The sequence below is a fragment of the Quercus robur genome, chromosome 2 (assembly GCF_932294415.1).
Source record: "Quercus robur chromosome 2, dhQueRobu3.1, whole genome shotgun sequence".
Lineage (NCBI taxonomy): Eukaryota > Viridiplantae > Streptophyta > Magnoliopsida > Fagales > Fagaceae > Quercus > Quercus robur.
In genome coordinates this window covers 13853208-13975103 of record NC_065535.1, presented here as the reverse complement: position 1 = coordinate 13975103, position 121896 = coordinate 13853208, and the positions used below count along the sequence as shown (strand labels likewise).

Here is a 121896-nt window from a genome sequence, read left to right as displayed (position 1 = left end):
TTATTGCTTAAAGAGCTCAATAAATGTAAATCTCAAAATGAAAAGAGATAATGAGCTGCAAAAGCCGCCGCACATACTAGTATTCGACTAGGAAAAAAGGGAAAGCGACTTAAATGAAATTGTATGATGCCCAAAAAGCCAAAGGCTTGTTCATCAAATTGAAATATCACAAATTTCAGGCATCGATCTCAAAATGAGATGTTTTGATTCAAAATGATCAAATGTTATGAATTGTAAAGAAGCCAAATGAAAAGCTTCATCATATGTAATCATTTTCTTGTGGGAGGTCATATATGTTCATTTCTATAATTGAGATAGACCACTTGACTTAGCACTAGTTGTGTATGACTTGATTGAATTGATCATTGAAGCTTCACTCTAGACTAAGGACTATTCCACATTTGATACACACACACAACACACATGCCTAATGTTCTATGAATGTCTCATTCATTTGTTAGATTGTACTTGTCTAAATGTGATGTGTGTGTGCTCAATCATATATGGTTCAATCCAAAAAGATTTTTGATCATTTTATATGTTTTTGGAAGTGATTTTTATCACTTTTTGTGTTTATGTTTAGTGCTTACTTTGTTTTTCAATGTTTAAACATGTCTGAATTGAAAAACAGGTGTCAGAGTTTTTCGCGGCTCAGCTGGCGACTCGCCAGTCGCGAAACCCCAGTCGCGAGCTCATCCAGAAGCTTTTGGCGACTCACTCGCGGCTTGCTCGCGGCTCACTCGCGACTCGCGAAGATTTTCGCGGCTGAAACTCGCGGCTCGCGGCTGAAACTCGCGGCTCGCGGCTTGCTCGCGACTGAACCTCGCGACTCGCCCAGTCGCGAAACGCCCAGAAACAGCTTTTTAAAGGGCTTTTTGTGGGATACTTGTTTTAAACCTCTCACATCCTCTCTAAAACCCCTCTTTCAATATTTTTACATCAAAATCCAACCAATTTGAATGGTTTTTCATTCCATTAACATTTCTAAGGTAATTATAAATTCTTTTCATTATTTTTGATCATTGGATTATGTTTTGGAGAGTTTTGTGCTCTTGGTTGGGATTTTTATAATTGGGGTTGGGAAAACTTAATTTTTGTCAAATTTCTTTATGGGATTGGTTTCTTTTGTTGATATGCATTGGATGTTGGCCCCTTGTGGCAAAAAGAACATGTATTAAGGGTGGTTTTCATGATGTTCATGCATTGTTTCACATTTTTGTTTATAGTGTGCATGCTAGGTGTTTGATAAAATGCCTCTTAGACATTTTCTCGCTTGTTTGGACTCCGATGAGTACCAAACTTTGGGGTTTCTCATGTTTCCTCATTAGGAACATGTTTGGTTCATTTGTTGTGTATTTTGCACACTTTGCCCCACATGTGCATTTTTCATGCATTGGTCATGCATTGCACTTAGTCACCTCTTGCACACACTTTTGTTATCCTTGTCATGCATTGGTCTTTACCTTTTTTTTTCTTCATCCTAGCATGTCATGCTTACCTTATGCTTTGTAGCATGTTACTTTGTCTTAGGTTTGAACTTCATTTTCTCATTCATCTTGCACCCCTCATGCATCATTAGCATTGTTCATACCTTCATCTCTTGCCCTCGTTTCTTCTTGACCCTTTGTCTATTCCTGACAAAAAGGGGGAGAGTATACTCTAGAGTATGTTTCGGAGTATTTTGTCATTTCTATATGACTCTTGTGCACATCCTTAGGGGGAGAAATTCTATTTCTCATGCACATTTGTAGGGGGAGAGATATTCCATAGGGGAGATGCATATACCAAGGGGGAGAAGACATTGTGTTAACTAGAAAACCTTGTTCTTTTTGTTTTCATGTTGGCTTTATGGTGCTTTGAGTTATGCTTTGTTGTTCTCATTGCATCATGTTTGTGCTTTGGACATGCATATATCCCTATGCTATTATGCTTCTTTGAATGCATGTTCAGATGATCATTTGCTTTGCTATGTGATCATTATAGCCATTTCTATACTTGTTATATTATACTTGTTCTTTATTACTTGCTTTACCTTGAGGGTCTAATGTGTTTTGTGCAAGTGTTTCAGGTTACAAGTATATATATTCCAAGTGCATCACAGCTTCTCATCATTTTGAAGGGGAGAAACTTTAAGCACTTTTAATTTATATTGTTTAAGTTTATATTCAGTATTTTGTGGTTTGTACCCATATGCTTTTGTAAGCTTTGAGGGTTTATGTTTTATGCATAGTTTGTAGGCTTTATGGTATGTACCATGCTTAAGTGCAGCCTTTATGCTATGTTGAAATCAGTACCTTAATCTAAATGTTCTACATTTTGGTTTATGTACTGTCACTCTTGTGCCCTTGTAGGATTGTTCCTAGATGCATATGCCATGTGAGCTATGCATTGGTTGAGTGTTGAGCATACAAGTGTCTTGCCTTGTGCTTGTTAACTTGTATGTCTTTGTGTTCATTCCAAGTGTGAATGAACACTGTGATCACTACTTTGTGGTGTTCACTTGGTTGATCAAGCCATGGTTTGTTCATTAACTCCATCTTATGCTTGATCTCTTTTTGCCTGTTTCATATGCATTAATAATTTTCTGCTTACAATGATCATGGTGTATTGTTGTGTTTCAGGAGTTTATGTTCATATGATTCAAGTGCTTCACAGCTTCTAGAATTAGGTGTGAGTGAGTTTTGATCAACTGTTCCCAACTCACATGTTAAGTCTAGAGTCTGTTTTAGGGTTTTGTCACGGAATAGCCAAAGGGGGAGATTGTAAGGTTGAATTTATTCAACCATCTAATTGGCTTTATTCCGTGCCAAATTTGCTTGTAATTCAGCATTTAGTAACCCTGTATTTAGGTGGGATTGTTGTAAGGGTAGTGAGTGAGATAGTGTGAAGATTGCTCAAGAGTGTGCAAGAAAACAGAGAGTCGCGGCTGGGACTCGCGACTGGACTCGCGGCTTCAACCCGCCAGAATCTGCACACGTGCCAAGCATGCTGGAAGATGAACAGTCATGCTAGCTGGAGCACTACAGGACAAAACAGGACAACTGGCCATACGGTTAACTCGCGACTGGAACTCGCGACTTAGTCAAGCCGCGAGCCACCCCTGTTTTGGAAAAACCTGACGTTTCGCATTCCACTTCTCTTCAGTATAAATACCCTTTTAACCCACGATTGAAAGAGAGCTTCCAGAGAGAATTTTGAGAGAGAAACCCTAAAGAAAAACCAGATTGTTTCACCCACAATCTCTACCTTAGAGTCTCATCAAATTCCCTCACTCTCTTCCTCTCCATTGTCAAATCCTTGAGAGGGCTTTATACCAAACCTGGTTCTCACCATTATCATCTCTGTGAGACAGACGTTTGGAGTTCTGGGAAGCAGTTAGGAAGGAGCCAATATTCATTGGTTGATGCTACGGTGTAGTAGCGGAATCCGGAAAGCTAGAAAAGAAAAAGGTTCGGCGCAACCTCGTTGGAGCAAGAAGCTTGGAGGGCTTAGGTGCATTGGGTAGATTAGGCTTGGAGGGTCTATTGCTGTCCTTGTATCCCAACTGTATTTTCTAGTGGATTGATTACCGCTTGGAGGGCGGCGGAGAGGTTTTTCGCCGAGGTCTTCGGTTTCCTCTTCGATAACATATCTGGTGTTATCGCTGTGTTTGCATCTTCCTTCCTCTCTATCTCTGCCTTTACATTATCTGCTGTGGTTTATTTTGTTGTGGCTTAGATAGTTGTTTAATCAATACCATGTTATAGCATATGTTATGTTTCCGCACACTATTGTTTAACATATTGCGTGTGTTGATTAAATTGGTTTTTGGGGGTCTAAACGTTCAAAAGTGTTTTTGTACACGTTTTTGAACTTTCATCTGGGCTAAGCTCTTTAGTTTTGAGTTAAAAATACAAAGAAAATAGACATTAGAAATCAAAAATATGAGCCCTAAAAATGCAATAAAAATGATAAGTATTTAAAAGTCTTATTCGGTCCACATTGGTTCTATTCGGTCCATTATGTCATCTTCAATCCAATTTGGTCTCATTCGGTCCATTTGGTCCTATTTAATCCATTCTATCCACTAACGTTTGTTCGGTCCACTTTAGTCAATTCAGTCTTATATTGTCCACTTTGGTCCTATGTGGTCCATTTCGATCCACATTAGTCCTATTCTGTCCACTTCGGTCATATTCGGTCTATATTGGTCTTATTCGGTTCATTCGGTTTACTTTCGTCCTATTCGGTCAAATTTGGTCCTATTCGGTTCATTCTATACACTTTGGTTCTTTTTGATCCTATTTGGTCCATTCTATCCACTTTAGTCCTATTCGGACCATTTGGTCCACTATGGTCCTATTCGGTACATTTTGTCCACTTTGGTTCTATTTGGTCCATTCTATCCACTTCAGTACTATTCAGTCAACATTGGTCCTATTCGGTCTAGTCTGCCCACTTCAATCATATTCGGTCCACTTTGTCCACTTTGGTCCTAATCTATCCATTCATTTTTATTCGGTCCACTTTGCTCTTATTCGGTCCACTTTGTTCCATTTGGTCCAATTCGGTCCATTCGGACCACTATGATCCATTTTGGTTCACTTCGATCTATTTTTGTGCACTTATATAAATAATAATAAAATTAAAAAAAAAAAAAAAAAACAACCATATTTGGGTTGAAAGAACCTATTATAAATTCAAATTTATTAAAATATATATATATATATATATATATATATATATATGTATGTTAAACTCTTAATAATCTAAAATCTTAAGCATAGTATTTATTGTTATTGTGCGCACCAAAGACGGGATTGCTGGGTCAAACTGCTATTTGGGCTCACAACTTATTTGTATGGTGGGTCTGGGTATCCTACTTTAGGTTGTTTTATGCGTAGAGACCCAATGAGATCACTTTTCTCTATTTCTCTACGTTTTCTTCCTCTCAGACCCTCTCTTTCTCTCTCCTTTCTCCTCACAAAATTGCATCCCCCTTCTCTTCATTAGTTTCTCCTATTTATAACCCATTGTTAATGGGGTGATCATCATTATCCTTTTAACTAGTGCAAAGAGAGGTCCAATATTGATAAATTTAAGTGGATGTTTAGGTATGAGTGGCTTTGGAAATGGTTCCCACTGCAGCAAATATGTTCGGCAGCGGAGTTTCCTAGGGTTCTTCCGAGCACTCAAACGGATATATGACTGAGCATGTGTATATCGTCCGGGGATGATTTTTCGAGCAGTATGTGAGCGAGGCATCCGCAATCCGCTTTTCAAGTATCTAGACAACACCCAGCTTAGACTCGTAGTTATTGTGGGCTTGGGACGGGATTCTTAGTGGTGCGGAGGTTGGACCCCCGGCCCATATTATCAATCCATGGCCCAAGGCCCAAATGGACTTGGATGTTAGGTGCCATACAATAGCCGCCCCTTAATTCGTCCACGGCTCCCGGGGACGAATCAAGGAGCCAAAGAGGCAGCAGTGTGCTCGAGAAATCCAACGGGTGCGTTTTGGGTAGTTACAGTGATCCATTAATGCGTTTCTCAAAAGGCACGTTGCTTCAGACCTTCTGGTTCTACCGTCATTATTACCTGTCGATTCACAAACCGAGGCACTCGTGTTGGTCACTCTGGGTATTTCTAAGGCCACCCCTTTTTACTTTATCATTACCAATTAATACTAATTATTGCTCATTAACCGATGCTCACTTCCCTTGGTTCCTATAAATAGTTCATCATAATTCATCTTCTCACTTTTCATTCTTTGTTCCTCTAAAATCTCTCTCTACCGAGCATTCACCTGTGTACTTGTCCACAAACCTAGAATCCTCCTCTCCCTTAGAGCCAAAAGTAAGTCTTCTTCCCCTTTCCTTTGTTTTTATTTCCTTTCCCAGAGTTCTTTCTGATTCTTAGGCTCTAGGATGGGTTTTGCTTATCTTTTGAATGTCGGAGCGCCCTTAGTCGCTTTTAGGCAAAACTTTAGCGTCCCTGATGATATGAAGATGGCGTATTGCCATGAAAGCGAGATCGCTTTCCACAGAGGGGCAGGCATGGCCTTTTTCCCATTGATGTCTATTCTAGAGGGCGTGGTTAGGTTTCCTATAGACCCACTTTTACTTAATACCCTTAGATACTATAGATTAAGTCCCAACCAACTTCCCCTCAACTTTTACCGGGTAGTGAGTTGTGTGAGTAGGTTAAACCAAACGTTTGGTTTGCAATTAGACCATCACGACATAAACCACATGTACAGCCTATGTGGAAAGAAGAAATCCAATTACTATTTAAAGACTAAAGACACGAAGGTACGGCTAATTTCATGTTTGCCGGACTCTAATAGGAACTCTGCTAGGGAATATATCCGAGTGCGTGGCAATTGGTTTGCCGGTGATATCCCTTCCCCTTTATCTCGGCACGAAGTTGGTTGGTTCTAATCTTTAATTTATTATATCCCTTCCGTTCGTAACTATTTTATTTACCCTAACTTTAACTAGTCATCTTTTGCTACAAACGGTTCGGTGTTTACCTAGGACATCAGAACGGTTCACGTTCGGTCTTCTCCTACATAAACGTTCGGCATGCGAACTTTCTCCCTCCCAATTTTACCGTAGGCGAAGCCTGAGACCTTGGCCCGCGATACACCTGTTCAGATGAACTCACGCCTATAAGGGACGAATCAGTTGAAGCAGCCTCCAGATATCTCCGGGAACGTGCTCACGAGGTCGTTCAGCGTGAAGCTGTTCCTGCAGAACTCGAGGCTCCTGTTCAGGTAGCCGAACAAGAAGTCGCAGAATCTAGTGACTCTTCTAGAACGCATTCTGTTCCTAAAGACATGGTGACCCGTAAGACTTTGACCGTTAACCGTTTTATTCCTGCGGCAAGCCAGGCCATTTAGCAACAGCCACCCCAAGGGCGTGTCCCGGCTCCTCCCACTCATCCTCTACCTCCTCCTCCTTCCGAGCGGACTCGTAAGAGACAACGGGTCGCTAACCTAACCTCCACTAGCCCGGGAGACGCTTAGGTTCAAACTCCTCACCAACCGTCCAAGGGTGTCACTATTCGGGAGCCCCCGGCCTAAGGTGGGACAAACGTGGCCTCATCCTCTAGACCAGTGCAGTTATGGCAACTCACATTTGAGTTAGATGGCACGCCCCTCCCGACTAGTGCTAGTGTTCGGGCATGGAAGAAAGGAGAAGGGGACCGTGTTGCCCAAATCTTGGTGCACGGTCTCCTTTTACCCAAGGATGTGAGCGCTTTTGCCGATTGGACCGATGAGTCCATGGGGAGAAGACTCCAATGGCACACTGTTGCGGTAACTTCTCTTCTTTTGTACACTTGCTTTTTATGCATATTCTTATTATTACCGTATACATTGCTTCCTTAAGTTACCGTGCGTGAGTAATGTCATTTCTAATAGGCCGCTCAGTTCGCCCATATCCTGAACGAGAGGGTGAAGAACCTTACTGAGGAGATTGATCGGGAGAAAGCCGACAGGGAAGAGGCTGTAAAGACGGCTAAGAAGAAAATGAAAACTGCTGAGTCAGCCAAGAAGAAGGCCACTACCGCGGAGAAATCCCGAGCGTCAGCTAAGAAAAGGTTAGTGGAGATGGTGACGTAGCAAAATGAAATGGAAGTGAAGCTGGCCAAAGCAGCAAGTTTAAACGCTACCTTGTCAGAGGAAGTTGCTGATTTACGGATGGCCCTGGAAGCTTATGAGAGCAAGTGGTATGATGAGGGTTTTGTCAACGCAGAGAAGGGCGTGGAGTCGGTAGTGATGCAAGCTCGACAGCTGTCCTTCCAAGAGGGCTGGATAGCTGCCCTACAGGCCTTAGAGGTGCCTAAGGACTCCCCTCTTAGGGACCCTGGCCAGATCCCTTTTCCAGACCCTACCCTAGCCGCACAGAACCTTGCAGGACCAAATGATGAGGAGGAGACGGATAGTTTGAGGGAGCTGGTGGAGCAGATTGATGCCCATGTGGAAATGATCGGGATAGAAGCCACCAGTAACCCCCCTACTAACGACCCTTCTGGTGAAAATGTTCATCTCCCACCCCCTATTTCCGAGCACCATTCCACCGAGATGGCCTCTAAGATGCAGCCCGTCGATCTTACTTCCTGATTGTCGAACCTGTTTTGCTTTACCTTTTATTTCCTTTCATTTAGTAACTTTTATTTTAAGTTGGTTTGCCTATGTCGCCGGGCTGTGGCAACTAAACAGTTAATTTCTGGTTTCTTTACTAAACAGTTACTTAATTTCTGGTTTTAAACTTAATGTCACTGGGTTTTGGTGATGAAGTAATTGACTTTTCATGCTTGGTTTTGACTAAGGTTTATTTGCCGACCAGTTAACTTAATCGTTTTTATGACTATGCATCTATACATTAACCTCCTTGTAAATACTTCAGAGTTTTCGTGCATGTATGTTTCACTAATGAACAGGGCATGTTTCCGCCTTGGAATATAATATTTTGTTTTGTAATACTTCTGCCTTTAGAACGTATTGAATAAGGTTCCCTCCTGCTCAGTGATAGGGATCGAATCGAGAAACAGGCTTCCATCCTTAGAAATTTTTTAATAAGATTTCCACCCACTCGATGATAGGGATAGAACCAAAAAGCAAGCTTCTATCCTTAGAGATTTTTCGAATAAGGTTTCCACTTGCTCGGTGATAGGGATCGAACCGAGAAGCAGGCTTCCGTCCTTAGAAATTTTTGAATAAGGTTTCCACCTGCTCGATGATAGGGATCGAACTGAGAAGCGGGCTTTTGTCCTTAGAAATTTTTTAATAAGGTTTCCACCTACTCGGTGATAGGGATAGAACCGAGAAGCAGGCTTCTGTCCTCAGAGATTTTTCAAATAAGGTTTCCACCTACTCAGTGATAGGGATCGAACCAAGAAGCAGGCTTCTGTCCTTAGAAATTTTTGAATAAGGTTTCCACCTGCCTAGTGATAGGGATCGAATCGAGAAGCAGGCTTCTGTCCTTAGAAATTTTTGAATAAGGTTTCCACCTGCCTAGTGATAGGGATCGAATCGAGAAGCAGGCTTCTGTCCTTAGAAATTCACTAACTGCTTGAATCTCTTCAGTGTCCTCCATGTTCATCAACCGGACGTACTAAAAAAAATATAATTGGTAGGGCCTGCATGAACTAGTTACATCGTTATCATATTAGTTAGTACAAAGTACATTTTTCCGTGCATGGACGGTCATTGATAAAACTTCTTAAGATTATAAGCATTCCAAGGCTGGGGCAACGGTATCTTGTTCATGTCTTCCAGATAATACGCTCCTACACTTGCAATGGCTGTAATTCTGTACAGTCATTCCCAAGTCTGAGCTAGCTTCCCAGCGTTTGAATTTCGCATGCTTTCTACTGCTTTCCTCAGTATCAAGTCTCCGGCATTGAATTCCCTCACCTTTACACCTTGGTTATAACGCTGGGCAAGCTTTTGCTGATACTCAGCTAGTCGTATAGTCGCTGTGTCCCGGTATTCTTCAAGTGAATCTAGACGCTCCACCAGCTAACCATCATTCTGGGACATGTTGAATTCTGAAACTCGCGTACTACATAAATTGACCTCGGCTGGTATCACAGCCTCCGCCCTGTATGTGAGAGAGAATGGGTCTCCCTCGTAGACCTCCAAGGAGTTGTTCGATATGCCCACAAAACATTGGGTAGTTTCTCGGCCCAGTTGCCTTTTGCACCTTCCAGCCTTCTCTTCAAGCCATTTACGATTACCTTGTTCACGACCTCAGCCTAGCCATTACCCTAGGGATATGCTGGAGAGGAATACCTGTCCCTGATACCGAGGTTGCTGCAAAATTCGCGGAAAGCTCGGCTGTTAAACTGCAGTCCATTATCCAATATAAGGGAGTCCGGAACCCCAAACTTGGTGATTATATTCTTCCATACGAATTTCTTCACATCCATGTCCCGGATGTTAGCCAGAGCCTCCGCCTTTGCCCATTTGGTGAAGTAATCGACGGCTACCAAAACGAATCTTCGATTACCCGTTGCACAGGGAAATGGTCCGAGTATATCCAGCCCCCATTGTGCAAAGGGCCAAGGACTACTAATCGGGTTCAAATGGCCGGTAGGCTGGTGTATCAGAGGGGCATGCTTCTGACATTGCTCACACTTTCGAACATATTCCGCGGTGTCCTTCTGCATTTGGGGCCACCAGAATCCTTGAGTCATTGCTCGATGTGCTAATGATCGTCCCCCTACATGGCTACCGCATACCCCTTCATGCAGCTCGGTCAGGAGTTGGCCTACTTTCTCTGGGTGTAAGCATAAAAGATATGGTCCCCCGAATGACCTGCGATAGAGCTTCCAGTCTTTGGACAACCAATACCGGGTAACTACCCTGCGAATCTTGTTGGCTTCCTTCTCATCGTCCGGGATTTGGTCGTCGGCTAAGAAATCAATGATGGGATCCATCCAGCTCGGTCCAAGTGTTGCGACTGTTGTGACTTCGACCCTTGCAGCCCCTTCATCTCCTGCCACCTTAATGCTTGGCTCGGGGACAAGTTCCACTCTGATTAGTAGGGGAATCTCCTCGGTAATTAACGATGCCAATGTGGCGAGAGAGTCGGCATGGCTGTTCTGTGCTTGGGCCACTTGGATCACCTTCACCGTACAAAAGTTACTTATGGTCTGCTTTACCAATTCTAAGTACGCTTTCATTCGAGGATCTCGAGCCTCAAAACTTCCCTGCACCTGGTTTACTATAAGTCGTGAATCCGAATAAACTTCCACATCCCGGGCTTCTAACCTTGAAACTGCCCTCAATCCGGTAAGCAAAGCGTCATACTCTACCTCGTTGTTGGAGGCGTTAAACCCCAATCTGAACGAATGCTCCAAGAGAATACCCTCCAGGGTAATTATGACAATCCCGGCTCCGATCCCTTTGGCGCTGGAAGCAACATCCACATGCACCTTCCACGGGCGATGTTCCAACTGACGGACCATTTCCCCTTTAGGAGAGAATTCCGCCACAAAATCAACTAATACCTGCCCTTTTACCGAACTCCTCGGCTTATACCTTACGTCGAATGCCCCAAGCCGTGTCCCCTACTTAGCTATTCGCCCCGTGAAATCAGATCTTTTCAATAATGACTGTAGGGGGTATTTGGTCAACATATACACGGTATGGGCCTGAAAGTATTGAGGCAACTTCCTGGTGGCATGTACTAGGGCCAGCACCAATTTCTCTAAAGGCAAATATCTGGTCTCTACGTCGACTAGGGTCTTGCTAATATAATACACGGGTTGTTGTACTCCCCGGTCTCTTAAAAGCACGGCACTTACAGCATGGTCGGATACCGAGAGGTACATAAACAGCTCCTCTCCGGGCTCTGGTGCAGTCAACATCGACGCCCGCGTTAAGTACTCCTTGAGGTCCTGGAAAGCCTTTTCACATTCATCATCCCATCGAAATCCTTTCCACTTCTTTAAAAGCTGATAAAATGGACGGTAGTGATCTGAGAATTTTGAGATAAACCGATTAAGAGCGGCCAACATCCCAGTCAACACCTGTACTTCTTTCGGATTGCTCGGAGACCTGAGACACTTCACGGCCTCTATCTGGTCGAGATTAACCTCTATCCCACGGCTGGTGATCAAGTACCCCAAAAATTTGCCAGCCCTTACTCCAAAGGCACATTTTTCTGCGTTAAGGCACAATCTATGTTTCCGCAACACCTCAAACACCCCCTGGAGATCCTCTACTTGCTTGCTCTTCACCACTATGTCGTCAATATACACTTCAACCGAATGCCCAATTTTATCCCGAAACATTCTCGTCATCATCCACTGGTATGTCGCCCTGGCATTCTTTAGTTCAAAAGGCATCATAGTGTAATGATAATTAGCGTCGGGGGATATGTATGCTATTTTCTCCTGTCTTCGATGGCTAGGGCAATCTGATGGTATCATTGAAAGGCATCCAGGAAACTCATCCTCAGGTGCCCATAAGTGGCATCCACCAATTGATCAATTTTTGGCATGGGAAACGGGTCCTTTGGGCATGCTCGGTTCAAGTCCGTGAAATCCACACAGACCCTCCATTTGCCGTTCTTCTTCCTGATGACCACGGTATTTGCCAACCACTCCGGGAAAAAGGTCTCCTTTATTACTCCGGCCTCCTTCAGCTTCTCTACCTCCTGCCTTACTGCCTAAACATGGTCTTTGGCTGATCTTCTCGATTTCTGCTTCTTCGGGGGATACGAGGGGTCTACATTAAGCTTGTGGACAATAAACCCAGGATCAACCCCGGGAACTTCATAGGGGTTCCAAGCGAAGACATCTATGTTTTGAGTCAGAAACAACAATACTTGGACCCTTTCCTAATTACTCATGCTCGCTCCAATTTGAAAATATTTATTAATGTCTGGTAATATCTTTACCGTTACTAGCTCTTTGGCGCAGCCAGCCCCCATTCCTTCTCGGGGCCCCTATGATTACTATAAAGGGACATTCCGGGATGCATCTTCCCGCTCAACCTGCTCCTATTCGGATCGCCCAGTCCCTTCGTCTCTTAATAGTTGTCCGACTGTTTCTCCTTGATTGACTTGATTCCCCCGCTTCCAATTTACTGCAGCAATAAGACACTGTTTGGCCGCTTGCTGGTCTCCTCTTATCACGGTGACACCTTGCTCGGTTGGGAACTTGATCTTTACATGTAGTGTAAACGAGACAGCCCTCATTGAATAGATCCACGATCTCCCCAGAATGGCCGTATACGGGGAAAATGAACTTACTATTGTAAATGTCACTGCTACCTCCTTCCCTCCCACAATCATGGGAAGTGAAATTTGCCCTTTAGGAATCACTACTTTACTGTCGAACCTAACCAAGGGCAAAGTGTGCTTCATCAGGTCCTCTTTCCTCAGTCTGAGTCCCTTGAACATATCCGGGTACATTACGTTAACCCCGCTTCCTTGGTCTACCATCACCCTTTTTACTAAGAAGCCATTTATCCAAGGTGTGACCACCAATGCGTCATCATGTGGTTGGATCGTTCCCTCCAAATCGTCATCGTCGAATGAGATAGGCTCCCGTGCAAACTTCATCTTCTTACCCGACGACTGTAGGTCTGGGTTACCCTTTACTGGTACTACTGTCAACACTCCTTTCCTTCTTCCTGCAACGAGCTTTTCCGGGGCAACATGAATAACTTCAATCACCCCTACAAGGGGTGGGAAAGGATTACCCCTTTGTCGAGTATCTTGCCCTGTGATTCTATCCCCTGAGTCTAACACGAAATCCTTTAAATGCCTGGCCTTGACTAATTGCCCGAGGTGATCCTTCAACACACGACATTGTTCGGTAGTGTGACCTTTGTCCTGGTGATAAGTGCAGTACAGATTCTGATTCCTCTTGGATGGGTCTCCTCCCATCTTGTTCGGCCATCAAAAATACGGCTCGTGTTTGATCCGATCAAGAATCCTGTGTACCGGTTCCTTAAATGTCACATTCACTTCTCCCATCTGTGCGGTCAGCTCTTGAATCGTCAGACCCCCCCCCCCCCCCCGAGATCTAAACGGGAAACCAGTTTGCCAGGGACGATTCATCTTTGGTGCTTTACCTTTGCTCTGCAGCTAGTCATCCTCTAGTCGTTTATATTCCTCAATGTGTCTCATAAGCTGTCGCATGCCTTCGGGAGGCTTCTTGGTCAATGACTCTCGTAGCCCAAAATCCTTGAGCAACCCCATCCTAAAAGTGCTTGCTGCGACCCTTTCGTTATCCCCACCTATCTCATTGTATAGCTCCCAATACCGGCTGGTGTAGCTACTGAGGGTCTCTCCCGCCCACATTTTCATTGATAGAAGCGCATCTACCGGCTGAGGTACTTGGCTGCAGGTCACAAATCGAACACCGAACTCCTGAATTAGCTTGGAAAAACTATGTATGGATCCTTTTCGTAACCCGTTAAACCACCTCAAAGCAGTTGGTCCCAGACTTGAAGGGAATACCTTGCACATCAGCGCATCGTTATGAATATGCAAAGACATCATCTGAATATAATAACTGACGTGCTTTACCGGATCAGTTTTCCCGTCGTAGCAATTGAATGGCAGGCGGGTAAACCTGTTTGGCATTTCGGCTTGCTCAATTTCGTTCAAAAACGGGGACCGAGCTTCTTTTTGCAAAGCGCGACTCATAGCATCCATGACAGCATTTTGAGGCCGCCTTTCCTCTGAGGAGACTGAGTTCCTAACTTGATTTTCCCGAGAATGTGAGCGGTCTCGGCGTTGCCCCGACTCCCGAGAGGGAGACCGATTCCTATATCGTCTAGATCCTCGCGAATGTGAACGGTTTCGGTACTGACGGGATTCTCGGGAATGTGAACAACTTCGCCCTAGTCGAGATCCAGACTGATTAGATCCCTCACCATATCTATTTCCCCCGATGCCAACCTCCCGTTGTTGGTCATCTCTGTCTCTTCTCCGACGCCTACCTCTTACCTCCAGCTCCAAACCCCTAACTAGTCTACGCAGCCGTTCAAGCTCTTCATCTCGTTCCTCCCTCTGCCTACATCCCGTAGCACTAGAGACCGTCTGTTGGGTTTGGTATGATCCTTCTCCTGTGCCGGACATTTCTTCTCGTTGGTCGTGCTCCCTATCTTCTCTTTCCTTCTATCTGTGCTTTTGCCAGCTAGACCCCTGAGAAGACCCTACGGATCCACTTTCCGCGTGACCCCCCGAATGCCTTTCAAACATTTTTCCCAAGCTCGAGTCCCTCTAGAACCACATCGTCGTAGGAGAGCCCCACGGTGGGCGCCAATTGTGCACACCAAAGATGAGCTTGCTAGGCCAAACTGCTATTTGGGCTCACAACTTATTTGTATGGTGGGTCTGGGTATCCTACTTTGGGTTGTTCTAGGCTTAGAGACCCAATTAGATCACTTTTCTCTCTTTCTCTACGTTTTCTTCCTCTCAGACCCTCTCTTTCTCTCTCCTTTCTCCTCACAAAATTGCATCCCCCTTCCCTTCATTAGTTTCTCCTATTTATAGCCCATTGTTAATGGGGTGATCATCATTATCCTTTTAACTAATGCAAAGAGAGGTCCAATGTTGATAAATTTAAGTGGATGTTTAGGTATGAGTGACTTTGGAAATGGTTCCCACTGCAGCAAATATGTTCGGCAACGGAGTTTCCTAGAGTTCTGTCGAGCACTCAAACGGATATATGACCGAGCATGTGTATATTGTCCGGGGATGATTTTTCGAGCAATATGTGAGCGGGGCACCCGCAATCCGCTTTTCAAGTATCCAGACAACACCCAACTTAGACTCGTAGTTATTGTGGGCTTGGGACGGGATTCTTAGAGGTGCAGAGGTTGGACCCCCAGCCCATATTATCAATCCATGGCCCAAGGCCTAAATGGACTTGGATGTTAGGTGTCGTACAGTTACTATACTTTTGTCGAACCACATTAACGTAGCATTTTAGTCCACTTCGGTACGACTAAATTTAAGTGAAAGTCTTTTTAAACATAAATTCTATGAATATACAAATGTAATCTTTAGGACATTTATTCACTTGTTTTAATGTCGTTACTTTTAAATAAATTGCATAAGGTTGATTATACATTTAAGCAATATGTGTGTGTGTGTGTGTGTATGTATAATTTTTATTTAAATAAATTATTCATTCTCTTAAAAGAGATTATCATAACAATTAAAACTCATATCAAACTTATTTTGAATATGTATAATTTATTCTCTAAATTTTATTGTAGAGAGAGAGAGAGAGAGAGAGTACTTGTGATGGGGAACTAAAAAATACAACACCAAAACGTATGAATCCAAAATAGAGTTTTAAAAATCACAATGATTCATCAATGTAGTATTTTAGTCCACTTCAGTATGACAAGATTTAAGTGGAAGTCTTTTTAAACATAAAGGCTATGAATATGCAAATGTAATCTTTAAGGCATTTATTTATTTGTTTTAATGTCGTTACTTTTAAATAAATTGCATGAGGTTGATTATACATTTAAGCAATATATATATATATATGTATGTATGTATGTATGTATAATTTTTATTTAAATAAATTATTCAATATAAAGTAGAGTTGCAAGAAAAAATAAAAAATCAAGAGAGAGAATAACCAATTTTTCAAGAGAGAATGTGAGAGAGAATGATAAGAAATTTATAGAAAATAATATGAAAAGAAAAAAAAGTAAAAAGTAATAAATACCAAATTATTCAAGTTATGTTATGTAATAAAAAAACATTATATTTTTATATACTATCTTTATAAAGAAGTGGACCCAATTGGACTAAATGGACCTAAGTGGACCTACTTGGACCAAAGTGAATTGAAATGCTACGCTAATGTGATTCAAAATGAACATAGCAACAATAAATACTATACTTTACTTTTAAATATTATATAGATTTGTAAAACTTATATGCAATAAAATTTGTACTAATTATGGTATCATGAAAAAAAAAAAAAAAAAAAGGATTTTTTTTATTATGTTGTTGATGTGAAACTAACCAATCATGTTACTATGTAAATGTTTTAGTTAGTGTCTGCTTGAGAACAACTTATTTAGCTGAAATTGAAAACTTTTTGTTAAAAGTACTATAGATAAAGCTAAAAGATAGCATAAATAATACAGCAGGGCCCATGAATAATACCAAAAAGTGTAATGAGACTCATGAATAATAGCAAAAATAAATTAAATAGTAAAAAAAGCTGGCTTTTTAAGCAATCCCAAATGCACACTTAGTAAACAATATCATTTATTTATTTATTTATTTTTACTATTAAAAATTTAAATGAAAACATTCATAGGATGCATTATTTAAAAAAATCATATTGTTTGATTAATATTAATTTAAAAAATGCTTAAATGACTTCATGTACTAATAGATCTTACAATTGAAATGGATCAAATGGACTGAAATGCTACATTGATGTGCCTCAATATCGAGCTCCTTGAAAACTTTGATCATCTCTTCAAGCAATCCCTCTCTCCTAAGAAATCTCTCCTTCATGTCCTGATAGTTCAATCTGTGTGCAAGCCACACTGACATCATCAGCTTGTTCATGTCTATCACGTCCCTCATTATCACCATTGGACCTGGCTGCCAGTGCTCATTCTTGCTTTCAATGTACCTGCAATTTCAGCAGCCACAAGGCCCTCAACAGCATAGAATTACCTAAAAAGGATTTTTATTTTTTGGTGGCAAAACAGATGGATTAATGACTAAATGTATATCCTATCATAGATTCATAGCTGCAGATACACCTGAATGGCCCTGTCAAGTAATGCAGAGCTGCCCATTACATGGCCTTCTAAGATATCATTCAAATTAGATGATCCAACATGTCTACAACAATCAGAACACTGAATGGGCAGGTTTTGAGAAAAAAATTTATTAAAATTACCAAAATTTATTAAAAATTTAAAACAAATCAGATTATACCAGGGTGGTTGTTGGCCTAAGTATGTCTATAACTCTTATAACTGATTAAGAACTGCATATGTAAGCTTCTGAATGAAGAATAACCCAATGCGACTTCACAGTCCATAAAAAGTGAATAGTCATATGTGCTTAGTCCATGCTCATGGCAAGAGCAAAGTGAAGCACTGATGAAAGTGTAGTGGTTGGCGGTACCACTAATTCTGTGCGTGATTCTAAATGTGTAATAGAGTCTATATCATTAATATCTACAAGAATTGGGTTGCACTAGGGGAAAATGAACAATAATAAGGAAAGAAGAAGATGCATGACCATACATACCTTGTTATTCTTTCTTTCATGCTGGTGATCTTTTCCATTGGGGTGGAGACGTTAATACAGAAATCAATTGCATCTCCCATGTCTGGACTACGATGATAGTTACCAATGGACTTGGTAGCTAGAATACTGTTAGGGTATATGATCTTTTGGTTATCATATCTCAGAAAAACTGTAGTTAGTAAGTTCAACTTGTCGACTACCATCTGAAACCCAAAGAAACATAAGTTAGAACACAAATGAAAGATATATGCTTATATGAGTGCAAAATAAACATCTTATTAAACCTCCTTACCAGGACTCCATCCACTTCACAACAATCACCAACATCAAATGGGTGAATTACAAATAAGAAGATGATTGCTTCAAATACTGTTTTGCAGGTATTCCCAAACATAAACACCACCAAAACTAGCTGTGAACTTGTAAAGACAAGGAAGTGGGTAATTGGAACTTTGAGTATAATAAGCCATATTATCAATGTAAGGATAGCTACAAGAACGTTCAACAAAGTATGGAGTTCGTCCACAGCTGTTTTTGTATCACTGAGAGACAATGCAAGTGCCCTTCCCTCTCCAAATGCTTAACCTAAAACAAAAGGTGAAGTTTACTTTATGTCACTGTTTCATAGAAAATAAATGAGAACACAACTCAGTTTTTTTTTTTTTCACTAGGAAATGTCCATCAAATAAATGAGAACAAAAAGAGCATATAAGTATCTTTTACATTGAGCACCATAGCCAGAGGCCAAGAGACATAAAGAAAGTAATCATACCATCCAGTCCCTATGGAAGGACTTGCTGATAGCTGCTACTCCAAACAGATGCATCATCTTCAAAGCTTCTTCTTTACTCATAAAGTGCATCACATCCTCGAGGTAAATTCATCTTATATAGAGGTTTGCATTTTATAACAATCAGGATGAATGGGACATCAATATTTAAAAAAATAAAATAAAATAAGACATGAACTACTTCAAGGAATGCTAGGAACAACATATTTCACAATCTTTCTCCCAACTTGTTAAAGTGTCAAGTTATGTTTGATGTTTCATCACTTTTACATGGGTCTGTCATTGATATCACTTTATTATGTACCAATCACAAAAAGCCACATCAATGCTGCGGAAAATGTTGTGGAAAGATTTGCGTCCCAAGACTTACTGATAGAAAAAAGAAAGAAAGGGAAAGCACTAGTATTTTACACCCTATTTTTGTCATCTGATGGAAGAAAAGAAACGGTGAAAGAATGTAGGAACTTACTCCGACCCTGGCTTTGCCACATTCTGAAATATCCTGTTGGCTGTCTCTTTTGCCTGGCACTAACTTCTAATCTGCAACAAAGCTTCATCCTCGATTTTTGAATTCGGTAACTGCTCATCCAGAGTGGATAAATCCTCACGCTGGATAATATTAACCTTCCTCTTCATATTCCAAGCTGATATATTCTTCTGATTTAGCTTATGCAGGTGATCAACAGAGATCTCCTCATTTTCCCTTTTATACATTGTCCTTGAAAATCTAGAATTCTTCCCAACCATGGGACTTCTTTTTAGTCTACCACTTCCTATCACCTTCATACTCCTAGGAAGCAGAGTTGTCCCAGGGTCACCAGGCAAAGTAACCCCAGCTTTCTCAAGCTCTTGAACCTCAGCCATAGCTTCCTCTTCTGCATCATGCCTTTTAAACAATGGCGAACTTGAGAGCATTTTGATGATATACTGATTAAACAAAGCCTCCTGGATTCGTTCAAAGAATGTGTTTACATGAAAGGTTGAATCCAGGACCTTAACAAGCAGAGTTTTCATGAGCCATATTATGGTCAAGAAAACAAACTAGAACCCTATTTACATAAGGCAGAATTTTGTTCTCTCTCCTTTTTAACCTTGTCATGGAAAATACTATGCCACACAAGCAGAACCAAACCCAACCAGAGGCAATTCTGAAAGGATTTCCTTAGCCCATAAACAAAATACAATAACCGTATTCGCAAAAAAAAAAAAAAAAAAATTGCACCACTCGAATTCTCCAACCCGAGACTAAATGTCCACAGATTAATGTTAAAACCATTATTTCCCACTTCCATAATGGAAGATCCCACAGTGTCTTTTTATAATTGGGAACCAAAAGCTAAAAACTAAGGCTGCAATAATCAAAATAAGACTCCCAGATTGAAGCATTGTCAGTGTGCTGAATTTCTTTCTCTTGCGGGATGTCATCATTGTCCTGATAATCTTGATCTTTATCAGGCATTCTTCCAGAGTTTGCTGAACTTTGACATGGTTCCTCTTGCGGGTCTATCAGCCTAGACTTGTTCATGCTCATCGCTGACTTCCAAGAACGTTGCCTAAATGAAACATTTGAACCACACTTTACAACCTCCGCTCCACCTAAATTCAAGTACCCTTGGCGGTTTTCTTGGTCCGAAAGCTCTTTATTTCTTCGTCGTAGAGACTCACTTCTTCCCTGAAAGTTATTGCTGCATGGACTTCCGTTAATATCATCAGGCTTGATTACTACTTCTCTTTGACTTTGAGCCATCTGATAGTAATTTCTTTCTCGTTCTTCTTTGTGTAAATGGTGGTGCTGTTATTGTTTAGCAGAAGAGAAGAGCTTGGTTTCAAGGGCTTTCAGAAAGGTTCCATAAAAAGAATTCGACCAACTTGTATAAGCACTATTTTAGATGTGCTTCTTAGCAAATGGCAGTCCACTAATTACTTATCATCAATACCGAAGAATATCGAGTTTAAAAGTGGCTAGTTTTGAAATTAATTGCGTGGGGGGAAGTAACTTGCCTGAGGTGCTCTGCAAAGTTTCTCAGTCTATAATATACATGTTGAAAAAAAGTAAAATTATTCATTTTTCTATCATCAACTTTCCACTAATCTAAGTATCATTTTTGTTTTATTGTTGATGTACCTTGCGTCCTTGCCCAACCCCTCAAAGGAAGCGAGAGGTAGGTTCAATGCCTACCAGAATAAGACATCTAATTATAATAAGGAAAATTTATTAGATACTAAAATAATACAACTGACGGCAAGGCTATTATGTATTTCCTGATTTTGATTTCCTAAAATTTTTATTTAGACTATAATTTATATAAAAATGCTTTTCTTACATGCTGAGGTGATGAGTGATTTGTTGCTGTCACGGGCATAGAATAGAACTAGAATCGCTATGAAGGAGGGACATCTAGGCTCATCAAACATCATCTCAAACCGTACTTATTGGCAAGGAAGTTTATACCACAATGAAAATTTCAAGTGCTATTAAAAGAATTTGAATGTGGATTAGTTGGTTTCTTGTTTCAAATTGGGTCCTCATGCTTAAACACCTCCAGCCTTAATGTTAACGTCGAGAAAATTTGAACCTTTCAGTTCTAGATCACCGCAGTCCAAAGGCACCCAGGAAAAGAAAATAAAAAATTTACTCACAGAAGTGATTGGATTATTACTAAATTCAGTAACCATTCAGGCATTATCTAGTAATTAGTTAGATTAACAGAAGAAAGTACCAAATGGAGGAAATACAAAATGAAAGGAACTCAGCAAACAAGATTATTACATCATTACATGTGTTATAAACAGCTTCTCACTTGCCAGTTGCCACTTCAATTGATGCTCTGTACAATAGCGGATACCCTTCTAGAAGGAGATTTCCTCTTCTGCCGGTCCATTCTCTCATCTGCAACCTGTTCCAAGATCATAGTTCATAAAAACCCAAAGTGGAAGAAAAAAAAAAAAAGACAACTTTTCCGTACCCTCTTGGCCATGTGCCGCAAAATATCTAAAATTTTGGAGAATTCTGGTCTCAAAGATGGATCTTGCTGCCAACATCTCTCAAGCAATTCCCCAAGCTTTGGAGGAGTATGACTCGGAATTGTAGGCCTCAGACCCTGAAATTCATGTCACCAAATCTCTATATTAATAAAAGATCTTTCTGTCTTCCACTAGTCTGCAAGGCCCAGTAAACAACTTCAGTTTTTTTTTTTTTTTTTTTTTTTTTTTTAAATAAGAAATATCCTACACTTCACACACACACAGTCTATACCAGCAGGTTCTTTGTGCAGATGTGATTTGCTCGGCATACTCATTCATTGGAATGGACTAAATCCCTCTTTGTAGGCATGGAGATTAGGTAGTTGTGTCACCCGCTTAGTGGTCAAAGGTTCAGGGGCTAGAGCAATTATATTGTTGGTGAAAAAGTGGGTGATGATGAACTAAAATTTTCACTTGAACCAAAAGGGGAAAACACATGCACACACACGCACACACACAAACACAAATAAGACCTAGAAACGAAGACAGAAACAGAAGATCTTGTTGGGGTAGACGAAGATTAACAAGATTTTTTTTACAATATCAAACATTTAATGGAGGAATAACATCTGAACCACACCAACTGCTGCTTGTAATGGCGTAAAGTGCTCATACAGGAGCTGGCATTTCAGTCAGAAAACAAGATGATAGATATGAAGTCTGTGCAACCATATATTTTTGAAGATATAGCAAAGTAATTTTCTGAAGAGTTATATTTTCTTCACCGGCACTCATTATCACTACCAACAAAGTGGCACATTACCTTTCCTGTAAGCAACTCCCACTGTAGAAATCCAAAGCTGAAAACATCAACTTTGTGATCATATGGTTTGTGTTCGATAACCTTGCATGCATCAACAACAAACAAAAAAACATGTCAAACGATTGGGGAAGCTACCAAAGCCACAAGATCAACACCATCATTTAAGCCATGCAACAGTGAGTAAACAACAAACCCATAAGAGGGTTGACAAATTCATGTATCAACTTTCAACAGTATAAAAGCTATATAGAGATTTGATACAACAAAACTATATCCCAGTTTTTATCTATTATATATGTCCCTCATAACTCAAGGCCCACGCCCTCCTTGGTGCACCCTATGTGTATGCTAGTAATATAAAAAATTGGTTCCATCATTCATCTATTCAAGCATTGTTTTGAAGCAACTTCCCTAAAAGCCCTAGATTCATTTTTTCATTTAAAAGTATTTCTTCCCATTTTCCTCCCTGTTTGACAATCTTTTTTGGTTTTTGTGCAATTAAAAAGATGATATCATCTAGCATACCATATTCACATTTGCCTTCTTTTTTTTCTTCAGTATTTTGAAACTGAATAGTAGGGTATAAGAACTAGAAAATTATGACTGCCTAGAAACTTAATATCCTTTGTTCAACTGAAATCAAGTAAAATGTTTAAAAAGCATTGAATTCATATATAAAGAAACAGACCTCTCAAGCCATCCAAAAGTATGTTCCAGTTTCGGTAGTCACACCAGATTGAGAAAATCAGCAATCTTGACAACCTGGTAGACAATTTTTTTGAAATTTAGTAGATAAAAACTTAGATAAATCTTAAAGCCATGTTTACAGCCATGAAACAACCTAACAAAGCTCCCATCCAGAAGAAGCAATAAATCAAGGATAAGAATGCATGCAGCTGCCCTCTACTCTGGAAGCAGAAAGAAAAGGGAATATTAATCTAAAAGAAATACATAGGCTATTAAAAAATTTCATGACAATCAGTAGTGCCCTTTCATCAACTTTCATCCATTAATACCTAATAAGCTCTCGTACCTGTTAATTACAATATTCGAGAAAACCATAAGTAGAACTCTGACTTCTGAGTCCTTATTAAACTGAAATTAATGCCTTCACATCCTATCATGCTACCTGCAATCATGTGCTGAATCAATTAGGGGTCACTAGTCAAAATTTTAAGTTGGGGAGTAGTTCCACATCATGGGTAGTAGCCAAATTTGTTAATTGAAAAGCAGTTCACAGTTAAATTGGTCATTTGTACTTCAACAAATGTAGCTGTCCTTTAATTTAAACTAACTAGTCAAATAGGTTAAAACATCTTTTTGACATGATTGTTTTTAACTATGTCATCATAAACCCAATGAACCCATCATCAGGCTATGATGGTTATGAAGCAGAGGACCAGCATGCATCAATATCTCTAGACTAAGACAGTGATCAGCGAGTAAGCCATGACTTTAGGTAACTCCAGGGGAGGTAAGAAGTAGTCCTTAATATACAATAACAACAAAAAACATACAGATCTAAAGGGCAATAACCTAAAAATGAAAATATCTTATTCCATTTCCACCCATCAAAAGATTGGCAGCTTTCGAGTCCTGATGGATTATATTATTGTGGTGCTCATAAATGCTTCCACCAGATATGTACTACAATAATTTACCAATTATGTATTTTTAATCAAAATTCTATAACTAATGAATGTAAATCAGAGCACCACAATACATATGCCATAAAAAATTAAAATTACCCATAACAATACACAGGCTTGGAGATAGGGGCGGAGCTACACTTACCATGCCCCCCCCCCCCCCCCCAAATTTTTTTAAAAACTTCATAATGTATATGTATTTTGCAATTTTTTAAAAATATTAGACCTTAAAATTAATAGCTAACCCCTCCAAAAAATAAAAGTTGGCCCCTACAAAAAGTAATTGAACAACTAATTTTGGGTTCCAAAAAATATTGGTTAAAGCCCCCCAAATTTTTTTAAAAACTTCATAATGTATATGTATTTTGCAATTTTAAAAAATATATTAGACCTTAAAATTAATAGTTAACCCCTCCAAAAAATAAAAGTTGGCCCCTAAAAAAAGTAATTGAACAACTAATTTTGGGTTCCAAAAAATATTGGTTAATAACAGCAAACTATCCATCTTGTAAGAAAAAAAAGTACGTCTTTTTAGTTTTTTCTTCTCTTAATTGGTAAGTTTTAGTTGTTGAGTTCAAATAGTAAGTTTTAATAAAAGAAATTTCTACTTAGAGTTATTTTTTTATTTATTTGGATTAAGTCTTTCAATGTTGTTGTTAAGTTTCGAGTTGTTTGTTAATATTTGATTTAGTCATAAAATGTTAAACGAAAAAAAACTACACTGAGGATATGTAACATTTAGGGGTGACAATACTTAAAAAACAATTCTCTTGAACACGCACACGTGTGTGAAAATATCAATATGTAGTTGCATAATGAATGTATATATAAATATGTAATTCGGCCCCCTCAAACCAAAATTTCTAGCTCCACCCTTGCTTGGAGATCTTGTACGTGCCCCGAGGAATTGGATTACATTCTTGTGCTGGATATTCCTGAATGTAGGCAATGAATAACAACTTTTCTTTTTATAAAAATATCCATAAATATTGTCTCAGCATATTAAAAGTTAATGACATTTTACAAAGGCTTATAGTCTAATGCTTGTGTTCCTTATTAATTTGAAACTAGTCACAGACCCGCGCGTTGCACGTGATTATTTTTTATGGTGATCTCATTATTATTATTATTATTATTATTATTATTATTTTGTAATTTGAACTAATTTAATGAAAAATCATGCATTTCATAATCATATTTATCACAAAATAATTTTTTATTATTGTAGAATTGTTTTATTTAAAATTTGAAACCTTAATTCTACCATAGTTGGTTGACTAATTTATACATCTCTAAGTCAATTAAACACGTTTTGTATGCTACATGTAAACCTTCTTTTCCATAAGGGTTGAAATAATGTGCGTAATTTTTTTTTTTCTATGGAAGTTAAAAAGAATAAAATTCAACTTGTCTTGATGTTTTCTAAAAATTAAATTTGGAGATTCTCTTTCAATAATTGTGAAAATTTCAAAAGGGCCTAACTATGTTGTTTAGGATATTGAATATAGTGTTGTGTGTGATTTATAGAGTGGCACAGTTGTAGTAATTAAAAATTGGTCTTTCATTGTCTTTTAAGTTAATAAAAACCTTACATCTACTTTTTTTTTTCAAAAAACATTTACATATATTTTTTAACGTGAATCTTTACATATACCTTAATAAGTAAACCCTATACATTTCATTTTCTTATATGCATAAAAAAAAAAAGACATCTATTCCATAATAACAGTGACAAATTAGTTTTTTCATGTTCTCATTTATAACGTTTCTTACTATTTTCATATTTTATTGGTTGTTGATTTTCATAATAGAGGCATTAAATGAGAGTTAAATTCTTCGAACCTTTCATTTGATTTTAAAAGTCATGGTGTGTGAAGAATATAAGCATTTAAGGACTTTTTTTTTATATTTTATTATTTATAAATAATGTTAAATGAAATGTCAAAAAAAAAAAGATTTTGAAAATTTTTATCTTTATTTCTTATATATTTCTATTATTACTGAAGAACATTTTCCTTTTAGTTTTGATAATAAATATGATTTTCTAAATTAGAGTTTGATTAGTTTCAAGTTTAAATTTTGTATGATTTTATTTAATTGTTGATTATATGATTTAATTAAGTGAATTTAACGATTTATTTATTTGCATTGTAAAGTTTATAATAACATACGTAGGGTCATCTTTAATTAATTTTTTACTCCTTTAGCCGTCGGTCTCTTTGTTTTCCAATTAACGGTTACTAATTAATTTATTTAATTAATTGACGTTTGATTTTTTTTACTAATCTCTTTCTCTCCCTCTTTGTTAACATCCTATTGTTTTCCCAAATTTGATGATAATTCTAATGTACTAAATATGCATATTGTAATGTTTATTTTTATTTTTATTTTACTCCATTTTGCTGCCATGAAGTTAGTACATCCATAACTATTAGTTTATTATTTTATGATATGTTTGGTTTGATATTATTATTATTATTATTATTATTATTATTATTATTATTATTATTATTATTATTATTATAAATTTAGTGTTTCTAAAATAGCATGTGTTTTGTATTCTCTTTTTCTATTAATGCATTGTAACGTTTTATGGGAATAATTTATAAGAAAATTGTTTATTCTTTTTTTTTTTTTTAATTGAGTGTTTCTAAATTGATATTTGTTTTGTATTTCATTTTTCCATTGACGCATTATAACAATTCATGGGAAGACTTTATAAGAACAATTTTTATTTATTGAATAAAATATTATACGTTTAATTTTTAAAAAAATGAGACAAAATATAAATAATTATGATATGGAGGATGTTGCTAAATTTAAATGTTGAATAAAATAAGATGAGAATAAAATAATAAAAATGAAATGTATAGCAATAAACACCATATTATTTTAGTTATGCTATGTAATAAAATAATATTATATTTTTATATACTATCTTTATAATGCAATAATATAACATTTAACAACCAATGAGAATAAAAAAGATAACAACATAAAATATAAAACTAAATCGTATCAAGCTAGATTACCTGTCAATTCCAATTTTAGCAAACTAACTGACTTCTAGTAGTCTAAAATGGATTTCTACGATGCATTTGGTGGAGCTTTCAATACTGCATCAGTATGTTTTGATGGTCAACCTGTTACACTAAAATAAAATATATATATATATATATATATATATATATATAAATATATATACCAAAATTGAAGGAATATATATATATATATATATAGAGAGAGAGAGAGAGAGAGAGAGAGAGAGAGAGAGAGAGTGAGAGGGGTGGGCTTTTGTGTGTGGAAAAATAGAAATTATGCATGGAATAAGAGGGAGAATGACAATTTTATAGCATGAGGATAGGAATAAGAAGAGTCAAAAATAAAGGAATATAAAAAGATAGAATAATATTAATTTTGAGAGTAGTGGGGATATGAAAAGTTGAAATGGAATGAGAAATGTTGAAGAAAGTTAAGGTAGAGAGTAGTGGGGATATGAAAAGTTAAAATGGAATTGAAAATTTAATAATAAATAAGAATAATTAAAAATAAGATAAATTAAATATGATATTTTTATTGTAATATAATAGAGTTTTTAATTCACTTTAAATGTTAAAAAATTGTATAAAAAATTAGAAAAAAATTGATATTGACATGGCTGCTGACATGGCTTAATGGAAGCGTAGCAACATTAAAAGCTACGCTTCAGCTTTTAGTAATATATTGATTGATTATATTTCTTAAGAAATAAACTTTTTTTCTTTTTTTGGGTGTGTGTGTGTGTGGATTGGTATGCAGCCAATAGGTCTTGAAGCTTTGCCCTTCTGCTTCGAGACTTTGTATTACACACGCACAAAAACACCCCAAATTATATTTTATAATATGGAGTTACATATACAAAAAGAAACCCAGAAAAGAGAATGAATGAAAAATGATGAAATTTTGAGCAATACTACTGATTTACCAAAAATGAAGATACTTAGCCGAAGGGCTGTAACAACCATGCATAAGAGAGAGTCAGAGGTTATATAATGTTAGAAATACTGAATGATTGTATTGTATTTCTCAAGTAATAGAATATACATAAGTGCATTCATATAGGAGGCAGAGTGTGCAGTACAAGTAAGTGTGCTATACAAGTAAACAAGGTGGGCCTAAAGCCCATATACCCTAATACACGTTAACATCCCCCCTCAAACTCAAGGTGGATGTGAGACCAACTTGAGGTTGTCAACCAAAGTGTGAAGACGTCTCTTAGGATGTGACTTGGTGAAGATATCTGCAAGTTGATCTTTAGAAGAAACTGAGATCAGCTTGAGAGCACCATGGACAAGATGATAACGGATAAAATGACAATCGATCTCGATGTGTTTAGTCTGTTCATGGAAAACATCATTGTAAGCAATATGAATGGCACTTTGGTTGTCACAATAAAGAGGAATAGCAGAGGATGTGGATACACCTAAGTCTTTGAAAAGCCACCGTAGCCAAAGGAGCTCAGATATGGTATCAGCAAGGGCACGATATTCTGCTTCAGTACTAGAGCGGGCCACATGAGTTTGTTTCTTGCTTCGCTAAGAAATCAGAGAAAAACCAAGAAGAAAGCAATAACAAGTGGTAGACCTGCGATCAGTGGGATCTCCTGCCCAATCAGCATCAGAAAATGCACGGAGAACAAGAGAAGACTGAGCAGAGTAGAAAAGACCATGGAAGAGAGTGCCCTTTAGGTATCGAAGAATGCACAGAACAGCAGCATAGTGAGTCGATCGTGGAGCAGACAGATACTGACTCACCTGGTAAACAGCATAGGAAATGTCTGGACGAGTGACAGTGAGATAAACTAAGTTGCCAACCAAGCGTCTGTAAAGAGAGGGATTAGACAACGGTTTCCCCCCTGACGGAGTCAGATGCACATTAAGTTCAACTGGAGTGTCAACAGTCTTACTATCAGTGAGTCCAGCTCGAGACAAGAGTTCAGAGGCATACTTGGCTTGAGTAATATAAAGTCCATCTGTAGAATGAGTGATTTCAAGACCCAAGAAGTAGCTGAGATGGCCAAGATCTTTCATCTCAAACTGCTGACTGAGAAAATCCTTGAGTTCTTGAATGCCACTGAGATCATCACCAGTTATGATCATATCATCCACATATAGGAGAAGTAAAATAATGCCTTTGTCAGTGCGACGAAGAAATAAGGCAGAATCATAATGACTGGCCATGTAACCTAAGCGGGAGATGGTAGAGCTGAATTTGGCAAACCAAGCTCGTGGAGCTTGTTTAAGGCCATAAAGAGCACGCCGAAGGTAACAAACTTTATTTGATTCAACAGAGAGACCAGGAGGAGGTTGCATATAAACTTCTTCACTTAAATCCCCATTAAGGAATGCATTTTTGACATCCATCTGAAAAAGGTCCCATTTTCTAGCAGCAGCAACAGCTAAGAGAGCTCGAACAGATGAGATATGAGCAACCAGAGCAAAGGTCTCTTCATAATCAATCCCATACTCCTGTGTAAAACCTTTTGCAATAAGACTAGCTTTGTAGCGCTCAATGGACCCATCAGAGTGAGTCTTAATCTTGTAAATCCACTTACAACCAACCACAGATTTCCCAGGGGGGAGAGTCACCAAATCCCAAGTATAATTTTTAGATAATGCATCAAGTTCCTCTTTCATTGCAATCTGCCATAAAGGGTAAGTGGAAGCCTTACGATAGGTGTGAGGCTCATGCAGTGTAGCAAGGGCAGTGTAACAAGGGCAGTGTAACAATGATAATCAAGTAAACGTGAAAGAATGGATCTTACCCGAGTTGAGTGACGAGGTGGAATGTCTTATGCAAGATCTTCAGGCGGAGCAGGAGCAGGGGACCCAAGCTCAGGGTTGGGTAGCTCGTCTTCAACCTATGCATCTTCCACCTGTTCATTAAAGGGTGAACTAGGAAAGGGATCAAAGGTATCTGGTGGTTGGACAGAGAAGTCTATAGGAGGATCAGGAGCAACTATAGGAGGATCAGGAGCAGTTATAGAAGGAATACGTGCCTCATCTGGAAAAAGATCTAAAACAGAGGAGGAAGATAGGGAGGCACGGAAGTGAGAGAGCTCGACAAAGAAGCGATGTTCCCAAAAGACAACATTACGGGGAGACACGAAGACGATGAGAGACAGGATCATAACACCGATACCCCTTTTGAGTTTCGCCATAGCCAAGAAAACAACAAAGCCTTGACCGAGGTTCAAGTTTGTTATGCTCATGTGGCTGAAGAAGAACGAAACAAGCAGAACCGAAGGAGCGAAGGTGGTGATAGTTTGGAGGTGACCCAAAAAGGCGCTCATATGGAGTTTGATTTTGAATAACAGGACTTGGAATGTGATTAATAGCATGAACAGCATGAAGGGCAGCTTTACCCCAAAAAGGAGCAGGAACTTTGGCAGAGAGAAGAAGAGCACGAATAGTGTCAAGAATATGACAAAGTTTTCGTTCGGCTCTACCATTTTGCTGAGAAGTACCTGGACAAATTAGTTGATGAACAGTGCCATAGGAATGCAAAACAGCTTGGAAAGCATATTGAGTGTACTCAAGAACATTATCAGATCGAAAAATTTTGATACGTTTGGAAAATTGAGTTTCAATCATTTTTGCAAAATTAGAATATACTTGCAATAACTCATAACGATATTTCATATTAAAAATCTAGCTATAGCAAGAGTAATCATCAACAAAGACAACAAAATATCGAGACCCACCAATACTAGAGACAGAGAAAGGCCCCCAAACATCAAAACGAATAAGGTCAAAGATATCAGTGGATATTGATTCACTAGTATTGAAAGGCAAAGCTGGTTGTTTTCCTAACTGACATGAAATACAATCAAAATTTTCTGTAGACACTGAACCTAATAAACCTCTAGAAGCCAATTGTTGTACTCGAGAGGAAGATGCTTGACCAAGTCGAGCATGCCAAAGTACAAGGGAAGGCGTAGAAGAAACTGCAGCAGCTGCAACAATAGAAACAAGAGCAACAAGTGGAAGACGAAGGTTGTCCACAGGAAACATACGCCCAACTCTGGGACCGGTCCCAAGCTCCTATCCCGTCCTTGGATCCTGCACAATACACCCAGAATAATCAAAGATAATGCGATAACCTAACTCAGCTAATTGTCCCACAGAAAATAAATTGTAAGAAAGGTCAGGAACATTAAAGACACCAGGAACTGAGAGATTGGAGATCAAAACGGAACCTATATTATGACCAGACATAGTGGAACCATTTGCTGTGTGAATATTAAGAGGGTGTGGTGTAGGTTTAAGTTCAGAAAATAAGAACGAATGAGGAGTCATGTGATTGCAACAAGCAGAATCCATAAGCCAAGAAGAAGGAGACATACCAGATAAAGCTGAGAGAGAAGAGAAATAAGATGCATTACCATCCATACGAATGACATTGGCAATGATATTTTTAAGGTCATCTGTGGACATAGTGAAAGTGCGTCTTGAAGACTTAGACTGTGCAGAGATGGAAGCCATTGGTTGGACACTCTCAGTATTAGCAACAGTAGCAGTAGAAATTGACACAGCTGATTTGTTGCGATGATAGCAAGTCTCAATATTGTGGCCAAAACGTTTGCAAAAATTGCAAAAACGTTTGCTGGATTGTTGGCGATGATTATAGCAACAAGAAGAAGACCTGTCCTTATTTCTCATTTAGAAGCAAAATATGCAAAAATGGACTGCAAAAATGAAATTTACGTGAAAAACTGGGTAAGGAGCACCTAGACTGCAAAAAGTCAACTCTGGTCAAAAGTCAACGATCAACCTTGTCAAAGTCAACGGATGACGTCAGCAGGCTTACAAGTGATGACGTTAGCAGATGATGTGGTGCTGACGTAAGCATATGACGTCAGCTAGGGCTGACATAAGCAGGTGACGTTAATTAGGGTTGACGTGGCAGGGATGATGTCAGAGATGACATCAGCAAATTACCCGATGACGCATGGAGCGCGTGAGGCGCATGGACCAGCTTCGCTGAAGATTCTGTCGGCACGTGAGAGTGCGTGAGCTGTCCGATGATGCCATTTATTCACCAGTGATGGAGATCAGAGAAGGACGATTCTTATGGTGTCAGCGGCAACAAGATCTGAGATACCCTTGTGGCGCATGAGGCGCGTGGTCAACTTTGCCGAAACTTTGACCGACGCGTGGATAGTCAGATGTGGATGTTTCTGGTGGCAGTGTGTAGATCGATTGAATATCTACATGATGATAGCTCTTATGTCCTAATCGGAGGTCAGAGGTGACGAATCCGATGATGGCAGTGGTTTTGGCGGTGAGGAGGAGCTTCTGGCGGTGGAGATTCAACCCTGAGGACCTCTGACTGTGGCAAAGCAATTGGGAGATGGCACTGAAAGGGTTTACTGACCACAGAAGATGAGACAGCAAAAAATACCAACAAAACAAGATTGCAAGACACAAGAAAATTAAAGCAGTGGCTCTGATACTATGTTAGAAATACTGAATGATTGTATTGTATTTCTCAAGTAATAGAATATACATAAGTGCCTTTGTATAGGAGGCAGAGTATGCAGTACAAGTAAGTGTGCTATACAAATAAACAAGGTGGGCCTAAAGCCCACATACCCTAATACACGTTAACATATAATATAGCTAATTAATCGAAGAGAGAGAGAGAGAGAATTGTGTGTATGTAATTGTAAAAGTACCTGGAGCTTGAGGAACTCAGGCCTTTTGTGCTCGCCCTTGGACATGTTAATGGAGATAAGCTGGACACAACTGTGGACATGGGTGGTCCGTACACTTTTACTGGAGCTATCGTTGTAGGAATGGGAAGTTCGGTGGGTTTGGTGGGTTTTGGGTTTCGCTTGCTCTCTCTCTCTCTCTCTCTCTGAGTTTGATATGTGTACACTGGGAAATCTGGGTAACTAATTTAGTTTTCTCAACTATTTAGTCAGTGGTTAAGGTTTTAAAACTATATTTTTTACTAGTATCTTAAGTCTAAAAGACTCGATTTATGATCTATAAATTGAGTTTTTGGGACTCGATTTTTATGGATTGATCACGTCTCTAAGACTCGATTTCTAACCCAAAAAAAAAAAATTAAAAAATTTTAAATCTCATGTACAAGTTGAAATACCCAAAAACAAATTTAAGAAATTCCAAACACATCAATCCCAATCCTAAAGACTCAGATCAGAGGGAGAGAAAGAGTTAGGGTTCGCGCGGCCTGGGTCTGCCTGAGTCACGCACGGTGGTCTGAAGCTGATCTGAAGCCACCCACTCCGATCTCGATCTTCTCTCTCTTTTTGTTTTTGTTTTTTTTTTCCCTTTGGGTTCTTCTTTGATATTCTAGTGGTTCCTCTTTGATTTGTTCTTATTTATAAGGGTTATAAATTGAGTCTCTAAGACTCGATTTCCATATAGTCGCAATGTGGAAAAATATGCCACATCGGAAGTAATTAGAGCATAGAAATCAAGTCTTTGATACTCGATTTATAGGCCAAAATTGAGTCTAATAGACTCGAGATGTTAATAAATAATATAGTTTGAGAACCAAAACTACTAACTAAATGGTTGGGAAATTATGGTTAATTACCCATTTCGTCCTGCATATTCTTGTTTCGTTTAGTAGAGTTGGACCCATGATCAAACCGGGCTGCTTAATTGCTTAAGGCTATGGGCATAGCATAAGAATTCAATCCTGAGGTTTCCAACTCTCATGGTCTCAACTCTGCCAAGGGCTAGCCAATCTCATCAGTCCAATTCTACTATGGGCAATGGTCCCCTGCAGTCTTGTATGGGCCGAAATGACAAAGAAGTTTGATTCTTCTGAGGTCTTTTTTGATAATATTCTCTTGAATCCCTGCATTGGGAAAGATAGCTCCAAGTTGGCTTGAAACTAAACATCAAACTAATAACACTTTTCCTTAACTCTTTCAAATTAAAGAAGGGAAAACTTATTACAACATACATAAGACCTATTTACGAAAACAAACTTAATAGGAGAACTAGTCGCAAACCCATGCGATGCGTGGGAATAAATAAGTATTTTGTAATTGTGATATAATGTATAAATTGTTTTTTAAATTTTGTGGAAGATAATTTGTTCTTCCTATAAATTAAACAATTTCTAAAATTATTTTTCATCTATCCATTTTTACAAATATATTATTTTAACAGTTTTGGTGTGTGTGATTGATATTATTCTTTTTTGAGATGGTCCATATTTTATAATTTATATTATGGTACGTTATATATATATTTTTGTTTTACAACTAAACTCATTAAGTTTCAAATATATTATTCAATTTTCTTATTCTTTTAAAGGAGATTATTATGATAATAAAAAATTATCACAAATTATACCTGATATTACTTAAATAGTTAGCAGACACATTCAAATACATAACAGGATTGTATTTTGATATAAATTCAAATTCTAACATTCAAAATAACTAAGTATTATGTCCAAAAAAAAAAAAAAGCTAAGAGAGAGAGAGAGAGAGAGAGAGAGCTTGTGATGGAGAACTCAAAGCACACTACCAAATCATATTAACACAAAATAGTGTTATAAAAAAAAATATATATATATATATATATATATATATAATGATTCATCTTGAAAATTTTTTTAGGATGGTCATTAAGAAGAATTTACGACCACATTAATTTTTCTTGGTATTGTTTTTTAAGGAAAAATAAAATTATAGATTATTTTTATGTAATGTGCTAAATGAGTTACAAATTGGAATGATTATGATTTTTTTTTTGGAATAGATGTTTTGTTGAATAATTTGTTCATTTGTTGTTTAGTTTAGTCTTGTTTTTATTTGGGGTTTTTTTTTTTTTTTTTGGGGGGGGGGGGGGGTTATTTTGGATAATTTTTATTGTTGTTATTAACCTTTTTTTTTTTTTTTTAGGGGTTAAGGATTAAGGATTATGTTTGAGCGCCAAAATTATTTTTGGAGTAATTGTTGGGTACCAAAATAAGGAGTAATTATGAAAGAACAAATGAACACATAAAGTGAATAGAAATTAGTGATTGACTTGGAGGCACAATTGAATGTTATCCTTAGACAATAGTTATCCCCATGCGCAAGTTGCTAAAGGGTTTCCACAAACTTGTCCCCATGATACAACCAAGTTTATTGAGTTCTACAAATAGCAATTTTGAAGAATACCCATAGGATTTCTTGAGAACATTAACCTTTATTTATACCCATAGGGTTGTAACCCTTCAAAAGGTACGTATGGGGAGTTAAAATGTTTCATAAAACCGTTTACAAGGCTTAAAACCTCTTCAACCTTTCTGAATAGTCACCAGAAAATTCTGTAGAAAATTCAGTTTTTTCGAGTTTCGATCAGTCGAGAGGTCCTTTCGATCAATCTAATGCTCTTTTCGATTGATCAAACAGGAATCAAATAGTGATGGAACCATCTAGAAACTCCAAGATTATTTTCTTACTATTTCGATCAATCAAGCCAAAATTTCGACCGATCGAAAATGCTGAATTTCGAATTTTCACTTAAAAAATTGCAGAACTTGAATTTTCACTTTAACAACTTTATGAAACAAAATTCTTCAAACACAAACATCATTATTACAACCTATCCATGTACATACCTATATATACAACAGTAATGCTATGTCTACAACATTTTCACAACAAATCTTATATGTCAAGCTGTTATTAGATGGTTTAAAAGTGATGTCAGTATTAGGCTCAAATTAGAATCATTAACTGGTTACTACGTAGGATTTATTGTGAAATTGTTGTATATGTAGCAATACTCTTATTTTTATTGAACTCAAATTCTGGTGATTTTTAAGTCAATGTGCCAAATATTTTTATTAGGGTGGTCACAATAGATTAGTTTAGTATATAATTTTTATTTTTATTTTTTGGTGGCAAATATATATACATTTTTTTGCAAGTCAGGATAGTCACAGGACCAACCTAGCTTAGAGGTGGAGCCACCACTGTTCATCAACCTAAAGTAAAGTTGCAAGAAATAATAAATAACTGAGAGAGAGAGAGAGAGAGAGAGAGAGTAATCACTTTTTTTGGAAAGAGATAGAGTTAATTAAAAATTTCATTATTTAAAAATCAAAATATTATCTCTCTCTTGTTTTTAACTTTTTTTAATTATTAATTCTCCAATTTATTTTTATACTTTCTCTAACATTTCTCCTTGCATTTTACCTTTTCATCTCTACACTACTCTCTACCTTAGTGTTACTATTCCTCTATCCATTTATCTTCCTTCATTTTGGTTTTTCATATTCTCATCCTCTTACTATAAATTTGTCATTCTCTCTTCCTATTCTATGCATAGTTTTTCCACCAAAAAAAAAAATTTTATTTCTCTCTCTCTTTACATTTACCACTTTTGAACTTATGTGTTAGTTTGCTTTCTAGACATTAGAGCATCAGCCAACACCTTTTGCTCTCGCAACTTTTACACATTGGCTATTAGATATCTTTCTTGGCATTTACACAATTGGCTTGGCATTTACACACCTAAGTCTAAGTGGTTCCCATTAAGTTTAAGAGAATAAAATTATTTATTGTTGAAAAGAAATAAATAATAAAAATTAAATAAATCATGAAAATATTAATTAAATTAAAATGGATATACATTAAGCTTTTCTTATTGGAAGGTTAGAGAATGACACATGGTATATCACAATAGCAGAAAATTTTCATATCAGAACCGTGTAAAATATGTAGCAAAACATAGACTTAGTGAGAACCACTTCCAGCATATGCAGGCACTTTGGTCTATTTTGCAATGTTATTAATTCCATTCCGTTCCGGCCAGAATAGCCGAAATTTCTCGTGCCGGTGTTCAATTCGGAATGGTACTACCACCCATTCCACCTCAGGTCAAATTCTGGCCTATTTCGGGGTGTTTTTGCCATTCCGGTCAATTCCGGCCAATTTCGGGTGGAATGGGAATTTCGGCCGATACTGATTTTGCCTTTTAAAAAAAAAAAATTCTATCCTGCAACCACGTTGTTTTACATCTCAAATCAGATGTTCACAGATCCATTCACACATATAAAGCTTCTATTTTGACAAGATCTAAAGCTTTAAATTCATTAGAAAATAATCACAACCCAAAAAGAAATTAAGAAGAGAAAAGGAAATTAACAACAATGGTAGTGTCCAACCTTCATCTGCATGCTCTATCTTTTCTTTTCCCTTTTTCATTTTTGGCTTTATTTTCTTTCTGCACTACATTTTTTTGCTTGCTTGTCATCATGTTTCGTCAAACCTTCAAAGTGCTAAGAGCTTGAGACTTTTTTCTTTGTTAGGCTGAATGCTAAATCACCGAGATTTGTTATTTCTGAACAATGTGGTTTGGTAAAGTTTTTAATGGCTCCTACTTCCAAGATATAATTGTCTTTTAGTGAATCTGAAAATTATTATTTTATTTAATTTTTGAATTGTGTGATGGACTGATGGGTTATTACTTATTAGTATCTACTTGCCTATTAAAGTACATTGGATATAGAATGTAGGCGTGGAGTTTTCTTTACCACACAATGTGAGGGAATTAATATATTATAATAATAAGTATGAAAAAAAATTATATTGTATATATATTTCTAAATTTTTTTTTTAAAACCCGAAACACTTTGAAACAGTACGCTGGAATTGGCCAGTACCGAATTATTCTGTTCCACTAAACAAACTGAAACGCGAAACAGAATTAATAACAATGCTATTTTCTTCCACCTTGAGGAAAAGTAAACCTCAAGAAAGGTATCCTTATATTCGAATTTATTACATTAAAATTTACTATACTGTCACTAAACATTGTTTTCCACAAAAAAAAAAAAAAAAAAAAAACATAAAGGTTTATGCACCTCCATTTATACTTTTAATGCCTATACAATTCTAATCCATATTAAACATAATAAACTAATGAAACTTCCACTAACACTATCAAATTTGAGCAAAATATACAAAAAATTGAAATTAATGGCTCATTCATTTAAGTGAGAAAATAGGAAAATAAAAGAAGAAAGATGATGAGCAAAGCCCAAAATGTGATTATAGTCGCACCAAATTATCCAAGTCATGCTATATAATAACATTATATTCTTTTTTTTTTTTTTTTTTTTAGAGAGAGTTTTAACATATGGCGTCCGCTCTTGATAATAGCTCTTTATCATCAGACCAAGATATCAATCAGTTTTTGGTGTAGGTAGGGATTAAACCCCAGATCTCTTATACAACTATCAGAGACTTTACCAGTTGAGCTAACTGGAACCTACAATAACATTATATTCTTATATATTATATAACAATGAAAAAAATAATAACAACTTAAAAACACAAACACAAACCCAAATTTTATTAACCCAATGTAGAGTTCTAAAGAACACAAAATTTGATCAACATAAAGTAAAGGTACAAAAAATTAAAAAATTCATAAAAAAAAAAAAATGAGAGAGAGAGAGAGAGAGAGAGTGAGTAGTAACCTTTTTTTGTATGGGAAAATATATATGGATTGAGAGGGAATAGGAAATTTATAGTAAGATGATGGGGATAAGAAGAGTCAAAATAAAAGGAAAATAAAAGGAAGATGAAGGGATAAAGGAAGAGTTACATTAAGGTTAAGAGTAGTGGGGAAATGAAAAGATAAAAGGGAAGGATAAAGGTTTGAGGAAATGTATTAGTAAAGTACAAAATCAATAGAAAGAAGAATGGTAAAAAAAATAAGAGGAAAATGGTTGAAAATAAGTGGGTGATGTGGTCGCTAATGTGACTCAACTGGAGCGTAACAACAATAAATACTATGCTTCAGTTTTTAGATATATATATAGATATAGATGAACAACACTATTTAGTTGTTTACATCTCTTTTAATCCCAACTAAATGCTCATAAGTCAAAACAACGGCTAAGATCTACCGTTTTACCGTGGGCTATCTAAGGTCACTAGAAAAACCTTCTAATTCTATGATCTGATGGGAGCAAAATTAAGGGTGAGCTATTTCATTTTTCTCAATCATGAAAATAAATCCCACATGTGGATCCAATAGATATGATCCATATTTATGTGAAAGGAATGTGTAATACACCTATGTAAAGAATAATTTCTTGAATTCTTAGGCTCAAGATTTCGAAAACCAACTGTGCTAGGTTTTCTATACAATTAATAGAGGGCAAAAGTCTGTTACTCGTTGTAATTGAAACCAACTATGCTAAGGTTTTAATTTGTAGTGCTACTTCTTATTATACATATGTAATTTCACCACTAAAAGAGGTGTTTGGTTCGCTATAATGTGCCTTTGATGTGATGCACATTACGATGATGTGACATTAAAGTTTTTGGTTTATTTAATTTTTTCTAACATTACCATAATCTAAAATTACAAAATATATCATATTACCTTAATCTCATTATATTCCTAAATAATGTAATGTTATATTTTTGTATTGAGATTACATTGATATAAAATTACAATAATGTAATATTATGGAATAATGTAACATCACGGCGAACTAAATGCCTCCTAAATATGCTCGCTCTTTTTTTCAGTTAACTGAAATGTTGTAAAAGACCAGCCAGAGGACGATTTATTACCTCTTTGCCAAAATACAAAGCCACATGCAACTGAGATCTTTAATTTAGCTAGTTTCTGTGTGCTTGATGGGGGGGCTACCATGTTTGAAAATTAGTACACTGTGACAATGCAACAAACTTGAAATGTATTTCATTACTATTTTATCAGGGAGATAAGAGTTTATCTTGAGTCACCATAAATCCTTTCCCAAATCCAACAATTCTTATGGGGAACCCTTGCCAATTCCTTCATAGGCCGAAAAGGAATTGGTGCTGGGTGCCAATGCTCATTCTAGGAGTCGGCCTCACTATATTTGTCCTACAGAATTAGCTAGCAAAAGTTTTCCAAGTTGAAGGGAGCCTGTCTGATACCAGAGGGGGCAAGTTCCGGACATTCACATCAAGAGGCAGTAGGCGGTATTCAATATCGAGCTCCTTGAAAACTTTGATCATCTCTTCAAGCAGGAGCTCTCTCCTAATCCATCTCTCCTTTATGTCCTGATAGTTCATTTTGTGTGTAAGCCACACTGACATCATCAGTTTGTTCATGTCTATAACGTCCCTCATTATCACCATTGGGCCTGGCTGCCAGTGCTCATTCTTGATTTCAATATACCTGCAATTTCAACAGCGATGAGGCCCTCAACAACAAAAAATTATTTATAAAAGGATTTTTTTTTTTTTTTTTGAAAACATATCGATTAACAAAAATATGTAGGTCCTATCATCAATTCATAGCTGCTGATACACCTGAATGGCCATGTCAAGTAATGCAGAGTCACCCATTACATGGCCTTCTAAGATATCATTCCAATTAGATAATTTAACAAGTCTACAACAATCAGAGCACTGAAGGGATGGTTTTGAGAAAGAAATTTATTAAGAATTTGAAACAAAGCAGATTATCTCAGGGTGGATGTTGGCCCAAGTACGTCTATTAACTCTCACCAGTGATTGAGAACTGCGTGTGTAAGCTTTTGAATGGAGAAAAACCCTATGCAACTTTACAGAAGAAATTATATCACAATCCAAATCCTAGAATGAATATGAAGTTCTATAGTTTTACAGTCCATAAAAAGTGGAAAGGCATATGGGCTTAGTCCATGCTCATGGAAAGAGTAAGTAATGCACTAACGAAAGTGTTGTGGTTAATGGCACCACTAATACCGTGCGTGATTCTAAATGTGTAATAGAGTCTAAATCTCTAGGAATTGAGTTGTACTTGGGAAAAATTAACAATAATAAGGAAAGAAAGAAGATGCATGACCATACATACCTTGTTATTCTTTCTTTCATGCTGGTGACCTTTTCCATTGGGGTGGAGATGTTAATACAGAAATCAATTGCATCTCCCATGTCTGGACTACGATTATAGTTACTAATGGGCTTAGTAGCTAGAATACTGTTAGGGTATATGATCTTTTGGTTATCAAATCTCAAAAAAACTGTAGTTAGTATGTTCATCTCGTCGACTACCATCTGAAACCCAAAGAAACATAAGTTACAACATTATTGAAAGATGAGAAACTGGCTTTTGTTTTCATTTATTTTCTATGAAACATAAATTAGAACACAAATGAAAGATATATGCTTATATGAGAGTGCATAATAAACATCTTTTTAAGCCTCCTTTATTACCTGGACTCCGTCCACTTCACAACGATCACCAACATCAAATGGGTGCATTACAAATAAGAAGATGATTGCTTCAAATACTGTTCTGCAGGTATTCCCAAACATAAACACCACCAAAAGAAGCTGTGAACTTATAAAGACGAGGAAGTGGATAATTGGAACTCCAAGTATAATCAGCCATATTATCAATGTAATGATAGCTACAAGAATGTTCAACAAAGTATGGAGTTCGTCCACAGCAGTATTTGTATCAGTGAGAGACAATGCTAGTGCCCTTCTCTCTCTAAATGTTTTAACCTAAAACATAAGTGAAGTTTACTTTAAGTCATTGTTTCATAGAAAATAAATGAGAGCAAAGTTCAGTTTCTTTCCTTTCTCCACTAGGAGCTGTCCATCAAATAAATCAGAACAAAAAGAGCACAAGTATCTTTTACATTGAAATAGAGTCATACCACCCAGTCCTTAAAGAAGGACTTGCTGAATCCCTTATTCTCAGCTGCTACTCCAAACAGATGCATTGTCTTCAAAGCTTCCTCTTTACTCATAAAGTGCATCACATCCTCGAGGTAAATGTATCTTACATAGAGGTTTGCATTGTGCAACAATCAGGACAGAATGGGACATCACTATCAAAAGCAAATAATAAGACAAGAACTAATTCATGAATGCTAGGAACATTTTTCACAATTTTTCTCCCAACTTGTTAAAGTGGCAAGTTATGATTGGTGTTTCATCATTTTTACATTGGTCCATCATTGACATCAATTTTATCATATACCAATCACAATAAGTCACATCGATGTTGTGGAAAATGTTGTGAAAAGATTTGTGTCTCACGGACTTGTTGATAGAACAAAGAAAGTGAGGAAAAGAACTAGTATTTTATACCCTATTTTGTCATCTGATGGAAGAAAAGAAACGGTGAAAGAATGTAATAACTTACTCCGACCCTGGCTTTGCCACATTCTGAAATATCCTCTTGGCTGCCTCTTTTGCCTGGCATTCACTTCTAATTTGCAGCAAAGCTTCATCCTCAGTTTTTGACTCCAGTAACTGCTCATCCAGAGTGGATAAATCCCCATGTTGGATAATATTAACCAACCTCCTCATATTCCAAGCTGATATATTCTTCTGATTCAGCTTATGTAGTTGATCAATAGAGATCTCCTCATCTTCCCTTTTAAACCTTTTCCTCAAAAATCTAGAATTCTTCCCAACCTTGGGACTTTTTTCTAGTCTACCATTTCCTATCATTCTCCTACTCCTGGAAGGCAGAGTTTCCCCAGGGTCACCAGGCAAAGTAACCTTGGCTTTCTCTAACTCTTGAATCTCAGCCATAGCTTCCTCTTCTTGCGTGTCATACCATTTAAACAATGGTGGACTAGAGAGCGTTTTGATCACATACTGATTAAACAAAGCCTCCTGGATTCGTTGAAAGAATGTGTTTACATGAAATTTCGAAGCCAGGACCTTAACAAGCAGAGTTTTCAGGAGCCATATTACGGTACCCACAAGAAAACAAACAAGAACCTTATTTAAATAAGGCAAAATCTTGCTCTTTGTCTTCCTTGTAACCTTTTCATGGAAAATACTATGCCATACAAGCAAGACCAAACCCAACCAGAGGCAATTCTGAACAGATCTCCTTAGCCCATAAACAAAATATAATACCCGTTTTCGCAAAAGAAAATTGCGTTCTATATAGAACACAACCAATCGAATTCCCCAACCTGAGACTAAACGTCCACAGATTAATGCTAAAACCATTATTTCCCACTTCCATAATGGAAGATCACACACTATGTGCCTCTTTATAAATGGGAACCAAAGGCTACAAACTAAGGCTGCAATAATCAAAATAAGACTCACAAATTGAAGCATTGTCAGTGTGCTGAATTTTATTCTCTTATATTCTTGAGGGATGTCTTCAGTATCATCGTCGTCCTCATAATCTTGATCTTTCTCAGGCATCCTTCCAGAGTTTACTGAACTTTGACATGGTTCCTCTGGCGGGTCTATCAGCCTAGACTTGGTGATGCTCATCACTGGCTTCCACGAGCCTCGCTGAAATGAAACATTTGAACTACACTTTACAACCTCTGCTCCACCTGAATTCAAGTACCCTTGGTGGTTTTCTTGGTCATACAACTCTTTATTTCTTCGTCGTACAGATTCACTTCTTCCCTGAAAGTTATTGCTGCTTGGACTTCCGTTAATCTTTTTGCTATTTTCATTAATATCATCAAGCTTGATTACTACTTCCTCTTCTCTATGACTTCGAGCCATCTGATAGTAGTTTCTTTCTAGTTATTCTTTGCGGAAATGGTGGTGCTGTTATTGTTTAGCAGAAGAAAAGCTTGGTTTCAAGGGCTTTCTGAAAGGTTCCATAAAAGCACCAAAGGCAACAGTACACCAGATACAATTGTTCATGTAAAGCACTTTTTTTCTTTTTTTGTGATTTTACAGAGGCTTAAAGCAAAAGGCAAGCCCACTAATGGCTCATAAAGACCGAAGAATCTCAACTTTGGGTGACTAGCTTGAAATTGTATGGAAGGAAGTAACTTGCTTGAGATGCTCTGCAAAGTTGCTCAGTCTATATACGAGTCCTACTCCATTTCCCTTGTCTTACACTTGCATGAAATGTAATGTAATCGTAGTCAACTGTTAAGCACTATCACTACTAAATAGTATAGTGACTTTCCTCTAATTATTCTTCTCAACCAAATACAGAAGATTTATACTTATTTTTCATTCTCCAACTTTTTCCATTATCTTTTATCATACACGTGTTGAAAAAACTAACCCTATGTTTCCATATAATTTGTTTTTCTACCCATCCTGACAAATGGAATCTAAGCACTAAGTATCATTTGCGTTTTGTTGCTTGTGTACTTCGCCCTACCCTAAAGGGGGGATAGAGGCAGGTACAATTCCGAATTGCCTACAAGAATAAGAGATCTAATTGTAACATTGAAATTTTATTAGATGCTTCTAGAATACTGCTGACGGCAAGGCTAATATGTGTTTCCTGATTTTGATTTTTGTTTAGACAATAATTTATGGAAAACTGCCTCCATAAAAATAAAAAATAGAAAAATAAAATAGAAAAATGCTTTACTTATACTCTGAGGTGATGAGTGATTCGTTGCTGTCACGTGCATAGAATAGAACTAGAATCACTGTGAAGGGGATATCCTGGCACATCGAAAATCATCTCGAAAGGAAATTTATACTGCAATGAAAATTTCAAGTGCTAACAAAAGAATTTGAATGTGGATTAGTTGGATTCTTCTTTCAAATTGGGTCCTCATGTTTAAATACCTCCAGCCTTCATGTTTAAACGTCGACAAAATTTGAGCCTTTTCAATTCTAGATCACTGCAGTCCGAAGTCACTCAGGAAAAGAAAGAAAAAACCAAGAAATGTTTGGATTATTACTAAATTCAGTGACTGTTCAGGCAATATCTAGTCATTAGTTGGATTAACAACAGAGAGTTCCAAATGGAGAAAAAACAAAGTGAAAGGAACTCAGCAAAACAAGATTATTACATCATTAACATGTGTTATAAACAGCCTTCTCACTTGCCAGTTGCACTTCAATCGACACTCCATACAAAAGCAGATACTCTTCTAAGTGATTTCACCTTCTGCCGGTCCATTCTCTCTTCTGCAACCTGTTCCAAGATCATATTTCATAAAAATCCAAAGTGGAAGAGAAAAAAGGACAAGGAACTTTTCCATACCCTCTAGGCCATGTGCTGCAAATTTCTAAAATTTCTGAGAATTCTGGTCTTAAAGATAGATCTTGCTGCCAATATCTCTCAAGTGATTCCCCAAGCTTTGGAGGAGTCTGCTATGGAATTGTAGGCCTCAGACCCTGAAATTCATGTCACCAAATCTCTATATTAACTTAAGATCTTTCTGTCTTCCACTAGTCTGCAATGCCCAGTTAAGTACTTTCGTTTTTTTCTTCTTTTTTTTAAAATCTCTCAAAAATAAGAAATACCCTACTCTTCAAACAAACAGCTATACCAGCAGGTTCTTGGTCCAGATGTGATTTTCCCAGCATACTCATTCTTCAGAATGGACCAAAACCCTCTTTGTAGGCATGGAGGTTAGGTAGTTGTGTCACCTGCTCAGTGGTCATAGATTCCAGGGCTAGAACAAATTATATTGTTGGTGAAAAAGGGGATGATGATGAACTAAAATTCTCCCTTGAACCAAAAGGGGAAATCACATGCACACAAAAACAAAGACCTAGACAAAGACAGAAACAGAAGATGTTGTTGGGGTAGAAGAAGATTAACAAGATTTTATTAAGACAGCAATCATTGACATTTTCCCAGAATTTTATGGAGACCTCTTTGAGAGGAAGTCTTTTCTGTGCAATTTTACAATGTCAAAAATTTTAATAGAGGAATACCTTCTGAACCACACCAACTGCTGCTTGTATTGGGGTCAAGTGCTCATATGGGAGATGGCATTTTAGTCAGAAAACAAGATGATTGATATGAAGTCTGTGCAACCATTATTTTTTAGAAGATATAGCAAAGTAATTATCTGAAGAGAGTTATATTTTCTTCACCAGCACTCATTATAACTACCAACAAAGTGGCAAATTACCTTTCCTGTAAGCAACTCCCACACTAGAACTCCAAAGCTGAAAACATCCACTTTGTGATCATATGTTTTGTGTTTGATAACCTTCCACGCATCAACAACAAACAAACAAACATGTCAAACAGTTGGGCAAGCTACTAAAGCCACAAGATCAACAACATCATTTAAGCCATGTGACAGTGAGTAAACAAACAAACCCATATTAGGGTTGGCAAATTCATGCATCAACTTTCAACAGTATAAAAGCTATAAAGAGATTTGACACAACAAAACTATATCCCAATTTTTATCTATTATATACATCCCCCATAACTCAAGACCCATGCCCTCCTTGGGGCACCCTTATTTGTATGCTAGTAGAATAAAAAATTTGTCCCATCATTCATCTATTCAAGCACTGTTTTGAAGCAACTTCCCTAAAAGCCATAGATTCATTTTTCATTTAAAAGTATTTCTTCCCACTTTCCTCCCTGTTTGACAACCTTTTTTGGTTTTTGTGCACTTAAAAAGATGATATCATCTAGCATACCATTTTCCTATTTGTACTGAAGAAATGGAAGAAGGAAAAAAGGGTGGTGTACATGGTACATTTGCCTTTCTTTTTTTCTTTTTTTTCTTTTTTCAGAATTTTGAAACTGAATAGCAGGGTATAAGAACCAGAAAATTATGCCTAGCTAGAAACTTAAATATCCTTTGGTCAACTGAAATCAAGTAAAATGCTTAAAAAGCATTGAATTCATATATAAAGAAACAGACCTCTGGAGCCATCCAACGGTATGTTCTGTTTCGGCAGTCATAACACAAGATTGAGCTGCATTTCTAGCAATGCCAAAATCAGCAATCTTGACAACCTGGTAGACATTTTTTTTGAAATTTAGTAGATAGAAACTTAGAGATCAATCTTAAAGCCATGTTTACAGCCATGAAACAACCTAACAAAGCTCCCATCCAGAAGAACCAATAAATCAAGGACAGGAATGCATGCAGCTGCCCTCCAGTCTGGAAGCAAAAGGAGAACGGAATATTAATCTAAAAGAAATATATAGGCTGTTAAAAAATTTCATGACAATCAGTAGTGCCTTTTTATCAACTTTCATCCATTAATACCTAATAAGCTCTCATCCTTGTTAATTACATTATTTGAGAAAAAAATAAGTAGAACCCTGCCTTCTGAGTCCTTATTAAACTAAAATTAACGTCTTCACATCCTATCATACTACCTGCAATCACGTGCCACATCAATTAGGTTCACTAGTCAAAATTTTAAGTCGGAGAGTGGTTCTCCATCATGCGTACTAGCCAAAATTGTTAATCGAAAAGCAATTCACAGTTAAATTGGTCATTTTTACTTCAGAAAATGTAGCTGTCCTTTAATTTAAGCAAACTAGTCAAATAGGTTAATTTTGACATGATTGTTTTTAACTATGTCATCATCAACCCATCATCAGGCTATGATGGTTATGAAACAGAGGACCAGTATGCATCAGTATCTCCAGACTAAGACAGTGATCAGTGAAGAAGCCATGACTTTAGGAAACTCCAGGGGAGATAAGAAGTAGTCCTTAATATACAATAACAACAAAAAAAAACATACAGATCTAAAAGGCAACAACATAAAAATGAAAATCTCTTACTCCATTTCCATCTATCAAAAGATTGGCAATTTCCAGGTCCCGATGGATTATATTATTGTGATGCAACTAGTTCATTCCCTTGGAAACATCAATGGCTACTCTGATTAAGGTTGGGTGTGTGAAAACACCCTTTTGTTTATGCAGAAAGTCATAAACGCTTCCACCAGACATGTACTCTAAGAAAGAAACACTCAAGCACAGAAAGGGGGAAGAAAAAAACAAAGGAAAATTTCAATAATAAGTTACCAATTGTGTATTTTTAATCAAAATTCTATAACTAATGAATATAAATCAGAGCAGCACACTACATATGCCATAAAAAAAATAAAATTACCCATGACAATGTAACAACTTATCCTTTTATAAAAATCCCCATAAATATTGTCTCAGCATAATAAAAGTAAATGACATTTTACAAAAGGCATAACATAGTCTAATGCTTGTGTTCCTTATTAATTTGAAATTATAATACTTAAGAAATAAACTATATTTGTGTGTGTGTGTGGATTGGTATGCACCCAATAGGTCTTGAAGCTCTGCCCTTCTGCTTCGAGACTCTGTATTGCGCACACACACAAAACACCCCAAATTCTATTGTATAATATGGAGTTACATATACAGAAAGAAAAACCCAGAAAAGAGAATGAATGAAAAATGATGAAACTGTGGGTAATACTACTAATTCACCGAAAAATGGAGATGCTTTAGTTTCATCTCCAAATGCTGGTACTTAGCCAAAGGGCTGTATCGACCATGCATAAGAGAGAGTCATAGATTATATAATATAGCTAATTAATCTAAGAGAGAGAGAGAGAGAATTGTGTGTATGTAATTGTAATAGTACCTGGAGCTTGAGGAACTCAGGCCTTTTTGTGTTTGCCGTTAGACATGTAACATGTTAATGTAGAAGAGCTGGAACTCGAAATTTTTCTCATAGAGAGAGGCAAAGACCCTGGACACAGCTGTGGACATGGATGGACCGTACACTTTTACTAGAGTCGCCATTGAAATGGGAAGTTTGGTAGCTTTGGGGGTTTGTGACCAGAACGCTCAAGCAGAGAGTATTTGTATTGAAAAAATAATTTATAAAGAGCAAACCTTTAAAGTAGGCCTCGGCTTAGCAAAAATGATCCAACGGGGGCCCAAACTTTGCTTAATTGCTTAGGCCTACGGGCGTAGCCCAAGAATTCAATCCCGGGGTTCCCAATTCTCACGGTCTCAGCTCTACCATGGGCTAGCCATTCTCATAGGTCCAATTCTACTATGGGCGTTGGTCCCATGCAGCCTTGCATGTGCCAAAATGACAAGGAAGCTTGGATGCGTACACATACGGTGACATGTGCAATTTTTTAAAAATTATAATATGATATGGCAAGTAGGATATTATTACGACATGAGTATGATACCTCAAATGAAGTGTTGGTGCTTTCTAGTAAGGAAAATTGGTTCTAGGCTATCTGAGTCTTTTCGATGATGCACTATTTTTTTTTATGACAAAGTTTAGATCTAAACCAATTTGGAGTTTTTTGTTTTTTTTTTTTTTTGCTGAATAATTTGGAGTTATTTTATTCAATCCACTAAAGTTTCCATTTATAAGTCTATCTATATGTATTATTTAAACATAATACATGGATGATCTCTTCATTTCCTTCCTAATGGATTGGGTGAAGATAGCTCCAAACAACTAATATTTTTACTCAACTCTTTAAATTAAGGATAAAGTTTAGCTACGAACTTCATTGTTGCTTAAGGCTACAATTCTCACTAAAAAAAATAAACATGGCTACTGATGGGAGTGACGAGAATGCATTACCTTGACGAAGTCGACACTAATGACGAGGTCATCCCTAGTGACGAGGAAATTAGTCATCACTGACAAAGGCAAGAAAGTCATTCAATGAAGCTAGCCAGTAACCTGAGCAGTTACGAAACCAACAAAACAGACCATTGGGAGCCTATTAAAAACCCCATTATTGGGCAGGAGGCGTTACTAAGAAAGACATTAACACTCCAACAGCTAGCAACCAAAATCACATATATAAAGCCCTCACGTTGGCAGTAGAAGGTACATATACTGACACTCTAAGAAAGTACCCATTACTATTCTAGTTCATTCATTTCCATTTCGCGAATTGCTTTTTTGTTCTAACTTTGGCATCGGAGGCATTGTGGTAGGCACCACATCGGTGACCCTCTTAAAGGATACATTGGTGCTGACGGGGAGTTCCATCTGCCCATTTCGACTGACGAATTCACGCTTCATCAGTTTGGCGCCGTCTGTGGGGAACGACATTTTCAGATTCATATTTGAAAACATAGTTTCCATCAACCCTCTACATTCAGATGGAACCCAATCTAGATTCAGTAGCCCTGACCCAGCAAGTTCAAGCCCTTGCAGCCACCATTGAAAAACTCACCAAGTAAAACCAGGAAATGAAGTTACGACTCCAGCAAGTCCAACAGGCTCAACAGGAAGAGAACCGGTCCAAGGGTAACCTGAAAGGAGAAGGGGATAGCCACAGGAGGGGTACCCCTCAGAGGCCAACTACTCCGGACGAGCAGAATTCAGATCTCCTTCGAGAGATGAGGAAAGAAATGGACGAACTGAGGAATGCCATTAAGGAGAAGACGGATCGAAGCGTAAATAGAATAGTAAAGGCGACAGATTCGCCTTTCACCACGGCGGTAATTGAATGCCCTGTACCGTCAAAGTTTCGCTTACCTCAACTTGAGCCGTTCAACGGACTCAGGGACCCTCAAAATCATCTTAATACCTTCAAGACGACTCTAGGTCTTCAACAACCACCTGACGAGATACTGTGTCGTTCCTTTCCCACCACTCTCAAAGGAGCTGCAAGAGAATGGTTCATGAAGTTGCCAACCTCGTCCGTAGACAACTTCGAGCAAATAAGTAATGCCTTCTTGCGCCATTTCATAGGGGGGCAACGTCCAAAGAGGCCGGCAGATTACTTACTCACCATTAGATAGGGAGAAAAGGAAACTCTGAGGTCATATGTCAAACGCTTCACCCGGGAGACTCTGGAGGTGGACGAAGCGGATGACAAGGTGCAACTGACGACCTTCAAAGCGGGACTGAGGTCCAGAGATCTCGTGGCGTCCCTCGCAAAGAATCCGCCAAAGACGATGGCGGAAATGCTCCTGAAAGCACAGAAGTACATGAACGATGAAGATGCTTTAGCAGCCATAAAAGATGCAGAGAAGCCAGGAGACAAGGCAAAGAAAGAAGACGACCGTAGGGGGTAAAAGAGAGAGCGACCAGACCGTCGGAACAATGACGGGAATAGGAGGAAAGATGATAAAAGTCCTCGGACGGTAAGATTTACTCCTTTGGTTATGCCTGTTGACAAAATTTTCACGCAGATCAAGGATGAGCATTACCTCAAATGGCCCAGACCATTGCACTCATCCCCCAATGTCCATGACAAGAACAAGTACTGCCGATTCCACAAAGATCACGGCCACAACACAGAAGACTGCAGAGACCTAAAGGAGTAGATAGAGGAGTTGATACGTAAAGGGAAGTTACAGAAATATGTGAAGAATGGAGAATATAGTAAATTCAGGGACGATAATAAAGGCCAGCATGAGTCCTTTTCCCGGGATGACGACCGTCCATCCCAACCTCTGCACAAGGTGATCGGGGAGATAAAGACGATTACAGGAGGGTCATTTTCGGGAGGATCATTTAAATCACTCAAGAAGGCAAACCAAAGGCAGGTAAACAATGTCCACACCGTACCTCCGTCTAAGCACAGATGAACATACCAGGACATGTCCTTCAATGAAGGAGACGCTATGGGAGTGAAGCAACCCCACAACGATCCCTTGGTCATAATACTAAATATAGAAGGATTCAATACGAAGAGGATCCTCGTCGACAATGGCAACTCCGCAGACATCATCTACCTCCCAGCCTTCCAGTAGCTGAGACTAGATCCGAGGAGACTGCGCCTTTTTGACTCTCCACTCGTCAGCTTCAGCGGAGACAGGGTATACCTCAAGGGTATAATGACATTGACAGTGACGGCAGGGGCCTACCCGGTGTAGTTGACCCGTCAGATAGACTTCTTAGTGGTGGACTGCCCCTCATCCTACAATGTCATCATTGGGAGGCCCACGCTCAACAAGTGAAAAGCGGCAACGTCAACCTACTGTTTGAAGGTAAAATTCCCAACAGATAATGATGTCGGTGAAGTGAAAGGAGATCAAGTCCTGGCAAGAGAATGCTATCAAGCCGTCCTGGCTGCGAAGAAGAACCACATGTGGATGATTGAAGAAAATGAAGAAGACAGAATGGAGGCCCTAGAAACAGTGGAATTGGTAGAAGGAGAAGCGAACAAGACGACCAAGATAGGAATGACGTTAAGCCCCGAGATGAGAGCAAGACTCATAAGGTTCCTTAAAGAGAATCTAGATGTCTTCGCATGTTGCCACGAGGACATGCCGGGCATAGCTCCAGAAGTCATCCAGCATAAGTTGAATGTGAACCCGGAATGGAAACCCGTCCAGCAAAGACGAAGAACCTTCGCCCCAGAATGAGATCAAGCAGTTGCAGAGGAAGTTACCAAACTCCTGATGGCAGGATTCATCCGGGAGGTGTACTATCCTGAATGGCTCGCGAACGTCGTCCTAGTAAAGAAAGCAAACGAAAAATAGAGGATGTGTGTAGACTTCACCGACCTGAACAAGGCATGCCCAAAGGACAGCTTCCCTCTACCGAGAATAGACCAGCTCGTGGACTCTACAGCCGGGCACAAGTTACTAACGTTCATGGACGCCTTCTCGGGGTATAACCAAATAAGGATGGCCGAGGAAGACTAGGAGAAGACCGCTTTCATCACAAGTCAAGGACTCTACTGTTACAAGGTAATGCCTTTTGGATTGAAGAATGCTGGGCCAACGTGTCAGAGGTTGGTGAACAAAATGTTCAGTCAACAGATTGGTAGGAATATGGAAGTATACGTGGACGATATGCTCGTCAAGAGCAAGGAAGAGCTCACACATCTGGACGACCTGAAGGAGACGTTTGCAACCCTCAAAAAACACCAGATGAGGTTGAATCCAAGTAAGTGTGTTTTTGGGGTAGCTTCGGGGAAATTCCTGGGATTCATGGTGTCCCAAAGAGGAATAGAAGCAAACCCAGAGAAAGTGCGAGCCATCATCGACATGACGTCACCTAGGACCGTCAAGGAAGTTCAAAAACTCACAGGAAGGATAGTAGCTTTGAACAGGTTCGTCTCTAGGGCTACAGACAAATGCCTGCCCTTTTTCAAGACCTTGAAGCAGGCTTTCGCCTGGACCGACGAATGTGAAGCAGCATTCTAGGAACTAAAGCGTTACCTGAGCAGTCCACCCCTCTTAAGCCTGTCCAAAGAAGGGGAAGACCTATACTTATACTTGGCAGTGTCAGCCTCGGCAGTAAGTGCAGCCCTGATTAGAGAAGAGGGCGCGAAGCAGCTCCCAATTTACTACGTCAGCCAAGCCTTCCAAGGGGCTGAGTCCAGGTACCCAAGGATTGAAAAGATCGCATTTGCGTTAATAGTAGCCTCACGCAAGCTAAGGCAATACTTTCAGGCAAACCCCATCCTCGTAATGACAGACCAACCGATCAAGAAATCAATGAACAAACTGAGGCAACCGGAAGAATGGTCCAATGGGCGATTGAACTTAGTCAATTTGACATCGAGTACCATCCCAGAACGGCGATCAAGGCGCAAGCTCTGGCGAACTTCATCAGAGAGTTCACCCTTCTGGACGAAGACAAACTTACCGACGAAGTAGATAGATGGACGATACAAACTGATGGTTCGTCAGCCCAGGGGAAGAGGGGAGTAGGGGTTGTCATAACCACCCTGACGGAGAGGTGCTGAAATATGGGGTCCAACTAAAATTTTCGGCTACCAACAATGAAGCTGAGTACGAGGGGATACTAACGGGATTGAGGCTTGAAAAGGCACTTGGAGCTAAGAACCTGTTAATCCAAAATGATTCAAAACTAGTGATCGGGCAGATTAGAGGGGAGTACGAAGCGAAGGAAGAAAGGATGCAGAAGTACCTCAGGCTGACGAAACACCTAAATCGGGAATTCGATACAGTGGAGTTCGTGCGAATCCCAAGAAGTCAAAATATAGGGGCAGACAAAGTCTCGAAACTAGCGTCATCAGAAAAAGGGGAGATTAGCATGGATTTGGCAATGGAAATCCAGAAACACCCCAGCATTGAAGAGGTCTCAACATTTACCATCCAGAGCGCAAACAGCTGGATGACACCCATAATGTCCTTCCTCCAAGATGGGCACCTCCCTCAGAACACAGAAGAAGCTAAAAAGGTCAAGAAGAGGGCGGCTAGGTTCACGATCCTTAATGACGCCTTATACAAGAGAGGCTTCTCCATGCCTTACTTGAAGTGTGTCAACGAAGAAGAAGCTAGATACATACTGGAAGAAATCCATGGAGGAGTTTGCGGCGATCACACTGGCCCTAGATCCCTGGTGAACAAGGTAATACGGACAGGATATTTCTGGCCAACTATGCAGGTGGACGCTGTTGAGATCGTCAAGAGGTGCGACAAGTGCCAGTGATACGGGAACGTGCAACGACTTCCAACAGAGAAACTGACGACCATATCCTCCCCGTGGCCATTTGAACAATGGGGGATCGACATCGTCTGCCCACTACCCCAAGGTAAAGGTCAGGTAAAATTCCTACTTGTTGCTATTGATTACTTCACAAAATGGGTTGAAGTAGAGGCTCTAGCAACGATCACCGAGGCAAGAATACGGAGCTTTGTGTGGAAGAATATAATCTGCAGGTTCGGGATTCCCTTGACGATCATATCAGATAATGGGAGGCAGTTCGACAGCCAAGGGTTCAAAGACTTCTGTTCAAACCTAGGGATCAAGAATTAGTTCTCGTCCCCGGGGCATCCCCAGGCAAACGGACAGACGGAACTGACGAATCGAACGCTGCTCAAGATTATCAAAACCAAGCTGGACGACGCGAAGGGTGCCTGGCTAGAAGAATTACCTAATGTCCTGTGGGCTTACAAAACCACAGCGAGAACCCCAACAAGAGAGACCCCCTTCAGGCTTACCTATGGCACGGAAGCAGTAATCCCAGTCGAAGTGGGAGTAACAAGCGTTAGACGAGGGACATTCAACTTAGGGTGCAATGACGATGAACTACGACTCAACCTGGACTGTTTGGACGAAGTAAGAGACTACGCATCCAGCAAGATGATGAAGTACCAGCTGAAGATGGCCGAATACTACAATAAGAGGGTAAAACTCAGACGACTGGACATAGGAGACCTCCTCCTGCGCAAGACCACCACAGCAACTAAAGACCCTACCCAAGGAAAGTTGGGTCCCACATGGGAAGGGCCTTATCGAGTTACTTACTACTCAAGACAAGGCAGTTACCACCTTGAAACCATGGATGGACAAAGACTCCCTCAACCATGGAACATCGAGCATTTAAAAAAGTACCACAAGTAGATGTAACAAATAGACATGTTCATTCTTGAAGTTAATAAAAGAATTGTTCCTCTAATGTCTTTGTGTAAGCAGGTCTAGCCAATCGTACGGCATAAAAAAAAAAAAAAAAGTTAAGTAACAAGATTCCGCCTTGACGGATGTAAGTTACTGAGGATCCCTCCAACGGGTTCAAGGCATAAAAAAAAAAAGTTAAGTAACAAGATTCTGCCTTGACGGATATAAGTTACTAACGATCCCTCCAACGGGTTTAAGGCATAAAAAGTTAAGTAACAAGATTCCGCCTTGACGGATGTAAGTTACTGATGATCCCTCCAACGGGTATAAGGCATATAAAATCTAAATGATAAAATTCCGCCAAGACGAATGTAAATCACTGACGAAGCCCAAAGTGACAAGATTCCTTAAATGGATGTAAGTCACCAAAAAATGGCTAAGTGATGAGATTCCGCTTTGACGGATGTAAGTCACTAACGAAGCCAAAAAAGCAACAAATATCCCTTGAATAAGTACAAGTCAAGTAAGAAGGCCCCGCCTCGACGAAGACAAGCCACTGACGCAGGCACAATCCTTTAGCAAGTGCAAATGACAAGATCCCGCTTGACGGACTCAGGCTACTGACGAATCCACAAAAAATAAAGGAAGAGAGGAGAGGAAGAAAAAGAAAAGGGACAAGAACCTTGCAACGAATCAAAACAAAACTCAGGCTGTATCCAAACCCTTCCAAAGGATCGAGAGTGACAAACAAATAATGGACGAACGGAGAAATCACAGCTAAGAAATTTATGTTAAGTACAAAGTATGGACGAACTCAAAACATCACAGGCATGTTAGGTACCAACAAAAGCATAGTCATACAGACAGGAAAATGCAAAATCATAAAGCCAATTAAAGCCCAAAAACAGCGGGCAATTATCCTTGTTCTTCCTAAAGACCCATAAAACACTGGGCCAAGAAACATTTTTCTCAAAATAGATTAAAAAAAAAAAAGGAATGCTATCAAGAAGCCCAAAACATAAAGGGCAAAATTACACAAGTATCAGGTCCGGGCGTCAGTAGGGGCATCAGCAGCGATATCGTCAGCGGCAGGAGCGTCACCAGATGGGAGGGAATCACCAGGGGTGTTGCCTTCAAGGACCGAAGACTGGGCAGCCTCGTCCATAGCCATCTCTTGATCTACCACCTCCAGATCCAGGCTCGGCAGGTCAACCCCGGTAGGATGCTTGACCAGATATCTACGTAGGAGCTCGAAGCCTTTGAAGTACCAACTAAAGAGCACTATGGAGTACTCCTTAGTTTGCTGGAAGGCTTCAACGGACCTAGTAGCGATCATTTTAAGCTTTTCTTTGGCCACCTGAAGCTGGTCGTCCTTCTCCAGGTTTAGCTGACACTCAACCCTAAGATCGGCATTCAAGGCCTTGACATTTTCCTTCAAAGTAGCAGTTTCGTCCATTGACTCTATAAGGTTCTTCTTCAACGTGGAGTTCTCCTTCTCCAAGGCCTCCATCCTGGATGCCAAAGATGTCACCTTAGCCTCTTGAGTAAGACACTCAGAAATAAGGTGAAGGCTCTCCCCCAACACCTGACGAAGGAAATTAAGCCGGTCAATAAAAAATTATTATATATAAGGAGAACAAGGAGAATGTAGAAGTGTTTTTACCTGGACGATCCTGTGTACATGCTGACTCGCCACTACGTTGAGAGGCACTCCAGAAAAGACCTTGAGGTCCTTAGCCTTTACAACGTCATGTGCCCGCTCCACGGCCACACCCTCGTCATTCCAGACGGACGAACCCACTTTCCCCTTCTCCTTCTCCTTCTCCTTAGCCGAAACTCGCTGCCTTTTGGAGGAAGGGGTGGGGATTTCCTCGATCGAGGTAGCCAGAGAAGCCACTCGCATGCTTTCGACCCCAGAGACGATGGGAGTGGCGTCTGCAGATGGGAGAACTGACGGACCCTTACCCGTGATACGGACCCCCTTCTTGCCAATATTCGCCAAAGGTTCGTCCTTCTTGGACCTCATCTTAGCGTACATGTCCTTATTGAACCTGGTCGTCATCTCTAAAAAAATAAAATAAAATAAAAAATAAAAAAAGAAACTAAGAAATCCAAAGTACACACGTGAAGATCAATACTGACGAGGTAAATACTTACTCTTCTTCTCCTCAATACTAATGCTGCGCAAGACGTAGGGAGATGGGTCCTGGCCTAAGCAGTAGAACGCAAGCGTCCGTGGGTCCAAGAGGTCGTCCCAACTCTCAATCGATTTGGCGTGTTCTATCGCCTTCTCAACACGACCCTGGTACTTGCTCTTTAGCTTGGGGCGTCTTTTAACTGCCAAGAAAAATGACCAAAGGGGTTAAGGACGACCATATATGCAAGATGAAGATTAACAGTCGAGGAGAAACATTGACGCACCTAAGTTTGGGGTTCCCCACCGACGGAGTAACCTTGGGATATCACCCCAAGCCTCGCTAGAAGGAGTCTCAAAATCGTCCCCGGACACGAAAAAGAAACGGGACTTCCAGTACCTGAATGACGAGGCTAAACCCTTGACAATTCTAGTCCTCCTCGTCTAAGGGACTAGCTCATAATACCCGTACTCTTTTGACTCCTTTAGACGATAAAGGTAGACGAGCTCACTCACCTTGATCATGTCCTCGTTAGCGGCCAACCATATCTCCATACAGTTGATCACTATCCTCCATGAATTAGGCATAAGTTGCCCAGGAGCAATCCCAAAATAACCCAAAAGCTCCATCACCAACGGATGGACGGGTAGCCTAAGCCCACAAGTGAAAGTAGCCTCGTAGAAGCATACTTCGCCCTGGAAGAAGTGGCAGGCTTGATCCTCAGGACCAGGCCGACGAACACGGACCAGCGCAGGAAATTGAAACCTATCCTTGAACCTAGCCACGGTGTCAGCGTCTAGCCCACACTCCTCCCCAAGGGCATAAAAAGCCCTAACCTAACAAGGGACGGAGACGGCTGTATCACCCTCAACCAGGCCTTCACTGGACGACAACCCAGTTTCTAGTTCGCTAGATCTCACCTCCGACATTCTCTTCATTTCTCCCTCAAACCAAGCAAGTGACTGGCCCAATATTGGAGATAGTTCCCCTAAAACTACACTCAACCCACAACCTTCAAAAATATAGTCCCCAACCAAAGGAAAAAGGTCATCGGAAATACCCAAAGCCGCCCCTAAGCGAGCAAAAAAGAAAAAGACCAAGGGGCAAGCTACCCTAACCTCAGAAAAACTGACCATGAAAAGGGTACACAATCCTAAAAACCCAAAAATCAAACACAAAAACAACAAAAGCAAAGGGCAAAGGAAAAATCAGGAACTCATAAGAAGATTATTAAGGAAAGGGAACAGAAGGGGAATAAAAGAGTAACATACCTTGAAGAGCAAAACGGTTGAAGCCAGAAAAATTTGGAAAGAAGCGTCGCCGGAGCAAGGTCGGAGTCGCCGGAGCAAAGTCGGAGTGATCGCAGAAATAAGCGAGAAAGATAATACTCAGAGCAAAAATTAAAGTAAAGGAAAAGAAAAGTTTGAAGCCAAAAATCCAAGGAAACTGAAAAATAGCGGGAAACCGAAGGGTCATGCCATCAACGCCCTCAATCAGCACGCGCCATGTGGCCACATTGCGTACTGCGCCGCCATCATGCATTAAATTCGGAGCAGAACCCCAAGCGTTACAGACAACTCAGGAAAAACTTTTCACCTTCTATGGCCCTCATGACACGTCACTGACGACCACAGAACCTGGGGGGCAACTGATGGGAGTGACGAGAATGCATTACCTTGACGAAGGCAACACTAATGACGAAGTCATCCCTAGTGACGAGGAAATCAGTCATCATTGACAAAGGCAAGAAAGTCATTCAATGAAGCCAGCCAGTAACTTGAGTAGTTACGAAACCAGCAAAACAAGCCGTTGGGAGTCTATTAAAAGCCCCATTATTGGACAAGAGGCGTTACTAAGAAAGGCATTAACACCCAACAGCTAGCAACCAAAATCACATATATAAAGCCCTCACATTGGCAGCAGAAAGTACATATACTGACACTCTAAGAAAGTACCATTACTATTCTAGTTCATTCATTTTCATTTCGCGAATTGCTTTTTTGCTCTAACTTTGGCATCGGAGGCGTTGTGGCAGACACCACACTGGTGACTCTCTTAAAGGATACATTAGTGCTGACGGGGAGTTCCATCTGCCCATTTCGACTGACGAATTCATGCTTCATCAGCTACATATTTAATTTAACAATTGGATTGTATTTTTTTTTATGTTCTTAACACATATGTCAAATTTTATGTCAATTGGATATTATTTACTATTCGATCCATAAACTTATTTTTTATGCATAATTTTAGACAACAAAAATTTGAAATTTTAATATTTGATTGAAAACATAGTTATTGGTCTTTAATAGTCTAGAAATTTTGCAAGCAATGGGAATATAAGAAGAAAATGTAATCCGATGGTGAATTTCATCAAAATTCATATCCAATAAAAAAAAGTTGAGTGGAGTTATAATCTTAAACTACAACCAAGTTTGTTGCCAAAATTTATCATTTTTTTAGGACTTTGTACTTCTTCTTATATCTTCCATGCTTGCAAAATTTCTAGAAGATCAAAAATCAATAACTATTTCATCAATAAAATATTTAAATTTTAAATTTTTGTAATCTAAAATTATGCATAAAAATTAAGTTTATGGATCGAATAGTAATTAACATCCGATTAACGCAAAATTTGACTGCATGTTAAGAACTTAAAGAATCCAATGGTTATATTCTTAAAATATGTAGATGTAGGGACCAAAAAGTTTGTAACCCAAGCCCACTTAGAGTAATGGGTTACGCCTTTCAAACCTGGCCCAAATCAATAAAATTTGTAAGAGGAGGGAAAGAACAACAACAATGGGCTCTGTCCAAGGATAGTTACAAGGAAGAATTAGATTTGTATTCAGAAGCAAATAAGTATCAAGCTCTACACAAGTGCTTCCGAGGAGACTGGGTTTGTATAAAAAGTGGTACTGTTCACTTTTTTCTCCCAATGTTCTTCCTTTTGTTTCATTTCTTTCTTTTTTGATCCCCTTTCCAATGCTCTTTCCTTTCATTATATATCTCTACTTCCATCACATCTTCACCATCCATTTCTACCTAACCTCCCACCTTTTTCGACACTTGTTACCTTTTGTCGGGGACAAAAAGTTTCCTTCCCGACAAATAAGATTTAAGTTGGGTTGGAGGTCTATTGGTTCTCCCCAACTATTGGTTCATTGGTGGAGACTGCAAGAGCTTAAGGAGCATTTTCTTTTCTAACTTGGGCCTTTCAGCTGTGAAAGGTTTGACTGATACAGCTGTCTTACGAGCCTTCTGAAGCAGCTGGACAAACTGAATAATATCAAGATTCTCTAAATGAGCTCAGTACTCATGAGACATGTTGTCAATGCAAATCTCAACCAGCTCCTACTTCTTGAATTGCCCATAACAGTCAAGAGCAGCATCTCAGAATCGCCGGATGAAATCAAGGAGTCCTTCGGAGGACTTTTGCTTGGTATTGTGAAGAGTGAGGATGGTAACCTTTTCCTCCCTGTGAAAATACTTTGAACAGAAACTTTCAACCATGTCATCCCATGTGGCAATGGAACCTGGCTGTAGAGTGGAGTACCATGTGTAAGCATGATTGGTAAGAGATTTTGAGAATTCCCTCAAGCAAAGATCACCATTTCCAGCAAAAGGTCCCATAGAATCAAGGAACTTGTTGACATGCTCGATTGCATTCCCTTTCCTCCCATCATAAAGGGAGAAGGTGGGAGTCTCATATTTCTTCAAATATGGCTTGCTTAGCAACTCAGCTGGGTAAGGTGGCCTACGAACAAAGTGCCTTGGTTCCTTTGGCTAGCTAAGCCTTTCCCTTTCCAGCAAAGCAGTAATATTAGATAATGTAACAAACTGAGGAAGAGAAGCATTTTGCTCACCAGGCTGAGGATTCCCAGTGGCTGATCCCCTTTCTTGCTGTGTTCTAGGATCTGGTTCTTCATGTAATGGCTGAGGCATTGGCCTTTGGGTCTTTCTCAAGACCTTTAAAGATTCAACAAATTTGAACTGAGCTTGCTACATTCCTTGTATTGTTTCCAAGAGGAAAGAGAATCGGCAATCAGAATCTTCTTGGTTGACCTCATATTGGTCAACTTGTTCTCTTTGTGGAGCTTGACTGTGATGGCTTTGTGCCGCTGGGAGACTAGTGTTCTTAGTCCCCTCTTGCCAGCTGTTCCGCAACCTAGGAGGCATGGTGAACTCTTGGCTTCAGTAGACTACCCAGTGGAGTCGCCAAAATGTCAAGGGCGAAAAAGTTTCCTTCTCGACAAATAAGATTTAAGTTGGGTTGGAGGTCTAAACCGAAACTCGACGATGGGATTCGATGCACGGCCCAAAGGCTATCGGTGAAGATCCAAGAAGTCTACTATATTTTATGCCATGGGCTTAGATTGGAACTGTTAAGAGTAGCCCATGAACAATCCCTACAGCGAACACGTCAGCACAGTTGAAAAACATACTGTAAGAAATAACCCAGCAGTAAAGCCTTTCTGCAGAAAATTGCCCAGCAGTGAAATGTTTCTGCAGAAAATGGCCCAACGGTAAGATGTCCCTGTAGAAAATAGCCCAACAGTAAAGTAAAACAAAACAAGATAGGTCTCTAGCTGTTAGTTACTTTACAGTCTAAGGGAAATATATATCTTTTCAAACTCATCATCCGTTAGCTTTGGAGAGGAGTCTTCTAATACAACAATATGAGAGAAAAAATTTATAGTAACAGTTACATCATAAATTGATAGTAAATGAGTAGGTAAATATCATGGGTTCCATAATGACAAATAATGGAGAAGACTTAGTGTGAGATGAAGGGAGAGAGAGAGATCCCAGCTAGCGTAGCAAGATCATTATGGTGGCATGGCATGCTCATGAATATGATATATGTAGTGAGTAGAGATAATCATTTGTGAGAAGTATGAGTAATGAGTGAAAGTGTATAGTAGTACTGCTGGAATGTTCTGCTGGGGCAAGTAAGTGTTTTAGAGTAGAGCTATGAGAAAGTATTTGTAAGTTAGGAGCTGGGGAACTTAGTTTCTATGCTTGAAAACAAGAACTCAGAGGCTTTTTCAGAGCTTAAAGAAAGCTTAAGCAGAGAGGTTAAGGCAGAAACTTTTCTGGTGCAAGTCTTAGTGTCTTGTTGGTTGTTGAAGCATTAATGGAGAGCTCCATTTATATTAGCGTTTTCAGGGAGTGATTAGCAAATAATCTTTGCTGAATCTTTCTCAATCTCCAGAAAATCCTTAGAGAATCGTTCTTAAGATTTTTAGCTAAGAGTAGTAAGCTTAACTTTAGAAGGTTTCTGTTATTTTGGGTAGTAACAGCTGGGTTTCTGGCTTTAGCATTGAATGCTGATTAGCCTTGACTGATGGGATTAGAGCATGCTTTAGACTAATGATCTTGGATATGCTGCAACTAGAATCAGAGTTCCCTAGGGCAGATTGGACCACCCCAAGCCAGGTGTTAACCTTGGAGCCCTTGCTGGGAACTCTGCTGGGAAATCCTTGGTGCCCTCCAAACCACATTTTCCTAAGTTTCCCCATTTGGGGTTCATGTGCTTAGTTCATGAACCAGAGAATACATATTTTTAGTATGAAAATGAGTTGATTTTGTATCGTTTCAAGAGCTTCACTGGTCTGGTCATGGCAGCTTTGGTTTCTTGACTAAATGAGCTGAAGGAGAAAGAAGTAACATCTGGCTGAAACTTTCCCAACTTTCCCAACTTTTTGTCACATCACCTTTAGTTTTATGTCACTTGAGAGATGATGGGATTTCAGCTTGTAGAGAAAGGATTCATCCCCTGGTGAACACGTGTTTGTTTTCTGATCTGATTAGACATGTTGGGACCTGATGGTAAGGGGCTCCAGCTGTTTAATTATTGTTGAAATTTGGCTTACTAATTCACGTGTTCTTCAATTGCTGAGATTTGTGTGTGGGCTGGCCTGACCCAGCTGGGCTTTGTTGATAAGCTTGCTTAGGCTTGGTTAACCCTACAAAATGAGTAGTTTTGCCATGGGTGATATTCATGGGCTTTATAGTTTGATTATGGAAATAATAGACATAATTCCCATAAAATTTTGTGAAAGAGATATTCTTTTGAGAAATGAATAATTTGTATTTCCCATGAGTTGCGGATTTAACAAATGTTAAAATAATATTTGAATTTAGTAAATATGTGCCAAAATAACATTTGGGCTTTATGAAATAGTTGCCAAAAGATTATTTGGGCTTTGCGAAAATAAGTGCCAAATTAACATTTGGGCTTTGAGTATAAAGTAATTGTTTTTGCCAAAATGTCATTTTGTGCTTTGTAAGATAATTGCTAGAGTGGTTTTAGGCTTTGTAAAATGGATGCCAAATTAGCATTTAGGCTTTTATAAAAATAGTGTAAAGATAATTGCCAAATTAGTATTTGGGCTTTATGAAAGAATTGCCAAGATAATATTTGGGCTTTATAAAATAGTGCCAAATTGGTATTTGAGTTTTGTAAAATAGTGCCTGTAGGGACGGTTTTGGGGGCCCAGGCCCAGCAAGTGAGTGGTTCTGGCCCAAAAGTCCCCAGACAATGAATTTGTAGAGAGTGGGTTACAGAGCTGGGACTAGACAAAGTGAACGTCAGTTAGATGTACGCCATGCAATATGTTGAACGTGAGAATATTCCATTTACGTTTGATAATATATCGGTCCGAGGAGACGTATAAGTGCACCTCTTACTCTGTTTACAGACTATAGAGTTCTTTGACCTTTCTATCTCTCTTTTTTCTTAATTCTCTGATCCCTTCTTCATGGGGATCTCCTTCTCTTATATAGCCTCCTTGAATTGATAAGAACTTTACACTTGTTAGCCATCTGGACCTTCACTTGAGTGCTTGTCCCATCGGACATCTCCCTTATCCTTCTGTGAGTTGCACTGGCCAATGTAACATTGTTCGCCTGTCTTCTCCACATTAATGCGACTGAAAAGGTAGCTTTCTTGCATTTAATGCGGCAGTTGTGGCTTCTCCCTGATGTCTTGCGTTTTCCTCTTTCTTGCTGCGTGAGGCTCACCCTCCTGCCCACGTTCGCCTGGATGGGTTCTTCACTGTGGAGGGGGCGCTTACTGGGCCCATATTTGCGTGTCCGAGGAGGCATTCCTCCTCGGATGTCTTCTAAAACGAACCAGGCTCAACAGGGTTGGGCCAGAAGTCATTTGGGCCCCTATTCCCCATTGGGTTATGGTTGGGCTTCGTGTGGGTTCCCAGGCCCACCGTTAGTTTTGGGGAATTTCACCCCTACAGTGCCAAATTAGAATTTGGGTTTTGTGAAAATAGATGCCAAATAGGAATTTGGGCTTTGTGAAAATAGATGCCAAGTAAGAATTTGGGCTTTGTAAAAATGATTTTGAGATTTTGTAAAGTATTGCCGTGTAGCAACGGGCTTTAAGGTGCTGTGTAGCAACGGACTTTGTAAATAGTGCCGCATCATAGCGGTTTTTGTAAATAGTGCCGCATCGTAGCGGGCTTTGAATTTGCCACATCGTAGTGGGACTTTTGGAATTAGCCACATCGTAGTGGGACTTTTGGAATTTGGGCTTTCTTTGAGTTTTGCCCAAAAGCCAAATGATGTTGGGCTTTGTGTGGGGATAGTGTAATTTGCGGCCCAAATTTGGTAGTGATATGATGAGCATATTTTGTGGATAATTTAGGTTGGATGATATGTGAGATATAATAAGTAATATTTGTGAGATGGCCCATGGCAATTTATGGGCTTGGGTACGGAGTATTTGTGAAGGCCCAATAATATGGAGAATATTTGGGTAATATATATAGGAAATATTTATGTCGGTTTTAAATAATGTGTGGGCTCTTGTGGGTATTTTGTGAGTGGGCCAATAAAATCAAGGCCCAAAAATTTGTACCTCAACACCTTTCACATTTGAAGAAGATGGTGGAAGGAATCTACTTAGTTGTGGTTTACACTATTCAGGTCACTTCCTCATTAATGCGGTTGATAAAGCTGTTGTCTACCATTTAATACGCATGCAATAGGCTACACTAGGCCAAAAGCTTTCCTACTGCCCACTGACTTCCATTCTTTTCAAATCCTAACTTCCACTTAGAATACCATAGACTACCATGATTCATTTCTTCTCCTCCTCGGGCGGCTTCTTCCCTTGGGCTCGTGGTTTGCAGTATTTCCACGTTAATGCTGTGACCTTTCAACTTCCTCCTCGGTCCTCGAGCCAATATTGCGACCTTTCAACTTCATCCTCAATCCTCGGCATCAATGCAGTTGATAAAGCTGTTGTCTACCATTTAATACGGATGCAACAGGCTACACCAGGCCAAAAGCTTTCCTACTGCCCACTGACTTCCATTCTCTTCAGATCCTAACTTCCACTTAGAATACCATAGAGTACCATGATTCATTTCTTCTCCTCTTCGGGTGGCTTCTTCCCTTGGGCCCGTGGTTTGCATTATTTCCATGTTAATGTTGTGACCTTTCGACTTCCTCCTCGCTCCTCGAGCCAATATTGCGACCTTTCAACTTCATCCTCAATCCTCGGGCAACCACAATAGACATTTTTTTTTTTTAATGGGAATTGTAGTTATTGGTTACAACTTACCACCAAATTAATAGTTAAACTTTGTCTTTAAATTCAAAAAGTGAAAACTTATTACAACATGCATAATACCTATTTACAAAAACAAACTTAGCAGGAGAATGAACAACAAATGCTCATAAGTCAAAACAACGGCTGAGCTCTACAGCTCTGCCCTGGGCCATCTAAGGTCACTAGAAGCAGCTTCTAATTCTATGATGGGAGCTAAATTAAGGGTGAACTACTACATTTTCCTCAATCATGAAAATAAACTTCACATGTGGATCCAGTATATATGATCCATATCTACGTGAAAGGGAGATGTAATACACCAATGTAATGAATAGTTTCTTGAATTTTTGGGCTCTAAATTTCTAAAACCAACAATGCTGAGGTTTCTATGCAACTAATGGAGAGAAGAAAGTATGTTACTCACTGTAAGAGAAACTTAAATATTACAATTTGTGGTGCTATTTCTTGTTATATATCTGTAAATTCACCTCTATAATGTTGTAAATAAAGACCAGCCAGAGGAGGATTTATTACCTATTTGCCAAAACACAAAGCCACATGCAACTGAGATCTTTAAGCTAGTTTCAGTGGGCTTGATGGGGGCTACCATTTTTGAAAATTAGTACACTATGTGACAATGCAACAAAGAACAAACTAGTAATGTATTTCATTTCTGTTTTATTAGGGATATAGGAGTTTATCTCGAGTCACCATAAATCATTCCTAAATCCAACAATTCTTATGGGGAACCATTGCCAATTCCATCATAGGCCGAAAAGGAATTGGTGCTGGGTGCCAGTGCTCATTCTCGGAGTTGGCCTCACTATATTTGTCCTACATAATCAGCTAGCATAAGTTTTCCAAGTCGAAGGAAGCCTGTCTGATACCAGAGGGGGCAAGTTCTGGACATTCACATCAAGAGGCAGTAGGCGATATTCAATATTGAGCTCCTTGAAAACTTTGATCATCTCTCCAAGAAGGAGGTCTCTCCTAATCCATCTCTCCCCCATGTCCTGATAGTTCATTTTGTGTGTAAGCCACACTGACATCATCAGTTTGTTCATGTCTATAACATCCCTCATTATCACCATTGGACCTGGCTGCCAGTGCTCGTTCTTGTTTTCAATATACCTGCAATTTCAACAGCGTCGAGGCCCTCAACAACAGAAAATTATTTAAAAAGGATTTTTATTTTTTGGTGGCAGAAGATATGGACTAACGACAAAATGTAGGTCCTATCATCGATTCATAGCTGCTGATACACCTGAATGGCCATGTCAAGTAATGCAGAGTCACCCATTACATGGCCTTCTAAGATATCATTCCAATAAGATAATCCAACATTTCTACAAAAATCAGAGCACTGAAGGGCAGGTTTTGAGAAAGAAATTTATTAAAAATTTTAAAACAAAGCAGATTATCTCAGGGTGGGTGCTGGCCCAAGAACGTCTATTAACTCTCACCAGTGATTGAGAACTGCATGTGCTTTTGAATGGAGAAAAACCTTATGCGACATTACAGAAGAAATTATATCTCAATCCAAATCCCAGAATGAATATGAAGTTTTATAGTTTTACAGTCCATAAAATGTGAAAAAGGCATATGGCCCTTGGTCCATGCTCATGGCAATTGGCAAGAGCAAAGTGATGCACTAACAGCAGTGTTGCAGTTGATGGTACCACTAATACCGTGTGTGATTCTAAATGTGTAATAGAGTCTATATCTCTAGGAATTGAGTTGCACTAGGGAAAAATTGACAATAATAAGGAAAGAAAGAAGATGCATGACCATACATACCTTGTTATTCTTTCTTTCATGTTGGTGACCTTTTCCGTTGGGGTGGAGATGTTAATACAGAAATCAATTGCATCTCCCATGTCTGGACTACGATGATAGTTACCAATGAGCTTAGTAGCTAGAATACTGTTAGGGTATATGATCTTTTGGTTATCATATCTCAAAAAAACTGTAGTTAGTAAGTTCATCTCGTCGACTACCATCTGAAACCCAAAGAAACATAAGTTACAACACTAATGAAAGATGAGAAACTGGCTTGTGTTTTCATTTATTTACTATGAAACATAAGCTAGAGCACAAATGAAAGATATATGCTTATATGAGAGTGCATAATAAACATCTTTTTAAGCCTCCTTTATTACCTGGACTCCATCCACTTCACAACGATCACCAACATCAAATGGGTGCATTACAAATAAGAAGATGATTGCTTCAAATACTGTTCTGCAGGTATTCCCAAACACAAACACCACCAGAAGAAGCTGTGAACTTATAAAGACGAGGAAGTGGGTAATTGGAACTCCGAGTATAATAAGCCATATTATCAATATAACGATAGCTACAAGAATGTTCAACAAAGTATGGAACTCTTCCACAGCTGTTTTTGTATCAGTGAGAGACAATGCAAGTGCCCTTCTCTCTCTAAATGCCTTAACCTAAAACAAAAGGTGAAGTTTACTTTGTCATTGTTTCATAGAAAATAAATTAGAACACAATTCAAATTTTTTTTTTTCCTTTTCTCCACTAGGAGATGTCCATTAAATAAATGAGAACAAAAAGAGCATAAGTATCTTTTACATTAAGAACCATAGCCAGGGGCCAAGAAATCTAGAGTCATACCATCCAGTCCTTAAGGAAGGACTTGCTGATTCCCTTATTCTCAGCTGCTACTCCAATCAGATGCATTGTCTTCAAAGCTTCTTCTTTACTCATAAAGTGCATCACATCCTCGAGGTAAATATACCTTATATATAGAGGTTTGCATTGTATAACAATCGGGACAGAATGGCATCAATATTAAAAAATAATAATAATAATAATAAATAAATGAATAAATAAAGAGACAAGAACTAAGAAAGGAAATCATGAAAGATGTAAGAACTCGCTGCGACACTGGCTTTGCCACATTCTGAAATATCCTCTTGGCTGCCTCTTTTGCCTGGCATTCACTTCTAATCTGCAACAAAGCTTCATCCTCAATTTTTGAATTCAGTAACTGCTCGTCCAGAGTGGATAAATCCCCATGCTGGATAATATTAACCATCCTCCTCATATTCCAAGCTGATATATTCTTCTGATTCAGCTTATGCAGATGATCAACGGCGATCTCCTCATCTTCTTTTTTAAAGCTTGTCCTTGAAAATCTAGAATTCTTCTCAACCTTGGGACTTTTTACTAGTCTACTACTTCCTATCACCCTCCTACTACTGGAATGCAAAGTAACACCAGGTTTCTCAAGCTCTTGAACCTCAGCCATAGCTTCCTCTTCTTGTGTATCATTCCTTTTAAACAACAGCGGACTAGAGAGATTTTTGATGACGTACTGACTAAACAAAGCCTCCTGGATTCGTTCAAAAAATGTGTTTACATGAAAGGTTGAAGCCAGGACCTTAACAAGCAGAGTTTTCAAGAGCCATATTAGGGTACCCACAAGAAAACAAACTAGAACCTTATTTACATAAGGCAAAATCTTGCTCTTTGTCTCCTTTTTAACCTTGTCGTGGAAGATACTATGCCACACAAGCAAAACCAAACCCAACCAGAGGCAATTCTGGACAGATTTCCTTAACCCATAAACAAAATACAATACCCGTTTTCGCAAAATATAATTGAGTTCTATAAAGAACACAACCACTCGAATTCCCCAACCTGAGACTAAACGTCCACAGATTAATGCTAAAACCATTATTTCCCACTTCCATAATGGAAGATCCCACACTATGTGCCTCTTTATAATTGGGAACCAAAGGCTACAAACTAAGGCTGCAATTATCAAAACAAGACTCACATATTGAAGTATTGTCAGTGTGCCGAATTTCATTCTCTTATACTCCTGCGGGATGTCTTCAATATCATCGTCCTCCCAGTCTCGATCTTGCGCAGGCATTCTTCCAGTGTTTACTGAACTTTGACATGGTTCCTCTGGTGGATCTATCAGCCTAGACTTGGTCATGCTCATCACTGACTTCCACGGGCCTCGCTGGAATGAAACATTTGAACTACACTTTACAACCTCTGCTCCACCTGAATTCAAGTACCCTTGGTGGTTTTCTTGGTCCGACAACTCTTTATTTCTTCGTCGTACAGACTCACTTCTTCGTTGATAGTTGTTGCTGCTTGAACTTCCATTATTAATCTTTTTGCTATTATCATTAACATCATCAAGCTTGATTACTACATCTTCTTCTCTTTTACTTTGAGCCATCTGATGTTGCTGTTGCTGTTATTGTTTAGCAGAAGAGAAGAGCTTGGTTTCAAGGGCTTTCTGAAAGTTTCCATAAAAAAAATTCGACCAACTTTTATAAGCACCAAGGCAACAGTACGCCAGGAACAGTTGTTCATGTAAAGCACTAATTTTAGATGTGATTCTACAGGGGCTTAAAGCAAAAGGTAAGTCCACTACTGAAGAACCAATACTGAAGAACCTCGACTTTAGGTGGCTAGTTTGAAATTGCATGGAGGGAAGTAACTTGCCTGAGGTGCTCTGCAAAGTTGCTTAGTCTGTATAAGAGTCTTAAATTTGTAATGGTGTATTTGGATACTACTTATTTTGTTGAAAACTAAAATCTTATTACTGAAAATAATAAAAAAATAATTTTTAAGTTACTATTCACTCTTCCAAATATTGTATATTTGCCTTAATAAACTATTCATATCCAATAAACAGTGCAAGAGGCACTGGTCAAAAAAAAAAAAAAAGCAAAAACCCAGACGCGTGAGTTTTCACTCATCCGTATCCAAACGAATACTTAATTTGTTTTCCTTATCTTAATCTTTTCTCACTTGCATGAAATGTAATGTAATTGTAGCCAACCTTTAAGCACAATCACAATAAAAGTCACTTCTACTAAATAGTATAGTTTCTTTCCCGTAATTATTCTTCTCAACCAAATACAGAAGATTTTTACTTATTATTTATTCTCCATTCTCCAGCTTTTCCATTATCTTTTATCATACACGTTGTTGAAAAAATTAACCCTATGTTTCCATATCTTTTCTACCCATATCCTGACAAAATGGAATCCAAGTATCATTTGCGTTTTGTTGCCGGTGTACTTCGCCCTACCCCAAAGGGGAGAGAGAGGTAGGTACAATGTCATAAGAATAAGAGATCTAATTGTAATAATGAAAATTTATTAGATGCTTCTAGAATACTGCTGACGGCGACGCTATTATGTATCTCCTGATTTGGATTTTTGTTTAAACTTTAATTTTTGGAAAAATGCTTTTCTTATACACTGAGGTGATGAGTGATTTGTTGCTGTCATTTATACAATAGAACTAGAATCACTATGAAGGGGATATCCTGGCACATCGAAAATCATCTCGAACAGTGCTTATTGGCAAGGAAATTTATACTACAATGAAAATTTCAAGTGCTAACAAAAGAATTTGAATGTGGATTAGTTGGATTCTTCTTTCAAATTGGGTCCTCATGTTTAAATACCTCCAGCCTTCATGTTTAAACGTCGACAAAATTTGAGCTTTTTCAATTCTAGATCACTGCAGTCCGAAGTCACTCGGGAAAAGAAAGAAAAAACATGTACTGAAAGAAGTGTTTGGATTATTACTAAATTCAGTAACTGTTCAGGCTATCTAGTCATTATTTAGATTAACAGAAGAAAGTTCCAAATGGAGAAAAAACAAAGTGAAAGGAACTCAGCAAAACAATATAATTACATCATTACATGTGTTATAAACAGCCTTCTCACTTGCAAGTTGCACTTCAATCGACACTCCGTACAAAAGCAGATACTCTTCTAGGTGATTTCCCCTTCTGCCGGTCCATTCCCTCTGCTGCAACCTGTTCCAAGATTATAGTTCATAAAAATCCAAAGTGGAAGAGAAAAAAGGACAAGGAACTTTTCCATACCCTCTTGGCCATGTGCTGCAAAATTTCTAAAATTTCTGAGAATTCTGGTCTTGAAGATGGATCTTGCTGCCAACATCTCTCAAGCAATTCCCCAAGCTTTTGAGGAGTCTGCTTTGGAATTATAGGCCTCAGACCCTGAAATTCATGTCACCAAATCTCTATATTAATTTAAGATCTTTCCGTATTCCACTACTCTGCAAGGCCCAGTTAACTACTTTAGTTTTTTTTTTTCAAGTTCTCTCAAAAATAAGAAATACACTACTCTTCACACACACAGTCTATACCAGCAGGTTCTTGGTCCAGATGTTATTTGCCCGGCATACTCATTCTTCAGAATGGACTAAATCCCTCTTTGTAGGCATGGAGGTTAGGTAGTTGTGTCACCCACTCAGTGGTCAAAGGTTCAAGGGCTAGACCAAATTATATTGTTGGTGAAAAAGGGGATGACAATAAACTAAAATTCTCTCTTGAACCAAAAGGGGAAAACGCACACAAAAAAAAGACCTAGAAACAAAGACAGAAACAGAAGAACTTGTTGGGGTAGAAGAAGATCAACAAGATTTTATTTAAAATATCAAAACATTTAATGGAGGAATACCTTCTGAACCACACCAACTGCTGCTTGTAATGGGGACAATTGCTCATACGGGAGCTGGCATTTCAGTCAGAAAACAAGATGATTGATATGAATTCTGTTCAACCATAAATTTTTAGAAGATATAGCAAAGTAATTATCTTAATAGAGTTATATTTTTTTCACCGGCACTCATTATCACTACCAAAAAAGTGGCGCATTACCTTTCCTGTAAGCAACTCCCACAGTAGAACTCCAAAGCTGAAAACATCAACTTTGTGATCATATGGTTTGTGTTCAATAACCTTCCGTGCATCGACACAAACAAACAAACAGGTCAAACAGTTGGGGAAGCTACCAAAGGCACAACACCAACAATATCATTTAAGCCATGCAACAGTGAGTAAATAAACCAACCCATAAGAGGGTTGACAAATTCATGTCTCAACTTTCAACAGTATAAAACTATAAAGAGATTTGACACAAGAAAACTATATGTATATCCCAGTTTTTATCTATCATATACGTCCCTCATAACTCAACATCCATGCCCTCCTTGGTGCACATGCTAGTAGTATAAAAAATTTGTTCCTATTTGTACTGAAGGAATGGCAGAAGGAAAAAAGGGTGGTGTACATGGTACATTTGCCTTTGTTTAAGTACTTAGAAACTGAATTGTAGGGTATAAGAACTAGAAAACTATGCCTAGCTAGAAACTAATTATCCATTGTTCAATTTGGAATCAAGTAAACTGTTTAAAAAGTATTGAACACATATATAAAGAAACAGACCTCTGGAGCCATCCAACGGTATGTTCCAGTTTCGGCAGTCATAACACCAGATTGAGCTTGCATTCTAGCAATGCCAAAATCACTAATCTTGACAACCTGGCAGACAATTTTTTTTTAAAAAAAATTAGTAGATAGAAACTTAGATCAATCTTAAAGCTATGTTTACAGACATGAAACAACCTAACAAAGTTCCCATCCAGAAGAAGCAATAAGTCAAGGACAAGAATGCATGCAGCTGCCCTCTAGTCTTGAAGCATAAAGAAAAGGGGATATTAATCTAAAATAAATACATAGGCTATTGAAAATTTCATGACAATCAATAGTACTTTTTTTATCAAGTTTCATCCATTAATACCTAATAAGCTCTCATACTTGTTAATTACATTATTCAAGAAAACCATAGGTAGAACCCTGCTTTTGAGTCCTTATTAAACTGAAATTAACGCCTTCACATCCTATCATACTATATTACTATCTGCAATCAAGTACGACATCAATTAGGAGTCACTGACCAAATTTTAAGTCGGGGAGCGGTTCCCCATCATGGGCACTAGCCAAAATTGTTAATCAAAAAGCAATTCACAATAAAATTGGTCATTTTTACTTCAGAAAATGTAGTTGTCTTTTAATTTAAGTGAACTAGTCAAATAGGTTAAAACGTCCTTTTGACATGTTTTTTTTTAACTATGTCATCATCAGCTATGATGGTCATGAAGCAGAGGACCAGTATGCAGCATTATCTCTAGACTAAGACAGAGATCAGCTAGAAAGCCATGACTGTAGGAAACTCCAGGGGAGGTAAGAAGTAGTCCTTAATATACAATAACAAAAAAAAAAATACAGATTTAAAAGGTAATAACATAAAAAATGAAAATCTCTTACTCCATTTCCATCCATCAAAAGATTGGCAGCTTTCAAGTCCCGATGGATTATATTATTGTGGTGCAAATACTTCATTCCCTTAGAAACATCAATGGCTACTCTGATTAAGTCTGGGTGTGTGAAAACATTCTTTTGTTTATGCAGAAAGTCATGTATGCTTCCACCAGACATGTACTCTAAGAAAGAAACACTCAAGCTCAGGATGGAGAAAAAATAAAACAAAAAAAATTGGAAAATTTCAATAATAATTTACCAATTGTGTTTTTTAAATCAAAATTCTATAACTAATGAATACAAATCAAAGCATCTCACTACATATGCCATTAAAAATTAAAATTACCCATGACAATACAAAGGCTTGGAGGTCTTGTACATGCCCCGATGAATTGGACAACATTCTTGTGCTGGATTTCCCTGAGTTTAGGCAATGAATAACAATTTTTCTTTTTATAAAAATCACCCAAAATATTGCCTCAGAATGATAAAAGTAAATGATATTATACAAAGGCATAACAAAGTCTATTGCTTGTGTTCCCTATTAATTTGAAATTATATTGCTTAAGAAATAAAATACTTTTTGTTTTTGTGGATTGGTGTGCATGTAATGCATCCAATGGGACTTGAACTCACAACTTTACTCTTCCCCTTGAACTTATAAGGGGAGGAGATGCCTTTTGAGCTAGAACTCATTGGCTAAACTAAATATTAAGAATTTTTTGCCAAAATTCAGTCCCATTGTGCATTTTAAAGTAAAACTAAACGATGATAAGAAGATGTTGAATCACAACCAGTGATGCATTGCTTGCCAATAGTGACAACTCTCTCTCATGCATACGTGTGTTTTGGACAAGGCCTCCAGGATGACAATTAAGAGGCTCTACAACTAACCCTAAGTTGCTTCGTTCATAGAAGATTTTTCTGGATTATCCACATTCCAACAGCTAAAGGTGCTGCAATCTATAAAATACATAAAATTGAAGCAGTTTGACTTTTGGTTGACCTTAGAATATTGTGCTACATAAATTTTTGAGACCTTACAATTTTACATGTCACAATTTTAATTTATATTTTTTAATTGAATTTAAATTCCATTCTATATTTAAACCCTCCATAGAATCTTGGCACATCATATTTTCTTTTAATGGTAGAATATATAGTTCTATATACTAATGCAATCATAATAAATGTCTATTACCATGGCTTTTGAGTGGAGTTTGTGATGTGTTTTTGTGTTAGAATCCCTTTTCATGTGTGTGTTTGTTTCTCAAAAAAAAAAAAAAAAAAAAAAAAGGTCTATTAATGACTATCATAATTATGAAATTTCATATTTAGACAAGAAAATAAAAGAGGAAAAAAAATCATGGAGTATATAATAATAATTGAAACAATAATATTTTTAAACTTCCTGGCCTTAACATAGAATTGCTTTATCTGAATAACCACTACCTTACTGGGAATGTTTTCACATTAACAAAAATGACTTGATTGAAGGATGTTACAAAATATATTTAATGAACTAATAAGTAAAATGATTAGATTATTACTAGTAAATTGAGAAGTGACTTCATTTTAGTAACAAATGAACACCATTTGAGAATGTCCTCCTGATAATTATATATAAACCAAAGGACCAAAATAGGGGGAAAAAGGAAAATGATGATGATGAGTGATAGTAATGTTTGCGTAAGTTACACAATATAAAATGACAAACCTCATCATAATGACTTCTTGAGTAAATTCCCTCTGCATATTTTCATTCATATGTTCAGCCCTAAGAACTTTGATTGCCACATCTTGATAACAAAAAGTACCTTTATACCTGCATGAATCCAATCATTCTCTATTGATCATAAATTACACACATGCCCAATTTGAGCCAAAACCATAGGTGTGTCAATCCAATCATACAATTAATAAATAACCATAAACAACAGATCATAGCTAGAAAGGAATAAAATACTCACAAGTCGCAAAATGATACAGATACAATTTTCTTTTCATATATCAATGAGCTAGGGTCAATTTCTCTGACATCAATTCCGTTAGAGGGTAGATTTACATAGTTAGAGATAAACTTGATCCCACTTTGGTTTTGCTTCCCAGCAGAAGGAACACTGTCACATGTCAACAAAGGTTGCTTCTGCAATGCGTTACAGGATATCAAATCAAATGAGATGTGGTAAGCAGGAAAAGGCATGCAAGTTTATAATTTTTAGTATAACTCAAAGAGCAGGACATGAATATATCGATGGGACATGTAAGGACTCCATATATTCCTTTTTTTTTTTCTTTTTTTCTTTTTTTATCATGAGAGAAAAGCTGGATATGGCAGAAATAGAGCACAGTACAGATATGAAGCTTTTAATCCTTACCAAATTTAAACCAAAGTATGATGAGAAACTTTTCCTAATGAAAATTGTTATTGTTTATCATAGATAAGTATAATAATCATTGATGCTAGCTTTGACTAATAATTATAAAATTCAAATGACCCTAGATAGAAGGCTAGCATCCAGAAACCCTTCTTCATGGATTCTATCAATGCAAAGTTAAACCAAGCCCTATTATGACTGCATAGCAAAACCACATTGTTATTTATTATTTTCATATCATTCACGTATTATCAACCCTTCTGAAGTAACTTTCATGCCTTTCATTCTAACATTAACCAATAAGAATTGCTCTCACTAAAGGACTGGCATTTGAATAAAAAAGGGATTCTTAGAGATCATTTTTCTAACTCAAACATATCACAGTTTCTGAATGCCACAGAAAATTATTATATTTAAAATGTTAATTCTTTTGGCCTCTGGTATCATAACTTGTAGAAATTCCATCTTAAATAAACAGAAAGCCTATTAAGGCAACTAAAAATGCAGTTATCTGGAATTGAATCTTAGAATCATGCATGAAACTTAAGTAGCTAGCAACAATGAATGATGATATAAGTCTTTTACTAATAAGTGGGAAACTAACTTCGCACCAATTCTGACATATATGTTCTTGATCTCTTTCAACAAAAAGTTGCTAGCGCTTTAATGATTATACCCAATGAAGCATGAATAATATCATTAGTAGATAGAGTTATTGATCCATTGCTAGTGGCGTGAAATGAATAAGACATTTCATAACTTTTGGTAAATAGGTGTGAATTTGATTACATTAAATCTTTCTATGAACACATTCATAGAAAGATTTAAAAATAAGACCATGTCTTAATCAAGTTCAAAAACATTTCATAACTTTTAGTAACTCAAAAAAACTCAAATTTAGATTTTCAACTAGTCAATTCTTCCAAGTTTTATCATAGGGACCTCACAATCATCTTATAAAATGTAAGACCTAAAAAGAAAGGTAAAAAAGGATTGGTACTTGTATAATTAAGGAATATGACAGCTACTCGGTTGCAACAAATAATGATGAGTTCCCTACAAATTCCCCCTTTTTTTTTAAGTATATTACTACTGTCCTACTAAATTATACTACCATAATGTATATAAAGGTGAACTGCACATTAAGCATGAACACTTCAACAAGGAGACAAAGAAGCCAGCACTTGCCTAAAGATATAATGTTACTCTAGAATTTTATGTCAACCAGCATTAGTAAAACTGAATCAGACAATAAGTAAATTCAATTCTAATGCCTTAAAAAATAATACTTTTTTTTGTTGGGGGCGGGGGGGACACCCATCTTTAAACATAAATCTGAAAATCTAGTCAATAATATAAATTGTTCCAACAAGTAGCTTGTAGAGAGGATACCTCAATTCTTGGTATTTTCTTTAACAGCTTATTTTTAAGCTGTTCAGTCTCCTAAAAAATATCAAACACGCACATTAGTCTAGCAGCTCACAAGGAATTAAAAAAGAGAAAAATAATTACAGAACATGAGTACAGTTCTAGAATACATTTAAGATAAACACAAGACTGTAACTTGAGAGCTCATAATCACACTCCATTATGACTAATATTTAGCTTTAATCAATTGGAAGTCACTAATAAGCAACGAAGCAATGAGTATTTGTATTAATTCCATGAAAAAAAAAAATGAATAGTCTTCACAAGTACTAGTAATCGATTGATGAATTGCATAAAAAATCAAGAAAATGAGAGAAAAGAGTACCTCGTGTGCTAAACTATCAACAAGGAAAACATCCAAAAAGAAGCCATCTATAGTGGAAAAAGCATGTGCTTCTTGAATGTTCAGTCCAATCTCAGACAGTAAGGAACTCAACTGAAAATGTACCATAAACAGTATAAATAGTAACTAAAAAATAGCTCAAACAGGACAGTGTTTCTTTTTTTTAAAAAAAAAAAAAATGTGATTTTTGGCCCCAAGGGAAAGGGGAAAGGGAGACTCAAGCTAGTGACCTCCGCTTCATAAACTGATTGTGCTACCCTTAAGGTTAACTTAGATAGTATTGTCACTGACAGAATGTCTTACCGAGTAACTTTTGGAAGTTCAGTATACAAGTATAAATCACCTATGCTATCCACCATCACATCTTACAGAAGCATGATCTATTGCAATCTATCTTCAGGCATATAAATTACAAAGAACTTGCTTTGGTGGTAAACAAAGACGTGTTGGAACAAGGGTAAGTAATAGAGAAGTTCTGTTACTTATAAATAACTGCTTGGACTTATACAGACTGAGAATTATTATTATATATGTATTTAGTTGACATCAAAAGTTTATAAGGTTTTAAAGTAAAATCCTGACTAGTGCAGCATATAGAGACTGAAATTCAGTAAATCTAGGAGTGCAGCACAATAAGATAATAAATCTTAGCAGCAGATCCTACAGAATGCTAGCAGGAGACTAAAGAAAAATGCAGGATTATTAAACTAGAACATGATTGATAAAAAGAAAAGAACTATAAAAAATGTAATATGAAATGGCAATAAACCAACCAGGCCTTGTGCTGCACACCATTGAGAACATAACAAAAATGTCCATAAATGAGCATGGTCAAATAACAGTGTCAAGATCAATGTGAGAAAAAGAGACAGTATAGGCATTATAGGTGGAGAAACAACAAATTAAGCACAATGTGAAAGGAACACAGGGTCAACTGCAGTGACAAGTGTGAATCTCATTTCTTCTTTTTCTCCTCAAGAAGCGGCTAGCCTTTTTATTCATCAATCATTAACTTCAACTATGTCGAATCACCCATGATGAATGAACAATCAGGTGCTTTCTCTTGGGTAGGTTTAATTTTGATACTATACAGCAAGTAAAGTGTTTCTAAATAGTAGCAAGCCTTCTAGATGCCCACCCTTAAAGGTTAAAGGTTGGAGATATGAAAGCTTAGTTACCACACAGTTCTAGCAGGTCTTTTTGTGTGTGTGTGTGTGTTTTGTGGGAGAATGGGCGAGGTTAAGTGTTCTGGACATCACTGGCAAGTGACTCCAATCAGGTTCAGTAGGTCTGAGGATCAAATGTTTCATTGCTGAATAAGATTGCAGAATTCCAACCTTCAAAACAATAGTGTTCGCTAATAACATCAAATATATTTCTCACTTTTGCAATATATTTATTACCTTGTACCAAAATTTAAATCTCAAATTAGATGCTTCAGAAATGCCAAGAATCTTCATGCACGACTTATTATGCAGATTACATCTAAACAAAGGATGCTAAAATAAGAATTAGAAAAATCCTGGATATGTCTTTGATGCTGAAAACATTAGGCATTGAGAGGTGTACAAGTATACAACGCAGATGATTCCAAGAAATGGTTTAGACCGTAGAAAACTCCACATGCTTCCTATGAGAGAAAGGGAGGGAGTGGTCAGCTACCTGATTGAAAATTTTGGGCTTGTCGTATGTTGAAATTGTAATTTCATACGTTGCCCTACAAAATTTACAAAATATTACAACGTTAAGTGGCTAAGAAACTACAAATGTGTCCAGCAATCAGTGAAAACAATTATTTCTAGTGAAAATTCCTTTGAACATCTCATCCTAGAAAGAAACATTAAGTTAAATATAGATGGGAAAAATTATACAACACATATAAAATTACAAAAACAGAGTATAAATAACAGGATACTTCTAAGAAATGTTCAAAGCAAAGTCACAAACCAGCTTGAGTTAAATGGGTAATTTTTCCCAATTAGAAGAGAATATTTTGATGAAGCCACAGACCTCAACTTCTTCTGGTAGGAGAAAACTTACGTACTAGGAAGACTTGTTCCTCCTCAAACTTTACTCTCAGGATCCTGGAAATTCAGTGGTATGATTGGAAATTTTCCCAATACTTCTCATTTACTTTCAAGAAGAGACTTAAAATATATTGCATCAAACCTGAAATTATTCAGCTTCTTGAATTGTCTACTATAATATATCATATATCTATAAAATCCAGCCAAACCTAATGTATGCATGTCTGGATTTCAACTTGTATCTGTAAAGCATCCATGTCAGTATTGAATATAAAAATTTGCAACAGTAACTTGAAAGACTAGATATATGATGAATAATACATTAATTGGCCACAAAATTTTATGTTAAGGACAATTATAGAAAAAGCTAACAATCAGGAGAACCTCTCAGAATTATTACCGGGAATAAAGACGATTATCATTCACGTTGTCATGCCTGTCTTGAACATGTAATTGGTTGACTTCAAGAGTGAGTTCAACATCAGGTGATGGACCAAACGCAGGTGGTGGATGAACACTGAAAAAGTAAGAGAGAGAATGGGGTACTAACAACTCACAAATTCTCAAAAATGAAATAGGAGGAGGTCCTTTTAACCATACCTATGTTTGCTGAGATAATCAGAACATTGAGCATCCACTTCTCTTTGAAAGTTTGAATGCCGAGAAGAACTACAATTTCCACCCGAAGTAGAATGAACCTGCACATTATCAAGATGCATTTGGACGGGGGAGGAGTAACTAAAAAGTCAGAAAAGGGCAAGTCATGAAATTTCCTTCAGTTTTTTTGTTCCGTCAATATGTCAATTGCCTTTAGAAACTTGCACAAAAGCAAACCACTTGCAGAAATATCCCTAATTCTAAGTCAAATCAAGAGGTCAAATTTCGTGGTAGTGATGAAATCGTAAAATAGTGGTATCTTTTATGAATGGAAGTAACGAAATATATAACAAGAAAAGAGAAACCCAAAAGAGAAGGGAAGAAAAAGATCCAAAAAAAAAAAACTCATGGCCAAGAGTCTTGTTGCTGAACTGGCACTCCTGGTGTTTCCAACAAAGACTTTCAAATCCCCCTCCCCAACTATTGAATTAAACAAAAAAAAGAAAAAGTTTTCTCCTATAAGATACCTGCACAAGACGGACATCAATTGCATGTCTAATAGAAGGGTTGCGTGCCATCTTCAGTAATCTTTTGTGCATAAGAACATCTTGTGCCCTCTCGGCATTCATATCCACAGCATACCTATGAGGCTAACACTACCAAATTAGATTCACAAACAATCCTAAGCAACAATAATGTTACACTATTCCAATTAAGTCAAAAAAAAAAATTTTGAAAAGAAAATACTCCTCTGGCTTTCTTTAATGCCCTGTTTGTTGAGGGAACAAAGATAATGGTTCACTTAGTATCCATTAACAAACACGGATACCAGGAATTTGAATTAATATTAATTTATTATATTACTATTTCTTAAAAAGATTTACAAAACTATAATCAAAGTTATCAAACTGAATGAAAGAAAGCAAACACAAACGCAAAGATTTGGTGTTTTACCGAGCAGGGAGGCCATGAAAATGTGCCCAGAGTTCATCTTCAAAATCAGGATGATTGGTCTCTGCTTCGTTCAAGTGCTTAAGTTGGTGAAGGACTTCATTGTACACAACTATCTTCTGCCCCTGCTCTCTGCTGAATCGACTCTGACTCTGACTCTGACTCTGAGTCCGTGTAAAATCCAAGACTCTGCTACTGCTGCTCTCTGTATCTTCCATGATGACACCAAGTTCAACCAAAACGAGCAGTTTTTTGGAGCATTAAAAAGTACTATGGCTGTTTATATTGGAAAGAGAAATAGTGGCAATGCAAAATGAATCAATGATAGCTTATTGGCATAAGGAAAAGGATGGAGACTATTTTAAAGAGAAACTATCAATGGCTTTCCGAGCTGTGCCATGGCTTATTTATTTAACGTGCTTAATTTTGATTCAGCCAAAAAAAGGAAGCGTGTGATTCATTTGCAACTCAACAGAAGGACTTTAATAAAAGCATATAAACCTGTACTGTAGTCTATTGAGTTTATCTTTTTCAATTTGACTTAATTGCAATTGCAGGTTCCACGCATAAAATTTAGAATAATTTTTGTTTTGTTAAAAAATTTTAAAATTTGGATTTGTAATGTATTATTTATTTAAAGCATTCCATCAATGCATCAGCAATGTGGTGTCCATTAAGTGCCAACTAAGCTCAAAACGATGTCGTTTGAATCACTAGTTTACAAAGTTTGGAATGATTTTGATTTTGCCCCCTTAAATTTGAGGTAATTTGGATTAATAAAACTATGTCGTTTTGAGTTAATGTGGTACTTAACGGACGCCTCATTGTGGCATGTGAGCAATATGGCTTAAATTCAAATGATATGTAACGTTTGGGATACAAATGAATTTTGGTAGATTAACAACACTTATAAAATTTAAGGTCCATTTGGTAGAAGAGTTTGAGTAATGTTGTTTGTATTTTTTTAAAATACGTATAGGTGAAAAAGTGTGTGAAAATGCGTGTAATTTTGTTTAAAAACTGAAAACATGTGTTCAAAATGCTTTACCAAACGAGGACTTAGTCACTCAATTGTGACCAGATTCACTACAAATATATGTTGGATGTCCCCTACTAGCAACACACTACATTGGATATTAGAGAATCCATAGCTAATTCCAAAAAAATTGGAACTAGGAGTGTGCTTGGATGGAGGGAAGGGAGAAGGGAGGGGAGGGATTCACTTGTATTAAAAAAAATTAAATTGTTAATTTAACCTGAAGGATATCAATTTATATTTATTCTTTTAATTAGCAAAAGAGTGCTAATATAATTTAATAATAAAGGAAAATTTATCTCTTAAAAAATTTGTTTTTCAAACAAGTCAGCATTCCTATTATAAAAAAATTTAGGCAAAACTTAAGTATATCTTAAGTTTCTATTCGTCAATAAGTCATACAACTTAATTTAATTTAATTTTACTTGGAAAAATAACATATTGTTTGCACTATGTTGGTATATAAATACAATTATGTGGTTGTATCTTAGGTTTGTATCAACCAATAAGTGACGTTGTTCGATTTATTTTTTTAATAATTTTGTTATGGATCATATGGTTTAATTTAATTGTCTTTAAAAATGATAACATTGTTTGCAGTTTGCACTACATTAAAAGAATTTAATTGGTGAACATTAGATACATCACCCAAGTAATTGTATATCAGTTTCCCGAAAATAATATATTACAGCTACTATCCTCCTTCTTTTGGTAACTTTTTAAATTATTTTTCTTTATATATTTTTTTCCCTATAATTCCTATATTAATTCTCAAACTTCTAAAAAAATGGAAGGTGAAAATCTAATGACCAAATTCAAATTATCGAAAATATATTATTCTATAGAATAATAAGTAAATGTATTAAATATAATAATATATACCATGAAATATTTATCAAAAAAATATACCATGAAATAAATACGGTTTTATAAAATTATATTAAAGTGCCTTAAAAAAAAAAAAAAAAAAAAAAAAAGAAGAAGAACTTATTCCAACAAATTTATACGTTTTTTGACAAATAAAATATTTATTTTTTAAAACTATGTATATGATTAATGCATCCAATCAATTTGGAACTTATTGAATATAAACAGAATAAAGAGAAGAAGCAAAAGGATAAATATGGTAGAATATAATTTATTTAAGAACGGGGAACCTTTTCTTTTCTCTTTCTTTTTTTGGTATGAAAGGAAAAAAAAATTAATAGAATGTATATGGGGTTCCTATCAAAAAAAAAAAAAAAGAATGTATATGGGCTAAGATATATATATTGGTGCATGGGCTAATATATATTTAAACCTCATTCGTCTTTTTCGAGTGTCACCTATTACTTTTTTGATAATAATAAATCATTGTGTCACTAACTAACACCAATGATTCAACTATAAGACAATACTTTATCTTTGTGACATCCGTTGATAGAAGACAGCCTACCTGTCTTAAATACAAACCTTTAAATATATGCATTTTTTATATCAATAGATTGTGACTAATAAGTATAAATTATGCATCATTGAGATTTATATTACTTTTGTGCTCTACTAAATTACTAATGTAATAATGGGGGAAGTCTTGAATAGCTGTGTAACTTGGTTTCATTGGTGGTAACGATAACTATTGAAGAATATTCATGTTTATGCATCATCAGTCATTACACACAAGTTGTAATTAAAAATATCTTTTTTTACATGCAGAAGTTGATAGGGAACTTATAAGAAGTATGCGTGTGGGTGGGTGGGAGGGATCTTAAATTTTATGAAATGCACGCTCAACATAGATTTAATAAGATGCCTCTACCTTTTATTATTCAATACTTTAGAAGTATTGTAAAAACTCTTACATAATAATGGATTATGATTGTATCTTACTTCAGAAGGAACCTATCCATATTATAAGAAATATTTTCAGGAAAATTTTGTTTTCAAAGTGTTTGATTTCATTACCATATTAACAATGATACAACCCAATATAATGAACATAAATTTACAAAGGGTCATTTGGGTTCGGTGGTGGGTGGGGTGGCAGTATTGTTGGAAGCGTAAAACAATTTACACCTTAAAGAGGGGTTTTTTTTTTGGGTCAAATAACATAATTTTAGGAAAAGCTTAGGAGAAATGCTTCCAGCCAAATTTATTTAGTTATGTAGTAGTTTTTTAGAACTTAAGTTTATTAAACTCGAGTTTCAAGCATTATGGGCATGCACGGTAATTATAATTTTTTTTTTTTTTTTTGGGAGAAACAAACATACACACAATCATAATGCTTGAAACTCAAATTTGACAAACTTGAATTTTAAAAAAGTTTTATATAACTAAATAAGTTTGATCGGATTCATTTATTCTAAATTTTTCCTAAAATTATGCTATTTGGCAAATATAACTCTTAAAGAGGCTTATTTTAAGATCAATTGAAAATTATTTTCAGTTTAATCACCATTCTAAAAATCATTTTATGTGGAAATAGATCCTAAGGAAAAATATATATAAATAAATAAAATTAAAAAAAAAATGGCGCCAATCACTTGTTATGGATAAATATGCACCGCAAAATGAAAACAATTGGTCCAAATGGTAAACGGAAAATAAATAAATAAATAAACACGTCAGCACCTACCAGTCCAGCTGAGGTGTCAAATGTAAAACAGATTTCATCTGTCCCCTGTGACCAAACAAGCCCACTCTTCATCAGTACCATCCTCAGTTGTCGGCGACTTCAACTTCACCGAATGTTGCTGCCTTAGTTGTTTTTTTAATTTTATGAAGTGGTCTCAGATATTGTAAAGAAAGAGTCAGGACCTATGAAAAAAAGTACATATCGATCTCGTGTAAATCCAGGACTGTTGTATAAACTAAACAATCCTAAGGCAACAAATCTGCGAGATACACAAAGTTATTTTAAATTAAACACCAGCAAACCGATTGGTATCCAAAAAATTCTCTGCAACAACAACGTGATTGCCAATATCACCATATCCGACAACTCCAGGTAGCTGAAGTGAAAAGGCTCAATAGACTCACAATACTAACCAAGGGGTATAGCCATAAGAAACCCAAAAAAAAAAAAAGTGAAGCGGTGGCAATCGGCGGAGCTAAGTATGGGGGTGTTTGGCTGGTAATGGAGATTGGGTATGTTTGGTTACAGAGGACAAATGAAATTTGTTTAGGATTGACACCTCAGCTTTCCTGGTTGGTGTTGACGGTTTTTTTATTTAGGCAGAAAACACATTTTAGTCCATACATTTTCAAGCTATTTCTATTTTAGTTCCTATATTTTATTTTTACTGCTTTTAGTCACTATCTTGAAAAACTCTTCCCATTTTGGTCCCTGTCGTTATATTAGAAACGGAGAAAACTGACATGGCAAACGGCAGGAATAAATAATACTAAACTAATGTCCACATAGCCGAAATTAATAATAAAAAATGTTTTTTGACATTAAAAAATGTCACGTCAGCATCTAAATTAAAAAAGTTAATTTATTAATTTTAACTAATTAAAAAAAATTAAAAACTAAAAATCATATAAATTGAGATCTAAATGTGTCTTGAACAAGAACACAAACCTAGATCCAAGAACACAAACTTAGAAATTAAAAAAAAAAAAAAAATCTTTTTTTAATTGAAGGAAGAGGCTGTTTGGCCAACCAAATTTGATAACTCAATTCTCAGTTTCCATAACTCATAACTCAAAAATGGTGGGACCCATAACAAAAAGATTGTTTGGCCAAACGATAACTATGTTTCCATAACTCTATTTCCACCACTCAATTCTCTGATTTTTGAGTTATGAGTTATGGAAACTGAAAACAACCAAAGGCTGTTTTCAGTTTCCATAACTCATAATTCAATGGTATTTTTGTAAATAAACACACATGGAGGAATCCACAGCCGCAACTTTTGACCATCTTTTGACTTTTTTTTTTTTTTTTTTCACTTGTTCGTTTTTCATTTTTTTTTTTTTTTTTTTTTTTTTTTTGCTTCGGTGAGTTTGGGTACTGAAAACCAAAAAAAAAAAAAGAGAAAAAGCTACACCGGCTAACAGGTATGGGCCCACAAATAGTGTGAAAAATATTGAGTGATGGAAATTCAATGATGATGCCAAACGGGTGTGAAAATTTGAGTGATGAGTGATGAGTTATGAGTTATGAGTGATGGAAATTGAGTGATGAAAAATGGTTTGCCAAACAGCTCTGAATGTTTCAATTTCAAAAAAAAAAATTCGTTAATCCAAAAGTAGAAGGAAAAAACGGGAGCGAGCTCGAGAGCGTGAAAGACGGGTCTGCCTGTCTAGGACTCGATCTTGGTACCAGCCCATAACGGTCAAAGTCGAATCGTGAGCCTATTAATGAAGCAAATTCAATGAAACAACAACTGGTACCATATAGAAGCGGCCACAAACTGGACAGTCTTGACCAATTTGAAAGATCATTTGATGTAGTTGAAATAACTGAATTTTTTGGGGGGGCTGTTCGATCAAGTAAGGGAAACTCAATGGAATTCATAACCGTTTCAATGTTTTTTTTTTTACTTTCTTTATCTTTATTTTTATTGTCTGAATATTCAAGAGCTAAGACCATTCCAATGCTCCTTTTCACCATGCATAAACTAAACCAACAATTAGGATAAGCACGAAAATGAAAGCTTCTATAAATACAGATATACCCAATACATCAAAACTCATTGCCCATGGATAAAGAAAAACCGTTTCAACATCAAAAACAACAAAAACTAGAGCAAACATATAATACCGAATTTGAAATTGGAGCCAAGCATCACCCATTGGTTCTATTCCCGATTCATAACTAGAAAGTTTCTCTGGCCCTTTGCGAATCGGGGCTAAAACTCCCGAAATCAAAAATGCCAAAATAGGAATAGCACTTGCTATTATTAGAAATGCCCAGAAAATATCATATTCGTAAAGTAGAAACATAGACGGACTCCTTGCATGCGGAAAATATGCCGGATTAGTTGATTGGAATTGGAATGAATTGTCAAGCCATCCATAACTCTTTAGTCAAAACAAAACTTCATTTGGATCGAACTGCTTAGTTTCGCCTGTTTGTTTCGGCACGTGTCAACCTTCCGCTCACGATTCATCCACTCGAATCCCGTTTCTAATATATATATTCCTGTACGGCACCGAGCTTCCAAAGCCCATACTGGCCTTGGGCCCAGACCCATCTAGGCCTTGGGCGCAGGCCCAGCAGAAAGTTCCCGTTACCTTATGCCCTTCTTGAAACTGCCTTAGAGTAAAAAACAAGTTTTGGGTATTAAGTTCCCGGGGTTGAGCGGTTAATCTTTCCCGGTAGAGCGCATGAGTCATATCCGGGAAGGTCATGATATGCACGGGAACGTGAGTTGCCGAACATAATCGGTGAAAATGGAACCAAGTTCCAAGATCATAAATGCTGCACCGCCCTTTCACCTAAACAACCACTTTAACCAGATAATACTGGACCTTCAGTAGCACTAACGGTGACTGTAATCATGATCTCCCCACTAACCTTGGCTATAAATAGAAGAAAGTTGGGAGAAGAAGGGGTTCAGAAAAATTGAGGGAAAACAGTCAAGTAGAGGGTACTAACTGGGTGTTACTTGGAGTCTCTCTGCCGAGAACGACCCATTGTAGGAAATACTTAAGCCCACTACAAATAAATTGTGAGCCCAAGTGACCTAAGGTCCAGAAGTCTTGCACTTGGTTCTTACAATTACTTTTATACTATTTCTATTTATACTATAAAACTAAGCTATAAAACTAAGAGTCTCGCGGTTTCACTTCAATTCGGATTTGAATTTTATATAAATTGATTAGAAGGAACTAAAGAGCTAAAGAAAAGGAATTTTAATTTAAATAGCATTCTAATTGTTTTGTTTAGAATTCTATTATTATTAAAAATGAAATTTCTATTAGAAATTCATATTCTAAATTGAAATAAAATCTATTTATTTTTTTATTCTAGTTAGATTATAGGGCTATACGGACTCGAACCGTAGACCTTCTCGGTAAAACAGATCGAACTAATTATTATCAAAATGATTTGAACCGTTTCAAAGACCCAACATGCATTTCTTTGTGCATTGGGCTCTTTCATAAACTGAAAGAAATATCGGCTAGTCTACCATATTTTTTCTTGACATAAAGATAAAGAGATGGCTCCGTGTGCTCGGATTCATTATTTTGATTCCAATAAAAAGGAGCACTACCAAGGTGTTTCAAAGAAGGATTATCCTGACGTAGGTCTGCTTTTGGCCTAGATTAACTTAAGTTAAATGGAGTATGTCTCTATCGACCCGCTTCCGCTTAACTTAAAGAAGCAAATATGAAACTTCATACACCTTAAAGATCATAAGATAGGATGAAAAAAGAATTTTTTTTGAGGTCTTGATACTCATTATGCCTAGCATTGAATAGATGGGATATTCACCTTATCAATATCTCAAACCAACGCAAAGGTGGGTTCCATTTATTTGGTACCGAACCTAAATGTAAATGGACGCCTGGATTGGACCGAACCTTTTGTCAGGCTGTTGTTCTCTTGTTTTATTCCCGAAAACATAGAGTAAGACATCTATTTATCAATAAAATCAAATATTTTGATTCCATGACGGACTTCTCTGAAAAACATTGGCGCGCGTGTAAACGAGGTGCTCTACCAACTGAGCTATAGCCCTTGTGCTTGTTCTAGTGATACATATTTTATCATGTAGATAATTTATTGTCAAGATGAATATTACATGATCCAACAGCCGATTTTTTGTGATCTCTTTGATTGGTATTGCCTATGAGTAATATTTCATTTATAATCCATCGATGTCATAGGCCCCATTTTTTTCTCTTTGTGATGATAAATGACCTACTTAACTCAGTGGTTAGAGTATTGCTTTCATACGGCGGGAGTCATTGGTTCAAATCCAATAGTAGGTATATCTTATTAGATACCATACCCTTGACTCTGGTATCTAATAAGTTTTTCTACTCATCTTCTTTTATTGATTTTGTATCTTTTCCATCCTACTTTATTTCTCTATTTTTTTTATTGAAATTGGTTTGTCGTTGCATTAGAATTCAATTACACTTGATTGCATTTGATTCTATCCAATAGGCATAATCACCAAAACAAACTAGTTACGAAATCATATTAAGAGCCTCCACTCGTGTCCTAGCTCGTCTGAGAGCTAGATTTGCCTCAATTGTTTGTCTCTTGCCTTCAGCTTTACTCAAGTTAGCTTCCGCTACTTCAAGAGTTTGCTGAGCTTCTTGTGGATCAATGTCACTACCCTTTTCCGCATCATTTACTAAAACAGTGATCTCATTATTACCTATTCGAGCGAAACCGCCCATCAGAGCCATCGTTAGCCATTGGTCAGTAAGGCGTATTCTCAAAATACCTATATCTACAGCCGTGGCAATAGGCGCGTGATTGGGTAATATGCCAATTTGTCCACTATTAGTAGATAAAATGATTTCTTTAACTTCTGAATCCTAAACAATTCGATTCGGGGTCAATACACAAAGATTTAAGGTCATTGCTTCAATTTGCTCTCCATTTCTAAGTTTGTAGCCTTCGCAGTAGCTTCATCGATGTTACCTACCAAATAAAAAGCCTGTTCAGGAAGACCATCTAATTCTCCGGAAAGGATCAATTTAAACCCTCTAATGGTTTCTGATAGACCAACATATTTTCCCGGGGACCCCGTAAATACTTCTGCTACGAAAAAAGGTTGTGATAAGAAACGCTCAATTTTTCGTGCTCTTGCTACGGTTAAGCGATCCTCTTCGGATAATTCGTCCAATCCAAGGATAGCTATAATGTCTTGAAGTTCTTTGTACCGCTGTAAAGCTTGTTTAACTCTTTGCGCAGTTTCATAATGTTCTTCACCAACGATCCGAGGTTGGAGCATAGTTGAAGTTGAATCTAAAGGATCGACTGCTGGATAGATACCTTTGGCAGCTAATCCTCTTGATAGTACGGTAGTAGCATCTAAATGTGCAAATGTCGTGGCAGGAGCAGGATCGGTCAAATCGTCCGCAGGCACATAAACTGCTTGAATAGAAGTTATGGATCCTTCTTTGGTAGAAGTAATTCTTTCTTGTAAAGAACCCATTTCGGTACTAAGGGTGGGTTGATAACCCACAGCGGAAGGCATTCTACCCAATAAGGCAGATACTTCGGATCCTGCTTGAACGAAACGGAAGATATTGTCGATAAATAGAAGTACGTCTTTTTCATTAACATCTCGGAAATATTCTGCCATGGTTAGGGCAGTTAAACCAACTCTCATACGAGCTCCAGGCGGTTCATTCATCTGACCATATACTAGAGCTACTTTCGATTCTGCAATATTTTGTTCATTAATTACTCCAGATTCTTTCATTTCCATGTAAAGATCATTTCCTTCACGAGTACGTTCACCTACTCCGCCAAATACAGATACACCCCCATGAGCTTTGGCAATGTTGTTGATCAATTCCATAATGAGTACTGTTTTACCCACTCCAGCTCCCCCGAATAGTCCTATTTTTCCTCCATGGCGATAAGGGGCTAAAAGATCTACTACTTTAATTCCTGTTTCAAAAATAGATAATTTTGTATCTAACTGTATAAAAGCAGGCGCAGATCTATGAATAGGAGATGTTGTGCGAGTATCTACAGGACCTAAATTGTCAACGGGCTCTCCAAGCACGTTGAAAATTCGTCCTAAAGTCGCTCCGCCGACCGGAACGCTTAAAGGAGCTCCCGTGTCAATCACTTCCATTCCTCTCATTAGACCATCTGTAGCACTCATAGCTACAGCTCTAACTCGATTATTTCCTAATAATTGTTGTACTTCACAAGTCACATTAATTTGTTGACCGGCAGTATCTCGACCCTTAACTACCAGAGCGTTGTAAATATTAGGAATTTTCCGGGGGGGGGGGGGGGGGGGGGAAAGTTACATCCAGTACCAGACCGATGATTTGAGCTATACGTCCCAAGTTTTTTTTTTCAAGCGCGGAAACCCCAGGATCAGAAGTAGTAGGATTTATTCTCATAATAAAATATAATATGTCGAAATTTTTTTTTGCGAAAATTATTGAAATAAAAAAATGTTCGATAGAAAAGCAAGTTGATCGGTTAATTCAATAATAATTCCATAATAAATGGGGTTTCGCACTGCACTAGATTTCGTTGGTACCATCCAATCGAATCCAATTCGATTGTTTATTTATTCAATTTCAATGAGTTAATTTTCAAGTTCAACCAACTCATTTTCAAAATCTCAGGCGGATCAATAAAAGTCTTGAGAAAGTCTTTCATTTGACTATCATTATAGACAATATCATCCATATTATTTATCGAATTCAAACCGGAACTCTATTCATGGTCTAAATCCAAATGTCCAATGCAGAGGAGGAAGCCTTTGAAAGATAGGAATTATAAAGTGGACCTTGAATCTCGGTTGGAAAAACTCAGCTTGTTGTTACTCCAGTAATGGCACCTGGATATTACTGTTCAGTTTGTGTGTGTGTGTGTGTAGTGAAGTATCCTACAAATTACTTGGATCATATCAATGGAAAGAAACATCAAAGGGCGTTGGGTATGTCTATGCAGGTAGAACGAGCATCTGTTGACCAAGTTAAACAGCGATTTGAAGTTCTTAAGAATCCTGGAAGCTTCACTGAACAAGATCTTGATGAGCGGATCTTAAAGCAGCAACAAGAAGAGGAGGAACGGAAACGCCAATGTCGAGAAAAGAAAAAAATGATAAAAGAAAAGAGGAAACTCAAATGGATCCTGATGTCGGTAATGATTTGCCAAGTTAGTGCTCTTGTTGACAAAAAAGATTTTTTTTTTTTTTATTATTTTAATTTCTGGGTTTGTGTTTTTGGATCTAGGTATGTGTTCTTATTATTCTTGTTCAAAACACACTTAAATCTCAATTCATATAATTTTTAGTTTTTAATTTTTTTTAATTAGTTAAAATTAATAAATTAATTTTTTTTAATTTAGATGATGACATGGCATTTTTTAATGCCAAAAAACTTTTTTTATTATTAATTTAGGCCACATGGACATTAATTTAGTATTATTTATTCTTGCCGTTTGCCACGTCATCTTTCTTCATTTCTGATGTAACGGCAGGAACCAAAACGAGAAGCGTTTTTCAGGATAGAGACTAAAAGCGGTAAAAATAAAATGTAGGGACTAAAATGGGAATAACTTGAAAATATAAAGACTAAAATGTGCTTTCCACCTTTTATTTATTTGTCGTTAACCCGTTGGGCTAATTAATTAATTTAAGGGTAGTGTTAGAAATAGTTTTATGTCAAATAATTTTGCTTTATGTCAAATTATTTTACGTATTTTACAGGAGATATTTTGTATCAAATGTGATAGCACATCATTTATATCAAAACCCAATAAATGAGAGATGCTTTCAAAATAAATAAATAAATAAATGAGAGACGTATGTATAAAAATAACTATCTACTAACACATGTCTTTCATTTGTTAGTGGGATAGTTATTTTTGCTGACATATCTCACACTTATTGGATTTTAATACTACTGACATGGTATCATTTTATAGGGTGTAGAGCTAATGGAACTAACTTTTTAAGTTCTACTAATCATTTCAGTAATATTTTCCGTCATCTCATCAATTCATACCAATTTTTTATTAGCTGGACCTAATAATAAATCATCCTTAATGAGCACCAATAGCATTAACATTTCCCTTAATTTAATAATTAGTATAGAGAGGGAAAATTTCCGACCTATCACAAACTAACACATCATACTACTAAATCCACAAAATACGGCCAATTACGAAGTGCCACGTACGACAACTAGTTTCTACCATCATCATTCAGGAACCAACAAAAATTTGCCAAGTGTCTTAAAATAATAATATAAAAAAAAGCATGCAAAATACCAATCACACATCAGCGTGTATAAGCAATGACACATGCCACACATTAGCATGTGTCAGCAATGACATCCCACACATGTAAGCAATGACATAAATAATCCAATTAATTGCTGACATGTGTCACCTTGAAAATCAAGACATTTCGGCTAATCAAATGATGCCATGTGTCTTAGAGAAAAAGTCTTAAGAATCCTCCAATCAGATTGTAACGTGTGTCACCAATCAGACTCTACCACGTGTCGCTCACTTACCCCAAAAATGAAGATGTCATATAGAAGACCATTTAATCAAGATTATGATTTTTTTGTAAAAACATTCCAACACTAGTTAATTCAGCATTAAAAAACTAGATTTCCATTAATTATTTAATTATTTTTTAAAAGATTATTACAAATTACATAATAAATATGCATAATTATAATGCAAATTTCCAAATCCATCAAAACTAACTCTTAGAGCAACCACATAAGATCATGCATAATCTTGCAAAATACAAAAAGTAGTTAATTTTACACATTTTGAGCAAAAAAACATCCACATTAGTGAGTGTAAAATTGTGCATAAGTGCACAAGTGCTACAGTAAACGTGCAAATATGCACGGTTACTGTAATGTAACTCGTGCATTTAATATTTTAGTATTTTTTTGGTAGTGTTAGGTTTGTGAGAGAGAGGGGTAGTGAGTTAAGAAATAATAAAAATTTGTAAAAGAATAAATATTTTATTGAATAGATGTGTAGAATAGAGAGACTGGTATGGGTGTTTTGTAAAAATAGGTGTGTAAAATAGAAAAAATGGTTTTTTGTATGCAAAATAGATGGAAAGTTTGCATGAGCTGGTGCAGTTGCTCTTAAAATACTAAAATAATTCAAACTAAAAAAATTATATAAGAGTAATTAATAATATATAATGGGCCAGATTGAGTTAGATGAGTTGAAAAAACTATCAGCCTGAACTTAATCTGACCCATGATTCAAAATAAAATTCTAACCAAACTCAACCTACCAACTTATAAAACTAGGGGTGACAATTCATGTTCATGGGTCGGGTTCATGTCGTGTCAAGTCATGAATATTTGGAAATATGAATTGACTCGAACCCGACCTATTTACTAAATGTGTTAGGAATCCTTAACCCGCACACGATATGTTTATTAAACAGGTCAACTCGACTCAACAAATTAACTCATTTAATTAACAAGTTATGTAAAGGTTAATACAAATGACCCGTTTTATAATCTATTTAATTAATAGGTCATACTTAATCTGTATAATTTTTATCAATTCCCATGTATATAAAATTAAAATATAATTACAACTATAAATATAGTAATAAACATATAAAAACAACCATAAAGTAAGTAATAATATCAAAATAACTAATAATTTTATAAGCTAAACGAGTTAGACAAGTTCGCATGCTAAACATGAACATGACTCATTTATTAAACGTGTTAGTCGTGTCAACCCGAATATTACTTGAACCCATTTAGCCTCAACTTATGACCTATTTATAAATAGGTTAATTATGTCGGATTTACAGATCGTGTCAAATTTTGCCACCCCTAATGAAAACCAACCCGATGCGTTAGGTTGGATTGAGTTGGATTAGTTTCACTGGGTTGGTGGATTTGGTGCACACCTCTGCCTACTACTAAATAGGATAATTTCCTTTCACTTCACTTCATACAAAATATTTGTTTGGCTGAATATTGCATTTTAGCCCTATTGAGTTGTTTCTTTGACCTTGTTGAATGCATTATTTTAGACTCATAAAACATACTACTTTGGTAGATATATTTGTCGAACCTTGATGAAAATGGGCACATGTAGTCAAGGCTGGAGGGAGAGGCACAATGGCCCCCGCTGGCTTTCTAAAAATTTCTCCACACTCTTATTTATGTTTTTTAAATCTATAATATAAGGCGTGGAGAAGTTGAATTGATTAGTGATTTTGATAATTGATATTAATTAGAATAAAAAATTAAAGAGTGATTCCACTTTGCTCAATTGGTAAAACTTTTGATGGTTGAATAAGAAATTGGGAGTTTATTTTCCGCCTACACCAAAAATCAAGTGGTGTCTTGGTCGAATGATAAAGAATTATCATTAGGAGTGAACACTATTAAGTTAAAACTATCTCAAAAAAAAAAAAAAAAAAAAAAAAAAATCATAGGACAATGTCCTATCAATCTTGATAAAGCAAAGCCTAATCCATTTTCAACTAAATTGGTGATATTTATATCCAAAATAACTAAAAGATTTAAAATTTAAAATAAAAAAAAAATTTAAGGATTCTAAATTTCTAATCACTATGAAGTTCTCGTTGTAAATGACCTAATGTCATTAATTATTATATGAGCACGATCCTCCAACAATATTGTTCATAACTAACTTTCAACACTAGAATCATTGCCACATTTTTCCCCCCATTTAATTATGAATAAATTTAGGTATACAAAATTTTCAACAATATTGTTCATACAAATTTCTAATCACTATGAAGTTCTCGTAGTAAATGACCTAATGATGTCATTAATTATTATATCAGCACGATCCTCCAACAATATTGTTCATGACTAACTTTCAACACTAGAATCATTGCCACATCCACCCCCACCACCCCCCCCCCCCCCCCCCAAAAAAAATAATTATGAATAAATTTAGGTATACAAAATTTTCAACAATATTGTCATTCTTTCAATGCTTGAGATATACCAATAAGGGAATTACGTGCCAATGTAGTGTTCGGAAAAATAAAGTATTTCTTACGCTTATTAATTGAGTAAGACCCATGTGGCTTAAAAAAAGAAAATTGGAATCTTTGAAAGCGGAAAAATTATACTATATCTCTTTTGTTAGTAGAGATGTAATGATGCAGGGTACAAAATATAGTGAAACAAAACTGTCATTATTGATAATTGCATAATTCTAAACATTATTCATAGATTCTAATTTTAAGTAGGATCCTAATTTTAACAACCATGTTCATAGATTCATTCCTCATGAATATGGATGCATTAATCATGATCATTACACAATTTACATCCTCATGAAGATCTCCTTATTTTGTAGGCAACTATATATATGAAGCCATTTTAGAAGTATTTATCTCCTTATCAGTGGGTAAACATTTTAGGAGTAGCATTAAAAACCATTTCTAATCAAGAGACTTTCAGGAAATTAAAACTTTGGATTCAAATACGCAAGGTAAGTTGGGATGGCTGATGTGTTAAACCCGTTGAAGTTAGTCCCAGCAGCTGTTGTACATGCACCCATATTAGAGAACACAAGCCAGTCATCAACTTGCAGTTTCGGCAGTTGGTAACCCCTGAAATGAATAGCAACTTTTAGTAACTCAAAAAAACTCAAATTTAGATTTTGAACTAGTCAATTCTTCCAAGTTTTATCATAGGGACCTCACGATCATCTTATAAAATGTAAGACTTAAAAAGAAAGGGAAAAAAGGATTGGTACTTGGATAATTAAGGAATATAACAGCTGCTCGGTTGCAACACATAATGATGAGTTCCCAACAAATTCCCCTTTTTTTTTTAAAGTATATTACTACAGAAGCCAGCACTTGCCTAAAGATACAATGTTACTCTAGAATTTTATGTCAACCAGTATTAGTAAAACTGAATCAGACAATAAGTAAATTCAATTCTAATGCCTTAAAAAATAACACTTTTTTTGTGGGGGGGTGGGGGGTGTGGTTGTGGACACCCGTCTTTAAACATAAATCTGAAAATCTTGTCAATAATATAAATTGTTCCAACAAGTAGTTTGTAGAGGGGATACCTCAAGTCTTGTTATTTTCTTTAACAGCTTATTTCTAAGCTGTTCGGTCTCCTAAAAAATATCAAACACGCATTAGTCAAGCAGCTCACAAGGAATTAAAAATGAGAAAAATAATTACAGAACATGAGTACAGTTCTTGAATACATTTAAGATAAACACAAGATTGTTACTTGAGAGCTCATAATCACACTCCATTATGACTAATATTTAGCTTTAATCAATTGGAAGTCACTAATAAGCAACTAAGCAATGAGTATTTGTATTAATTCCATGAAAAAAAAAAAACAAAGTCTTCACAAGTACTAGTAATCGACTGATGAATTGCATAAAAAATCAAGAAAATGAGAGAAAAAAGTACCTCGAGTGCAAAACCATCAACAACGAAAACACCCAAAGAGTAGCCATCTATAGTGGAAAAAACATGTGCTTCTTGAATGTTCAGTCCAATCTCAGACAGTAAGGAACTCAACTGAAAATGTACCATAAAAAGTATAAATAGTAACTAAAAAAATAGCACAAACAGGATAGTGTTCCATTTTTTTTTTTAAATTAATAGGAGATTTTTGGCCCCAAGGGAAAGGGGAAAGGGAGATTCAAGCTAGTGACCTCCACTTCATAAACTGATTGTGCTACCCTTAAGGTTAACTTAGATTGTATTGTCACTGACAGAATGTCTTACCGAGTAACTTTTGGAAGTTCAGTATACAAGTATAAATCACCTATGCTATCCACCATCACATCTTACAGAAGCATGATCTATTGCAATCTATCTTCAGGCATATAAATTACAAAGAACTTGCTTTGGTGGTAAACAAAGATGTGTTGGAACAAGGGTAAGTAATAGAGAAGTTCTGTTACTTATAACTGCTTGGACTTATACAGACTGAGAATTATTATTATATATGTATTTAGTTGACATCAAGTTTATAAGGTTTTGAAGTAAAATCCTGACTAGTGCAGCATATAGAGACTGAAATTCAGTAAATCTAGGAGTGCAGCACAATAAGATAATAAATCTTAGCAGCAAATCCTACAGAATGCTAGCAGGAGACTAAAGAAAAATGCAGGATTATTAAACTAGAACATGATTGATAAAAAGAAAAGAACTATCAAAAATGTAATATGAAATGGCAATAAACCAACCAGGCCTTGTGCCGCACACTATTGAGAACATAACAAAAATGTCCATAAATGAGCATGGTCAAAGAAGAGTGTCAAGATCAATGTGAGAAAAAGAAACAGTATAGGCATTATAGGTGGAGAAACAACAAATTAAGCACAATGTGAAAGGAACACAGGGTCAACTGCAGTGACAAGTGTGAATCTCATTTCTTCTTTTTCTCCTCAAGAAGCGGCTAGCCTTTTTATTCATCAATCATTAACTTCAACAATGTCGAATCACCCACGATGTATGAACAATCAGGTGTCTTCTCCTGGGTAGCTTTAATTTTGATACTATACAGCAAGTAAAGTATTTCTCAATAGTAGCAAGCCTTCTAGATGCCCACCCTTAAAGGTTAAAGGTCGGCGAGATGAAAGCTTAGATACCACACAGTTCTAGCAGGTCTTTTTGTGTGTGTGTGTGTGTGTTTTGTGGGAGAGTGGGCGAGGTTAAGTGTTCTGGACATCACTGGCAAGTGACTCAAATCAGGTTCAGCAGGGCTGAGGATCAAATGTTTCATTGCTGAATAAGATTGCAGAATTTCAACCTTCAAAACAATAGTGTTCACTAATAACATCGAATATATTTCTCACTTTTGCAATATATTTATTACCTTGTCCAAAAATTTAAATCTCAAATTAGATGCTTCAGAAATGTCAAGAATGTTCACGCACGACATATTATGCAGATTACATCTAAACAAAGGAGGCTAAAATAAGAATTAAAAAAAATCCTGGATATGTCTTTGATGCTGAAAACAGTAGGCTTTGAGAGGTGTACAAGTATACAACGCAGATGATTCCAAGAAATGATTTAGACTGTAGAAAACTCCACATGCTTCCTATGAGAGAAAGGGAGAGAGTGGTCAGCTACCTGACTTAAATTTTTGGGTTTGTCGTATGTTGAAATTGTAATGTCATGCATTGCCCTACAAAATTTGCAAAATATTACAATGTTAAGTTGCTGAGAAACTCCAAAAGTGTCCAGCAATCAGTGAAAACATTTATTTCTAGTGAAAATTCCTTCCTTCGAACGTCTCATCCTAGAAAGAAACATTAAGTTGAATATAGATTGGGGGGGGGGGGGAATTATACAACACATATAAACTTACAAAAACAGAAAGTATAAATAACAGGATACTTCTAAGTTCAAAGCAAAGTCACAAACCAGCTTGAGTTAAATGGGTAATTTTTCCCAACTAGAAGAGAATATTTTGATGAAGCCACAGATCTCAACTTCCTCTGGTAGGAGAAAATGTGATGTCCCAATTTAATTGATTGTGTAATGTGTGTGGATGTGTGATGAGTCCCACATCAGGTAGGTACTGGGTAAATCTAGGATTTATTAACAACTGCAATGAGCCTCAATTGTGACTAGTCCTTTTATAGTGACCCAAAAAGGGGTTTTGCATTCTACGAAATTTCACATCGCCTAGGGAAGCACATGAGAATGTGTCTCAGAATTATTACCGAGAATAAAGACGATTATCATTCACGTTGTCATGCCTGTCTTGAACATGTAATTGGTTGAATTCAAGAGTGAGTTCAACATCAGGTGATGAACCAAAGGCAGGTGGTGGATGAACACTGAAAAAGTAAGAGAGAGAATGGGGTACTAACAACTCACAAATTCTCAAAAATGAAATAGGAGGTCCTTTTAACCATACCTATGTTTGCTGGGATAATCAGAATTTTGAGCATCCACTTCTCTTTGAAAGTTTGAATGCCGAGAAGAACTACAATTTCCACCCGAAGTAGAATGAACCTGCACATTATCAAGATGCATTTGGACGGGGGAGGAGTAACTAAAAAGTCAGAAAAGGGCAAGTCGTGAAATTTCCTTCAGTTTTTTTGTTCCGTCAATATGTCAATTGCCTTTAGAAACTTGCACAAAAGCAAACCATTTGCAGAAATATCCCTAATTCTAAGTCAAATCAAGTAGTCAAATTTCGTGGTAGTGATGAAATCGTAAAATAGTGGTATCTTTTATGAATGGAAGTAACGAAATATATAACAAGAAAAGAGAAACTCAAAAGAGAAGGGCAGAAAAAGAACCAAAAAAAATAAACTCAGCCAATATGATGCAAAGAAAGAAAGTTTCTTGTATGCCAAGAGTCTTGTTGCTCAACTGGCACCTCCTAGTGTTTCCAACTATTGAATTAACAAAAGAAAAAAAAAAAGTTTTCTCCTATAAGATACCTGCACAAGACGGACATCAATTGCATGTCTAATAGAAGGGTTGCGTGTCATGTTCAGCAATCTTTTGTGCATAAGAACATCTTGTACCCTCTCGACATTCACATTCACAGCATACCTATGAGGCTAACGCTACCAAATTAGATTCATAAACGATCATAAGCAACAATAATGTTACACTATTCCAATTAAGTCCAAAAAAAAAAAAAAATGAAAAGAAAATACTCTGGCTTTCTCTAATGCCCTGTTTCTTGAGGGAACAAAGATAATGGTTCACTTAGTATCCATTAACAAACACGGACACCAGGAATTTGAATTGATATTAATTTATTATATTACTGTTTCTAAAAAAATTAACAAAAGTATAATAAAAATGAATGAAAGAAAGCAAACACAAACGCAAAGATTTGGTGTTTTACCGAACAGGGAGGCCATGAAAATGTGCCCAGAGTTCATCTTCAAAACCAGGAAGATTGCTCTCTGCTACGTTCAAGTGCTTAAGTCGGTGAAGGACTTCATTGTACACATCTATCTTCTGCCTCTGCTCTCTGCTGAATCGACTCTGAATCTGACTCTGATTCTGAGTCCGTGTAAAATCCAAGACTCTGCTACTGCTCTCTGTATCTTCCATGATCACACCAAGTTTAACCAAAACGAGCAATTTTTTGGAGCTTTAAAAAGGTACTATGCTGTTTAACGTGCTTAATTTTGATTCAGCCCAAAAAAAAAAAGGAAGCGTGATTCATTTGCAACTCAACAGAAGGACTTTAATAAAAGCATATAAACCTGTACTGTAGTTTATTGAGTTTATCTTTTTCAATTTGACTAAATTGCAATTGAAGGTTCCACCCATAAAATTTAGAATAATTTTTGTTTTGTTAAAAAATTTTAAAATTTGGATTTGTAATGTATTATTTATTTAAAGCATTCCATCAATGCATCAGTGATGCGGTGTCCATTAAGTTCCAACTAAAGCTCAAAACAATGTCATTTGAATCACTAGTTTACAAAGTTTGGGATGGTTTTGATTTTGCCCCCCTTAAATTTGAGGTAATTTGGATTAATAAAACTATGCTATTTTGAGTTAACGTGGTACTTAATGGACACCTCATCGTGGCACATGAGCAAAATGGCTTAAATTCAAATGATATGTAACGTTTGGGATACAAATGGATTTTGGTAGATTTATAGCACATATAAAATTTAGTCACTCAATTGTGACTAGATTCACTACAAATATATGCTGGATGTCCCTTACTAGCAACCCGCTACATTGACTATTAGAGAATTCATAGCTAATTCCAAAAATAATAGAACTAAGAGTGTGTTTGGATGGAGGGAAGGGAGAAGGGAGGGGAGGGATTCACTTGTATTAAAAAATTTTAAATTGTTAATTTAACCCGAAGGATATCAATTTATATCTATTCTTTTAATTAGCAAAAGAGTGCTACTATAATTTAATAATAAAGGAAAAATTATCTCTTAAAATTTGTTTTCCAAAAATGTCAGCATTCCTATTATAAAAAAATTTAGGCAAAACTTAAGTATATCTTAAGTTTCTATTCATCAATAAGTCATACAACTTAATTTAATTTAATTGTACTGGGAAAAGATAGCACATTGTTTGCACCATGTTGGTATATATACAATTATGTGGTTGTATCTTAGCTTTGTATCAGCCAGTAAGTCACAAAATGATAACATTTTTTGCAGTTTGCATTAAATTAGAAGAATTTAATTGGTGAACATTAGATACATCACCCAAATAATTGTATATCAGTTTGCCAAAAATAATATATTACAGCTACTATCCTCCTCCTTTTGGTAATTTTTTTAATTATTTTTCTTTATATTTTTTTCCTATAATTCCTATATTAATTCTCAAACTTCTAAAAAAATGAAAGGTGAAAATCTACTGACCAAATTCAAATTATCGAAAATATATTATTCTATAGAATAATAAGTAAATGTATTAAATATAACAATATATACCATGAAATATTTATCAAAAAAATATACCATGAAATAAATACAGTTTTATAAAATTATACTTTAAAGTGCCTTAAAAAGGAAAAAAAAAAAAAAAAAGGACTTATTCCAACAAATTTATACGTTTTTTGACAAATAAAATATTTATTTTTTTAAACTATGTATATGATTAATGCATCCAATCAAGTTGGAACTTATTGTTTCCATCAAAAAAAAAAAAAAAATTGGAACTTATTGAATATAAACAGAATAAAGAGAGGAAGCAAAAGGATAAATATGGTAGAATATAATTTATTTTAGAACGGTGAACTGTTTTTTTTTTTTTTTTTTTTTTTTTTTTTTTGTATGAAAGGAAAAAAATAATAATAGAATGTATATGGGCTAAGATATATATATTGGTGTATGGGCTAATATATATTTAAACCTTATTCGTCTTTTTCAAGTGTCACCTTTTTTTGCTAAACTTTTTCAAGTGTCACCTATTACTTTGTTGCCAATAACAAATCATTGTATCACTAACACCAATGATTCAACTATAAGACAATACTTTATCTTTGTGACATCCGTTGATAGAAGACAGCCAACCTGTCTTAAATACAAACCTTTAAATATATGCATTTTTTATATCAATAGATTGTGACTAATAAGTATAAATTATGCATCGTTGAGATTTATATAACTTTCGTGCTCTACTAAATTACAAATATAACAATGGGGGAAGCATTGAATAGCTGTGTAACTTGGTTTCATTGGTAGTAACGATGACTATTGAATGATCATGTTTATGCATTATCAGTCATCACACACAAGTGGTAACTTGAGTTTATTAAACTCTGGACACGCATGACAATTATATATATACATATATATATATATATATATATAATTTTTTTTAGAAACAAACACGCACAATCATAATGCTTGAAACTCGAGTTTGACAAATTTGAATTTTTAAAAAGTTATACATAACTAAATAAGTTTGATTAGATGTATTTATTCTAAATTTTTTCTAAAATTATGCTATTTGGCAAAATTAACTCTTAAAGAGACTTATTTTATGATCAATTGAAAATTATTTTCAGTTTAATCACCGTTCAAAAAATTAATTTATGTTGTAATAGATCCTAAGAAAAATAAAAAATAATTTTTTTTTAAAAAAGGCGCCTATCACTTGTTATGGATAAATATACACCGCCAAATGGTAAACGGAAAATGAATAAATAAATATAAACACGTAAGCACCTACCAGTCAAGCTGAGGAGTCAAATGTAAAATAGATTTCATCTGTCCCCTTTGACCAAACAAGCCCACTCTTCATCAGTTCCAGCCAAACAACCCTATCCTCAGTTATCGGCGACCTCAACTCCACCAAATGTTGCTGCCATAGTTGTTGTTGTTGTTTCTTTTTTTTTTTTTTTTTTTTTTTTTTACGAAGTGGTCTCAGATATTCTAAAGAAAGAGTCAGGACCCATGAAAAAAAGTACATACCGATCTCGTGTAAATCCAGGACTTTTGTATAAACTAAACAATCCTAAGGCAACAAATTTGCGAGATACACAAACATATTTTAAATTAAACCCCAGCAAACCGAGTGGTATCTAAAACATTCTCTGCAACAACAACGTGATTGCCAATATCACCATATCCGAGACCTCCAGGTAGCTGAAGTGCAGAAAGCTCAATAGACTCAATACTAACCAAGGGGTATAGCCATAAGAAAACAAAAATAAAGAGTGAGGCGGTGGCAATCGGTGGAGCTAAGGATGGGGTGTTTGGCTGGTAATGGAGATTGGGCATGTTTGGTGACCGGGGACAAATGAAATTTGTTTAGGTTTGACACCTGAGCTTTCCTGATTGGTGTTGGTGGGTTTCTTTAATTTATTTGTCGTTAACCTGTTGGGCCAAATAATTAATTTAAGGGTAGTGTTAGAAATAATTTTATGTCAAAATCATATGTCAAATTTTTTTTTTTTTTTCATTTATATCAAAACTCAATAAATGAAATATATATATAAATAACTATTCACTAATACTTGTAAATTTGTTAGTGAGTAATTATTTTTGCTGACATGTCTTACACTTATTTAATTTTAATATTACTGACATGGTATCGTTTTATAGGGAGTAGAGCTAGTGGAGCTAACTTTTTGAGTTCCACTTATCATTTCAGTAATATTTTTAGTCATCTCATCAATTCATACCAATTTTTTATTAGCTAAATCCAATAATAAATCATCCTTAACGAGCGCCAATAGCATTAACATTTCTCTTAATTTAATAATTAGTGTAGAGAGGGAAAATTCTCAACTTATCACAAGCTAACACACCATACTACTAAGTCCACAAAATATGACCAATTATGAAGCGCCACATACTACAACTACTTTTTACCATCACCATTCAAGAACCAACCGAAATTTGCCAACCGTCTTGAAATAAAAACATTTAAAAAAAAAAAAAAAAGCATGCAAAATGTCAATCACACATCGGCAATTGTGTAAGCAATGACACATGCCACACATCAACACTTGTAAGCAATAACATTCGATGTGTGTAAGTGATGACATAAGTGATTCAATCAATTGCTGACATGTGTCACAAATATTTTTAGTTATCTCATTAATTCATACCAATTTTTTATTAGCTGGACCTAACAATAAATCATCCTTAACAAGCACCAATAACATTAACATTTCCCTTAATTTAATAATTAGTGCAGAGAGAGAAAATTTCTGACCTATCACAAGCTGACACATCATACTACTAAGTCTACAAAGTACGGCCAATTATGAAGCGCCACGTATTACAACTGGTTTCTACCATCACCATTCAGGAACCAACGGAAATTTGCCAAGTGTCTTGAAATAAAAACATTATAAAAAAAAAAAAAAAAACATGCAAAATGCACACATCGGTGCGTGTAAGTAATGACATCCGATGCGTGTAAACAATGATATAAGCAATCCAATCAATTGCTGACATGTGTCACCAATATTTTCAGTCATCTCATCAATTCATACTAATTTTTTATTAGCTGGACCCAACAATAAATCATCATTAACAAGCACCGATAGTATTAACATTTCCCTTAGTTTAATAATTAGTGTATAAAGGGTAAATTCCCGACCACACTGGTGACCATCTTTGAGGATACATTCACACAAACTGGAGATTGGTTCCATCTGCCCACTTTGACTGAAGAACTCACGCTTCATCAGTTTGGCGCCGTCTATGGGGACGACATTTTCGGATTCATATTTGAAAACGTAGTTTCCATCAACTTCTACATTCAGATGGAATCCAATCCAGATTCCGCAGCCTTGGCCCAGCAAGTTCAAGCTCTTGCGACCACCATTGAAGAACTCACCAAACAAAATCAGGAAATGAAGCTACGACTTCAACAGGTTCAACAGGAAGAGAATCAGTCCAAGGATAACACGGAGGGGGAAGGGGATAGCCATAGGAGGAGTATTCATCAAAGACCTACTACTTCGGACGAGCAGAATTCAGATCTCCTTCGAGAGATGAGGAAGGAGATGGATGAATTGAGGAATGCCATCAAGGAGAAGACGGACCGAAGCGTAGATAGAATGGTAAGGGCCACGGATTCGCCTTTCACTATAGCAGTCCTTGAATGCCCCATGCCGTCAAAATCTCGTCTACCTTAACTTGAGCCGTTCGACGGGCTCAAAGACCCTCAGGATCACCTTAATACCTTCAAAACGATACTAGTCCTTCAACAGCCACCCGACGAGATACTGTGTTGTTCCTTTCCCACCACTCTCAAAGGGGCTGCAAGAGAATGGTTCACTAAATTGCCCACATCGTCCATCGACAACTTCGAGCAGTTAAGCAGTGCTTTCTTGCGTCACTTCATTGGGGGGCAGCGTCCTAAGAGGCCAATGGACCACTTACTCACCATTAGGCAGGGAGAAAAGGAAACCTTGAGGTCATACGTGAAATGCTTTACTCAGGAGACCCTCGAGGTAGACGAAGCTGATGACAAGGTACAGCTGACGACCTTCAAAGCGGGACTGAGATCCAGAGATCTCGTGACTTCACTCGCGAAGAACCCTTCAAAGACGATGGCAGAAATGCTCCTAAAAACACAGAAGTACATGAATGCTGAAGACGCTTTAGCAACTATAGAGGATGTAGAAAAGCCAGGAGACAAAGGAAGAAGGGATGACGAGCGTAGGGGTTAAAAGAGGGAACGCCCAGATCATTGGAATAATGACGGGAACAAAAGAAAAGAAGACAAAGGTCCTCGGACGATAAAATTTACCCCTCTAGTTATGCCTGTTGACAAAATTTTAATGCAAATTAAGGACGAACACTATCTCAAGTGGTCGAGATCATTACACTCATCTCCTAACGTCCGTGATAAGAACAAGTACTACTGATTTCACAAGGATCATGGCCACAACACGGAAGATTGTAGGGACCTAAAGGAGCAGATAGAAGAGTTGATACGGAAAGGCAAATTACAGAAATACGTGAAGAAGGGAGAATATAATAAGTTCAAGGACGGCAATAAGAGTCAGCATAAGTCCTCTTCCATGAGTGACAATCAACCGTTCCAACCTACACAGGACGTGATCAGGGAGATAAAGACAATTACAGGAGGGCCCTTCACAGGAGGGTCATTCAAATCCCTTAAGAAAGCATACCAAAGACAGGTGAATAGCGTCCATATGATACCTCCGTTTAAGCAGCAACGGACAGACCAGGACATGTCTTTCAATGAAGCGGACGCCAGGGGAGTAAAGCAGCCCCACAATGACCCTTTGGTTATAATGCTGAATATAGAGTGATTCAACACCAAAAGGATCCTCGTGGACAACGGTAGCTCCGCAGACATTATCTACCTCCTTGCCTTCCCACAGTTGAAGCTAGATCCAAGGAGATTGCGTTCATTGGACTCCCCCCTCGTCAGTTTCAGTGGAGACAGGATATATCCCAGGGGCATAGTGACGCTAACAGTAACAGTGGGGACCTACCCGACACAGTTGACTCGTCAATTAGACTTCCTGGTAGTAGATTGCCCCTTATCTTACAATGTAATCATTGGGAGGCCCACGCTCAACAAATGGAAAGCAGCCACATCAACCTATTGCTTGAAGGTAAAATTCCCAATAAATAATGGTGTCAGCGAAGTAAAAGGTGATCAAGTCTTAGCTAGGGAGTGTTATCAAGCCGTCTTGGACGCAAAGGAGAATCACACATGGATGATCAAAGGGAATGACGAAGATAAAATGGAAGCCTTGGAAACAGTAAAACTGGCCGAAGGGGAGGCAACCAAGACCACGAAGATAGGGACGACGTTAAGCCCTGAGATGAGAACAAGGCTCATCCAATTCCTTAAATAAAACCTAGACGTCTTCACGTGGAGCCACGAGGACATGCCAGACATAGCTCCAGAAGTCATTCAGCATAAGTTGAATGTGAAACCGGAAAGAAAACCCGTCCAGCAAAGATGAAGAGTCTTTGCCCCAGAACGAGACCAAGCAGTTACAGATGAAGTTTCCAAGCTGTTGACGGCAGGTTTCATCCGGGAAGTACACTATCCTGAATGGCTCGCTCCTAGTAAAGAAAGCAAATGGGAAATGGAGAATGTACATGGACTTCACAGACTTGAACAAGGCATGCCTGAAGGACAGTTTCCCCCTACCAAGGATAGACCAGCTTGTTGATTCTACGGCCGGACACAAGTTGCTGATGTTTATGGACGCTTTCTCAAGATATAACCAGATAAGGATGGTTGAAGAAGATCAGGAGAAGACTGCTTTCATCACGAGTCAGGGACTCTATTGTTACAAGGTAATGCCTTTTGGACTGAAGAATGCCGGAGCTACGTATCAGAGACTAGTGAACAAAATGTTCAGCAAACAGATTGGCAAGAACATGGAAGTATATGTGGATGATATGCTCGTCAAGAGTAAGGAAGAGCTTGTGCATCTGGACGACCTAAAGGAGACGTTTGCCACCCTCAAACAATACCAGATGAAGTTGAATCCAAGTAAGTGTGTTTTTGGTGTAGCTTCAGGAAAATTCTTGGGATTCATGGTGTCCCAAAGAGGAATAGAAGAAAATCCGGAGAAAATGTAAGCCATAATCAATATGGCATCGCCCAGAACCGTTAAGGAAGTCCAGAAGCTCATAGGAAGGATCGCAGCTTTAAACAGGTTCATCTCTAGAGTGACGGACAAATGCCTACCCTTTTTCAAGACCTTGAAGCAGGCTTTCGTGTGGACCGACAAATGTGAAACAGCGTTCCAGGAACTCAAACGTTACCTGAGTAATCCACCCCTCCTAAGTCCGTCCAAGGAAGGGGAAAATTTACATTTGTACTTGGCAGTATCAGCTAAAGCAGTAAGTGCAGTCTTGATTCAAGAAGAAGGCAAGAAATAGCTCCCAGTTTACTACGTCAGCCAAGCTTTCCAAAGGGCTAAGTCCAAGTATCCAAGGATTGAAAAGACCGCGTTCACGTTAATAATAGCCTCACGTAAACTAAGACAATATTTTCAGGCAAATCCTATCCTGGTGATGACGGACCAACCTATCAAAAAATCCATGAACAAACCTGAGGCAGCCGGAAGAAGGTCCAGTGGGCAATTAAACTCAACCAGTTTGACATTGAGTACCATCCCAGAACAGTCATCAAGGCACAAGCTTTGGCAGACTTCATCGTCGAGTTCACCTTTCCGGACGAAGACAGTCTCACCAACGAAGCTGAATGATGGACGATACAGACTGATGGTTCGTCAACCCAAAAAAAAGGGGGAGTAGGGGTCGTCATAACCACCCCAGACAGAGAAGTGCTCAAATACGAAGTTCAACTGAAATTTCCAGCTACCAACAACGAAGCTGAATACGAAGGAATACTTATGGGGTTGACGCTCGAAGGCGCTTGGAGCTAAGAACTTGTTAGTCCAAAATGATTCAAAGCTGGTGATCGAGCAAATCAAGGGAGAGTACGAAGCAAAGGAAGAGAGAATGTAGAAATACCTCAGGCTGACGAAACATCTTACTCAGGAGTTCGATAAGGTGGAATTCGTACAGATCCCCAGAAGCCAGAATATGGTAACAGACGAAGTCTCGAAGTTAGCATCGTCAGAAGAAGGGGGGATAAGCATGGGCTTGGCAATGGAAGTCCAGAAACACCCCAGCATTGAAGAAGTTCCAACTTGCACAATCTAGAGCACAAACAGCTGGATGACACCAATAGTTTCTTTCCTCCAAGACGAGCACCTCCCTCAGAATATAGAAAAGGCCAAAAAGATCAACAAGAGGGTGGCCAGATTTACGATCCTTAATGACACCTTATACAAGAGAGGCTTCTCCATGCCTTACTTGAAATGTGTCGACGAAGAAGAGGCCAAGTACATATTGGAAGAAATCAACGAAGGAATTTGCGGCGACCATGCTGGCCCTAGTCCCTGGTAAACAAGGTAATACAAACAGGTTATTTCTGGCCTACTACGCAGGTGGACGCAGTGGAGCTCGTCAAGAAGTGCGACAAGTGCCAACAATACAGGAATGTCCAGCGGCTTCTAGTAGAGAAACCGACGACGATAGCCTCCCCATGGCCATTCGCACAATGGGGAATCGACATCGTCGGTCCACTACCTCAAGGTAAAGGTCAGGTAAAATTCCTACTAGTTGCTATTGACTACTTCACAAAGTGAGTTGAAGCAAAGGCTCTAGCAACAATCACTGAAGCAAGAATTTGGAGCTTTGTGTGGAAGAATATAATTTGCAGGTTCGGGATTCCATTGACGATTATATCAGATAATGGGCGGCAGTTCGACAGCCAAGGCTTTAGAGACTTCTGTTCAAATCTAGGCATCAAGAACCAATTCTCATCCCCAGGGCATCCCTAGGAAAATGGACAGACGGAAGTAACGAAATGGACAATGCTCAAGATTATCAAAACCAAGCTGGACGACGCGAAGGGTGCCTGGCCAGAAGAATTGCCTAATGTCCTGTGGGCTTACAGAACCACAGCAAGAACCCCAACGGGAGAAACCCCCTTCAAGGTTACCTATGGCACTGAAGCAGTAATCCCGGTCGAAGTAGGAGTAACAGGCATCAGGCGATAGATATTCAACGAAGAGGGCAATGACGATCAACGACGACTCAACCTGGACTATCTGGACGAAGTAAGAGACAAAGCTTCCAGCAAAATGACGAAGTACCAGCAGAAGATGACCGAATACTACAATAAAAGGGTGAAACTCAAACGACTTGACATAGGCAACCTCGTCCTGCGCAAGGTTACCACAGCAACTAGAGACCTTGCCCAAGGAAAGCTTGGCCCCACATGGGAAGGACTTTACCGGGTCGTCCACTATTCAAGGCAAGGCAGTTAGGACCTGGAAACTGTAGACGGACAGAGACTCCCTTGGCCATGGAACATTGAGCACTTGAAGAAGTACCACCGATAGATGTATCAAATGAATATATTCATTCCTGAAATTAATAAAAGAATTATTCACCCAATGTCTTCGTGCAAGCAGGTCTAGTCAGCAGCAAAACTAAAAACGGCCAAGTAACAAGATTCCGCCTTGACGGATGTAAGTTACTGACAAGGCCAAAAATGTGACAAAATCCCTGGACTAGGTGTAAGTCAAATGGCCAAGTAACAAGATTCCGCCTTGACGGATGTAAGTTACTGACGAGGCCAAAAATGTGACAAAATCCCTTAAATGGGTGTAAATCAAACAGCCAAGTAACAAGATTCTGCCTTGACGGATGTAAGTTACTGAGGAGGCCAAAAATATGACAAAACCCCTTAAATGGGTGTAAGTCAAACGGCCAAGTAACAAGATTCCACTTTGACAGATGTAAGTTACTGACGAGGACAAAAACAGGATAGTATCCCTTAACGGGTGTAAATCAAATGATAAAACGACTAAGTAACAAGATTATGCCTGATGGATGTAGGTTACTAACGAGACCAATAAAAAAAAAAATCAATCAATCAGGAAGGGACAAGGACCTTACAACAAATCAAAACAAAGCTCAGGCTGAGTCCAAGCTCCCCTGAAAGGTTGTCAGTTGCAGACTAGGTAGCAGAACAATGTTGAAGGAAGAGGAAAAGATACAACTAAAGTTTTGCAAAGTGCAAGGTATGGACGAGTGTAAAACATCACAAGCATATCAAGAGCCAATAAAGTGTACAATCACAAAAACAAGTAAGTATGCAGCCATAAATTTAATTAAAGCCCATAAACAACGGGCAATTACCATTGTTTCTACATCTAAAGGCCCATAAATGCTGGGCCAAAAATATTGTTCTCAATACATATTAAAAAGGAACTATTACGAAATCAAATTTACAAACCCAAAACATATTGGGCGCATATACACAAAACAAATTTTTTCACAAGGATCAGGTTCAGGCATCAGCTGCAATATCGTCACCGGCGGGGGTGTCATTAACGGGGGCATTCTTGGGGGTATCGGTCTCAGTAGCAGAAGACTGGGCAGCCTCGTCAGTAGCCATCTCCTGGTTGACCTTTTCCAAGTCTACTCCGAAAGGGTGCTTGACGAGGTACCTCCTGAGAAGCTCGAAATCCTTGAAGTACCAGCTGAACAGGACTGTGTTGTACTCATCGGTCGTCTGGAAGGCTTCAACAGACCTAGCAGTAATAGTCTTCAACTCTCCTTGGCACCCAAAAGTTACTCATCCTTCTCCAAGGTCAACTGACACTCCACCTTGAGTTCGTCGCTCAAAGTCTTCACTTTTTCTTTTAGCATATTCGCCTCGCCCATGGAGTCAATCAGGTTCTGCTTTAGTGTGGAACTCTCCGCCTCCAAAGCTTCCATTCTCGACATGAGAGAAGCCACCTTGGCCTCTTGAGTGAAGTACTCAGAGGTAATGTGGAGACTTTCCCCCAACACCTGAAAAGAAATTCAGAACCGTCAATAAAATGAAAGAGAAAAAGAGACTAACAGTTGCACAAGCATTTTACCTGAACAAGCTTATGAACGTGACGACTAGCGACGTTGTTGAAGGGCACTCCAGAGAAGACCTTCAGATCCTCAGTAGTCACGACCCCATAAGCCTTGTCCACCACCAGTCTCTCGTCATCCCAAACAATGGACAAGCGAGGATCAACCTTTTCCTTCTCCCTGTCGGACAAGCGCGGTCTCTTAGAGACGGGAGTAGGGAGCTCTTCAACCAAGGTCGAAGGAGAAGCTGTCCTCGTCGTCTCAGCACCAGAAACGATAGGAGTGACGGAGGTAGCTGGATTGACGGAAAGACCCTTCCCAGTAACGCGCACCGTCTTCTTCCCTATATTCAACAACGGCTTGTCCTTCTTCGACCTTATCTTTGCATACATGTCTTTGTTGAATTTGGTCGTCATCTCTACAATAGGGAAACATTTGTTAAAAATAAAAATAAAAATAAAAAAATCGGGGAGAGGGGTGTATGAAAGAGTCAGCACTGACGAACCTAGGACTTACTTTTTTTTTCCTTCAATTTTAAGATTGCGCAAAACAAAGGCAGAGGGTTCTGGTTCGAGACAGTAGAAGGCAAGGGTCCTCGGGTCCACAAGATCGTCCCAGCTCTCAATCGTCTACGCGTAGTTGATGGCTTTCTGCACTCGCTCCTTGTACCTGCTTTTCAGTTTGGGCCGTCTCTTAACTGCGCAAAACAAGAAGTGGAAGAATCAGCAGCAATAATGATAAACGAAATAAAACTTAAGTGACAAAAAGAAATATTGATGCACCTAAAGTCGGGGTTCCCCACCTACGATGCAACCTCAGGAGATCACCCCAAACCCCGCCAGAGAGAGTCTCAAAATCGTCCCCAGACAAAAAGAAAAATATGGACTTCCAATACCTAAAAGACGAAGGTAGACCCTTAACGATCCTAGTTTTTCTCTCCCAAGGCACCAATTCATAGTACCCGTGCTCCTTAGACGCTTTTAAGTGGTACAAGTAGATGAGCTCGTCCAGCTTAAGCATATCTCCGTCCATAGCAGCCAGCCATATTCCCATATAGCTGACCACTATTCTCCACGAATTAGGCATAAGCTGCCCAGGAGCGATACCAAAGTGGTCTAACAGCTCCATAAGGAAAGGATGGACCGGAAACCTCAACCCACAGACGAAGGCAGACTCATAAAAGCATACCTCCCCAAGGAAGAAGTGACAGACCCTATCCTCATCATTGGGCAGACGAACCCTAACTCGTTCCGGGAATTGGAACCTATCCCTAAATCTCCCCAGCGTGTCAGCATCCAATCCACACTCCTCCCTAAGGGCATAAAAAGCCCTAACTTCTCGAGGGGAAGGGACGGCAATATCCCCCTCCACTGGGTCACCACTAGACGATAGCCCAGTCTTGAGCTCGCTAGACCTAACCTCAGACATTATTCCCTGCTCTCTCACCCGACCCTCGAACCAATCAATCGATTGACGAAGCAAAGGCAACAAATCAGCCAATGCAATGCCCAAACAGTTACCCTCAAAAACGAAATCCTCAAGATGTGGGAAAACGCCTAAAGACCCCCCTACGCGCAAAAAGGAAGGAAATCGATGGGCAAGCTATCCTAACCTCAAAGCTACTAACCATGGAAATTCGGGAAAAACACAAAGGGAACAATACGAGCTAAAACCCCAAGAAATCAAAGGCAAACAGAAGGCAAAAGGAAAGGAGAAGAAGGAAGAAATCAGGAAGCTATATCGCCATAAAAATAAAAAATAAAAGGGGGCGGGGGGCAAAGCCGAAAAAAGAGAAGAAAGGTACCTTAAAAATGGCGGACAAGGGAAGCACCACCGCACAGCACACTAGTCCAGAGAAAAGTTGCAGAGTTGGCGAAGAAAATACTCAGAAAAATTATTTAAAGCTTTTAAAGAAAAGTGAAAAGAAAAAAATGATGAGAAATTTAAAACCAAAAGCTCAAAAAACTGAAAACTAGCGGGAAACCCAATAGTCCCACAAATTGGAGCATTAACTCCACTAGTCACAATGTACCACGTAGGCCACGACCTATGGAGCGTCGCCACTATGCATTTAATATGGAGCGAAACCCCAAGAGTCATCTACAGCTCATAACCTTTTGTATTCTATGATCGTCATGAAACGTCACGACGACCATAGAATTAGGGGGGCAGCTGACGAGACTGACGAATTCGTCTCCCCTAGACGATCTCAACGACACGAACGAGGACAGCCCTAGACAAGCCAAACAAATGCCCCCACCACTGACGAAGGAAACCAGGCCATTCAATGCGGCCAAGTATACCCTGAGCGGTTACAGAGCCAGCTGTATGAACCGTTGGAGCGCATTAAAGCCGCATTACAAAGCATTAAACGTTACCAAGAGAGGCATTAAGGCCACCATAACTGCCCCAACGGTCAGAAGCTGCAAGAACATATATAAAGACCCCCACAACATCAACAGGAGGTAAGAAAAGATACTGAGATAATTTCACTGTTATTGTACGATTTTGCTTTAACTTACAAAGTGTTCCCTGTTACTGACTTTGGCATCAGAGACGTTGTGGCAGGCACCAGACCGGTGACCATCTTTGAGGATACATTCACACAGACTAGAGATTGGTTCCATCTGCCTACTTTGACTGACGAACTCACGCTTCATCAATTATTACAACCTATCGATGTATATGCCTATATATACAACACCCAATGGGCAGTGTGCACCACTATCATCTGGAACTTTAATCCGAATTATTAAATCTCATTTTGGTTGCCATTTTTGCATCTTTTCAATTTCATCCATTGAATCAAAAGTCGTCAAGTTTACACCAACATTCTCCGCGTACTTGATGTGAGACTCAGCTTTACAAGGGTTCGCAAATATGATCCGATCTGAAGAAACTCCTTGTGACAAAATAGACTCAATCTCGGCTTGACTTGCACAATCAAAATTTGACCCAAGAGCAGCCATGGCACCAAGGAAATTCAAGTTCAGGTTGCACTTAACGGCATAGTGTGGTTGAATCGTAGGGAGGGCTCGAGTCCACCTATACATGAGAGTAGTGACTGCACCTAAATCAAGTATGTAAAAGGGTTCTTTGGTTTCTTTGCTAAAAATGATGGACCGCATGAAATCAGTTAATCCATCTTTTGATAAGACTGTAACTCTCTTTCCGTTTATTCCCGGTGCACCCAACATAGCTTAGGACTCTTAAAGCTCGGTGTCATGGCTAAGAATGTGCTGAAATATGATAAATGAAAGAGAAAAAGAAAGAGTTATGATTTGGACTTGACAGAATAGAGCATGACCTTGAAGGGTATATATACTATATAAGCATAGTCGCATAGAAATGGTTAGGAGAATATATTATAGAGTTTTTTTTTTTTTTTTTTTTTTTTGAGAATGAACTTTCATCTATTATAAATCAAACGGTAGCTAAATCAGCCATTACAATTTGGCGAATATCTAGTGGTACATCTTCCATCCAGACACTTAAGTTGGGCTCCTTAATCGCCCATTTTGCCAGTGCATGTGCAGCATTATTACCTTGGCGACGTACATGCGTAAAACTAAGGGAAATAAAAGAGCTAGATAAGCATTTAACGTCCTGAATCAAATGGCCATGCAGTGCCATGGAAAGAGTTGGTTCCTTAAGCTCTCTGACAATGGTCTCCGAATCACCCTCTACTATTGCTTTTGTAATCCCAATTTCCAAAGCGAATTCAACGGCTCGCCATGCTGTAAGAGCTTTGACTTGAGCAACTGTTGTAGGGAGTGGGATTTGTTGTGCCATGGATGCCATAACTTCTCCAGTACTGTTCCTGATGATGACGCCAAGACCGGCTCTCCCCTGTTGGCTAAACACTGCCCCATCATAGTTCACCTTCCAAGCTCCTATTTCTGGTGGCTTCCACCTGGTATGGTTCCAGTGCTGTGGTGTTACTGCTGCTGGGTGGAGGCGTTGAAATTCCTCCTTCCTTTCCTTCGACAGAGCTAGTATCTGATTCAGAGGACAGGAGGCTTCGTTGAAGCGAATCTGGTTGCGCCGGTTCCAAATTGCCCATCCGATATATGCCATGAGCTTAACATCATTCTTTTCGGAAAAAGCTCTCTTGAAAACTTCTTTGCAATTACTATCCTTCATCTCTAGGACCCACTTCCATTGAGGATCAGTACCCCACAAAGTTTGCACCTCAGAGCAGAAAAACAAAGCATGTAGAACATCCTCATCCCCTGCTTTGCAAATATCGCATTGCCCATCTTGGGAAATCTTTCTACGAAGCAGATTCTTCTTGACTGGTAGGGCATTTTTGCTAGCTCGCCAAACAAAATTCTTTATTTTGCTAGGCACCTCCAATTTCCACAGCTTTTTCCAAAATTCAATGTCTTGGCCTGTATCTTGAGATTAGGCAGAATTCTCTAGTAAAAACCGGTAACCTGATTTTACAGAGTATATGCCCGAGGGAGTGAAAGGCCAAATCAGGGCATCTGGTTGGGTTGTTGAGCTGAGTGGAATACTTTTTATAATCTCGGCATCTTGTACAGTAAACACATGATCAATAACATCAATCCTCCAGCATATAGTTCTTTGATTTATAAGTACCTCTACATTTGAGTTTTCCTAACCATATAGTACCGATGTAGTGATTTTAGCTGCTGTTTTTTAGGGCAGCCAGTTATCACCCCATATCCTCACCCTCTTGCCATCCCCTATCCTCCAAAGTGCACCTTTTAGAATTACATCCTGGCCTTTGAGTATGCTTTTCCATGCATATGAAGCTGAGGAGGAGTCTTTTGCTTCAAGGATGGTCTCCCTAGGGAAGAAACTTGCTTTGAAGACTCTATAGAATAAGGATTTGTCATCATGGAGTAATCTCCATGCCAGATTTGCTAGCATAACATCGTTGAACATTGTGAGATCTTTGAACCCCATGCCTCCTTGGTCTTTATCTTGACACAAATCCCCCCATTTCACCCAATGTACATTCCGCCTCTCCCCCCTTTGTCCCCACCAAAATTTCCGGATGAGGGTTTCAATTTCATGGCATAAAGTGGCAGGAAGTTTGAAAAAACTCATCGTAAAAGTGGGTATTGCTTGGATCACGGACTTGATGAGAACTTCCCTTCCGGCTTGTGACAAGATTTTACCCTCCCATCCTTGAAGTCGCTTCCAAACTTTTTGCTTCAGTTTGTCAAAGCTTGCCCTTTTAGTCCTCCCTACCAAGGCCAGTAACCCCAAATAATCTTCATATTACTTCAACTCATTAACCCCAAGCAACTTCATGATTTCCTATTGTAGATCACACGAGGTAGATTTACTGAAAAACAATGTAGTCTTTTCTCTGTTTAATCTTTGCCCGGACACCTTCTCATAATTTGACAAAATCTCTATTACTTTCTGACAATCATGAGTAGTTGCCCTACAAAACAAGAGGGTATGATCTGCAAAAAATAGATGGGTTAGTTTGGGGCCATTACGACAAATAGACACACCCTGTATTTCACCTCTCTCTGTAGCCTTTTGGATCATTCGATGAAGACCCTCCGAACAAAGCAAAAAGAGATAGGGCGAAAGTGAATCTCCTTGATGTATACCACGACTTGGTTTGATGTCTCCCAAAGGTTCCCCATTGATCAATAGGGAGTATGTGACTGAGGTGATACACTCCATGACTAAGGCCACCCACCGATCATTAAACCCCATTTTGATCATCACCACTCTCAAGAAAGACCACTCCACCCTGTCATAAGCCTTGCTCATATCAAGTTTGAGCGCCATGTAGCCCGAATTTCCAGAATTGTGATTCTTCATATAATGCAGAGTCTCAAATGCCACAAGGATATTGTCCGTGATCAATCGACCTTTGATAAAAGCGCACTGGTGCTCTGATATGATATGGGGTAACACTCTCTTCAACCTGTTTGCAAGGACTTTTGAAAAGATCTTGTAAAGCACGTTACAAAGACTGATTGGCCTATATTCAGTAACCTTCTCAGGATTTTTTGTTTTGGGAATTAAAGTTATGAAAGTATGATTAAGAGGCATAGGCAATTTACCCGAATTTAGAAAAAGAAGGACATCATGAATTACATCACCTTTTACCAATTCCCAAAAATTCTGATAGAATAGAGGTGGCATCCCATCCAACCTCGGAGCCTTGAGTGGCGCCATTTGCTTTAGTGCACCTTCTACCTCCCACGCCTGAAACTCTCCAGTCAAGATCTCATTCATTTCCCCTGTAACTACCTGTGGAATGGAGTCCAAGTCATCCACCGTATCTTCTGGGTTTGAGGTTGAGAACAGTTGTTGATAATACTCTAGGAATATGGCTGCAATCTGTTCTGGCTGAGTGCACCAAACATTGGACTGATTTTTAATACACGTAATAAGATTTTTCCGTCTCCTCTGAGTTGCTCTGCAATGGAAGAACCGGGTATTACGGTCACCGTCTCTTAGATACAAGGTACGAGACCTTTGGCACCACATCCTCTCCTCTTTGTCCATGAGCGAGTTTATGTCTTTCTTAAGCTGAATAAGATCATTTGAATAACCTCTCTGTATAGCCACTTTCTCAACGCGAGCCAACTCTCTTTTCTTTTTTTCAAGCTCAGCTCATACATTGTCAAAACAATCTTTGCTCCACTTTGTTAAAGCTTCACCACACTTTTCCACTTTCATGATCACTCTAGTGGATCCCATGTCTTCATAGAAAACTTGCCAAACCCCTTCCACGGTTTCTCCACACCCTTTGTCGCCCAACCACATCTCTTCAAATCTGAAGAGTTTTTTCTTTCGCACCTGTTCCAAGTCCGACTGTTCAATCCAAAGTAGCTTATGGTCAGATGTTGTGCTATCTACATGATTGACCCGAGTCCCTGGGTACTTAACGAACCAATCATAGGAGACTATGGCTTGGTCTAACCACTCCCAGATCGAAGCTCCACTATTATAGTGCTTGCTCCATGTAAACGGTGAGCCCTTGAAGCCGATATCCATGAGGCCGCACTCATCCAAAACTTCCCGGAAGAGTTGCATTTGTCCATGTGGTCTTAATCTCCCTCCCAATTTTTCAGATTGCTTAACAATTTCATTGAAATCCCCGGCGCACAACCAAGGTAATGAGCTTTGCTGGTGTAGACTACGGAGTAGATCCCATGATTCATGTCGTTTGTGTGTTTTAGGCTCACCGTAAAAGCCGGTGAAACGCCAAGCTGCTTGAGAGTCTTTGTCGATAATTGCATCAATGTGGTTCAAAGAGGAAGACACTACATCAACCTTGATATCATCCTTCAATACATAACCAGTCCTCCACCTTTGTTAATTCTCTGCACAAAATTTTTTTTGTCAAAACGAATCTGATTCTTAACATAATCTAGCCTAGCCTCATCTGCAAGTGTTTAGGCCAAGAACACTACAATGGGAGCTTCTGCCTGCACCAAATCCACAAGCTCTTGAACTGCTAGAGGGTTCCCAAGCCCCCTGCAGTTCCAAACTATGCAACTCATTGTTCTTGGCGGGGCTGAACAACAGCCTCCGCCATTAATGAAGAGTTTTCTTTATCCTCGTGAGAAACCAGAAATTTTTTGCATGGTAACTCACAAAGATTATCAGTCATGTCAATGGGACGTTTTGAAGCACCACCATCACAAGATTCACAACTAGCAATTTGGTAGAGCAAAAAGAGGGAAAGTGGTTGGTTCGAAATGAGGTCAATAATTAAGTAACGTTATCTGAATGTTAGAAGTTAATATTTTTTTTGGTCCAGTATCCTACCCGAATAATCATAAATTTCAATAATATAATTGAAATTTAGAGTGTTATAAATCTATCTACTTTGTCCATTTATATGAATAAAAATCTATACTTAATTTTTTTAAAAAAATTTATTTATACATATATAACTTTATTGATACACACGTACACATTTAGGTTTATTTATTTTTTTGCCAAAATATACACAAGGATTTTTTTTTTGGCTCATGTTTTCATGTGACAGTATCTCATGGGATGTTGTAGAAGATAGCATCCACATGAAGTCATATATATATATATATATATATATATATAAAATTGTTAGTTTATTATTTTTTCTTCCAGCTTATAGATACTGGTGGTTCTACATGTAAGCCACGGTCGTACTATGACCACCCTGACTTGCAAAAAATGACATATATAGACTTGTTAAAAAAAATTAAATGTTATACTAACCTATTGTGATCATCCTAATAAAAATGTTGAATACCCTGACTTGAGAATTACAAAAAATTTGGTTTAACAAAAATAAGAATAATGTTACATTCACAATATTTTCACAATGAATTTACAACAAACCCAATATGGTAAGCTGTTACCAATTCTAATTTGGGCTCAATACTGATATTATTTTTTTACTCACCTAATAACAACTTTTTGTATAAGATTTATTGTAAAAATATTATAGAAATAGCATTACTCCAAAATTAATTCAACCCCCAAACATAATCCTTAATCCCTTCTAAAAAAAAAACTTAAATAACAACACTAAGTATAAGTATTAGCCCAAACAACAACAAACATAAACCAAACAAAAACAAGATAAGACCAAACAACAAGTGATCTAATTATTCAACAAAAAGCCTACCATAAAGCAAAAAGATAAAATTCGTTAAACATTCAAATTTGTAGTTCGTTCAACCTATTCAATAAAAATAATCTCTAATTTCATTTTTCCTTAAAAATGATACCAAGAAAAATATTGTGGTTGTCAATTCTTTTTGGCTTTGAAGTCACAACAATTTTACTTTTCTTAGTGACTCGACGTCTCACAATTGTAGCAAATATTCAAGTTATCATTTTATTAGATTTTGTATCATTTAAATTTTTTAATGACCACCCTAAAAAAAAAAAAAATCCTAGAGTCACCATTGCTTTTATATATATAGAGTATAGTAATGCATCTTTTTTTTTTCTTTTTTTTAGATGCAAGTAACTGTACTGCTTTTACTTATTTATCTTTCAAATAAAATAAGCCATTAAAAGTAAACTTATCGATTTTTTTGTTGAATAAACTTATCCAAACATACTAGTAGTCTGGTATAGTATTTTCTTTCCATAAATCTATTTTTCTATTAGTGGGATTTAATCTTAGGTTTTTGTGCCATAACAAAAGATTTGACTAATTATTAATTAATTGACCTCCAATTGTGAAGTTATTATATACTTTATGCAAAAGACAATGGATCTTAAAAATTATACCTGTAGGGGTGATAGGCCTAGTAGTATGTATCTATGTATATATTGGGTCAGAGGTCCAATCCGAGAACATTAAATAGCCCGAGGACGC

The 121896-nt window shown here is 37.6% G+C and overlaps 8 protein-coding genes, 2 long non-coding RNA genes and 1 pseudogene across 23 annotated transcripts; 1 reads left to right on the top strand and 10 right to left on the bottom strand.

Moving 5' to 3' along the window:
- Nucleotides 1–9753: 9753 nt before the first annotated feature.
- Nucleotides 9754–10956, bottom strand: LOC126695181 (uncharacterized). Its single transcript, XM_050391846.1, has one exon. The coding sequence runs from the start codon at nt 10954–10956 to the stop codon at nt 9754–9756; it is 1203 nt and encodes a 400-aa protein (XP_050247803.1).
- A 1538-nt stretch (nt 10957–12494) lies between these two features.
- LOC126695173 (uncharacterized) lies at nt 12495–13385 on the bottom strand. Its single transcript, XM_050391834.1, has one exon. It carries the CDS (start codon nt 13383–13385, stop codon nt 12495–12497), a length of 891 nt encoding a protein of 296 aa, XP_050247791.1.
- A 3483-nt stretch (nt 13386–16868) lies between these two features.
- LOC126695167 (mechanosensitive ion channel protein 8-like) lies at nt 16869–20656 on the bottom strand (annotated as a pseudogene).
- A 503-nt stretch (nt 20657–21159) lies between these two features.
- Nucleotides 21160–32873, bottom strand: LOC126712496 (uncharacterized). Its single transcript, XR_007651118.1, has 7 exons — nt 32693–32873; nt 23361–23456; nt 23169–23235; nt 23016–23089; nt 22328–22408; nt 21507–21641; nt 21160–21437 (listed from the first exon to the last, which is right to left on the bottom strand). It is a non-coding gene; the product is annotated as an uncharacterized LOC126712496 (long non-coding RNA).
- A 6821-nt stretch (nt 32874–39694) lies between these two features.
- LOC126712487 (mechanosensitive ion channel protein 8-like) lies at nt 39695–44301 on the bottom strand. 2 transcript variants are annotated; one of them, XM_050411825.1, is made up of 5 exons: nt 42144–44293; nt 41653–41776; nt 41204–41497; nt 40842–41044; nt 39695–40181 (listed from the first exon to the last, which is right to left on the bottom strand). In XM_050411825.1, exons 1-5 carry the CDS (start codon nt 43484–43486, stop codon nt 39893–39895), a joined length of 2253 nt encoding a protein of 750 aa, XP_050267782.1. In that variant the 5' UTR covers nt 43487–44293; the 3' UTR covers nt 39695–39892. The 2 variants fall into 2 exon arrangements, with proteins under 2 accessions (XP_050267782.1, XP_050267783.1); XM_050411826.1 differs by lacking the exon at nt 41204–41497 and having other exon boundaries at nt 42144–44301.
- A 315-nt stretch (nt 44302–44616) lies between these two features.
- On the bottom strand, nt 44617–48507 carry LOC126712494 (uncharacterized). 3 transcript variants are annotated; one of them, XR_007651117.1, is made up of 6 exons: nt 48298–48507; nt 47454–47629; nt 46752–46818; nt 46576–46670; nt 44943–45903; nt 44617–44873 (listed from the first exon to the last, which is right to left on the bottom strand). It is a non-coding gene; the product is annotated as an uncharacterized LOC126712494 (long non-coding RNA). The 3 variants fall into 3 exon arrangements; XR_007651116.1 differs by lacking the exon at nt 47454–47629; XR_007651115.1 differs by lacking the exon at nt 47454–47629 and having other exon boundaries at nt 46576–46818.
- A 17808-nt stretch (nt 48508–66315) lies between these two features.
- LOC126712490 (mechanosensitive ion channel protein 8-like) lies at nt 66316–70114 on the bottom strand. Its single transcript, XM_050411829.1, has 5 exons — nt 68574–70114; nt 68308–68431; nt 67830–68123; nt 67468–67670; nt 66316–66801 (listed from the first exon to the last, which is right to left on the bottom strand). Exons 1-5 carry the CDS (start codon nt 69890–69892, stop codon nt 66513–66515), a joined length of 2229 nt encoding a protein of 742 aa, XP_050267786.1. The 5' UTR covers nt 69893–70114; the 3' UTR covers nt 66316–66512.
- A 1117-nt stretch (nt 70115–71231) lies between these two features.
- Nucleotides 71232–101443, bottom strand: LOC126712492 (serine/threonine-protein kinase STY46-like). Of its 11 annotated transcripts, none has more exons than XM_050411837.1 (16): nt 101048–101443; nt 81102–81216; nt 80578–80675; nt 80378–80494; nt 79613–79667; nt 77933–78043; nt 77572–77622; nt 75772–75947; nt 75519–75626; nt 74148–74221; nt 73808–73983; nt 72926–73021; nt 72359–72439; nt 72159–72212; nt 71561–71695; nt 71232–71491 (listed from the first exon to the last, which is right to left on the bottom strand). In XM_050411837.1, the coding sequence occupies exons 1-16, from the start codon at nt 101257–101259 to the stop codon at nt 71414–71416; spliced, it is 1737 nt and encodes a 578-aa protein (XP_050267794.1). In that variant the 5' UTR covers nt 101260–101443; the 3' UTR covers nt 71232–71413. The 11 variants fall into 11 exon arrangements, with proteins under 11 accessions (XP_050267794.1, XP_050267789.1, XP_050267793.1 ...); XM_050411832.1 differs by lacking the exons at nt 80578–80675; nt 81102–81216 and adding exons at nt 100100–100197; nt 100632–100746 and having other exon boundaries at nt 101048–101440; XM_050411836.1 differs by lacking the exon at nt 81102–81216 and adding an exon at nt 100632–100746 and having other exon boundaries at nt 101048–101440.
- LOC126712493 (ATP synthase subunit beta, chloroplastic-like) lies at nt 88526–91915 on the bottom strand. Its single transcript, XM_050411842.1, is given in 2 exon segments — nt 88526–91488; nt 91490–91915. Coding segments are annotated over 2 exon segments (1509 nt in total). The 5' UTR covers nt 91595–91915; the 3' UTR covers nt 88526–90084.
- Nucleotides 101444–105910: 4467 nt separating the features above from the next.
- On the top strand, nt 105911–106822 carry LOC126695159 (uncharacterized). Its single transcript, XM_050391814.1, has 2 exons — nt 105911–106210; nt 106361–106822. The coding sequence occupies exons 1-2, from the start codon at nt 105911–105913 to the stop codon at nt 106820–106822; spliced, it is 762 nt and encodes a 253-aa protein (XP_050247771.1).
- Nucleotides 106823–115333: 8511 nt separating this feature from the next.
- LOC126695144 (ornithine decarboxylase-like) lies at nt 115334–115771 on the bottom strand. Its single transcript, XM_050391792.1, has one exon. It carries the CDS (start codon nt 115769–115771, stop codon nt 115334–115336), a length of 438 nt encoding a protein of 145 aa, XP_050247749.1.
- Nucleotides 115772–121896: the final 6125 nt, after the last annotated feature.

Coding starts and splice junctions, on each gene's coding strand:
- LOC126712487 (XM_050411825.1), bottom strand. CDS start 43,486: ATGGCTCGAAGTCATAGAGAAGAGGAAGTAGTAATCAAGCTTGATGAT. Junction 41,498..41,652: donor CCTTCTTTAAGGACTGGGTG/GTATGACTCTAT, acceptor CTTATGTTTTAG/GTTAAAACATTTAGAGAGAG. Junction 41,045..41,203: donor GTGAAGTGGACGGAGTCCAG/GTAATAAAGGAG, acceptor TTTGGGTTTCAG/ATGGTAGTCGACGAGATGAA.
- LOC126695173 (XM_050391834.1), bottom strand. CDS start 13,385: ATGGGAGGAGACCCATCCAAGAGGAATCAGAATCTGTACTGCACTTAT.
- LOC126712490 (XM_050411829.1), bottom strand. CDS start 69,892: ATGGCTCAAAGTAAAAGAGAAGAAGATGTAGTAATCAAGCTTGATGAT. Junction 67,671..67,829: donor GTGAAGTGGATGGAGTCCAG/GTAATAAAGGAG, acceptor TTTGGGTTTCAG/ATGGTAGTCGACGAGATGAA. Junction 66,802..67,467: donor ATGAAAGAAAGAATAACAAG/GTATGTATGGTC, acceptor TTGAAATTGCAG/GTATATTGAAAACAAGAACG.
- LOC126695144 (XM_050391792.1), bottom strand. CDS start 115,771: ATGTTGGGTGCACCGGGAATAAACGGAAAGAGAGTTACAGTCTTATCA.
- LOC126712492 (XM_050411830.1), bottom strand. CDS start 81,743: ATGGAAGATACAGAGAGCAGCAGTAGCAGAGTCTTGGATTTTACACGG. Junction 78,044..79,612: donor AGCCCAAAATTTTCAATCAG/GTAGCTGACCAC, acceptor GTACATTTTCAG/TTGAGTTCCTTACTGTCTGA. Junction 72,440..72,925: donor ACCGTTGGATGGCTCCAGAG/GTCTGTTTCTTT, acceptor GATGCACGGAAG/GTTATTGAACACAAACCATA.
- LOC126695181 (XM_050391846.1), bottom strand. CDS start 10,956: ATGGTCCGTCAGTTGGAACATCGCCCGTGGAAGGTGCATGTGGATGTT.
- LOC126695159 (XM_050391814.1), top strand. CDS start 105,911: ATGGAATCCAATCCAGATTCCGCAGCCTTGGCCCAGCAAGTTCAAGCT. Junction 106,211..106,360: donor ACCGAAGCGTAGATAGAATG/GTAAGGGCCACG, acceptor GTCCTTCAACAG/CCACCCGACGAGATACTGTG.